The sequence below is a fragment of the Bos taurus genome, chromosome 18 (genome assembly GCF_002263795.3).
Source record: "Bos taurus isolate L1 Dominette 01449 registration number 42190680 breed Hereford chromosome 18, ARS-UCD2.0, whole genome shotgun sequence".
NCBI classification, from domain to species: Eukaryota; Metazoa; Chordata; class Mammalia; order Artiodactyla; family Bovidae; genus Bos; species Bos taurus.
Genome location: NC_037345.1, coordinates 59,952,718 through 60,068,292, shown reverse-complemented (window position 1 = coordinate 60,068,292; position 115,575 = coordinate 59,952,718). Strand labels below are relative to the sequence as shown.

At 40.3% G+C, this 115,575-nt stretch overlaps 4 protein-coding genes across 13 annotated transcripts; all 4 read right to left on the bottom strand.

Annotated features, from left to right (window-relative positions):
• Positions 1 to 8,432: 8,432 nt before the first annotated feature.
• On the bottom strand, positions 8,433 to 15,709 carry LOC132342733 (zinc finger protein 160-like). 2 transcript variants are annotated; one of them, XM_059877226.1, is made up of 3 exons: positions 15,625 to 15,709; positions 13,081 to 13,207; positions 8,433 to 12,717 (listed from the first exon to the last, which is right to left on the bottom strand). In XM_059877226.1, exons 1-3 carry the CDS (start codon positions 15,637 to 15,639, stop codon positions 11,603 to 11,605), a joined length of 1,257 nt encoding a protein of 418 aa, XP_059733209.1. In that variant the 5' UTR covers positions 15,640 to 15,709; the 3' UTR covers positions 8,433 to 11,602. The 2 variants fall into 2 exon arrangements, with proteins under 2 accessions (XP_059733209.1, XP_059733210.1); XM_059877227.1 differs by lacking the exon at positions 15,625 to 15,709 and having other exon boundaries at positions 13,085 to 13,162.
• Positions 15,631 to 45,321, bottom strand: LOC132342734 (zinc finger protein 701-like). The gene is made up of 6 exons (XM_059877232.1): positions 41,949 to 45,321; positions 39,945 to 40,020; positions 38,067 to 38,125; positions 37,878 to 37,926; positions 31,569 to 31,695; positions 15,631 to 15,717 (listed from the first exon to the last, which is right to left on the bottom strand). The coding sequence occupies exons 1-6, from the start codon at positions 41,963 to 41,965 to the stop codon at positions 15,698 to 15,700; spliced, it is 348 nt and encodes a 115-aa protein (XP_059733215.1). The 5' UTR covers positions 41,966 to 45,321; the 3' UTR covers positions 15,631 to 15,697.
• Positions 45,322 to 45,415: 94 nt separating this feature from the next.
• On the bottom strand, positions 45,416 to 65,835 carry LOC100139360 (zinc finger protein 347). 2 transcript variants are annotated; one of them, XM_059877224.1, is made up of 6 exons: positions 65,675 to 65,835; positions 64,411 to 64,592; positions 61,907 to 61,965; positions 61,722 to 61,766; positions 56,092 to 56,218; positions 45,416 to 50,260 (listed from the first exon to the last, which is right to left on the bottom strand). In XM_059877224.1, the coding sequence occupies exons 4-6, from the start codon at positions 61,734 to 61,736 to the stop codon at positions 48,567 to 48,569; spliced, it is 1,836 nt and encodes a 611-aa protein (XP_059733207.1). In that variant the 5' UTR covers positions 61,737 to 61,766; positions 61,907 to 61,965; positions 64,411 to 64,592; positions 65,675 to 65,835; the 3' UTR covers positions 45,416 to 48,566. The 2 variants fall into 2 exon arrangements, with proteins under 2 accessions (XP_059733207.1, XP_059733208.1); XM_059877225.1 differs by lacking the exon at positions 64,411 to 64,592 and having other exon boundaries at positions 65,675 to 65,807.
• A 3,505-nt stretch (positions 65,836 to 69,340) lies between these two features.
• LOC788599 (zinc finger protein OZF) lies at positions 69,341 to 111,220 on the bottom strand. 8 transcript variants are annotated; one of them, XM_059877221.1, is made up of 6 exons: positions 111,166 to 111,220; positions 109,104 to 109,180; positions 104,744 to 104,834; positions 104,316 to 104,442; positions 99,472 to 99,705; positions 69,341 to 74,259 (listed from the first exon to the last, which is right to left on the bottom strand). In XM_059877221.1, exons 3-6 carry the CDS (start codon positions 104,744 to 104,746, stop codon positions 72,653 to 72,655), a joined length of 1,971 nt encoding a protein of 656 aa, XP_059733204.1. In that variant the 5' UTR covers positions 104,747 to 104,834; positions 109,104 to 109,180; positions 111,166 to 111,220; the 3' UTR covers positions 69,341 to 72,652. The 8 variants fall into 8 exon arrangements, with proteins under 8 accessions (XP_059733204.1, XP_059733203.1, XP_024835089.1 ...); XM_059877223.1 differs by lacking the exon at positions 104,744 to 104,834 and adding an exon at positions 80,268 to 80,394 and having other exon boundaries at positions 72,189 to 74,259; XM_059877220.1 differs by lacking the exon at positions 104,744 to 104,834.
• Between the last annotated feature and the right edge of the window lie 4,355 nt (positions 111,221 to 115,575).

Sequence of the window (115,575 nt, the reverse complement as noted above, 5' to 3'; positions counted from 1 at the left end):
TCGACATTCAGAAAACTGAGAACATGGCATTCAGTCCCATCACTTCATGGCAAACAGATGGGGAAATAGTGGAAACAGTGTCAGACTATTTTGGGGGGGCTCCAAAATCACTGCAGATGGTGACTGCAGCCATGAAATTAGAAGACACTTGTTCCTTGGAAGAAAAGCTATGACCAACCTCAGTTCAGTTTAGTTCAATTCAGTCACTCAGTCATGTCCAACTCTTTGCGATCCCATGAACCACAGCACGCCAGGCCTCCCTGTCCATTACCAACTTCCAGAGTCTACCCAAACCCATGTCCACTGAGTCGGTGATGCCATCCAACTATCTCATCCTCTGTCATCCCCTTCTCCTCCTGCCCTCAATCTTTCCCAGCATCAGGGTCTTTTCAAATGAAGCATCAGGTGGCCAAAGTATTGGAGTTTCAGCTTCAACATCAGTCCTTCCAATGAACACGAAGGACTGATCTCCTTCTGCCGGGGTCCAGCCCCGGCTGATCCAGGGTATTCGAAGGGGAGACGGAGTCGGCGACTATTTACATATTTATCAAAGACATAAAGAGTAATAGAATGAGGATAGCTCAGTAGGAAAATTCAGTGGAGAAAAGAGGCTGAGTAGCTTGGTTTACGCGGAAAACCAATATAACCTGTGACACCAGGTTAGCTCTGACCACGGAGGCCGCAGGCGTCCTCTCAAATAGCAGAAGGTGCCCCACCTTAGACACCTTCTCGAGTGGGTCTTAGAAGCTCAGGCAAATAAATGGTCGCAGAGGATATCCACGCTCCAGATGGAGACTTCAGCCAGAATGTGAAAAGAAAGAATGACATGGGGAGACCAAGCTCTGGTGAGCAAGGCCCGTAGCTTTATTTATTTATTTATTTATTTATTTCCGTAGCTTTATTTTTAACAGGGGTTTATATACCCTAAGTTACACATAGAGGATAATAGGGGATGCAAAGTCAGCAGTCTTTGACCCTTATCAAAAACCAGGGTTTCTTTCCTGCAAATTTATTGTATACAAATGGTTTAGGTGATTTACAACATCTTCTGGCCAGAAGGCCTATTAACATTTTATGACTCTTGACAAGGACTTATCAACAAAGACTTATTTTCTCTAAGAGTAATTATTTTAAGGTTTGGCGCCATCTTCCAAAGATAAAATTGCATTCCTATAGGGTGGATGTGTAATGGGTTTACAACAAAGGAAAGAATTTATTACCTTAAGGGTCTAAAGTTACTAACACTAAGGCCACTACTTATTTTTTCTACATACCAACTATATTAATTAATACATATTCAAGGATATAATACTGGGGATGTGGAAACTCGGCAGCAAGCATTGGCTCATCAATGAAATCCTTTACTAGTTTATTCTGACAGTTTCTAACTCTCTGAGAGGCTCTAAGCTATTTGAATATCTTAAGCTTCCCGTGCCTCTCGAGGCTGGGAGACTGTAAACAATCGTATGCATAGCTGTAGGAGTCCGGGTAAACTTGTCAGGCGAGTTAGAGAGCCATCTGAGGGGTTTGGATTTAAACACTCCTAATTGCCCAGGAACTTTATTAATTGGAGCTGTAAGTTAACTCTTTGACAGAGAGAGGGAGGTGGTGGTGGGGGACAGCCCCCAGTAAAGTCAGAAGTGAGAGCACAAAGCAATAAAGTAGGCAGACTCTGTTTTTTGGGGGGTAGATGCTCGAGAATATCCAGGGGGACTCCTGAGGCTCGATCCCGCCTTTGCGTATGCCGAGCCTCCTTCCTCATGACCTTTGTCACGAGTGGAATACCTCACCGGCTCCCGGCATCCTTCAGGATGGACTGGTTGGATCTCCTTGCAGTCCAAGGGACTCTCAAGGGTCTTCTCCAACACCACAGTTCAAAAGCATCAATTCTTCGATGCTCAGCTTTCTTCACAGTCCAACTCTCACATCGATACATGACTATTGGAAAAACCATAGCCTTGGCTAGATGGCTACTTTGTTAGCAAAGTAATGTCTCTGCTTTTAAAAATATGCTGTCTAGGTCGGTCATAACTTTCTTTCCAAGGAGTAAGCGTCTTTTAATTTCATGGCTGCAATCACCATCTGCAGTGATTTTGGAGCCCCCCAAAATAAAGTCTGACACTGTTTCCACTGTTTCCCCATCTATTTCCCATGAAGTGATCGGACCAGATGCCATGATCTTAGTTTTCGGAATATTGAGCTTTAAGCAACATTTTATTCTCCTCTTTCACTTTCATCAAGAGGCTTTTTAGTTCCTCTTCGCTTTCTGTCATAAGGGTGGTGTCATCTACATATCTGAGGTTATTGATATTTCTCCTGGCAATCTTGATTCCAGCTTGTGTTTCTTCCAGCTCAGCGTTTCTCATGATGTACTCTGCACATAAGTTAAATAAGCAGGGTGACAATATACAGCCTTGACGTACTCCTTTTCCTATTTGGGACCAGTCTGTTGTTCCATGTCCAGTTCTAACTGTTGCTTCCTGACCTGCATACAGTTTTCTCAAGAGCAGGTCAGCTGGTCTGGTATTCCCAACCCTTTCAGAATTTTCCACAGTTTATTGTGATCCACACAGTCAAACGCTTTGGCATAGTCAATAAAGCAGAAATAGATGTTTTTCTGGAACTCTCTTTTTTTTTTTTTTTTTGATGATTTGCAGATGTTGGCAATTTGATCTCTGGTTTCTCTGCCTTTTCTAAAACCAGCTTGAACATCTGGAAGTTCATGGTTCACGTATTGCTGAAGCCTGGTTTGGACAGCATATTAAAAAGCAGAGACACAACTTTGCCAACAAAGGTCCACCTAGTCAAGGCTATGGTTTTTCCAGTAGTCATGTATGGATATGAGAGTTGGATTATAAAGAAAGCTGAGCACTGAAGAATTGATGCTTTTGAATTGTGGTGTTGGAGAAGACTCTTGAGAGTTCCTTGGACTGCAAGGAGATCCACCAGTCAATCCTAAAGGAAATCAGTCCTAAACACTCATTGGAAGGACTAATGCTGAAGTTGAAACTCTAATACTTTGGCCACCTGATTCAAGGAACTGACTCATTGGAAAAGATCCTGATGCTGGGAAAGATTGAAGGCAGGAGGAGAAGGGGATGACAAAGGATGAGATGGTTGGATGGCATCACTGACTCTATGGACATAAGTTTGAGTAAGCTCCCAGAGTTGGTGATGGACAGGGAGGCTTGGTGTGCTGCAGTACATGGGGTCGAAAAGAGTCAGACACGACTGAGTGACTGAACTGAACTTTTACCCTTTGACCTTTATCTGGCTGTGTGTGTGCACATGCTCAGTCATGTCTGATTCTTTGTGACCTCACTGACTGTAGCCTGCCACGCTCCTCTATCCATGGGATTTTCCAGGCAAGTGTACTGGTATGCATTGCCATTTCCTTCTCCAGGGGATCTTCCCAACCCAGGGATCCAACACCAGTCTCCTGCATTGTCAGGTGGATTCTTTACCATTGAGCTACCTGGGAAGCCCTTATCTGGCTATTGAAGTGAAAGTGTTAGTTGCTCAATCGCATCTACTCTTTGAGCCTGGAGTGTCCTCCAGGCTCCTTTATCCATGGAATTCTTCAGGCCAAGAATACTGGAGTGGCTTGCCATTCCCTTCTCCAGAGGATTTTCCAGACCCAGGGATTGAAGCCGGGTCTCTTGCACTGCAGGTAGATTCTTTACCATCTGAGCCAGGTGTGACAAATAAGACTATTTCTTGTCATACCAACCATATGAAGGGAAATCTCTGGTGAGAGAGTACAAAACACGTATATGCAAAATGCCTCAACACCTTAATGTGAAGCCTGGGTTGAGCCCAACTCAGAGAAGACAAGCCCAGCACACCTCCCACTTTTCTTTTCTAGCTTCACTGACGTATATTTGGTAAGTAGCAATGATGTACATATGAGGCATACAATATGATTATCTGACAGATGTATACACTTTGTACTAATTATCACAATAATTTACACTTCCATCAACTCACAATTACCAGTGTGTGTCTGTGTTGTGAGAACATTTAAGTTTTACTTTCTCAGCAAATCCCAAATATACAGTATTAACTACAGTCAGCATACTGTACCTTAGATGTACATGTTGTACTTATTCATTTAACAACTGAACTGTTTGTAACTTTTGGCCAGTATCTCTCCAACTACCTCGCCACCCACGTCCTCAAAAACCTTTATATTCTGTAGCTCTATGAGTTTGACATTTCAACCTTCCATATATGTGTGTCTTTTTCAACCACAGTTATGTCAGAAATAGTAACAGTGTTATAGCCACTCAGTAAGCAAACTCACTCAAAAGGACAGCGGGAATAGTGGAGTGCAGTTGATTACACCGGTGGGGCCGAGGCAGAGTTTCCTCCTTAGCCAAGGACCCCGACCGATTTTTGGGACAACCCTTTATACCCAAAGTATACATGTCCAAGCCCACATGCCCAAATTCTCTAAAGTCCACTCTGGACAATGTTAGTAAGAGATGCAATCAGGTTACAGCCATAAATTTACATTCTAAAGCTACCTGAACATACAGTTTAGTGTACATCAGTTAGCATTATTAAGATTACATTGTGGACACTGCATTCCTTCTGGCTCTGGGAGGTCTAGGTACGGGGTCTGCCCGGTCTGGTTTTTATCCACCCGGGAGGCCTGCTCAGCTGTTGCTATTTTTTCTCTATGGCCTTCCAGGTATGCAGTCCCAAGTTCACCAAGAGTGTAAGATGGAGTTCTTTTTCCTTTAAAAATGGAGTCAGTCCAGTCAGGGCAACCTGCTCCTTTCCTTCCAACAGCAATGCCAGAATGCTATAATAATAATTTACGGCTGACATAAATCTCTATATACATTCATTTGTCAACAGACATTCTGGTTGTTTCTACATCTGGGTTGTTGAAAACAATGCAGTAATGTTCTGCTGCTGCTGCTAAGTCGCTTCAGTCGTGTCCGACTCTGTGCGACCCCACAGACAGAAACCCACCAGGCTCCCATGTCCCTGGGATTCTCCAAGCAAGAACAATGGAGTGGGTTGCCATTTCCTTCTGCAGTGCATGAAAGTGAAAAGTGAAAGGGAAGTCGCTCAGTCGTGTCCGACTATTAGCGACCCCATGGACTACAGCCTACCAGGCTCCTCCATCCATGGGATTTTCCAGGCAAGAGTACTGGAGTGGGGTGCCATTGCCTTCTCCGCAATAATGTTCACTGGAGTGCAAATATTTCCCTCACTAGAATGACTGTTTCCTTTGGATATCTAGTCTCGGATGGGTTTCATAGATTGTGGGCCCGTTCTTTATTTAATTTATAGAGTAGACTCCATATCATTTTGCTAAGAGCTGAATCAATTACATTCCCACCAACAGAGGCTGGTGGCGATTCTAGGGAAGTCGAAATTGAATGCACCAAGATTTATTCCAAGCTTCAAAAAGAATTAAATGCAAAAAAAAAAAAAAAAGAGAGAGAGCAAAGTGAATCGATTAGGAAAAAAAAAAAACACTTTTAATTTTCCTTCAAAGAGGCACCATGCAGTGACAGAGTCAATCATTTCTTGCCCCACTTCTCTTCCCTGTCCTGTGTCTCAAGCCAGAAAAGGAAAGGGAGTGACCCACAGCTGGGAGGAAGACGCGGCCTCTCCAGGGGGCCGAGAGGGCAAGGCTGCGGAGGCGGGAAACCACCTTGCAGAAGAGGACTTTACAGGGGGGTGGGGGGGCGGGTAGGGGACGGAGAGAGTAAAGGGAGAGTGAAGGGGATTTTAAAAGTGAAGGAAAAGAGGCAAAGGCGGTGTCTACGTGGACCAAAGGCAGAAAAGCCAAGGGCTCGGGAACCCTCCTCACGGCGATTTCAACCCCGAAGGACAACACCACACCTTTGAAAGCAACCTCTGGATATACTCGGGGTGTTTTAGGTCCGTCGATATTCTCAAGAAGCCGAAGGTAGTGTAAGGTGGACAAAGAACTTCAAATTTACAGTACAAAGGAAAAACACGCCCCAGGCAACTCAAACTCTACGCCGAGTTCTCCACTTTAGATTCTTGAATAAACTGCGCAGGCGCGAAGTTAGAGACCGTGTTTCCGGGGGCGGGACCAGGGCGGAGGGCTATCGGGGATGGGCGGGGCGAGTGAGCTCTCCTCCTCGCAGAGTTCGCCGGGATGAGGTGTATAGGATTGGGGAGGAGGTAAGTGAACTCCGGGCGCTTTGAAACTGCTGATATTAAGTTACTATCTAGAACAGTTTTGTGGTAAAAGCTTGGAGATGTGTGGGCCCCTAACGTCGGAAATGATCTTTTCTGCTAACAAGTTGAAAACGGTTTCAGTAAAAAGCTATTTTTTTTACAGCAGTTTTCCCCCGTGCCCCTCCTGCGTGTGTGCTACTGCGTTTCAGTCGTTGTGGGACTCTTTGCGACCCCGTGGACTGTAGCCCTCCAGGCTCCTCTGTCCATGGGATTCTCCACCAAGAATACTAGAGTGAGTTGCCATGCCCTTCTCCAGGGTTCCTCCTGAGGCTCAAGCAATTAAGAGGTTGAAACGTGGGTTTCCAAGCATTTGCTGCGTGGCAGTGGTTGGATCGGGAACATTAACTGCAGTTAGAATCAATTTAAACAGTTTGAGGAAACAAGATCTGGGCTTCCCTAGTACAAACTAGAATGAGAAATACAAAATTCTCCCTAGGCATTTCGTACTGACATCCTGCAGAACAGCTCTTGCGTTTCTATTCCCCAGTTAGCCAGCAGACCAAACTCAACACTCTGCTCAGTTCCAGAGACTCAGGGACAAAACCTGGTGTCTGAGATTGGAGAACTACGGCATGTTATAATGTCCCTCATTAACAACATTTTGTTGTTGTTATAAATTGCGTTGTTCTTTCTTTGGGCTAGAGTGTTTTGTCTTTTTAAACCAACTTGTCCCACCCAGTTTTATATACTTTACGTCTCTGTATAAGTGTAAGTTGTTCAGCATAATGTGCTAATTTATGTATATTGAAATAATTACCACAACTTTAGTATCCATCATCTCATACATAACATTTCTTTTTAGGAGAATTACATTATTCATTAAAATGCCTGCTCTACTCTACTTCTTAAAAATTTTGGTTGCATCCTGCGACTTATGCGATGTTAGTCCCCCAACAAGGGACCTGCATCCCTTGCACTAGAAGGCAGATTTTAAACTTATTTTTTAAAGTGAAGGATAATTGCTTTACAGAATTTTGTTGTTTTCTGCCAAATATCAACATGAATCAGGCACAGTTGTACATGTCCCCGCCCTCTTGAATCTCCCTCCTCTCTCTCCCCTCTGGGTTGATACAGAGCCTGTTTGAGTTCCCTGAGACACACAGCAAATTCCCATTTTCCCTTACATATGGTAATGTAAGTTTCCATGTTACTCTCTCCATCTCACCCTCTGCTCACCTCTCCCTGTGTCCCTACGTTTGTTCTCTATGTCTGTTTCCCCATTGCTGCCTTGCAAATAAATTCATCAATACCATCTTCCTAGATCCCATATATATGCATTCAGTTCAGTTGCTCAGTCGTGTCCAGCTGTTTGTAACCCCATGAACCACAGCACATCAGGCCTCCCTGTTGATCACCAACTCCCAGAGTTTACCCAAACTTATGTCCATTGAGTCGGTGATGCCATCCAACTATCTCATCCTCTGTCGTCCCCTTCTCCTCCTGCTCCCAATCCCTCCCAGCATCAGGGTCTTTTCAAATGAGTCAGTTCTTCGCATCAGGTGGCCAAAGTATTGGAGTTTCAGCTTCAACATCAGTCCTTCCAATGAACACGCAGGACTGATCTCCTTTAGGATGGACTGGTTGGATTTCCCTGCAAGTCCAAGGGACTCAAGAGTCTTCTCCAACACCACAGTTCAAAAGCATCAATTCTTTGGTGCTCAGCTTTCTTCAGAGTCCAACTCTCACATCCATACATGACTACCAGAAAAACCATAGCCTTGACTAGACGGACCTTTGCTGACAAAGTAATGTCTCTGCTTTTTAATATGCTGTCTAGGTTGGTCATAACTGTCCTCCCAAGGAGTAAGCGTCTTTTAATTTCATGGCTGCAATCACCATCTGCAGTGATCTTGGAACCCCCCAAAATAAAGTCAACCACTGTTTCCCCATCTATTTGCCATAAAGTGATGGAACCGGATGCCATGATCTTAGTTTTCTGAATGTTGAACTTTAAGCCAACTTTTTCACTCTCCTCTTTCACTTTCATCAAGAGGCTCTTTAGTTCTTCATTTTCTGCCATTAGGGTGATCATCTGCATATCTGAGGTTATTGGTATTTCTCCCGGCAATCTTGATTCCAGCTTGTGCTTCTTCCAGCCCAGCGTTTCTCATGATGTACTCTGCATATAAGTTAAATAAGCAGGGTGACAATTTACAGCCTTGATGGACTCCTTTCCCAATTTGGAACCAGTCTGTTGTTCCATGTTCAGTTCTAACTGTTGATTCCTGACCTGCATACAGGTTTCTCAAGAGGCAGGTCAGGTGGTCTGGTATTCCCATCTCTCAGAATTTTCCAGTTTATTGTGATCCACACAGTCAAAGGCTTTGTCATAAAGCAGAAATAGATGTTTTTCTGGAACTCTCTTGGTTTTTCGATGATCCAGCGGATGTTGGCAATTTGATCTCTGGTTCCTCTGCCTTTTCTAAAACCAGCTTGAACATCTGGAAATTCACGGTTCACATATTGCTGAAGCCTGGCTTGGAGAATTTTGAGCATTACTTTACTAGCGTGTGAGATGAGTGCAATTGTGTGGTAGTTTGAGCATATATGCGTTAGTATATGCTATTTATCTCTCTCTTTCTGACTTACATCACTCTGTATAATAGGCTCTAGGTTCATCCACCTCATTAGAACTGACTCAAATTGCATTCCTTTTTATGGCTGGAATTCTCTGGTGGCTCAGATGGTAAAGTCTGCCTGCAAAGTGGGAGACCAGAGTTTGATCCCTGGCTCAGAAAGATCTCCTGAAGAAGAAAATGGCAACCCACTCCAGTATTCTTGCCTGGAAAACTCCATGGACAGAGGAGCCTGGTGGGCTCCAGTCCATAGAATTGCAAAGAGTCGGACACGACTGAATGACTTTAGTTTCTTTATGGTTGAGTAATATTCCAATTTGTGTATGTACAACTTCTTTATCCATTCATCCATTGATGGACATCTAGGTTGCTTCCATGTTCTAGCTATTGTAAATAGTGCTGCAATGAATATTGGGGTATATCTTTTTCAATTTTGGTTTCCTCAGGGTATATGCCTAGCAGTGGGATTGCTGGGTCATATGGTGGTGGAAGGCAGATTCTTAACCACTGGTCCATCAGGAAGTCCCTCTTTCTCTTTTTGTTCCCCTCTACTGGTGTTCCTGCCCTATTTCAAACCTCACACGGGTCCTACTTACTCTACTCATTTCCCCTCTTACTGCATTTTCCCCTCAACCTTTGACTGCCCCATCTTGTTTTTGCCTTTCTTTCCCATCTCTGCTCCCTCTCTGCTTTTGGAGGTACACCTCACCTATCCATGTTATGCTCACTTCCACCTCATTCTCTGGCACCCCCAGGTGACTATGCATCAAATTTCCTGCTTTCTTTCTTCCTCTGCTCCTCCAATTGCTAATTTTCTCTCCTGGGGTCCCAGTGCTCTGAATGCCAAGTTTCCAACTCCTTAATCCTCACCACTGTTGCTCTCCCTCCTATCACTGATTCAGGACTCCTCTCCCTACATTGCTCTTCTACCCCTGCAGATCCTGTTTCCATTACTACTTTTATAAAACTGACTTTCAAGGCTCAATTTCTTTTATGTTACTGTCTCTTTGCAAGATCCCCAGCCATCACCGTCTGTATTCTCATTGGTTCCCTTCATTCTTTTCAGCTGTTTTTCTGTGTCCTTCTGTCTCTGCTTCTTCTACACCCTCTTGCCTACATATTTCCAGGGATGTGACTGAATAACATGCCTGCCTTCAAGAACATTTTCCTATTGAGTTGAATTGGACACAGAAAAACAATGACTGTCACATGGCTGGCCTGGGGCACCTCCACAGGGGGATGAAAGGAAGGTCTGACCAAACGGGGAGGCCTAAGAGGAAGGACTGCTCTGAGGAGACGCAAGAAGAGGGGCTGGGAAAGAGGGGGGCCTCAGGGGCAGGCTCTCCAGGATCAGGGAGAGAACGTGGCATGTCCTGCCACCCTCCAAGGGTGGATAGGGCGAGGCTGGGGGATTGTTCCCAAAAGTTCTCCAATGCTGAATAGAAATACGGTGACAGAGTTTTGGAGTAGAAAAAAGTAGCTTTATTACTTTGCCAGGTAAAGGGGGAACACAGTAGGCCAATGTGTCAAAAACTGTGCCCCTGCTTCCTGGGAAGTTGGAAGAGGTCTTAAGGTTTTCAGGGTTTTTTTTTTTTTTTTTCCCCCAGGTGGAAAATGGGGCTGAAAAAAAGAATGAGGGCTGGTGTGGTCTTGCATTCTTCTCCCCTTCCTGGGTGAATTGAGATCATCACAGCTGGCATGAGGCGATTCAAGAACAGGTTCTGGTGGTCTCTGAGGTCATCGTCCCATGACATTCTTTTTGGAATGAAGAATGCTCCGAGAGGGAAGTAATGTTTTCTTGGAAGGATAAATGCCAAGTGTAGCTAGAGGGCATCATTTTCAGATTGCAAATAAGCAAGAAAGAGAGGGAGAACAAACATCTCCCTCTCTTATGGGATGAAGAGAAAAAGGACTGTATGTGGGCTAACATAATGGGGTGCCTCATTTAGTTTCTGCTACAGCAGGAGCAGAGGTAGTACAGTTTGAAGAAGCAAAATGTTTGACCTATGTGGAAGAAAAGCCAAGGGCAGGGACCAGCCCCAGGATGAATTTAAATCCAAAGGAAAACAAGTCTTCTTTTCTCTGTAACATGCCGTGCCTCTGTATGTCAGTACATCACTGGGAAATGGCAGGATGACTCCCAGGCATTTGTCAATGGAGATTGTCTCCTTCTGACAAATTCACCATTACGAATTATCCAAAGACTTAAAAGAGTGGAACTTTGACTAAAGATGGTGCCACACTCACTTATCAGGTTTCTCTCTAGTATGAATTCAGTTGATGCTTTGCAAGGGCTGGCAACTCATAAAAGATTTTGCATAACTCAATACATTTGTAAAGTTTTTCTCCAGTATGAATTCTCTGGTAAACTGTAAGGTTTCCCTTGTGATTAAAGACCTTGCCACACTCACTGCATTTGGAAGGCTTTTCTGCCATATGAATTTGTGGGTAGTAAAACTAGTAAAAAAGGGTTGTCTTCTCAAGAAAGACCCTGTCACACCCATATTACGTTTGTAAGGTTTCTATTATGAATTCTTGGGAGACTCACAAGGTTTGTTTTGACAAAAGACACTTATTACATTTGTAAGGTTTCTCTCTACTATGAATTTCCTGATGAAGTCCAAGGGCTTCAGTGAAAGACTCTGCCACATACATGATATTTATATGGCTCTGCCTCCTGCATGGATTATCTCATGTCTGCTGATACCTGAGGAAGAATGAAAGGCTTTCCCACAGACACTACATTTTTAAGGGTTCTCTCCAGTATGAATGCTCCCATGAATTACAAGGTCTGGATTTCAGCTAAACATCTTAGCATACATATCACATTTCTGTAATTTCTCTCCTGTATGGATTATTTGATGTCGACTGAGGGTTGAGCTCTGACTAAATGTTTTACCACAGTCATTACATCTGTAAGGTTTCTCTCCAGTATGAATTCTATGATGAATTGAAAGCTTTCTTTTTTGACTAAAGACCTTGTCACACTCATTGCATTTGTAAGGTTTCTCTCCGGTATGAATTCTTTGATGAATTACAAGGTCAGAATTTTGGCTAAAGACCTTGCCACATACATCACATTGATGCAATTTCTTTCCTGTATGGACTATCCTATGTCGACTGAGGATTGAGCTCTGATTAAAGGTTTTACCACACTCATTACATTTGTAAGGTTTCTCTCCAGTGTGAATTCTTTGATGAACTGAAAGCTTTCCTTTTGTACTAAAGAACTTGCCACACTCATTACATTTGTAAGGTTTCTCTCCAGTATGAATTCTTTGATGAATGACAAGATCTGAATTTCGGCTAAAGACCTTGCCACATACATCACATATGTGTAATTTCTTTCCTATATGGATTCTCGGATGACTCCTGAAATTTGAGCCCTGATGAAGCTTTTTGCCACACTCATACAATTTGTAAGGCCTTACCCTGTGTGGGATCTGGTTTTGCATCAGTATGGAAGGATCCATAAAGTCACTCCCATATATATTATAAATATTGGTTTGGAGAGTAGGAGAAACTATTTGAAGAGGTGAAAATGAGGAGCTACTGTTGACATACTTATCAGCTTGATCAAATGCAATTTTCTGTTGATGTTTAAACATACGTAGTTCATCCTGAAGGCTTAACACAAGTCTATTTCCAGTACGGTTGTTTACTGCATCCCTTCTACCATGCTGACTTCTACTATCAGTGACATCTTGGTTAAGGGATGTACAGATATTTTTGTAATTTCTTTCATCATCTCTCCACTGAAACCTGAAGTCATTCATGTTCTCCTGAATTTCTGGGACGTTAAAATGTTTGGTTTCCGGGATTTCATTTCTTCCCCAAATCACTGTTCGGCATACTCCTCCTCTATCAGTGTGTGATTTTAGTTGTAATTTCCAGATGTATAGATGAGAAATATCTGTAAGATATAAAGAACCATAGATATCCTATTCATTACACTGCATGAATATAAGTTTCAGGTTGAATATAAGATATTAAATAAAAGTAATACTTCAAACAGTTATGAAACTTCTCAACCATGTTAAATTTTTGAGGAACAATAAATAGGATTCTCCACTACACTTCTGGTGTATTATGAAGTGGCCAGGCCAAATCATCTGAAGAAAGGGCATGTTTAAATTCCTGAGGCTACATTATGAAGCTTTTCATGCCTGAGTCAACATGACTTTGAGCTCAGTTAAGCAAGGTAGGGGATTTCAAAAGGCAAACAAGGGTAAATCCAAAGATACCTTCCCAACTTTTAGAGGCAAGTTACCCTTACCCACAGAGAGCAGGTTCCTGAAGGTGTCCAACATCACATCCACATATAAGGCCTTCTGAGCAGGGTCTAGGCATTCCCACTCTTCTGGAGAGAAGTGGATGGCCACATCATTCAATGTCAACTGTGACTTAAAGTTTAAAAAAAAAAAAATTTCACCAAGGCCATGAGGAGAGTTCCTATTTCCATACAAAATGAATAGAGGTAAAAGATCAATTAAGTTGAAGAATGTATTCTGACAGAGCCATGGAAAGGCACTTAGAGCTACTTGTATGTCTAATTTTAATTTCCTGTGCTTTGTCATTGAGATTATGATAGCTTCCAAATAGAAGTAGATTTCTCATTTTTGTGGGCAATACATGAAATATATACAAATAATAATTCAACACCAGGTTGTCTATGTGGAAGGGCTAGATATGTTGGACACACTGAGAATTATCAAACTTGGATATAAAGGAATATGAGTGGTGTTTTCAGAGATGACAAAGTCCACAGTAGTTTTAAAGAAAGTTCAAAACCTCCAAAGATGATGCTGATGATGACAGCAGCAAAGACAAACAACATTTGAATACTTCCTATATACTATGCGTTACTCTAAATGTTTAACATTTTTAACTTGTTAGCAACATCACAGCTCATTAAAGAATTTTTTACCATCTTACAGAGGAGAAAACTGTCAGAGACACTGAAAAATTGACTCAGGTCAAGAACCTAATGAATCATCTAGTAAGCACCTGAACTACCATGTTTGGGTTCTAGAACTGAAGCTGAAAAATCAAAAGTAATGAGCATTAAAAATTCATTGACAGATGACTCCCTGAGAAAATTTGAAAGAAGTTCAAGATGAACAACATGGATCAGCCTAAGAGGTCATTATACAAGTGTGCACACACGCACACATACACAAAATGTTAGCAATCTTATTATTATTTAAACTGTGAACATGGTAGTATAGGAAAAAAAATCAAGGCCAGAGAACATGTTAAAAATACACTGTCGACTGCAAAACGATGAACATGTTAAAAATACACTGTCGACTGCAAAACGATGAACATGTTAAAAATACACTGTCGACTGCAAAACGATGAACATGTTAAAAATACACTGTCGACTGCAAAACGATGAACATGTTAAAAATACACTGTCGACTGCAAAACGATGAACATACTAAAAATACACTGTCGACTGCAAAACGATGAACATACTAAAAATACACTGTCGACTGCAAAACGATGAACATACTAAGAACATACTAAAAATACACTGTCGACTGCAAAACGATGAACATACTAAAAATACACTGTCAACTGCAAAAGGATGAACATACTAAAAATACACTGTTGACTGCAAAACGATGAACATACTAAAAATACACTATTGACTGCAAAACGATGAACATATTAAAAACACACTATCAACCGCAAAACGATATGATAGTTTTAAAATCATGATCTCTTTTTTTTTTTAATCATGAAAAGTGAAAGTCACTCAGTCATGTCCTACTCTTTGTGACCCCATGGACTGTAGCCTGCCAGGCTCCTCTGTCCATGGAATTCTCCAGGTCAGAATACTGGAGTGGGTAGCTGTTCCCTTCTCCAGGGGATCTTCCGAACCTAGGGATCGAGCCCAGGTATCCCACATTGCAGGTGGATTCTTCACCATCTGAGCCACCAGGGAAGCCCCAAATCATGACATCGTTTATCTAAACCATGGACATGCACATCCATACACCTATGCATACAGGTCAACACTAAAATAACTGAGTAGTCTCCTGACAGTTTTTCAGTCTATTTTTTCAGTATTGGTTTTATTTACATGCATTCTAAGATCCTTCAGACAATGAAAATGTACAAATTGTACTCAATTGAGTTTCCCAAAAAGATTCTACACTAGGATACTAAAAAAACTAGTACAGACATAACACTGATTCAAAAATTTTAAAGTTATTACTGTTATACATTATTTTAAGATAACAGATAAAATCACAATAATAAACTTAAGAGATTCTTGAAGCATTAAAAAAAAGACAGAAATAATATTGAAAAATATATTATTATTAAAAAAGAACATTTTACCAAATGTCATGATTAAAAGGAAACTCCAAATGCATTCCTTTGAAGTTCCAGTGGAGTGAAGTGGGTTGGCCAGAGCTCCTGCCTTTCACCACTGTACAGGGTGCCTGAGCGGAGACCATGAGAGGAAGTGACCAGAAGAAAACAGACAGCTAGAGCGACAGAGTAATCTAAAGACAAGAAAGGCAAAAAGTGAAAAGAAGGAAAAAGATATTCTATCCTATAGAGAGCAGGAGTGACTGCACAGTATCAGAAAAATAAACAAAAACCGACACAAGAGACAAAGGACATCACATAATCATAAAAGGGTCGATTCCAAAAGAAGATGCAACAATTAATAAATATGTACTGAGGGAAGGCACTAGGTAAGGATGAACGTACAGGTGTCAAGAAAGAACACCTCAGAATCAGAAAGAAATCCAAAGAGAGGCATTTCAAGGACAGACTGAAGCATCAACTGAGACTATGACTTCACCTGAGAAACAGCCATCCTTTACTGTCCTCTTCCTCCTCTTCTTATGGGCTTCTTACTCAGACAACTTGCATCTTTAGAGGTCAAGCTTCAAAGCTGAAAACAGGCTGTTTAATGGTTAGAATAAACATACTCCCTCTTCCTCTGCTGCAACCACACACACAGGGAAGATCTCACCATGTGGATTAAGAGTCCTGTGCTCCCCACTGTCACAGGAGGGACTCAGGACAGTAAACTCCCCCACAGAGACCAACCAGTCACTTTCCCCACACTTTTCATCAGATCTCCCCACCCTCCTGAGGCTGCTATGCCACACAGTAGCAGTGGGCACCTGAGCTGACCTGACAACCCCCTTCAGGTCACAGACCAGGCCCTGGTCCATCCCACGCAGAACAGAGCACCTCCTCCTCAGGCTAGATCTCAGTCCTCAGAAACAGGAGGACTCACAGTCCTGATGTTCAGTGACAAGTCCAGACTGGAATCACAGGGGCAATTAAATATTATTGAAATCTCGCCACATACCCACGGTCTTAAGAATTTGTGGTCAAAGTGTATAAAATATGTCTATACAAATGACTCATTGATCTACTATGAAGCCTGGATTGAGTACCACTAACAGAAGATTAAGCCCAACACATCTCCCACTTTTTCTTTTTCTTCTCCAGCTTTATTGAGATATAAAAGATGAATGAAAATGGAACAAGTGATTCTCTGACAAACATATACACTGGGAATAATTATCACAATCAAGTAATCCATACTTCCATCAACCCAAAATTACCATTCTGTGAGACTATGTAGTGAGAGCATGTAATTCTTTCTAGGAAAATTTCAAGTATATAGAAACACACTGTTGATGAGAATTCAAGCTGGTGCAGCCACTGTGGAAAGTTCCTCAGAAAACTGAAAACAGAATTACCATACAATTTAGCAATCCCACTCCAAGGCATATAAACCGCACCAAATTATACCTCAAAAAGATTCATGCACCCCTATGTTTATAGCAGCAATATTTATAATACCCAAGACAAGGAAAAACTAAACGTCCACCAACAGATGTGTAAATAAAGAAGATATGGTACATATATACAATGAAATATTACTCAGCCATATAAAGAATGAAAGAATGCCATCTGCCACAATATAGATGGACCTAGAGATTATTATAAAGTGAAAGAAGTCAGAGAGAGGCAAATATATGATTATCATTCATTTCTAAAATCTTAAAAAAATGAAACAAGTGAACTGACTTACAAAACAGAAATAAGACTCACAGACTTAGAAACAAAATTATGGTTACCAAAGGGGAATGCAGGGGGGAATAAAATAGAAGGTTGGGATTAATACATAAACACTACTATATATAACGCAGATAACTAATATAGACATACTGTATAGCACAGGGAACTAATTCAATACTCTGTGATAATCTATGTGGGAAAAGAATCTGAAAAACAATCAACATGTATATGTACAACTAAATCACTTTGCTGTACACCTAAAACTAACAGAACCTTGTAAATCAACTATACTCAAATAGGAAAAGAAAGAAATCAGTTGTGAGCAAATTTCTTCATTATGGATGGGCTCTGTTGCAAAAATTCTCCAAGTTAATCAAGCCCATGTTTCAGAGAACTTGCAGAAAATAGCCAAGAGGGACCTGAGGGAAACACCTTCATATCACCTCAGAGTTCACAATTTTACTAGCTCACAGGAAGAGGAAGAAAACAATACAAGGCTAACCCGTAAAACTAAATTTTGACTGTTAGTACAGAAGATCATTGACATTTCTGCCAACTACTCATCAACATATTCTAAAATTAGGTGCCTGCCTGCATCCTAAATAGCTTTGGTTGTGTCCAACTCTTTGAGACCCTATACTGTAGCCTCCCAGGCTCTTTTGTGCATGGGATTTCTCCAGGCAAGAATACTGGAGTGGGTTGCCAGTCCCTCCTCCTAAAATTATGTACTACTTACCAAAGAAACTACATACATAAGAAGAGAAGAAGCCATTCATGCCAGGAAAAAAATCTGAAACAAATTTTAAAAGCCATAACTGGACACATATCAATGTTACAACTCAATGATCCATATCAAAACAACCTATCACCCATTTGGATCCAGTTTTCCCCCACCTGCACTACTAGGTGTTTCCATTTTACTCTGTTTACCTGCCTCCCTGTTTCATTGGTCGCGTGTATTTTTTGCTCTCCTCTGCTCTCCTGCTGTTTCTGGCCTCCTCTTTGTTTCTTCCCTCACACCTGTCCTGCCCCTCTGTGCAAGCTGTTCTGCCTCTTGAGGCTTTCTCCCACCCTTTCTGACTGTCATAAAATTTCTGTGTGTTTCTGCCTCTTTATTCCCCCATCTCCGCTCCTTCTCAGCCCTCTGGATACACTCCCTTCCTCCTCAGAGACCCCAGGTGGCGATGCTTCCTTCCAGCTCCTTCTTTCCCTTTGCTCTTCTTGTCACCCTCTGTCCACTTTTTCTCCCAGCACCACATGGCTCTGAAGGCCAAGGTTCCAACTCTTGTAACATTTCCTATTACTCTTTTCATGAAATGACCGTCCTCTGGGATCCCGCCTTCTCACGCTGATCCGGGTTCCCTTCCTTATGCTGCCCTGCAATCTTGCAGATGCGACGTCCCACTTTCAGGTTACTGCTTCTTCGCGTGTCTCTCAGCGACCCTCTACGTTCCCACTCGTTTTCCCTCACTCTTTTCCCTTCAGGTTTTCTACTTCTCCCTCGGTCTCTCCTTTTCCAGATACTCCCTCACCCAAGTACAAAATGCCCGCCTTCCGGAAAGGACCACTTTCTAACGGGGGATGGAGAGATCCTGGGGACCGAAGAGCATGGGTATCACACGACCCGCCCAGCTCACCTTCCCCCAGGCGAAGGCAGAAGACGCGGCCTCTGCGGCAGCAGAGCGGCCGGCGCTGCCTCCAGAGACCGAGAGTTCAAGGCTGGGGGGCGCAAATCCACCCCGCGGACGAGTATTTTACATGGGGTGAGGGTGGGGCGCGGGGGTCAGTAGAGGATTTTATGAAGGAAAGAGTCTTGAAAGGCAGTGTCTACGTGGGACGAAAGCAGAAAAGTCAGGGCAAGGACCGGCCCAGAGCGACTTCAAACCAAAAAGAAAACATACCGGACCCGAAACGGCGAAGTCCAGATTTTCTGGGGCGGAGGGCCGGGTCCTGGCATGTTAGATCCCTAGCGACTCCCACACCTTGAGGACTAGGGGTACCGCACAGCACAAGTTCACGGTACAAAGAAGAAACTTACCTCAGGACCATGACCTTGGCTGCGAGCCCTCCACCTTCCGGGTCATTAGGCTGGGCTCCTCGGGTTAGAGGCCGGGTTTCCGAGGCGGGGCCTACCGGCAAGGGGCGGAGCGAGGAAAAAGCCTAGCCCTGTGCCCTGTAAACTGGAGGGACTGGGAGAAGGGAGGAGTTGGCTGCTTCGAGTTGTATACAGAGCTACTGCGAATCTGCATTAAAAATCTTTTTGCCTACTTCCGTGACCCCCCCCCCCAGGTTCTTGTTTCTATGGAACATGTGAATAATAAAAATTGTTGACAAAAACAAACATTTTTAAAGCACCCACACACATGCGTGCACACGTACACTCCCTGGTCTCATCATTCGGGTCCGGGTCAGGATTGCCCTGGGGCGCCCCCTCCCTGAACTCCGCAGGCGAGCCTTTACAGCTCGACTTTGCTTCCCATAATAGGCCTGTGGCCGGTGCCTCCCGCAGCAGAGGCTTCCAGGGTCCTATTCCCCATAGGTGCTGAAGAGATGGAGTCTGGTTTCCAAAACCGTAGGCACGAACACCTGTTTATCCTTTGGAGGAGCTCCTTTATGTCCATCTTCTAGTCTTTTATTCTCTCTTGATTTCTATAACAGAATTTCCATATGACAATACTGGCTCTAATTAACATGTGTGGTCAATTCTCAGTATGAGTCCAGCTTACCCTTGGTACCCTTTATAGGCAGTGGAAAATTTTGCTTCAGTACTTCATTGAAACTAAGCAATAAATAATACCATGATAAAAATAGTTCCTGAGTAGACTGTATATACTTTGTTACATAATCAGCATGGAGCCCTATACCAAGGTCACAGGACAAAAATCTCTGGAACTAAGTCCCATAGCAAGTGTTGTCATGAATCTCCAGGTCTAATCCAGCCAGTTCTGTGACCCCCATATTAAGTAAAACACCTACCATATTACTCATCCTATAGAATCCTAATCAATCACCTAATGCCACCCCTTCCAGTAAGAATTTTCTGTCTGGAGGCTATAAAAATTGGCCACTAGCCCAACAAAGAGGTCAGCTCTCCCGTGAGCCATCCTGCTATTCTAACAGTCTCCCACTCTATTCTCCTTTCATTCCACCTCATGTCTGGAAATGCTTTTCCAACCTGCTCACATACCAGGACAATCTGGAAGTTCACAAAAGATTAAATTAACTGTGAACCCAAATGTAAAGATAAGCCGATTCTGTCTACCTATGTATCGTCTGCATAATAATGCAACAAGATCTGAACACATCTCTTGCTAGCTTCTTCATATGACATCTAGTAAGTAAAAGTTACATTTGCTACCTAATCTAAAATGGCTGTATGGTGAAAATCTAAAAAATATCTAAGGTCCATTCATTAAACATGTTTGCAAGCAAATGTAAAATGAGGAAGAGGAAAAAGGAGGTCCTTATTAGAGTTGCACATTATTGTCAGGACTTCCTGTCTTCATCTTCCACATGTGTGAGTGTCTCTGCAGGGGGTGCCATGCTCAGTGATTGTTCCTATATGAGTTGGTGCCCTTGACCTTGCTTCAGGAAGAGGATGGGAAAGATGGGGGCGAGGCGGGCTGTGGGTGCATAGGTCCCATCCAACTGAGTTTCTCTTCCCCAGCTCCTGGCTTGTCTCTCACCCAAGAGGTATCTGGGTCCACAGAGCCTAGGCTATGCAAGAGTTGACAAGGTCCAAGAGATTTTCATAGACTTTTAATAATTCTTTCAGTCCAAATTTGATTAGAAGCTGATATTTAACACTTGGTATTTCTAATCTCTTCATGCTGCAGAGTAAAGCATTTCTTGCTAGTAAAAGTATATAGTTAAGGTCAGTCATTAAAATACAACAACTGCTTGAACTTAGGTATCCTTCTTTCAAAATGGTATCTGGCGAGCTAGGTTGCAATCTGTAATGCATCCTGTCATGATGACTTTGGACACACAGTAAAATCCTTTTCTCTGTTGTGGTTCATCATTAAAATATTACACAAGGATAATTACAATAAAGGTATGAAAGGCCCCAGGCTCCACTCCACTCTCTCCCTCCCTGTCTCAGAGGGAGTTCTGAGGAAAGCGAACCCATGAAGAGGGCCAAAGGGCAAGGACCTAGGCCCTCGCCACCAGCTAGGAGAGGGAGTTTGAAAGCCTGCTAATGCAGCCCTGAAGGAGCCTTCCTGTGGCTTCAACCTCAAGAGGCCCTGAGCCACACCCATGCCACTAAGATGCTCCCACATGCACAAAAACTGTGGACTATCATCAAATGCTCACTCTGAAGCCTCTAAGCTTTGTACTGATTGGCTACATAGCAGTAGATAACGAATGTGCTCCTGCATGCTCAGTCACTCAATCCTGACTGACTCTTTGCAACCCCATGGACTGTAGCCATCCAGGTTCCACTGTTCATGGGATTTTCCAGGCAACAATGTTGGAGTGGGTTACCATTTCCTTCTCCAGGGGGTCTTCCTGAATCAACCTGCATTGGAAGACTTTTTTTTTTTTTTAACCACTTAACTACCAGGGAAGCCTGATTCAAGCCTGATTCTGGCCGGCTACAGAAATGGATATAAAATATATATGCCATGAAAAAGATGAAAATATGAAGGCACTTAAAATTCAAAATGAAATTCTCACAGTAAGATGAATATGCACATTCACCTAATCTTAATGACTTCAAAACTGTGCTACTTAGGGAATTTTCCAGTGGTCCAGTGGTTAGGACTCCATAGTTCCACTCTAGGGGACCAAGTTCAATTCCTGGTTGGGGAATTAAGATCCATAAGCCCTGTGGCAGTGAAAAGAAGGAAACATTTATTTCCTACAATGACATGATAAATTAAGTAAGACACCTGGGCATGAGTGGGTGGAGACAGGTACACTGGCAGTGAAAGATGGGCAACTTAGCCATTGGATGGAGTCCAGGGTGCTCTGTGAAGGGTCAATGGAGGTGTTGACTACCCCCAGAACTGGTCATTTAGTTAAGCAAAGACAGGACTGTCTTTGTAGGCAATGGAAATTAACAAGTAAAATGCAAAATTCTGTTCATGCTGATTGTGCATTTTCATTCCAATGGTATCAAGAACATCATTTCCATTTAGAGTACACTAAAATCTGGGAGACAGAGATCAACTGTAGTCCAGGGAGTGTAGGTCAAAAGCAATCTGAGGAATCTCATATGAATTACAAAGCTCCAAAGTGGTTTGAGAATTAACATACTTGGGAGAGGAGAAAATCTTTTTTTTAATTGGAGGCTAATTACAATACTGTAGTGGTTTTTGTCATACATTGACATGAATCAGCCATCGGTGTACATGTGTTCCCCATCCTGAACCTCCTCCTACATCCCTCCCCATCCCATCCCTCAGGGTCATCCCAGTGCACCAGCCCTGAGCACCCTGTTTAATGCATCGAACCTGGACTGGTGATCTATTTCACATATGATAATATATATGTTTCAATGCTATTCTCTCAAATCATCCCACCCTCACCTTAAATCATGTCAACAAGCAGAGTCCCCCGCAGGGTCCTTTGATACCATTAAACAGCTTAAACGCTGAGGTTCTTGGGCATATTTGTTATCATCATTATATTTTTTTATTACTCCATTATTCATATGTGTACATTTTAGTCTTTGAATTTCACTTGATGTCACATGACATCCTGACAATGTGAGACTTTACTCCAACCCCGTAACTCTGGAAAACAGCCAACATAAAAGAACTCCTTTTCTTTTCTCTGGAAGGAGACCCCTTACTTGCTAAGAACTACGCTTCCTCTTTAATTTCAGTAAGACTCAGGACAGCCCATTTGTTTACTTCAGAAACAGCAAGAAAGAAATCTTCCAACTCCCCCTCCATTACCTTATGAATAATTACTGTTTCTCTTTTAGGTCTGTGGATGAAAAGCTTGTTGACAGGATTTCATCAAAATTTACTTAAGCCTTTCTCCTCTCCCAAGTATGCGAATTCTGGGACCACTTTGGAGCTTGTAATTCATATGGGACTTTGCCTAACTTGTTACACCTAACCAATTTATATCCCTGGGTACAAAAGCTAAGTTTTCAGTTTGACTTTTGAGGTTTTACAACTTTGGTTGCCACCATTCTATCTGAAGAATATTTCTTTGTTTTGACTACCCAGCAGGCAGCATGGCCCGTGGGATCTTAGTTCCCCTTCCCAGACCAGGGACTGAACCTGCACTGCCTGCACTGGACATGCGGAGTCTTAACCACTAGATTGCCAGGGAAGTCCTGCTAGTCACAGTACTGCGCAATAATTTCAGAAACTGGTATTGCTCTACATTTCTTCCTGCCTAAAGGGAAATGTTTTTATCTATCGTAATCGTGACCTATTTTTTTCAGTAAACACAACTTCATCTTGAATAATCTTTCTTGCAGAATTATGTGGTAATCAGTGAACCTGCATCTAATGAATTTAAATATTCATTCTTTGGTAATATTGACCTATGAGATAAAGGTACAAGCATACTTTGGAAATACTGCAAATGCAGTTCCAGAGAATGACAATAAAGTGAATCACACAATAAAGTAGGTCACTCAAATTTTTTATATTCACACTACATATAAAAGTTCTTCTTTGGACTATAAAGTATGCAATAGAAATGTCTAAAACAATTTTTCAAATTTATCAACCAACTCATTTCCTGCACTGGGTCCAAATCACTGATGGTGTAACAAGAAATAAAATACCCTGCCTTCAAAAGGTTATATTCTATTAGGGAATGTCAGCAATCATTAAGTAAGATATGACCCTAGTAATGAATTAATACAATGACAGAAAGAGAGGCTGACCTAATTTAAACAATGTGTTGAGAAAGTGCTCATATGATAAGAGGATGTCTGAACAAAATCATTGTAAAGAGCATGTGATGCAAAACCACATGGAGACCATGAGAAAAAGGATGAAAATGATGTTGGAAATTCATAAAAGCAACAAAACAAACTACGACCTGGAGTACCCAAAAGAGCACAGAACTTTGGATCCATTTACAATTCTTGAATGGAAACAGAAGAGAATAAATCTATTTATTTAAGGCACTCAGTTTGTAGTAATTGGTACAGCAGAAATGAAAAATTTAGTATGGGGTACGTAGAAAAGCGAAACAGTTTTCCAGAAACATTCTCATCTCATCAAGTGTCTATGGTCCTTGCACTACAGTTGATGTGATGTTGCAGTTCTACAAAGTACGCTAATAAAGCTGAAGATGTGGACACCTGTAAAAGCCTTGACACTTCACCACACTGTTCAATGTTCAAGATCATGGAACACCTGTAGGGACGTTTTAGGCTTAAAGGCACACTGAAGAAATTGCCACTCATTACGTTTGAGAGGTTTCTCTCCGGTATGAATTATCTGGCATACTATATATAAGGTACGAATTTTGACTAAACCTAGAGACGGTCATTAAACTTGTAAGGTTTCTTCCCATTACAGATTATCTGGTGGTGAGTGCAAAAAAACTTTACAACACTCATATTTGTACAGTTTCTTCCCGCTATGAATTCTCCAACAAATTGTAAGCTGTGAATTTTCAGATTTGAATTTTTTTTGAAGTTTGAATTTTGAAGACCTTCCCACATATAACACAATTATATGGTGTTTCTTTTTTCCTTTTTTTTTTTTTACATGGTGTTTCTCAAGCTGGATTTTCTAATGTGTGGTAGGGTTGAGATCTGAGTAAAGGCTTTTCCACACAACAAATCTGCAATGTTTCTATTCATTATGTGGACTTCCCTGGTGGCTCATTAGGTAAAGTAAGATCCCCTGGAGACGGAAATGTCTACCCATTCCAGTATTCTTGCCTGGAGATCCCATGGACAAAGAAGCCTGACAGGCTACATGACTGTAGCGACTATTACTTTCACTTCCACTTATTCATTGTGCAATCTGTGATGAATTCGAAGACATTGTTTGTAACCAAAGCCTTTGCCACACTGATTACATTTGTAAGGTTTCTCTCCAGTATGAATGAACTGATGACTGATGAGGGTTGGTCTACTGCTGAACATCTTACCACACTCATTACATTTGTAAGGTTTCTCTCCAGTATGAATTCTCTGATGAACTACGAGGTTTGAATTTCTATTAAAGACTTTGCCACACTCACTACATTTGTAAGGTTTCTCTCCAGTATGAATCCTCTGATGAGCTGCAAGGCTTCCTTTCAGACTAAACAGCTGGCCACAATGATGACATTTGTAAGGTCTGTCACCATTATGAATCGTTTGATGACGCACCAGATTGGATTTCTGATTAAAGAACTTGCCACACTCATTACATTTGTATGGTTTGTTTCCAGTATGGACATGTTGATGCCGTATAAGGGTTACCTTCTGACGAAAGAATTTGCCACACTCATTACACTTGTAAGGTTTCTGTCCAGTATGGACATGTTGATGCCGTATAAGGGTAGTCCGATGATGAAAGTACTTGCCACATGCATTACATCTGTACGCTGTTACTGCAGTTTGAATTTGTTGATGCCTTGTAACAGTTTCCTTATCACGAAAGACCTTGACACATTCATTAAATTTGTGAGGTTTCACTCCAGTATGAGTACTCAGATGAGTTTTAAGATGTGCTTTTTGACCAAAGACTTTGCCACATTCATTACATTTGTAAGGTTTCTCTCCAGTATGAATTCTGTGATGAACTGCAAGGTCTTTATTTTGATTAAAGACTCTGCCACACACATCACATTTAAATGGTTTTCTTCCAGTATGTTTTATCATATGTCTCCAGAGGCCTGAGGGATACCGAAAAGTTTTCCCACAGACATTGCATTTGTAAGGTGTCTCTCCAGTATGAATTCTCTTATGACATGTGAGATATGAATTATGATTAAAACTCTTGCCACACACATTACATTTATAAGGTTTCTCTCCAGTATGAGTTCTCCGATGAACTTCAAGGTGTGAATTTCGACTAAAGATCTTTCCACAAAAGTCACATTTACGCAATTCTTTTCCTGTATGGATTATCTGATGTCTACTGAAGTCTGAGCACTTAAGAAAGATTTTGCCACCCTCATTACATTTGTAAGGTCTTTCCCTGTGTGCTTTCTGGTCTTGTGTCAATATTGAAGGATGCATAAAATCACTCCCATATATACTAGAAATTTTGGATTGGCCAGAAGGAGAAACTTCCTGAGATGGTGAAAATGACATACTACTGTTCATGTTGCCATCAGCTTGATGAAATTCATCAATTGTTTGTCTACTCTGAAACATGCACAGTGCATCCCAAGAGCTTAATGCAAGTATATTTGCAATCAGCTTCTTTTCTGTATCCTTTCCACTGGGTTGAACTCTTCCATAAGTGACACCTTCCTTATGGGATGTAGGGATATTTTTATAATTTCTTTCATCATCTCTCCACTGACACCTAAGGTCACACATATTTTCCTGTAATTCTTGATGGTAAAAATGCTTGACTTCATGGCTTTCATGGTTTCCCAACATCACTGTTTGGAATCTTTCTCCTATACCAATGTTTGATTTTAGTTGTGATTTCTTGATCATGTGTATATGAGAGATAGCTACAAAATATAAAGAATCACAGATATATTACTACAGTGTATGAATAAATATTTTTTCAACCACAATGTTAAAAATTTTTAGGAAAACTATAGAATAAGATTCTTCACTATAGAAACAGTGGTTACCCATAATTCAAATCAAGCTTAGGGTAGTCTATTTTCAAACACACAATGACACAACATTCAAATTGGAAAAACTTATATTAGCCCTCAAAAATAAAGGTACTTTTCCAACATAACCACAAAACCCAAAGAAATTAAAGACTAAACATACAAACACTAGGGAGTTTAGAAAGGAAATCATAGGTGATGCAAGAAGAAATGAGTTGGGTAACTAACATTGTTATTCAGGGATCCCTCTTCAAAATGGTTTCTGAGTCATCACAGCTGCACACAGTAAGTTGTATCCTGAGAAAGTTGTCCAAGGGATGAAACGAAATCATTTTTACAGTGCAAGTAATAAGAAAGGTGGAGTGATGGGTGAAGGAATACTTGGAAACTGGGGAGATCAGGAGAACTATTAAAATATGTGAGTAAAGGTTAGTGTTTCTATCTGCATCAAGGGAACATGAAAAAATGAGTAAGACAGATAAAGGGTCTGAGTAGATTTCAGGGAATAATAAACAGAGGATATCATGGCTTATGACTGTACATATGTGTGAATAAAACTACGTACAGGCAACTAAAAATACTGACGTTAAAAGGAAAAAAGAATTGGTTTAGCTATTCCATTTTTAACTATGGAAATTATACTATGGGTATGTAGCCAAAATGAAAGAGATTTAAAAAGAGAAGAGAATGGGATATTTCAGATATAAAGCAGGTGTACATCTGTTACATTATTTGCTAGGTAGGTTATCAAATTCAATATTTCACAAGCCCCATTTCCATGCATATTTTCACTAAGAACAGATATTATGTTGTGAGATGTGTAAGAATGATCTTTGTTGAAACCTGAAGGAAACACTAGAAAAAGACCATCAAAAGGAAATGGATGTGTTTTTTTCTGTACACAAACATACAGATAGAAAGAAGTCAAAAAGTATAAAAGTTCCCCAAAATCTTGCAAAAAGAACAAAACTATCATATAATGGAGCATGTTAAGATTTTGGGACTATATCAAACAAAATTAAATCACTGTGTTAAAAGATATCTGCACTGCCATGCTCATTAAAGCAATAACCACAAATGCCACAACATCAGAACAACTGTATAATCCAACAAATGAATGGGGAAAAAATCTGGAAGAGATACACAGTATGTACCCATAAAGAATAAAAATGGTGTTTTCAACAACACAGATGGACCATGAAGGTGTATGCTCAGTAAAAATAATTCAGAGGGAAAACAGTACAGAATTATTCCACGTATGTATAAAATAAAGTTAATTTAGGAAAAACACACAAAAAAACAGGAGGCAAACTAAGAGCGACATAGAATAGTTGTTAACAAACTCAGGGGGTTAGTAGAACAGGGGATATTACTAAAAGGAATAAATTTACAGTTCTTAGTTAAAGACTTCTACAAATCTAATGTACAGCATGATAACGATAGCTATCACTACTACATTACATGCTTAAAAGTTAATAAGACACTAGACCTTAAACAGCTCACCACTACTCAGAAAAAAGTGGAATTATGTCACAGATGAATACATTAAGTAACCTACTAAGGTAATTACAATAGAACTATCAAATCATTACACTATAGATCTTTTTTTTTATTTTATTTTTAAACTTTACAAATTGTATTAGTTTTGCCAAATATCAAAATGAATCTGCCACAGTACACTATAGATCTTAAACTAACACAATGATAAACATTAATTAAATTTCAATAAACCAGAGAAAGAGAAAAAATGAGCACATAGACAAAACAGTCCTGGTTTATCAACTGAACAGAAATAAATTTAAGGAAAAAAAAGATAATAAAAATTCAACCCAAATAAAAACTGTTAGGCATACACAATACACCTAAGCTAGCAGAAGGTAGAAGAAAAAACTGGATTAGAGATCAATGAAATAGCGAATAGTAACTACATAAAATTGTAACACCACAAGTTGGTTCTTTGAAAAGAATAAAACTGACAAACCCTTATGTAGAATACCTTACAAAAGGAATGAAGACTCAAATTACTGAAATTAGAAATGAGAAAGACATTACAAATGATTCAACTGAAATCAAGAAAATTAGAAGGAAACAAGAAAATTCTATGTGTAGGTAATGGATAAAGTAGAACAAACAAATGAATAAATTTCTAGAGAATAACAACCTACCAATATATTTTATTAGAACCAGGAAGAAATTAATATCTGTGCAAACTAGTCATGGAAAGGAGATGGAACTGTTAATCAAAAACCATTGTGAGGCAAGTCACATACATTCACTGCACAATTGCAGACAATACTTCAAAACAGTTAAGGTCAATCTTCCTTAAACTTTTTTGGAAAACACAGAAGAAAAAGGAAAAGTTCCAAACTCTATGAAGCAGGAATTCCTCTAATACCGATGTCAGTCAAAGACACAAGAAAACCACAGATCAAAATTTCTAAAATGAAGCAAAATCACAATAAATGTAAACTAAAATTAACACCACGCTAAAAGGATTATATGCAACCATAAGGTGATACATTCTTGAAATCTAAGAATGGTTCAAAATATGCAAAGTAAAGTATATTAATGGAATGAAACAAAAAATAAAATAATTATCTGAACTAATGCAGTAAAAAGCATTTGACACAAGTCAACAGCTTTTCATAATAAAACACTTGATAAACAAGGAATTTAAAAAGCTATGGCAACACGTTAAAGGACAAATCTTATACAAGGACAGAAAGATGTGTACACTGCAAACTAAAAACATGGCTAAAAAACATTACAAAAGACACAACTGACACAAAGACATTCTAAACTCAAGGATTTGAAGTCAATATTGTCAAGATGTCAGTATTAACCAAAGCAATCAACAGATTCAACCCACTGCTTAGTAAAATCAATAGTACTTCTTGAAGAAATGATAAACACATCCTACAAATTCATTTGGAATCTCAAAAGATGCTGAAGAGCAAAGTATGCTTAAAAAGAACAAAGCCAGAGGTTTCGCAGGTCTTTATTTCAAAACTTACTCCAAACCTGTACTAATAAAATGATGTGATACAAAGATAAAGATAGACCAACTGGTGGAACAGTACAGGGACATTAAAAAAAAAAAATGTCTCATATATGGTCAAATGTTCTAGAAGGGGGTCAAGACAACTCAATGGAGGAAGGGCAGTCTATTAAAAAAAAGAAAATGTGGAGAAAACCAGTTCTCCAAATACACGACAATTAACTGGACCATTAACTGACATAATATACAAAACCAATAAAAGACCTAACCAAGCCCCAAATGCATAAAACTGCTAGAAATAAACATGCAGGAAAAGCTTTATGACACAGCAGTCACCAATGATTCATTATGCGTAACATGAAAAGCACCAGTGACAAACCTAAAACAGAAATACGAACTACCTGGAAATTATAAACTACTGTGCATTAGAGCACACCTAGTAGAGTGAAAAATAATCTATGCTATGGCAGAAAATATTTGCAAATGATTTATGTCATAATAAAATATCAAGAATATGTAAACAACTCTAAAAACAACTAATCACTGGAATTTCCTGGTGATCCAATGGTTAAGATTCCACACTTCCAGTATGGTGGGCATGGGTTCAAACCCTGGTCAGGGAACTACCATCCCGCATGCCACATGGTAGGCCAAAAAATAAACCAATAAGATAAAAATTTTTTAAATAAATAAAAATTAAAAAAGAACTAATTACCAATTCTACCTGGACGGGGCTGGCTCGCCTCCCATCAACCAACCCACACACTGAAAACAGAAAACAAGCACTATAAGTAACATGAAATACATAAACCTGATGGTTAAAGAAATAAAATCGAGACCATTTATTATGCATAGAAAAGTACAAAATGAAAGCAGCAGTGCCAAAAACAAATGATGGTCATCATGAAGGTATCGCTTCACCTCATTAGCTGTCTCAGTGTTTGGAGAAGAGGAGGGTTCCACACCATGGTTTGTGGGATCTTAGTTCGCTGACCAGGGGTGGAACCTGCACCTAACCACTGGACCGAGAGGGAATTCTCAAGCTCTCTCATTAAGATGCTTCAAGCTTAAGTGTGGACGTAGAATGGTGCATCTAGGCATCAAAACTATGGCATCAACAGTTTAGTCAATACCCTTGCATGAGGATGTGGACTTGGACGATGTTAACTCTAGAAAAAATTCTCAAACCATTTCTTGAGGATCAAAGCAGGTGGTCACTAGGGGCTTCCCTGGTGGCTCAGTGGCAAAGAATCCACCTGCCAAAGCAGGAGATACAGGTTCAAACTCTGATCCAAGAAGATCTCACATGACAGGGAGAAAATAAGGCCCTGAGCCACAACTATGGAGCCTGTGCTCTCAAGTCCAGGAGCCAAAACCATGAAGCCCTGACAGTTTAAAGCCCGTGCTCTGTAACAAGAGAAGACTGCACATCACAACTGGAGTAGCCCCCACTTGCTGCATCCAGAGAAAAGCCCACACAGCAATGAAGATCCAACAAAATAAAAAATAAATTAATTAATTAATTTTTAAAAGAAAAAATGAGGCACAGAAAGTCAACTGCTGTGGTTTTTCCAGAATTTCAACTCTGTGTTCACATGAGAGTGAGGACATTACAGGTGGCTCTGGAAAAATGTTTCACAAAATCAACTGCCTGCCGTGTTTTTGATTCAGAGGGGAACTATGTAATATGCAGGTATCATCCAACACTCTTCAAATAAGTACTGAGTCAAAATCACAGTAGAATACAGAGAATTAAAATATTTTAAAAAGTTTCCAGATAGGGGTTAGACATTGAGCGCAGGAAAAACTCCTAACATGAAGTGGCCAGATCATGTAAAGGAAGGACATGTTGAAACCCCTGAACCTACATCATGAAGGTTTTCATGCCTGAGTCAACACAGCTTTGAGCTCCATTAAGCAAGATAGGGAGTTCCAGAAGGCCAAGAGCAGTAAATGCAAAAATACCCTCCCAACTTTTGGAAGGAAATTATCCTCACCCACAGAGAGCAGATTCCTGAGGGTCTCCACCATCACGTCCCTGTACAAGGTCCTCTGAGCAGGGTCCAGACATTCCCACTCTTCTGGAGAGAATTCAATGGCCACATCCTTGAAGGTCAATTGTGCCTTAAGTTTGAAACAAAAAACACTTAACCAGGGGAACATGAGTAGAGTTCTTACTTGCATATAAAATGAGTAGAGGTGGAAAGATCAAGTTGAAGTAGGTATTGTGACAGAGACGCTGCTTCTGTCTAATTTAATTTCTTATGCTTTATCATAAAGATTATAATATCCTCCGAAGAGATACAGGTTTTTCATTTTCTTATGAAATACATGAAATAGATACAAATAAAAATTCAAAGCTGGGCTGTCTATATGAAAGTCTTAGTATGTTTCATCACTGAGGGATGATCAAAGCTGGATGTGGAGGAGCTGAGTGATCTTCAGTGATGACAAAGTCTATAGCGTGTTTAAGGAAAACTCAGAATTTTTAATCGTGATGATGACAGGAGCAGCAAAGATGAACACTGTTTGAACTTCCTGTCTGAAATGCATTACTCTAACTGTTTTACATGTATTAACTTGTTGTCAGCATCACAGCTCATTAGAGAAAGACCTATTCTGATCTTGCAGATGAGACCTGTGTCAAAGACACAAGGAGAAACTCCAATCAGGTCTAGAAGTTAAGGAATCACAGAGCAAGCAACTGAACTCCTAAGGCTGGACTTTAGAACTGAAGTTTAAAATGAAAGAGTTAAGTAACACAGAGAACATTAAAAGTACACTGCCAGAATGTTTCATGGAGAACACATGAAAGAAGTTCAAGGTGCACAACACAGATTGGCCTAAAAGGTCTTTATACATGTGTGTGCATACACATGCACAAGAAATGCTAGTAATTAGAACATGTTAGAAATATAATTGCTATAACAAAAAGGTATATAGTTTTAAAATCATGACTTTTATATAAAGCATGGAACTGCATATCCATGAATTCATGTACTAAAATGAATGTACTTAAAATACTTAAAATTCAACATTCAAAAAACTAGGATCATGGTATCTGGACCCATTCAGTTCAGTTTAGTTCAGCTGCTCAGTCGTGTCCGACTCTTTGCAACCCCATGAATCGCAGCACGCCAGGCCTCCCTGTCCATCACCAACTCCCGGAGTTCACTCAGACTCACGTCCATCCAGTCAGATGCCATCCAGCCATCTCATCCTCTGTCGTCCCCTTCTCCTCCTGCCCCTAATCCCTTCCAGCATCAGAGTCTTTTCCAATGAGTCAACTCTTTGCATGAGGTGGCCAGAGTACTGGAGTTTCAGCTTTAGCATCATTCCTTCCAAAGAAATCCCAGGGCTGATCTCCTTCAGAATGGACTGGTTGGATCTCCTTGCAGTCCAAGGGACTCTCAAGAGTCTTCTCCAACACCACAGTTCAAAAGCATCGCTCAGCTTTCTTCACAGTCCAACTCTGACATCCATACATGACCACTGGGAAAATCCATAGCCTTGACTATGTTGACCATCTTGGACTTTTGTTGGCAAAGTAATGTCTCTGCTTTTCAATATGCTATCTAGGTTGGTCATAACTTTCCTTACAAGGAGTAAGCCTCTTTTAATTTCATGGCTGCAGTCACCATCTGCAGTGATTTTGGAGCCCAAAGAAATATAGTCTGACATTGTTTCCACTGTTTCCCCATCTATTTCCCATGAAGTGATGGGACCAGATGCCACGATCTTCGTTTTCCGAATGTTGAGCATTAAGTCAACTTTTTCACTCTCCACTTTCACTTTCCTCAAGAGGCTTTTGAGTTCCTCTTCACTTTCTGCCATAAGGGTGGTGTCATCTGCATATCTGAGATTATTGATATTTCTCCCAGCAATCTTGATTCCAGTTTGTGATTCATCTAGCCTGGCATTTCTCATGATGTACACGGCATATAAGTTAAATAAGCAGGGTGACAATATACAGTCTTGACATACTTCTTTCCCAATTTGAACCAGTCCATTGTTCCATGTCTCATTCTAAGTGCTGCTTCTTGTCCTGCATACAGGTTTCTCAGGAGGCAGGTAAGGTGGTCTGGTACTCCTATCTCTTTAGGAGTATTCCAGTTTGTTGTGATCTACACAAAGGCTTTAATATAGTCAGTGAAGCAGAAGTAGATGTTTTCTTGGAATTTCCATGCTTTTCTATGACCCAGCATACATTGGCAATTTGATCTCTGGGTCCACTGCCTTTTCTCAATCCAGCTTATATGAAATGTTCCCTTGGTAACTCCAATTTTCTTAAAAAAAAAACACTAGTCTTTCCATTCTATTGTTTTCCTTTATTTTTTTGCATTTGTCACTGAAGAAGGCTTTCTTTATTCTCCTTGCTATTCTCTAGAACTCTGCATTCAAGTGAGTATATCTTTCCCTTTCTCGCTTCTCTTCTTTTCTCAGCTCTTTGTAAGGCCTCCTCAGGCAACCAATTTGCCTTCTTGCATTTCTTTTTCTTGGGGATGGTTTTGGTCATCACCTCCTGTACAATATTATGTACCTCCAACCACAGTTCTTCAGGCAATCTGTCTACCAAATCTAATCACTTGAATCTATTCATCACCCCCACTTATATGGGGTATAATATGGAACTTGACTTAGGTCATACTTGAATGGCCTACAGGTTTTCCCTACTCTCTTCAATTTAAGTCTGAATTTTGCAATAAGGAGCTCATGATCTGACCACAGTCAGCTTCAGGTCTTTTTACTGCTGACTGTATAGAGCTTCTCCATCTTTGGCTGCAAAGAACATAATCAATCTGATTTCAGTATTGGCCATCTGGTGATGTTCATGTGTAGAATCATCTCTTGTGGTGTTGTTCAGCTCAGCCTCTTCTTTCTTTTGCTATTTCTCTACTTTACCCCCAGGAGAATATGGGCACCTACCAACCTGGAGGGTTCATCTTTCAGTGTCATATCTTATTGCCTTTTCATACTATTCACGAAGTTCTCAAGGCAAGAATACTGAAGTGGTTTGCCATTCCTTTCTCCAGTGGATGTTTTGTCAGGCCCTAACTAGCAAGGACATGCCCTTTAGCCGCTCAGTGTAGCTGAATGACATGCCTGGTGCCCTGGCAGTCCCAATGCTGGTCCCCATTGACCATTTAAACATTCATTGGCTGTGGAGTCTCTCAACGTGCGACCAGGGGTTGAGGCAAAGGCCCTGCTGGAGTGGCGGGGAAGGGGGTCTAGGAAGGGCTGCAGCTGACATTGGATGACGCCCAGAAGTTCAGGGAACCCTGGCCTCACTGCTGCCATTGGCTATCCCGGAGCCATCCACTGCCCAGGAGTGGCTGGCCTCCTTGGGGTCCACCACAGACTGGGAGTCACTGTCCACTGTAGAGACGATCTGCTGCCCTCCACTGTCTGCCAGTGGAGCTGATCAGCTGCACGCGAGTCGACCATACCCAGGCTTTTCTGCTGCCGCTGGTGGACCTAGGGCCAATCTGCTGCCACTGCAGGTTCCATGCTTGGAAATGGGGGCGCTGGTCACTATGCTGCTCCAGCCTCTGTCTCTGGGGTGATCTTTGTGAAGCCCATGGCTGTGGCCATGTTATCCCACAGTCGTCTTAACCAAAAGACATTAATAAAGGCCAACGAGTTTGTTTTGGGCAGTAATTAACTTTGATTCAAATTTGGAAAAGTTATTATTATTACACATTATTTGTAGATTAATAACAAAATTAGCACCATAGTAAAATAAAAAACTTGTTGGACAATTTAAAACCATGACAAAAAGAAAACAAAAACAACATGGAAAAAAATATATTGTTATCAACCAAGAATATTTCACCAAACATCATGATCAGAAGGAAATACTTAATGAATTCTCGCTGAAGTGACAGTGGAGTGAAGGGGGCTGGCCAGAGATCCTGCCTGCCTTTCACCATGGTACAGTGTGCCCGAGCAGGGACCACTGGAGAAAGTGACAGGAGGAAAACAGTGGGAGCAAGACACACAGAGAGCACGTCAGAGCTGGAACGGTGAACATTCACAAGTCTAAGGTGAAAAGTGAAAGGATGGAAAAAGATATTCAGTCCTTAAGAGAGCAGGGGTTACTGCACAACATCAGACAAAAGACAAAACAGTCTAAGGAAAAACCTAACAAAAGACACAAAATATATTATGAAATGGGAAAAGGTATATTTACGAAGAAAATATAACAATTACAAATATGTATATATCTAACATCAGAGTTCCCCAGAAAATGAAGACGATCTTAACAGAAGTAAAAACGGAAATAGATAATAGCACAACATTAGTATCAGACTTCACTACCTGAGTTTTACCAGCACATGGAAACCAAAAGATCAACAAGGAAACTGAGCACTTGTACAACACTGTAGAATTACTGTACCTAACAAACATGTCGGAGAAGCCAATGGCAACCCACTCCAGTACTCTTGCCTGGCAAATCCCACGGACAGAGGAGCCTGGTGGGCTGCCGTCTACGGGGTTGCACAGAGTTGGACACGACTGAAGCGACTTAGCAGCAGCAGCAGCAACAAACGGGTACAGAACATTCCACTCAACAACAGAAAAAATCACCTTTCTCCAGCACATGTCTTAAAACCTTCTCCATTTCACAGACCACATGCTAGACCATAAAACAAAGCTCAATATATGAAGGCTGAGATCATAAAAAGTATCTTCTAAAAAAGAGAAGAGTATCTCCTTTAACCACAGTAAAATGATACTAGAAATAAACAGCAGAAGAAAAACAGGAAAAGCTTCCAAAAGTGGAAAGTAAGCAGTTTATTGTTTAAGAAGGGATGAGTCAAAGAAGAAATCACAGGAAAAATTGTAAAGCATGTGAATGAAAATAAAAACAGAGCATATCAAATTTATTAACAGGTAGTCAAAGATGCAGTAGTAGGGAAGTCCACACTGCTAAATCCTTACAACCACAAAGAGAAAGATGCACACTATGCATTACTCTTCAAGAAACTACTGAACAACCTAGCCAGAGCAATTGGAAAAGGAAAAAAAAAAAAAAAATCTAAGTTATCTAAACTGAAAAGAAAGCAAAATTACCTTTTATTTTGTAGGTGACAAGATTTTATATTTAGAACCCAGAAGAGATTGTAGAAGAAAACTGACTACTCTAAAAACACTAAGGACTTTCCCAGTGGTCCAGTGGTAAAGAATCTGCTTGCTAGTCCCTGGTCCAGCAAGATCCCATATGCAGTGGGGCAACTAACTAGTGAAACCTGCCCACCTAGAGCCTGTGCTCTGCAACAAGAGAAGCAACTGCAATGAAAAGCGCATGTACCACAACTAGCAAGTAGCCTCCAACTGTCACAACTAGACAAAGCCCACTCGCAGCAACAAAGAACTAACACAGCCCAAAATAAATACATAAACAAAAATTCAGAAAAACCTTAGAAGAGTTGCACCATAAAATATCTGCACACCAAAATCAGCTGCACTTCGATACACAATGAACAATGTCAACAGAAAATCAGAGACCAATCCCATAGAATCCTTAGGGAAAATATCAGCCAACTAGGTGCAAGACCTCTAAACTGAAGAATAGGAAACTCTTTAAGAAGTCTCTGGAGATATATATGAAAGAAACACACCCTCTAATCATGCAGTGGGAACTTTATGTTTTTAAAATGACCAAATTTGGGTGGAAGGGAAGCTCAAGAAGTAGTGGATATATGTATATTCATGGCTGATTCATGTTGTTGTATGGCAGAAACCAACACAACATTGTAAAGCAAATATCCTCCAATTAAAAATAAAATTTAAATAATAGAAAAAAAAAAAAAGAAATTCCTTCACTTGCAACCCAGCAGATAAGACCTAGCATACCCCCCAAATTTTTCAATGGAAATTAAGAGGCCAGTCAAACTGATTAAAAACAGGTAACACTTCCTTTGCTTAAAAGTAGCAAACTATAAAAATCAAGTCAATAAAGTTTCATTGCAAAATTTTCTTTATAAAAAAATGACCAAATTAGGGACTTCCCAAATTAGGGTCCAGTGGTTAGGACTCCACGCTTCCCCTGCAGGGGGTGTGGTCTACAGATATAAAGAATCCTTATCAAAATTTCAAAGGCAATTTTTGCACCTATAGAAAAACAATCATTCATAAATTCATAGGGAATCTCAAGAGCCAGCAAACAGCCAAAAAACTCTTGAAAAAGAAGATGAACACACAGGTTATCAGGCAGGATACTTCAGATTCTTCAAAGATCAGCATGTCCAAAGAAGGTCATTTCAAGAAGGACAGACTGAAAAACAACTAAGAATATGACTTACCTGAGAAAAAGCCATTTCTGACTTCTCTTCCTTTTGTTTCCTCCTCTTCCTCTTAGCAGGACACACAAAAAGGCAGAAAACAAAATATTAGACTAACTGGTAAAACTAGGATTTGTCTGTTAATATAAAAGACCACTGATAACTTGACCAAGTATGCAGCAAAACTGTCTAAAATTATTTATTACATACCAAAGAGCTTTTCCAATACAAAAGACAAAGAGGAGAAAGCAGGCAGGCCTCCAAGATATCTGAAACATATTTTAAAAAGAAACAATTTGTGAATTTTTATCACCTAATAATTGTGGGTCAACATTTTACAAATTTCACAGTGTATTAACATTTAGAAAAGAATTAATTGATTATATAAGATCACCAAAGCTTGTTACAGAAGTTAATGTTCCTCTTCTAGGGAAGTAGAAAGTGAACGAACTAAATTGTTTTTCCATGCTACAAAACAAATAATATGTAAAGATATAAAAAGAAAAAAGTAAGCCCATCACAAAAAAGAACTCTCAATGTTCCTTTTAAGACACGATGCAGTGACAGATTCAATCACTTCTTCCCCCTTTATCCTCTCCCTGCTCCTCTGCCCCATGTCAGGAAAAGGGAAGGGGATGACTCACAACTGAGTGAGTCAAATCACTGTCCTGGAGAAACAGCATTTGCAAATGGAAGTTATCGTCTGATACAAAGAATTACAGAATGCACAAGACACAAGTTCTGCTATTCTCATCCTCATCTGTACAGAGACATTTTATTACATTCTTAAAATAAGAAATCATATATCACAACTTATCCACAACCAAACAACTCACCATCCATCTGCATCCAGTTCCCACTACCCACCTGCTCTACTGTTTTCATTTTAGTCGGTTTATCTGTCTCTTTTCTTCCCCTCAGCTCTCTGTGCTGTTCGTGTTTCTTCCCTCACACCTGTCCTGCCCACTCTGTAAACTGTTTCCCTCGAGATGCTTGGTCTCTGCATCCTTTCTGATGGTCCTCCATCTGTGTTTCTGCCTCTTTCTTGCCCCTCCCTGCTCCCTCTCTGCCCTCCAGTTACACCCCTTCTCTCCCTCTTCCACTCCCCTTTTCCCCCTTCTCTGACACCCCAGGTGGTCATGCATCCTTCCTGCTCTCGCTTTCTCTTGTGGTCACACTTGATCCTCCTTCTCTCCCAGCGCCATGCAGCTCTGCAACCCAAGTGTCCAGCTCTTTCATCCTCTCACCCCACTCTATGTGAAGTGCCTCTCCTTTGGTGCCCTTGCCCCACCGCTGACCCAAGCCCCTCTATGTTACTCTCTGTCAGCTACAAACTGGCACTTGCCATCTACCTACATGCCAGTAGTCATGTACAGAAGTGTGAGCTGGATCATAAAGAAGGCTGAGGGCCAAACTGTGATGTTGGAGAAGACTCTTGACAGTCCCCTGAATTGCAAGGAGATCAAATCAGTCAATCCAAAGGGAAATCAACCCTAAATATTCACTGGTAGGACTGATACTGAAGCTCCACTACTTTGGCCAGCTAATGCGAAAGCCAACTCACTGGAAAAGACTGTGATGCTGGGAAAGATTGAAGGTAAGAGGATAAGGAGGTGGCAGAGGATGAGACAATTAGACAGCGTCACTGACTCAATGGACATGAGTTTGGCAAGATGGTGGACAACAGGGAGCCTGATGTGCTGCAGTCCATGGACTCAAAAAGTCATACACAACTTAGGGACTGAAGAACAACAATCTACCTATCTACTTCTACAAGGATTAAATCATGTGCTTTTGCAGGTGTTGATCTTCAGTACCCTCTGAAAGGACTTTAGGGTGGAGAACAGAAATGAGGCACTCTGTGCTCAGGAAAAACTGAAAGCCCAGGTCTTCAGATAGATATTTTTAGGAGCCAATTTTATGAGCCCAATTCTTATATCTCCCCATATCTAGAAAAGCACTAAAATCCTTCATGGTGATGACTGTTGCTTGTGATTACCAAAGCTTCACAAAAGCAGAAATCTTCTGGAAAAAATATGTGCTTGATTACATGTATTCACCCTTCACCAAAATCACATATATACTGACCTTTCCCCCTGCTTCTTTGTAGCAGTTTCTCAGAGCTGTGTGAAGTGCTGTCTCCTGGACTGCAGTCCTCATTTTGCTCCAAATAAAAGTTTACTTGCAAACCTCACATTGTGCTTTTTTGTTTTTTTATTGACAGATCCTATCAGTCGAGAATCATCTTTTTAAAATTTTACTTATTTTATTCACTTGGTATTTTCAATGCTTAACCGCTTTTACTCTTTTAACAAGTCCCTCAGCCACCCTTTCTATTCCTAGCTATTCTCCCTCATTCTTTCTTGTTCCTAGTTTTTCTAGTTCCCTCAGTTGCTCATTTCTCTGCTTTTCCTGGTCCCCTACATATTTAGAGGGATGGCAATAGAACAGGATGCCGGCCTACAGGAAAAGGCTTTCCACTGGGTGGAATTTGTGACACATAGAAGAACACTATGTGTCACATGGCTGCCCCAGGTCACCTCTGCCTGGGTGGGGAAAGGCTCCCAATGAAGGGGAGGCCTGAGTGGCTGACAGACCAACCTGAGAAGGGAGGACAGAGGGGCTGGGAGAGAGGGAGCTCTCAGGAGAGGGGTGGGGTCTCCAGAAGGCCAGAGATAGAGACAGAGTAAAGGGATAAAGCAGGTTAATCCTGGGACTTCCATGGTGTTCCAGTGGCTAGCGCTCTGCACTCCCAATGTAGGGAACCTGGATTTGATTCCTGGTCGCGGAGAAGGCGATGGCACCCCACTCCAGTACTCTTGCCTGGAAAATCCTATGGACATAGGAGCCTGGTAGGCTGTAGTCCATGGGGTCGCTAAGAGTACGACACGACTGAGCGACTTCACTTTCACTTTTCACTTTCGTGCACTGGAGAAGAAAATGGCAACCCACTCCAGTGTTCTTGCCTGGAGAATCCCAGGGACGGGGGAGCCTGGTGGGCTGCCATCTGTGGGGTCGCACAGAGTCGGACACGACTGAAGCGACTTAGCAGCAGCAGCAGCAGAGAGCTAGATACCATATGCCACAAATAAGACCCACCACAGCCAAATAAATAAACTTAGAAAAGAAAAGTTTATCCTACTAAGGGCATTGCTAGTAGAAAAAATTAAGGGAGATGCCTGTAAGTCAATGATTACACAAGACATCAGATTTGCTTAACCACAAAACCTAGCAGGGTTACATAGCAATAAACCCAAACAACAGAGCACAAGATGAGCCACAAAACAATAAAACAATGGTGGCATGAAACCCACATTGTGCCCAGTGAGCTCATTACGTTAGGACACTCTCTTCGCACACATAAAAAGCAGTAATTTGTGGATCTAACTTGATCTTGCAGGAACAAGAAAACTCCATTGCCTAACCTGGAGGACGGGCTGAAGACGGAAGCAAAAGGTCTACTCAAGAAAGACAAGAAAGGTCTTCTCGTCCCCACTTTTCCCTTTTCAAACTGTAGCCCAGTAAGTCCTCAGGCCATGGCACCCTCTTGCCCGCCCACTTGTTAGCCTCACAAGGGGTCCTATTCTAGTATCACTTATCTACCACTTTGCCTGTCGAAAAAGATGAGATATAAAGGACTCTGGCACGGAGCTCTTCAGCACCCCTTCGCGGGAAAAGACACAAACGGTTTCACCAAGTCCAGGTTGAGGTTGAGGAGCTGGCCTCTCCCCGGGTGGGGTGGCCAGCGCTGCCGTCCAGGGGCGAGAGGGCTAAGCTAGGAGGTGAGAGGTGTAAAAGGACCTCGCAAAAGAGGACTTTACATAAGGGTTGAGGTAGTAAAGAGTTTTAAGCAGGATAATGTAGCGAAGGGAGGCATTCACGTGCACCGAAGGCAGAAAGGCAAGGTTAGGGACAAACCTCGAAACGAATTTAAACCCAAAATGCCCGACCAGTAAGGGGACTACTCGTTTTACTTGGGGCGGAGGACCTGGTGCTGAAATTTCAGATCCCTAGTCACTCCGAAGATACTGAGGTTTGACTAAAGTCGGGGGGCCTCGCAGCGCAAATCTACTCAAGAAAGGAAACGCTTACCCAGCAACGCCCGACATTCACGATGGGCTCCGCTCTTCCGTTTCCGTAAGAAACTGCGCAAGCGCAAATTCACAAGCCCGGCTTCCGGAGGCGGGACCTTGGCAGTGCGCTACCGGTGAGGGGCGTGACGAAAATGGCGGTAGTTTTATGTAGCCCCCAAAGAGGCAGTGGAGAGGAGATGATGATTCCTCATATCCTCAAAGTGCTCTGTTAACTTACTGTCTTGAACCTTTTGGAGTAAGAGCTTACCGTTGTGTGGATTACTTAGGTGGGAAGCTAATATGTATCTCCCTAACAAGTTGAAAATGGCTTCAATAAAACCTACTGGCAATAGGTTTGCTCCCAAGGCTCAAGCAATTTAGTGGTTGGAAAAGTGGGTCTCCAGTCTGGCAGTTAGAAATCATTTCAGTAGTTTCTAGTTTAAGGAAACAAGAGCCGGACATGCTCTGTTTTACACACTAGAATGAGTAATGAAAAATTTCCCTACTATAAAGTGGGTCATTTCTCACTGATACCTTACAGAATAGCTTTTCTTTTCCATTCTTATTTCAGCCAGGAGGACAAATTCAACACTCTCCTGGTTCCAGAGCCTCAGTACAGAACCTAGCATGAGACTGGAGCACTAAATCATGTGATAATTTCTGTCACTAACCATTGCTTTTAAAAATGAATATCATTAAAAATAAGTTCTTATGAATTGCATTCTTCCTAGTGTTTGCCTTTTAAAAGCACATTACACTTCCCACCTCTCACCCCTGGTTTTATTGATATATATCCGACTTACATGACTGTGAGTTTAAGTTGTACAGCATGGTATTCTTACACAGACTGAAATAATTACTGCAGTTAAGTTTATTAAGCATGTATCTTTTAATATTATACTCTCAGGATAAAGAACAAACTATTGACATGCTCGAGCCCTAACATATTTTCCCTTTATTTTTCATGTTCTTTAGGTGGAAATATGAAATTCAAAAATTCACATTTATTAAAACTATGATGGCCACTTAATTAGTAGCTAATATTTGGAAAAAAAACATAAGACTAATGTTTTGCTGAAAATCAAAAATCTAAAAATGAAGAGGGTTTTGGTCTCAACCTTCACCTTTCTTAGTTATTCACCAGCCATGCTACTACAAAGTAAAGACTAAGTGCTCATAGATTCAGAAGGAGCAGAGGAACCATCAAATTACATACTTCACCCTCTGGACATTCTCTTCCTGTATCTATCTTTATTCACCTGTTTCTAAAATCCTATCCTGTCATTCAGCATAAAATTTCAGTCTATCGAAGACCATTCTTGCAGTGTAGAGAAGACAGGGTTACAAGAATCAAAAGCTTTGAAAGCTTCCATTTAAACTTGAAACATACCTCTCCACTCATACCAGATTGGCCCAGGAACTCAAAAAGACAAGCTTGCATGAAATGGGCAAAGAAGTGCAATTCTCGCAAGTGAAAGGGAGGGTTGCCTTAGTCTAGTAGCCAAGCTTGATATCAGAGGGCAGACATGATCTCACAGAAGGTTGATAAATGGCTGTACGTAATATTATTATTAATTTGGACTGCAAGGAGATCCAACCAGTCCATCCTGAAAGAGATCAGTCCTGAGTATTCATTGGAAGGACTAATGCTGAAACTGAAACTCCAATACTTGGGCCACCTAATGCAAAAAACTGACTCATTTGAAAAGACCCTGATGCAGGGAAAGACTGAAGGCAGGAGGAGAAGGGGATGACAGAGGATGAGATGGTTGGATGGCATCACCAACTCAATGGACTCCGGGAGTTGGTGATGGACAGGGAGGCCTGGCATGCTGAAGTCCACGCATGAGGTCGCAAAGAATCAGATACAACTGAGCGATTGAACTGAATATTACTATATATGATAACTGCAGCTTCTATTAGGACTTCTCCCTCCTTTATTTACACTAAATAAAATTACTGATATTAGATAAAATAGGGGCTATTACTATAGAACATGCAGAAATGAAAAGGATAGAAAGGAACTCTTACAAAAAGTTTACATGATTTAAGATGAAATGCACCAATTCCATGAAACCCATAACATACAACAAATCACCTATGTGAAACATATTTGGGTAATTGCTTTGAATTGCAATATAAATTTGTAATTTCAAAATGCCCACCGTCTAAGAAACCTAAAAGCAGAGACAGTGATTGTGAAAGCTTAAACTCCTCCATCATATGAGTGCTGATGTATTTGGTGTAGCCTACTGTTCTGCCAGCTTCCCTGGTGGCTTAGACAGTAAAGAATCCACTTGCAATGCAGGACACCTGGGTTCAGTCCCTGGGTTGGGATGATTCCCTAAAAGAGGGCATGGCAACCCGCTCCGGTATTCTCGCCTGAAGAATCCCCATGGACAGAGAAGCCTGAGGGCTACAGTCCCTGGGGTCGCAAAGAGTCGACCCGACTGAGTGACTAACCACAAGTGCCCTGCAGGGGTCTTGAACTGACATTGCCCTTTCCCTTGACAATACATCCTAAGTAACAGCAGACACAGGATATGACTCCCTATCACCACCTGCCTTCCCCTTCTTGTTCTTTAGATGTGACTCTCCTCCCCTGACTGAAGCTTAGCAATTCCTACTCTTTTGAGTTTGAATTGATCAATCCAATTCAAACGACCCATCTATGGATCCTAATAAAGGTATATGTCCCATGCTCTGCAAGACCCTGCAGGACTTCTTACATGTTCCCTCTAGCAATACCATGAATCTCCACCAGAATCTGAGTAATAAATGTCTCCACTTCACTTCCCCTCGCAGTCTCAGGGGCTTTCCTTTACAAACGGTAATTTTAAAAAGTTGCAACAATGGCATTTGACAATTCTATTAAATTTTTAAAAAAGAATTACCAGTAATTCTATGATTTATTTTTAAGAAAAGGAGAAAGCACTTGTCAACTCGATTTATAAGGCCAGAATTAGTGGGAAACAAAACTAGAAAAATAGAAAAAAGTAAAATGATCAATCCATGTGAAGATTAAAAAATTCATCATAAAATATTAGTAATAGAAATGAATCAAAGAATTCTTATCAAAGGTAATATAAATCAGGGAATTCCCTGGTGGTCCAGTGGTTATGACTCATCTCTTTTATTGGCAGGGCCCAGGTTCAATCCCTCGTTGGGGAACTAAGATTCTGCAAGCAATGAAGCTCAACTAAAAATACAAATCAAAATCAAGATTACTTATCAAATACATTATTCTTGGTTACAAACAAATTCTATGTGGATACTGGATGTCCCACAAAAAGATTTCATGTCACCCTTTTGCCATGTCAGTTCTTTCACTGAACTATAGCCCCAAAGTAACTGTTTTTCATGTTCACAATGCATTTACTTTGTACCTGTCATGGCCTTATAGGCATTATCACGTCACAGGAGTCCCAAAACAACCCAGTAATCCCTTGCGATAAAATAGGACAAATACACGTGGTAGAAAAAATATTGCTAAGGAAAACTGAAAACTCTTTATTACACTAGAAAAGTAAACAATGTAACACATTGCATATTAGCTTAATTTGAAACTGAAATTTTAAAAACACTTGGAAAATTGCTGGAGTAAACTATTTCATTATACTAGCTAATAAACATTTCCAAAGATTTTACTAAACTAGGGTAAAAATATCTCCAACAGATTAGTTTTACAAGCATCTTCAAGAATCATATTAAACAACAGAATATGTGTGTGCTGTGGAAAAGAAATGTTAATAAATTATTAGCATGAACATAAATGTGCTTTTCCAAGTCAGAAAGCCAGGAATTTCAGAAATAAGCATTCAGTTTTTTTTCCCCCCCTTCTTTTTGAATGAAGTAGAAAGGAATAGCTTTATTGCTTTGCCAAGCAAAGGCGCCATAGTAGGCTAATGACTTCAAAACTGTGTGTCTCAAACAAGGGTAGAGAGGAGTTTTATAGTAATGGCTCAAAGTGGGTGTGGTCAGCTCATGAACTCTTCTTTGATTGGCTGGTGGTGAGGTAAGTGGCAGTCAGCATCATAAACCTTCTGGCTCCAACTGCTCTGGGTTCCACATGCTGGTGGGCAGCAGGCTTAGTGTCTCCCACTTGGTGGGGGTTTCAGTCTCTGGAGCCTGGACTTACTAACGCTCAGGTTCTTTGTGTCTCAGCACAGAAGGAATTCAGCAAGAAGCAAAGTGACGGGCAAGAAGTAGACTTCTTAATATAGGACACTTGTGAGGGACATAAGTTGGTAGGCAAGAGGGCTCTGCCTCAGTGTTTTATGAAGTCTGACTCCATTAAAAATTTTTTTCTGGGATTACGGGATCTTAGATTCCTGACCACGAACTGAACCTGTGAGCTTGGCAGTGAAAGTACTAAGTCCTAACAACTGAACCGCCAAGGAATTCCCAACTCCTTTTTTTTTTGCTATTTGATTACTGAAACCTTTTAATGCTCAGGAAAAACCTCTTCTTTTTCAGCCTATCTGGACAAACTTTTTTCTTTAAAGCCTGAGGGTGCCTTCCTTTGAGACAAACTGGAAGTTCAAACTGTAAGCTTCACCCAGTAATTAAATTTTTCCTCTCAGGTAAATTGCTCTCCCTTCAATTCTTAAGACTAATATCTTATTAAACACAGATGCAGGGACTTCCTTGCCAGTCCAGTAGCTAAGATTCTGTGTGCCTACTCTAGGCGGCACTGGCTTGATTCCTGGCCAGGGAACTGAGATCATGCATGCCACATGGTATGGCCAAAACAAAACACATAGATGCAAATAACACTTATTCCCATGCAATGGAGAAAACAACCAACTTGTTCTGGGCACTGTTCCTACCACATAATCCATCCCTAGTAACCTGTCCCTCTCCTCTCATGAATAGTCAAGCCCTTTAATGTCCTTACTGCTTTGCTCACAGTCACCTAGTAGAGGATTCTGTCCACTGTGATCAATCCATGGACCATGAACATAACAAGCACAATAAGCAACAGCAATTTTACACTATTCTTTAGAGCCCCTTCCTGATGCTAACTGACACACTACTGATTTTGGTAATTCAGGGTCCTTGTTTTTGCAGGGAACATGGATTGTGAATGAACCACACCTAATGAAGCTGCCTCCTTTCACCTTACTGACTCCTTCCCAGAGACCATCATCAAAGGCCTATAATGAAGGTGTAAGATCAACAGTCTTCAAAATTAAGGTTGAAAGGCATAAATAGTAATGTGGTCTTCAAGAAAGCTCAATAGAACATTTACACAGATACTTGGCCATTTACACATATGTTCTTCTGTATGTCATATACATGTCATTTCCTAAGTTTTAACATTCTGTGACTTCTAATGACTCTGAAGTGCATAACAATCTCATATTACTCTTGGGAGAACTAAAGCCTTAACTTATTCCTATTACGGATTCTCTGATATGTAGGCTAATTTAAGAATTGTGTGAAAAATTCACCAAATTCATTACATTTGTAAGGATTATCCCCAATAGCATGAGCTTTGTGATGAAACCTCAGGATGCATCATTTCATCAAATTCTTTCCACATTTAGTAAATTGCTATAGTTTCTAACCTGTATGAATTCTATCATTACATCAAAGTGGAGCTACTTGACAAAAACTTTTTACAACACTTATTACATGTGAAACATTGCTTTCCAGACTAAATTCTCTGTTTCAGAGGTTTCATCTTCAGGTACAAGCCTTGGCACACATATTAGTTTGTGTGGTTTCTCTCAAAAGACATATATGAGAAGTCTGGTGAATTGTGCAGTTAGGATAAAGCTTCTGCTCATATGTCTGTAGGGTTTCTCTTCAATGGACTCTCCATTGTTGCCTCATGCTTGAACTCAAGGTAAAGATTTTGCCACACTTGTTGCATTTAAGGGACTCCAGTATCTTCCCCATCTTATCTTTGGATAAAATCCTTGCCACACATATTTGTGTGGTTTCTCTCTAGGATAAATATTCTAATATAAGTCATGAGTGAGCACTAATTTGGAACTTTGCCCTATTCATTACATATGTAATGTTCTATCCAGCACAGATTATTTGATGATGGGTAGAATGTGAGCCCCAAGTAAAGGTTTTGCCCATTCCTGGCATTTGTGAGGTAATAATCTCCAGAAAGAAATCTTTGGTGAATGAATTCCTTGTCTAAGGGCTGGTCAACTAAACATACTTATCTGATTTCTCTCTCCAAGATGATATTTTCAATAAAGTCTAAGATGGCAACATCAGATAAATTAAAACACATCCTTAATGTTCATCATCAATGTGGATTACCTGATGGAAAGGTAGGTTTCAAAGTACACTGATGGATTTCTGAAACTCATCATAATATTTGTCAGGTTTCTCTCCAACATGAAACTTCAGTTCATGTTAAGGTTGGAGACTTTGTGGACTGGAGACTTTGAGACATTCAACATATTTCTAGAGTTTCGGCCTAGTACAGATTATGTAATGGCAAGGTTTTGCCACTCTTATGATGTGCAAATTTCAATCCACTATGAATTTCCCAAGAATATACAGTGTAAATTTTGAATGAATGAAGACAGTCCCACATATATCACGTTAAATGATTTCCCCATTGTATTTATTACCTGGTGTGGAGCGATAGTTGAGATCTAATGAAAGGTTTTCAACAGTCTTTGTTTTTGAAAGGTTTCCCTTTTGTATGAACACTCTGATGCTTTGCCAGGTATGCCTTTCGACTAAAGCAGCTGCCACACTCATTACATTTGTAAGGTTTAACTCCAGTATGAATTCTCTGATGAATTGCAAGACTTGAATTTCGATTGAAGACTTTGCCACACTCGTTACATTTGTAAGGTTTCTCGCCAGTATGAGTCCTTCGGTGCCTTGCAAGATATGAATTAAAACTGAAGACTCTGCCACATATATCACATTTACATAATTTCTGTCCTGTATGGATTATTTGATGTCTCTTGAAGTTCGAGCTGTGATTAAAGATTTTGCCACAGTCTTTACACTTGTAAGGTTTTTCCCCAGTATGAATTCTCCGATGAACTGCAAGGTATGAATTTTGACCAAAAACTTTCCCACAGACATCACATTTATATGGTTTATCTCCTGAATGGATGATTTGATGTTGTTTGAGGTGTGAGCCAAAATAAAAGGTTTTGCTGCACTCATTACATTTGTAATGTTTCTCTCCAGTATGAATGACTTGATGACTGACGAGGGTTGATCTACTACTGAACATCTTACCACACTCGTTACATTGGTAAGGTTTCTCTCCAGTATGAATTCTCTGATGGCTTGCAAGGTTTCCTTTCTGACTAAAAGCTCTGCCACATTCATTACACTTGTAAGGTTTCTCTCCAGTGTGAAGTCTCTGATGACTTGCAAGGTTGGCCTTGTGATGAAAGACCTTGCCACACTCATTACATTTATAAGGTTTCTCTCCAGTATGAATTCTGCGATGTTTTGCAAGGTATGAATTCTGACTAAACACCTTGCCACATTCATTACATTTGTATGGTTTCTCTCCAGTATGTATTCTCTGATGAACTGTAAGGTATGAACTTTGAGTAAACACTTTTTCACATATATCACATTTATGTAAGTTCTCTTTTGTATGGATTATCTTATGTCCAGTGAGGTGCAAGCCATGGTAAAGGGTTTTGCCACACTTGTTATACTTGTAAGATTTCTCTGAAGTATGAATTGTTTGATGAATAGCAAGGTCTGAATGTCGACTAAAGACTTTGCGACACACATCACAATTAAACATGTTCTCTTCTGTATGGATAAACTGATGCTGGGTAAGGTTCAAGCCCTGATGAAAGGTTTCGCCACTCTGATTACATTTGTAAGGGCATTCCATGTGTGTACTCTGGTCTTGTGTTAGTATTGAAGGATGCATAAAATCATTCCCATATGAATTAGAAATGTTGGTTTGGACAAGGAGAGAAATTCCTTGAAGTAGTGAAAATGAAGCACTAATACTGATACTCTTGTCAGCTTGATTAAATTCATCAATCTTCTCTTCACTTTTGTAAACATGCAGGTCATCCCAAAAGCTTAATGCAAGCCTGTTTTCAATAGGCTTGATTCCTGCAATACTTCTACCGTGTTCCTCTCTCTCATCGGTGAGATTTTTGTCATGTGTTATAGGCTTTACTTTGTAATTTCTTGCCTCATCTCTTGGCTGAGACTCAAAGTCATATATATTTTCCTGGATTTCCCTGAGGTAAAAATCTTTGATTTTATTCCTTTCATGTCTTCCCAATATCACTGTTTGGAATTCTTCTCCTCTGTCAGTTTTTTCATTTAGTTGTAATTTCTCGATCACAAGTATATGAGAGATATCTACAAGATACAAAAAACTGTAAGTATCTCACTTATTATAACTCATAAATAAATATTTCACGTTAAACATGATATTTGGTGATATTACACCAAACTAGTACTTACACAAAAAGGAGTTATGAAAATTACCATGATATAAAAACCTTTCAAACACAAATGGAATGATTCTTTACTAAAGGTAAACTGATCTGTGATAATATTACTTAATTTTAGGGCACCTAAATTTCAAACAGTTTGGCCACTTGATGGGAAGAGCCAACTCATTGGAAAAGACCCTGATGCTGGGTAAGACTGAAGGGAAAAGGAGAAAACGGTGGCAGAGGATGAGATGGTTAGCTAGCATCACTGACTCAATGGACATGAATTTGAGCAAACTCCAGAAACAGTGAAGGACAAGGAAGCCTGGTGTGCTGCATTCCCAGGGTCGCACAGAGACAGAACCGACTTAGCAACTCAACAACAACAAATTTTAAAACAACCTATAACAAGAACACTCACATTGGAAAAACTTTTGTTACCAATCCAAGAAAGTGTAATTTTCAACCATGACACCAAAGCACATACCAATTAGCAGTAAACATACCTACTGGTGGCTCAAAACTGAGGGGAAAAGAATATTATACATATATTGGGCATACTTGTTTAATACAAATGAATGCTAAAAACCAGACAAAATCTACTGTAACAGTAAATAATCCAAAACTAACTTATTCAATGAATAATTTCAATGAGTGATAGTTTCAACTTGGGAAACAAAGAATAGAGAAAATGGTGCATATGATAAAAAAGGTTTTTTAAAAACAAAATGTTCTTCTAAGTACCTCCTGTAAAACTATGTACCCATGAAGCAGCATAAAACATTCAGAAAGGCCACCTTCTGTAAATCAAAATTAAAGATTAGTAAATGAAATATTCTCCATTTATATTGACAGCCATTAAATAGAGCAATTCCCTAATTCTTCAGTGCCCTAAAATATCCAGTTCTTTGGCTCCAAAATGTATATAATATAGAGTGAGCAATTTGTGAATTTACTTTAACTAGGTTGATACACCATATTGCTGAGAACAAATTGAAAAAAAAAGCATACAATTTATAATGCAAAAAAGGGATAGCATAATAAACATGCTAGACTATTCATGCATCTTTTTACACAAAAGACATTTTGACTTAATATAAAAACTGCACTATTTCTGGGAATTTAAGAGTGTCCAGTGGTTAGAACTCAGTACTTTCATTGCCATGGACCAAAGTTACATTCCTTGAAGGAAGATCCCACAAGCAGCATGGTGGGGCCAAAAAACAAACACAAAAACCTAAAGACAAAAAAAATACTATTTCTTTTTAAAGGCTTGAGGATAATTACCACAATTTTTCAAGTAAGGAGAGTGGAATCACAGATTTATGTACATGACCCCAACTGACACAGAAAGTAGTGAGAACCATGATGAGAACTGTAACCTAGAGACTGAGACAATATATTCTTAAACATGACCCTCACCCAAGCAGTATATTACAAAATACTGCAACAAATACCAGGAGCTTAGAAGAAAACTTCAAGGGAGCTGCAAGCAGTGGACTGTGTAACTACTAAGGGGATTCAGCCACCCCTCCTGGAAATGGTTTCTGAGTTGTCACAGCTGCACACAATGATTTAGGTTGGGTCATGAGAAAGTTGATCAATATACAGAGGTGTTATTTTTACAGTGTGAGTAATGTGGAAGGTGGAGGGGTGGGTGAAAGAGTGCAATGGAAATTGGGAAGTTCAGGAGAATAACTTAAACATTCTAGGAAATAACAACCTTTTCATCCACTCCAAGGGACCATATAAAGGTCAGAACTGAGAAAGGGACTGATTGGAGCTCAGGGTATATGCATATGTAGGAGCACATCTGTGTGGTTATAACTGTGTGAGGACAATTAAAATATTGACCTTAAAAGAACTGGCTTAGCAATAGTATACTACTGGTCCATTTTTAACTAGGGGAATTATAGTATGAGTATGGGAAAGAACCACATGAGATTTAAACACTGCAGAAGGAAATTAACTTTCAATCTACTATACTATTTGCTATGCAAACCGAATATTCTAATGACTGTATTTCCATGCATATGTTCAATAAACACATACAAAATATTTCAGAAGACTGTGCAATAATGATCTTAGCAGAAAGCAGAAGTGAAAACCAGGAGAAGACTATCAGAAGATGAATCAGTTCATTCTGTGCACACAAAAACAGGGCAAAGTAAAGGAGGGAGATCGTGATTTTGGAATGAAGATCTCTTGGCTAGGCGAGAACACCTTGTATGGGGAAAAAAAGACAGCAGAAAGTGTTTGCCGAAGCCTGAGCAATTTCAGGATATGATCACAATAGTTAAGTAAGTAAAGAAAAAAAAGTGTTACTAAAATATTAATTACATAACATACTTTGGTTATATAAAATATTTACATCAACATCCCTTGTTATTAAACATGACAGCAGTTCTTTTAGCTAGCCCGTCTAAATACTGGAAGTCATATCATCAAATTTCTTAACACAAACTCTGCAAAGAAAAACAAAACCATGAGGGAGTGATGTCAGCAGGACAGTAAACCATAGGCACCCATTACCCATGAGGGAACCAAGTTAAAAACAATAAAAGAAAAGCAATTGGGGAAAATTCAACAAACCAATCAAGAAGAGGCACACCCAAGCAAATGCTTGTCCTAAAACACTAGACGGAAAAACATAGGAAAGTTCATGACAATTTCCTGGCCTTCAACTTCCCTCCTCCTTCTTACACTGCATTGAGAGTTAACTGGCACAAGTCTCCCCATTTCCAGAGATTCCCTCAGGCAGAAATGCTAAAAACATGATAGAAACACTCAGTAAACACTAGAAATAGAAAAAAGTGACCTAAACACAATAAAGGACATGTAATAAAAGCCCACAGCTAACATCATAATCAATGGGGAAAGACTTAAACCTTTTCCTCTAAGACCAGGAATGTAACAAAGATGTTTGCACTACTTCTAAAAGAAAAACTACGGAAATTCCTACCAAGAACATGGAGATAGAAGAAAAACACATATAACCAATCCCAACAGCAAATGAAGCAAATCCATCTCTTCTGAAAAATGAAATGTTCGAATACGTAAAACACCCCAGGAAATTATTGTAGTGCAGTGGTTAGAACTCCACACTTCCACTGTCAGGGGACCAGGTTCAATCCCTGTTGGGAGAACAAGGATCCCACAAGTCACATGGTAAGGCAAAAAAAACCACACACACACACACCTTGAATAGTTGGCAAAAAAAAAAAGAAATAATGAACTCAGAAAAACAACAATATACAAAACCAACAAACAAAAGTCAATACTGTTTCTATATATTAACAATAAAAAAATCATGAAGGAAATTCAGAAAACTCCATTTAAAATATTATTAAAAAACTAAAGTACTTGGCAAAACTTTACAGAAGAAAGCAAAGATATATGCTCTGTGAACTAAAAACAGCTGAAAAATAACCCAAAGGACACAAATGCAGACATCTCAAGTTTATGGACTAGAAGTAAACATGGTCAGGGTGTAAATACTACTACTCTAAGTGATCAACAGTCCAAGGCCATACCACCCTGAACAACCCCGATCTCCTCTAAGTAATCAACAGATTTAACCCAATCCCTAATAAAACCCCGATAGTGTGTCTTAAATAGATAAATCCATCGTTAAGATTCAAATGCAACCTCAAAAGACACTGAAGGACTTTCCTGGTGGTCCAGTGGCCAAGACTCCATACTCCCAATGCAAGAGACCTGGGTTCCATCCCTGGTCTGGGAACTAGATCCCACATGCTGCAACTAACACTTGGTGCAGCCAAATAACATTTTTCTTTTTTAAAGAGACACTCAACAAAAAAACCGAGGTTAAAAAGAACAAAGTTGGAGGTTTCACAATTACTTTTAAAAGTCTCAGAAACCTAAACTAATCCAAGCAGTGTGGTATTAGCACAAAGACCAGTGGCATACAACAGTGGCATGAGAAATAAATTCTTGTGTATGTGGTCCAAGGGGATCCCCATGTTCAACAAGAGGATGTGGACCACCCAATGGGGGAAGGACAGGCTATTAAACAAAAAATGAACTACGTTTCCTATTGAAAATATCATTCCACTTCATAAGTTCTCTAATTTAGATGTTTTAAACTTAGCTGTTGATGTAAAAGAATAATGGCACACAGGTGACCAAAAGATGGCATCAGTAACAGTTTACAAAACAGCTTCACAAACGAGAATGGGAACTTGGACAGCGTTATCCTGAAGAGAAATCCCTATACTGCTTGCTGAGAATGTACGGGGATGGTTATTGCACATGTGAACATCACTGTCACGATGCCATTGAGACAGGCTTTTGTGACATTGCTCAAAACCACAAAAACACCCAGAAAGATTTATCAGCCAGGCTCTGGGGATATTTCTTATTTCGTATCATAGAATATGCAGACCATATCAATATAGCATGAAGTGGTTATTTTCTATATAGCGGAAAAAGATTACAATATATGACGAATAGTTCAGTTCAGTCGCTCAGTCATGTCTGATTCTTCACGACCCCATGAACCTCAGCACACCAGGCCTCCCTGTCCATCACCAACTCCCAGAGTCCACCCAAACAAACCCATGTCCACTGAGTCGGTGATGCCACCCAACCATCCCATCCTCTGTCGTCTCCTTCTCCTCCTGCCCTCAATCTTTCCCAGCATCAGGGTCTTTTCCAGTGAGTCAGCTCTTCACATCAGGTGGCCAAAGTATTGGAGTTTCAGCTTCAATATCAGTCCTTCCAATCAACACCCAGGACTGATCTCTTTTAGGATGGACTGGTTGGATCTTCTTGCAATCCAAGGGACTCTCAAGAGTCTTTCCAAACACCACAGTTCAAAAGCATCAATTCTTCCGCGCTCAGCTTTCTTTATAGTCCAACTCTCACATCCATACATGACCACTGGAAAAACCATAGCCTTGACTAAACAGACCTTTGTTGACAAAGTAATGTCTCTGCTTTTTTTTCCCAAATAATCTGTCAACCAGTAAACTCACCCCATAGATAAGTTACACAGAAGAAAAATTTCCTCTGAGAGTTCAGATAAGTAGTAAATGTTTAAAAAAAAAAAAAGAAGAAGTAAATGTTTGTACTTCCCATAGAATTCTCTGATGAGGGGAAAGTCTGCACACACTATCAATAATGAAGCTTCCTCTAGGCCCTTCCAAGATATGACCTGTTATACCCTCAAAGGCATGTACCTCACTCTACAGACCAGGAGTCTTTTTTGCTTCGTTACAAGGGTAAAATATTCAGATAAGAAACAAATACCTCCACATAAGAGGAAAGACACATGACTTGCTGTGGCTTTGCCAGAATCCTAGTCCCTTGCTCAACTGAGGACTGATGGGAATACAGAGAGGAACAGAAAAATATTTCCAAAATTTACAGGCTGTTATCTCCTTCTGAATACGAAGGGAACAGTATAATGCACAGAAACATACCTCTTTTCCTAAGACTTCTAAATCAAAAGCACATAGGTAGGAAACAGGAAAAGGCGTGTCTTAAAAGTTTTCCACTGAACTTTATCACTACAAAAGCTCTGGAACAATTCCTGATGTATCATGAAGTGGGCAGATCGTCAGAGGAAAAGGTAGATTTAAACTCCTGAGGCTGCGTCCTGAAGCTCTTCATGTCTGAATCAACAGGGATTTCAGATCAGTCAAGTAAAACCGGGGCTCCCAAGAGGCACGCAGTGGGAAATGCAGAGATACCCCAGGGCAGATCCCAACTTCAAAGGGAAGTGATCCTCACCCAAGGAGACTAGGTTCCTGAGGGTCTCCACCATCACGTCCCTGTACAAGGCCCTCTGAGCAGCATCTAGGCATTCCCACTCCTCCTGAGTGAACTCTATGGCCACATCCTTGAAGGTCAGCTGTGCCTGAAACGAAAACACATTTCACCAAGGGGCCATGAGGAGAGCTCTTATTTTCACACAAAAGGAGAAGAGGAGAGAGGGCTAAGGATGAACTCAGTTGAAGTAATATTCTGACAGATCCATGGAAAACTATTTGGAGGAAATTATGGGCCTTTAACTTTAATTCCTTATGCTTTTTCCCAGAGATTATGATAACCTCTAACCAATGTGGAGGATGATTGATGTCCAATGTGGAGGTAAATCAATGTCCATTTTTGTGGACACTACATGAAATATATGTAAATAAGATTTAATAATGAGTAGTTTCTCCAGAACTGTTAGAGTATGTGTTTGTTACACACTGCTATTCAATATCTAGATGAGCTACACTATGAGTGATGGCATCAGAAATGACAGAGTCAACAGTGCTTTAAAAAAAAGGTCAAAATCTTAAACCATGATTACAGTGACTAAGGGTGTTCGAATACTTCAAAGATGCTAAACAATACTCTAAATGCTTTATGGCTATGAACTTTTTTTTAATCAACATCATAGCTCAGTAGAAAAAGAAGTATGCCATCCTACAGAGACAAAAGTGTCAGAGACATTTGGAGAAACTCTACTTAGTTCAAGAAACTAAGTAATCATACAGCAAGAATCTAAATTAAGGAGAATGAGGTCTTGAACTCAAGGTAAAGAAGCAAAAACTCAAGTAAGAGAAGAGCATTAGAAAAAAAAATAAAGAAGAGCACTAGAAGCACACTGATAGAGGGTTCCCTGAGAAAACTTGAAATAAGGTCAAAGCGAACAACACGGAAGGCAATAAAAGATCGTTACAGATGTGGGTGCACAAACACATACATATAACATGTTAGTAATCTTACTGTTATCTGAACCTTGAACAGGAGAGTGTAGGAAAAAATGCAAGGCCACAGAATATATTTATGATATAATTTCAGCTACAAAAAAATGCAGTACATAGTTTTAAAATTATGATGTCTTATCAAAACCGTGGACTTGCAGATCCATGAACTAACTTATGGACGCACGTGTATTACAAATGCAGAAATAACTGAAATGAGAGATGTTGTCTAGGGACATTTTTTTTTTCAAGTGCAAATAATTTGAGAGATCATTCTAGAAATATCCAGCAGCATCATTCCAAAAAGGAACATTCCAGAAAGTTCCAGTGAGGAAGAGAAAGTTGCAGCCATGGGCAACTGGAGCTCCATGTGAATGGACATGCTCTGAGAGTCTGTGAAACAACCTCGGAACTGCCCCCACAGAGGGGTGAGGGAGCTTGGGTGTTTACTTACTTACTCCCACCCAGCCCTCATTTTTCTTTTTTTGGCCTCAAGGCATGGCATGAAGGATCTTAGCTCCCCCAACCAGGGATGAAACTCTTGCCCCCCCTGCAGAAGTGCAGAGTCTTAACCACTGGACCATCAGGGAAGCCCCCATCCCTCATTTTTGGGGGTTGTTCCTGGCCCAAACAGGAGAGTTCAGTGTTTGCAGTCAGTTGCCATCAAGCATGTACTGGAATGGTAAGACCCAAATGAACAAGGAGGGACAGGACACCCTTATGTATTCCCTAACTAGTCTGAAATTCCTTAAGAGAAAGGAGTGAGTTCACAGAATTCACTATTCTACTCCCAACAGTCTGTGCAGGATTCGGTATGCAATAAGTAAACAATAAGGATAGAGAGGATAAATCAATCAACATAAAGAAAATTTGAGACAACCGTTAAGGAGACTTCCAGGAGGTTGGGAATAAATATACACACTTGCTGCTATATATAAAATAGAGGGAATTACCTGGCCATCCCCTCTGGACATATTTTTGCATGATTTTTTTATCATCAGTTTTATATATGTGAATTTCAGCATTTTTTGGAACAACGAAAGAGTTACCTGTGCTAAATGGTACCAACAGGAAAAAAGCAGGAAACGTTAACTACAGCTTCTACGGAATACCTATATATAAATACAATTTAAAAACACAGTATTTATTTCTGTAAACACTTGACTCCTAAAACATTGACTCAAACTTAGAAAAGTTACGGAAAAAATACATTGTAATTAAGAAAGAATATTTCTCTAAATATCATGATCAGAAGGAAACACTTGATGAATTTGTACTGAATTGACAGTGGAGTTAAGGGGGCTGGCCAGGGGTCCTGCCTTTCACCTCAGTACAGCATGCCTGAGCAGGGACCAACAGAGGAAGTAACGAGAGGAAAACAGAGTGGGAGCAAGACACACAGCATGTCAGAGCTGGAACTGTGAACATTCACAAATCTAAATCAAAAAGTAGAAGGATGGAAAAAGATATCAGGAATTACTGCACAATATCAGACAAAATAACCTCAGGAAAAAAACTAACACAAGACACAAAATACATCGTGAAATGAGAAAAGGGTAAATTTGCCAAGAAGCTATAATAATTATAAATATGTACACATCTAACATCAACCCAGGAGGACCTGATGAAGGGGTTTATAACAGGGATTCAAATGTGGAGTCTCTGATAAAACTAGGGTGTGAGGAGGGCTTGTGTTCCCTAAATCTTGTCTCCCCCAGGTTGGAAGGTGTTCAAAATGCTACTGGGGAAGAGTGGATGACAACTACTAATAAATCCAGAACAAACAAAACAGCTGGGACAAAACAGAAATGATGCTCAGTTGTGGATGTGTCTAATGGTGAAAGTATGTCCGAGGCTAATAAGGAACAATACTGCATGGGAACCTGGAATGTTAGGTCCATGAATCAAGGTAAATTGGACATGGTCAAGCAGGAGATGGCAAAGTGAACTAAAATGGACAGGAACAGGTGAATTTAAATCAGATGACCATTATATCTACTATCGTGGGCAAGAATCCCTTAGAAGAAATGGAGCAGCCTACATAGCCAACAGAAGAATCTGAAACGCAGTGCTTGGGTGCAATCTCAAAAAGGACAGAATGATCTCTGTTCACTTCCAACACAAACCATTCAATATCACAGTAATCCAAGTCTATGCCCCAACCACTAATGCTGAAGAAGCTGAAGTAAAAGGGTCTCATGAAGACCTACAAGGCATCCTAGAACCAAAAAAAGATGTCCTTTCCTCACAGAGGACTAGAATGCAAAAAGTAGGAAGTCAAGAGATACCTGGAGTACCAGGCAAGTTTGGCCTTGGAGTACAAAATGAAGCAGGGCAAAGGCTAACAAAGAGTTTTGTCAAGAGAATGCACTGGTCATAGCAAACACTCGCTTCCAACAAGACAAGAGACAACTCTACACGTGGACATCACCAGATGGACGATTCTGAAATCAGACTGATTATATTCTTTGCAGCCAAAGATGGAGAAGCTCTATACAGTCAGCAAAAACAAGACAGTGAGCTGACTGTCACTCAGATCAAGAGCTACTTATTGCAAAATTCAGACTTAAATCGAAGAAAGTAGGGAAAACCACTAGCCATTCAGGTATGACCTAAAGCAAATCCCTTAATGATTATATAATGGAGGTGATGAATAGATTCAATGGATCAGATCTGGTAAATAAGAGTGCCTGAAGAACTATGGACAGAGGTTTGTAACACTGTTTAGGAAGCAGTGACCAAAAACATCCCAAAGAAACAGAAATGCAAGAAGGCAAAGTGGTTGTCTGAGGAGGCCTTACAAAGAGCTCAGAAAAGAAGAGAACTAAAAAGCAAAGGAGAAAGGGGAAGATATATCCAACTGAATGCAGAGTTCCAGAGAACAGCAAGCAGAGATATGAAAGCCTTCTTAAGTGAACAATGCAAAGAAATAGAGGAAAAGAAGAGAATGGAAAAGACTAGAGATTTCTTCAAGAAAATTGGAGATAGAATATTTCATGTAAGGATGAACACAATAAAAGGATAGAAATGGCAATGACTAAGAGAAACAGAAGAGATTAAGGTGGCAAGCATACACAAAAGAACTATACAAAAAAGGTCTTCACAACCTGGATAACCACGATGGTGTGGTCAGTCACCTAGAGCCAGACATTCTTGAATGTGAAGTCAAGTGGGCTTCAGAAAGCATCACTACAAACAAAGCTAGTGGAAGTGATAGAATTCCAGCTGAGTTATTTCAAACCCTAAAAGATGATGCTGTGAAAGTGTTGCATTCAATATGCCAGCAAATTTGGAACACTCGGCAGTGGCCAAAGGACCGGAAAAGGTCAGCTTTCATTCCAATCCCAAAGGACAGTGCCAAAGAATGTACAAACTACTGTACAACTGCACTCGTTTCACATGCTAATAAGGTAATGCTCAAATGTGCTCCATAATAAGAGAAGCCACCGCCTTGTGAAGCCTGAGCACTGCAACTAAAGAACAGGCTCTGCACCACCCGAACTAGAGAAAGCCTGGTTGCAGCAACAAAAACACAGTGCGGACAAGGAAACCCAGCACAGTCCAAAATAAATAAGTAACAAAATAAAATTTTTGAAAAAATTTAGAAAAGTTGCAGCATAAAATATCAGCACATGAAAATCAACTGCATTTCTATCTACACACAATGAACCATTTAGACAGAAAATGAGAGAACAATCCTATAGAAAACTTAGGAAAAAGATCAGACAAGTAGGTGTAAGACCTCTACACTGAAAAGTACTAAACTTTAAAACAAAAGTCCCTGGAGATACATATAAATAGAAACACACCCTGGAGTGGGAACTTTATGCTTTTAAAATGACCAAATTAGGGTGGGAGGGAGGCTCCCAAGGGAGGGGATATATGGCTGATTCACATTCTTGTATGGCAGAAGCCAACATAACATTGCAAAGCAACTATCCTCCAATTAAAAATAAATTTTAAAAAATGTACGGGACTTCCCTGATGGTCCACTGGCTAAGACCCCATGTTCCCAATGCAGGTGGTCCAGGTTCCATCCCTGATCAAGGAACTAGATCCCACACGCTGCAACGAAGAGTTCGCATGTTGCAACTAAAGAACCTGAATGCTGCAACAAAAACTGAAGATCCTGCAATGCCGAAACTAAGACCCAGTGCAGCCAAATAAATAAATATTTAAAAATGCAAATAATAATACATAATTTAAAAAATTCCTTCATTTGCAACCCAGCAAGACCTGGTATACCCCTATAATTTTTCAATGGAAATTAAGAGGCAGTTGAGCTGATTAAGAACAGATAACATTTTCTTTCCTTAGAAATAGCAAACTACAAAAATCAAGCCAGTAAGATTTCATTGTAAAATTTTCTTAAAAAAAAAAGACCCAAAGAGAGACTTCCCTGGTGGTCCAGTGGTTAGGACTCCAGGCTTCCACTGCAGGAGGCACAGTATACAGATTTAAGGAATTCCTATGCCATTTTTTGCAGTTAAAGGAAAAAAAAATCATTCCTAAATTCATAGGGAATCTCAAGAACCAGCAAACAGCTAAAATATTCTTGAAAAAGAGGATGAATGTACAAGTGTCAGGCAGGATACTGTGGAGCCAGGGAAGAATAGAGAATCCAAAAAAGGACATTTGGAGGACAGGCTGAGAATATGACTTTACCTGAGAAAGAGGCATTCCTGACTCCTGTTCTGTTTCCTCCTCTTCCTCTTAGCAGGACACACAAAAAGGGAGAAAACAAAATATTAAACTAACTGGTAAAACTAGGATTTGTCTGTTAATATAAAAGATCATTGACAACTTTACCAAGTACCCACCAAAAAGGTCTAAAATTATTTATTACATACCAAAGAGCTTTTCCAGTACAAAGGGAAAAGAGGACAAAGCAAGCAGGCCGCCAAGAAACCTGAAACACATTTTCAAAAGAATGAATTTTTATCATCTAATATTTGTGGTGTCAATGTTTTAAAAATTTCACAATGCATTATATTACTATTTAAAGAATGATTTGATTATAGAAAAGCACCAAAGCTTATTAACAAAAGTTAATGATCATTTCCAGGGAAGCAGAAACTGAATAAACTAAAATTTTTTCCAAGCTACAAAAAGAATTATATGTAAAGGTATAAGAAAGAAAAGTAGGCCCATCACAAAAAGGAGCATTCTCAATGTTCTTTTTTTTTTAATTGACTTTTTATTTATTCTTTGGCCACACTGGGTCTTCGTTGCTGTGATCAGGCTTTCTCTAGTTGTGGTGTGAGGGCTTCTCATCATGGTGGCTTCTCTTGTTTCAGCACACGGGCTTAGTTGCCCCAAGGTATGTGGGATCTTCCCGGACCAGGGATTGAACCTGTGTCCCCTGCCTTGGCAGGCAGATCTTTACCACTGGACCACCAGGAAAGTCCTCAATGTTCCTTTTAAAAGGCACCATGCAGTGACAGATTCAATCATTTCTTGCCCCACTTGTCGTCTCCTACTCCTGTGCCCCATGTCAAGCAAAGGGAAGGGGGTGACTCACCACTGAGTGAATCAAATCACTGGGTGCGTTAGAGGTAAAGAACCTGCCTGCCAATGCTGAAGACATAAGAGATGCAGGTTCCATCCCTGGGTCGGAAGACCCCCTGGAGGAGGGCCTGGCAACTCACTCTGGTATTCTTGAGAATCCCATGGACAGAGGAGCCTGGCGGGCTACAGTCCATGGAGTTGCGAAGGGTTGGACACAACTGAAGTGACTTAGCAGCAGCAGCCCCCTGGCTAAACAGGGCTTGCAAATACAAGTTATCCTCTGATATGAAGAATTACAGAATGCACAAGACACAAGTTCTGCAATTCTCATCCTCATCTGTACAATTAGAGACATTTTATTACATTCTAAAATAAGAAATCATATATCACAACTTATCCACAACCAAACAACTCACCATCCATCTGCATCCAGTTCCCACTACCCACCTGCTCTACTGTTTCCATTTTAGTCGGTTAATCTCTTTTCTTCCCTTCTGCTCTCCAGCTCTTCCTGTTTCTTCCCTCACACCTGTCCTGCCCACTCTGTAAACTGTTCCCTCGAGATGCTTGGTCTCTGCATCCTTTCTGATGGTCCTCCATCTGTGTTTCTGCCTCTTTCTTGCCCCTCCCTGCTCCCTCTCTGCCCTCCAGTTACACCCCTTCTCTCCCTCTTCCACTCCCCTTTTCCCCCTTCTCTGACACCCCAGGTGGTCATGCATCCTTCCTGCTCTCATTTCCTCTTGTGGTCACACTTGATCCTCCTTCTCTCCCAGCGCCATGCAGCTCTGCAGCCCAAGTGTCCAGCTCTTTCATCCTCTCACCCCACTTTATGTGAAGTGCCTCTCCTTTGGTGGCCCTGCCCTACCGCTGATCCAAGGCCCTTCTATGTTACTCTCTGTCAGTTACAAACTGGCACTTGCCATCTACCCACATGCCAGTAGTCATGTTTGGATGTGAGAGCTGGACCATTAAGAAGATTGACCACCGAAGAACTGATGCTTTTGTACTGTGGTCTTGGAGATGGCTCTTGAGAGTCCCTTGGACTGCCAGGAGATCACACCAGTCAATCCTAAAGGAAGTCAACCAAGAATATTCACTGGAAGGACAGATGCTGAAGCTGAAGTTCCAATACTTTGGCCACCTGATGGCAAGAGCCAACTCATCAGCAAAGACCCTGATGCAGCAGAAAATGAGAAGGTTGCATACCGTCACCGACTCAATGAGTTTGAGCAAACTTCGGGAGATAGTGGAGGACAGAAGAGCCTGGTATGCTGCAGTCCTGGGGGCCACATAGAATCAAACAGAACTTAGCAACTAAACAATAATAATCTACCTGTCTACCTCTACAAGGGTTATTTCATGTGCTGCTGCAGCTGCTGACCTTCAATACCTCCTGAAAGGAGTTCACAGTGGAGAGCAGAAATGAGGCATCTGTGATTGGGGGAGAAACTGGCAGATCAGGTCTTCAGATAGATATTTTCAGGAGCCAATTTTATGAGCCCAATTCTTGTATCTCCCCATATCTAGAAAAGCACTAAAGTCCTCCATGGTGATGACTGTTCCTTGTGATTAGCAAAGCTTCACAAAAGTAGTAGAAAACTTCTGGAAAAAAATATGTGCTTGATTGCATGTAATCCCCCTTCACCAAACTCTATATACTGACCTTTCCCCCTGCCTCTTTGCAGCAGCTTCTCAGAGCTATGTGAAGTGCTGTTTCCTGGACTGCAGTCCTCATTTTGCCCCAAACAAAACTTTACTTGCAAACCTCATATTGTGCATTTTTTTAAACTTGACATCTCCCATCCCCGGAGATCCAACTTTGTAAAAAATCTACATCTTTATTCACCTGCTGTTTTCAATGCTTAATCTTTCATTTCACCCGGTTTACAAGTCCCTCAGCCACAGTCTCTATCCCTATGGATTCTCCTTCATCCTCTTCTCATTCTCAGTTTTTCTCTCAGTTGCTCATTATCTGCTTCTCCTGAGCTCTCTGACCCACGTATTTACAGGGCTGAGTAAGACATCTGCCTACAGGAAAAAAAAAGAAAACACTTTTTCCATCATGTGGAATTTGGAACAGAAGACCACTGTGTTTCACAAGGCTAGCTCAGGTCACCTCCCATTACAAGGGGAGGCTTGCTGGGCAGAAGGACTGGCCTCAGGAGATGGGAGGACCGAGGTTATGGCAGGGAGGAGGGGGTCTTAGGAGAGGGGCGGGCTGTCTTGAATCCCAGAGTTAGGAACGGGAGTGAGGGGACAAACTAGGTGATTAAATAGTTAATCCAACTAGGGGATTGTCAGTAGAATAACAGACTTGTCAGACTCCTGCAAGTTAATGATTACTCAAGAAAGCAGGCTTGCTTAGCAACAAAGCTATTCAACAGATGCTCAAGAGGACCCTGAAACAACCCCGCTCAGTGAGCTCAGTAAATTACCACACGCTCTGTGCACCCATAAAAAGCACTAATTTGTGAAGCTAGCTTGACCAGGTAGGAAAAACAACAAAAAACTCCCCTGCCCAACCTGTTGGTGGGACTGGTGCAGGAAGGCTGACACCTACTCAAGAAAGACGAGGAAAGTCTTCTCCCCAGCTCACCCCCAACGCCACTTTCCCTCTGATGATAAATCTGTAGCCCAGCAAGTTCTCTGGGCTTTGCATACTCTCGGCTGCCCACTTGTAAGACTCGCAAACTTCCTATTCTAATAAATCACTTATCTATCACTTTGCCTCTCACTGATTTGATTTTTTTTTTTTTTGCACTGAGACTGAAAGGACTGTGGTGTGGAAGCTCGGCGGCGACCCCTTCCACCGCCACCAACGACACAAAAGAGCTTCACCAGGTCCCGCCAGGAGGACGGGGCCTCTCCCTGGGCGGGAAGGCCAGCGCTGCCCTCCAGGGCTCCAGAAAGCGGGCTGGGAGGAGAGGGGCGCGAATCCGCCTGGCAAAAGAGGGCTTAACTGGGGAGCGGAGGGACTAACGGGTTTTTCAGCCAGAAAATGTAGCGAAAGGCGGCGTCTACGTTGACTGAAGGCAGAAGAGCCGAGGTACCGACCTCCGGATGAATCTAAACCCCAAACACCCGACCTGCACGAGGACTTCTGGATTTACCTGGGGGTGGAAGGGCCAGGTGCTGAGATGTCAGGTATCTAGTCACTCCAAAGCTCCCGAGGTTTGAGTGACGGAGGAGGCGCAGCAGGAATTTACACAGAAAGCTGACGCTTAACCCGCGGCGGTTCAACGTTCATTCTGCGCTCCGCGCTTCCCGTTCCGTAACCAACTGCGCACGCGCGGACTTGGACGCAGAGCCTCCGGGGGCGCCGGGCGGGGCGTCGGCCTCAGGGCGGGTGCGGGCCGCGTGTGAACTCAGACCTGGGAGGACAGGCGGGACCCGGCGCCTCTCAGGATCCCCTAACGTGCTGTTACCTTACTGTCTTGAACAATTTGGGAGTAAAAGCGTACAGCCGTGTGGGCTACCTTGGTGGGAAGCTAATCTGTTTCCTCCTAACAAGTGGAGAATGCTTACGGGAAAACCTGCTTTTGCAAGCAGGTTGCTCGCACTCTGTGGTCTCGAGGAGCAAACACTTCGGTGGTTGGGAAAGTGCGACTAAGAGTGGTTGCTGTGCCAGTGAAGTTGCTCAGTCGTGTCCGACTCCTGTGCGGCAATTACAATTCACTTGAGCAATTGGGACGACAGAGGATGAGATGGTTGGACGGCATCACCTACTCAATGGACGTGAGTTTGAGTAAACTCCCGGAGTTGGTGATGGACAGGGAGGCCTGGTGTGCTGCAGTCCAGGGATCACAAAGAGTCGGGCACAACTGAGCGACTGAACTGAACTGAACAGTTTAGGGAAACAAGAACTTGACATGCCCTTCTGTATTACCAAACTAGAATGAGTGATGAAAGTCTCCCACTGAAGAATGGGCCATTTCACACCGACATCTTACAGAATACTTTCCCTTTCTATAATCCTCATTCTGGTAGGACAACTAACTCAACGCCTTGGTTCCAGAGCCTCAGGGACATAACCTAGCATCTGAGACTGGAGCACCATGGCATGTAGTAATTTCTGTCACTAATCACTGCAATACATTTAAAAAATGCAATATTTAAAAAAAATTCTTATAAATTGCATTCTTCTTTTTGCTCAAGTGTTTTACTTGCCTTTTAAAATCACATCCGCTCCCACCTCCAGTTTGAGATATACCTGACTTACATGACTGTGAGTTTAATTTGCACAGCACGATATTCTTACAGAGACTGAAATAATTATCACAGTAAGTTTAATAAGCATTCCTCATCGCATGTTATACTCAGGATAAATAACAAACTGCAGACATGTTCTCTCCCTCACATCTTTTCACCTTTTCTCTGTTCTTTAGGTGGAAATGGGACATTGCAGAAATTAATTTTTCTTATTAAAACTATGATGGCCATTTAACTAGTAGCTAATATTAGGGAAAATATGAGACATACATTTTGCTGAAAATCAGACAAAATCTAAAAATGAAAAGGGTTTTACTTGAAACCTTCACCATCCTTGGTCACTCAGCAGTCATACTGCTACAAGGACAGTAAAGACTAAGTGTTCATAGATTTAGAAGGGGCAGAGGATGCATCAAATCACACAGCTCACCCTCCAGACTTCCTCTTACCATATCTATCATTATTCACTTCTTGTATCTAAAATTCTGTCATTCGGCATAAAATTTCAGTCTACCCAAGGCCATTCTTGAAGTAGAAGACAGGGTTCAGTCACTCATTCATGTCTGACTTTTTGTAACCCCATGGACTGCAGCACACCAGGCTTCCCTGACCATCACCAACTCCCGGAGCTTGCTCAAGCTCATGTCCATTGAGTCAAGTGATGCCATCCAACCATCCCATCCTCTGTGGTCCCCTTTTCATTTTGCCTTCCATCTTTCCAGCACCAGGGTCTTTTCCAATGATAGTTCTTTGCATCAGGTGGCTAAAATATTGGAGTTTCAGTTTCAGCATCAATCCTTCCAATGAATATTCAGGACTGATTTCCTTAGGATTGACTGGTTTGATGTTGCAGTCCAAGGGACTCTCAAGAGTCTTCTCCAACACCACAGTTCAAAAGCACCAATTCTTCTGCACTCAGCCTTCTTTATGGTGCAACTCTCACATCCACACACGACTACTGGAAAAACCTTAGTTCTGACTAGATGAACCTTTGTCCGTAAAGTAATGTCTATGCTTTTTAATATGTTATCTAGGTTTGTCACAGCTTTTCTTCCAAGAAGCTAGAGCCATTTAATTTCATGGCTGCAGTCACCATCTGCAGTGATTTTACAGCCCAAGCAAATAAAGACAGGGTTACATGAAGCAAATAAAAGCTTTGAAAGCTTCCATTTAAACTTGAAACACGCCTCTCCACTCATACCAAATTGGCCCAAGAACTCAAAAAGACAAGCTTGCATGAAATGGGCAAAAAAAGTGCAAATCCTCTCAAGTGAAAGGGAGGGTTGCCTTAGTCTAGTGACCAAACTTGATATCAAAGGGCAGACACACATGATCTCACAGAAGGTTGATACATGGCTGTACATAATATTTCTATATATATGAATAACTGCAGCATCTATCAGAAGTGACTTTTCCCTTCATTTACACTAAATAAAATTACTGATATTAGATAAAATAGGGAATATCATTATAGACCATGCAGACATGAAAAGGACAGAAAGGAACTCTTACAAAAACTCTACAAGATTATAAGATGAAATGTACTAATTCCATGAAACCCATAACCTACAACAAATCACCAATATTAAACATTATTTGAATAACTGCCATGAACTGCAATGCAAATTTATAATTTCAAAATGCCCACCACCTAAGAAAGAAACTCAAAAGCAGAGATAGTGACTGTGAGAGCTTAATTAAACTCCTCCATCATGCTCTGCATAGACCCTGCCTGGACTTTCTACACGTTCCCTCCAGATGTACCTTGTAGCTCCTCAAGATTCTGTGTAATAAACGTCTCCATTTCACTCTCCCTTGCAGTCTTTGGCAGGACTGTTGCCTAACATTCAACACTCAAGGGCTCTACTTTACAAAAGGTAATTTAACAAAGTTGCAACAATGGCATCTTACAATTCTATCAAATTCAAAAAGAATTACCTGCAATTCTATGTGATTTATTTTCAAGAAAAGAAACAGAGGAAGCACCTGTCAACTCAATTTATGAGGCCAGAATTACTAGGAAACAAAACTAGACAAATAGAAAAAGAGAAAGTAAATAATTAAATCACCCATGAAGATTCAAAAATCCATCATAAAATATTAGTAACAGAAATGTAACATAAAGATTTCATATTAAAGATAACATAAATCAAGGAATTCCCTGGTGGTCCAGGGTTAGCACTCATTGCTTTTACTTGTGGGGCCCAGGTTCAATCCCTGGTCAAGGAGCTAAGATCCTGCAAGCTATGCAGCTCACCAAAAATGATAATATAAATAAAAATCAAGATCACTTAGCAAAGATAAATACATTATTCTTGGTTGTGAACAAATTCTATGTGGAGGATATTCGGTGTCCCACAAAAAAGACTTCCTGTCACCCTTTTGCCATCTCAGTTCTTTCACTGAATTAAACCCCCAAACTAATTGTTTTTATGTTTATACTGCATCTACTTTGTACCCGTCATTGCCTTTTGAGCATCATTGCATCCTAAGAGTCCCAAAACAACCCAGTAACCCCCTGCTATAAAACAGAACACACACATCTGTCACGAAAAAAAAAATTCTGCTAAAGAAATGATTGAAAGTATTATTACAGCATAAAAGCAAACAACAAAACATATTAGGTAATAGCCTAATTTGAAACTGAAATTTAACAGCATTTGGAAAATCGAGTAAATTGTTTCATTATATTATCTAGTCAACATTTCCAAAAATTAATTAAAACTAGAGTAAAAATATCCCCAGAAGTTTATTTAAATAGTATCTTACAAGTATTTTCCAGAACCATATTGAACGTGTGCTGTGGAAAACAAATGTAATAAATTATTAGCAAGACAAAAAGTGTGATTTTCCAAGCCAATTAAGTCAGGAGGTTCAGGAGTAAGCAAATCGATGTTTTGCTTTTTTTTTTTCCCCAAAGTAGAGAAGTTTAGCTTTATTGCTTTGCCAAGCAAAGGGGCCACAGTGGGCTAATGCCTTCAATAGTGTGTCTTTCAAACAAGAAGGGGTGGGAGGAGTTTTATAATAATGGCTCAAAGTGGGTGTGGTCAACTCGTGGACACTTCTTTGGCTGGTGCTGAGGTAAACGGAAGTCAGCATTATTAACCTTCTGGCTCCAACTGCTATGGGTTCTATATGCTGGTTGGGCAGCAGGCTTAGTGTCTCCCACCTGGTGGGGGTTTCAGTACCTGGAGCCTGGACTTACTGAGGCTCAGGTTCTTTGTGTCTCAGCGCAAAAGGAATTCAGCAAAGTGACAGACACGCAAGGAAGGAATAGACTTACTAATATAGGATACTTGTGAGGCACACTAGTTGGCAGGTGAGAGGGGTCTGCTTCAGTGAAGTTTTATGAAGTCTAATCCCATTAAAAAATTTTTTTTTGGCTTATGGGCTCTTAGTTTCTTAACCATGGGTTGAACCTGTCAGCTTGGCAGTGCGAGTACTGAGTCCCAACCACTGGACTGCCCAGGAATTTCCCCTAATTTCATTTTTGATGTTTGACTATTGATACTTTTTAATGTTCAGGAAGAACTTTTTCAGCCTATCGGAACAAACTAATTAAAGGAAAAAAAAAGCCTGAGTGCTCCTTTGAGACAAACTGGAAGTTCAAACTGTAAGCTTGCCCTCCATGAAGGTTCATCACAGTAATTAAATTTTCCTCTCATCTTAACTGCTCTCCCTACAATTCCCAAGATTAAGACTCATGTCTCATTGAATACAGAGGCAGGGACTTCCCTGGCAGTCCAGGGGTTAAGACTCTGTGCTTCCACTGTAGTGGGCACAGGTTTGATCCCTGGTTAACTAAGATCACATATGCCACATGGTACAGCAAAAAAAAATAATAAAAACAACACACAGATGTAAACAACACCTATTCCCATGCAATGGAGAAAGTAACCAACGTTTTCTGGGCACTGTTCCTACCACATAATCCGTCCCTAGTAACCGGTCCCTCTCCTCTCATGAATAGTCCAATCCCTTAATGTCCTTACTGCTCCACTCATGGTCACCTAGCAGAGTATTATGTTCTGTAACTCACTGTGATCTATCCATGGATTCTAAACATAACAAGCACGATGGGCAACAGCAATTTTACACTATTCTCTGCCCCTCCCTGATGCTAATTAATACACTACTGAATTTGGTTAATTCGGGGTCCTTGTTTTACCAGGGAACATGGATGTGAATCAACCAAATCTAATGAAGTCAGCTCCTTCATTGACTCATTACTGACTCCTTCCCAGAGACCATCATCAAAGACCTGTAATGAAGATTAAAGTCAACAGACTTCAAACTTCAGGTTGAATGGCATAAATTGTAATGTGGCCTCTTCAAGAAAACACAATTAATAGAATATTTACAGAGTGAAGACAATTGCCAACTTACACGTTTTCATGTCATATACAAATCATTCCGTAAGTTTTAACTTATTGTGACTTGTAATGATTCTGAAGAACATAATGATCTCCCATTAATCTTAAGAGAACTGCAGACTTATTCCTTTTATGGATTGGCTGACACACAGGCTAATTTAAGAATTGTGCAAAAACTTTACCTACTTCGTTACATTTGTAAGGATCATCCCCAATATGAGGCATTTTGTGATGAAACCTCAGGAAGCATTGTTTCATCAAATTCTTTCCACATTTAGTAAATCTCTTTAGTTTCTGACCTGTATGAATTGAACCATTACACCGAAGTTGGAGATACCTGATGAAAACTTTTATAACATTATATTTGAAACACTGTTCTCCAGATTAAATCTATTTCAGTGATTTTATCTTCAGGTACAAGCCTTAGCACACATACTAGTTTGTGTGGTTTCTTTCAAAGGTATGTACTGAGAAGTCTGGTGAATTGTGCAGCCTGGATAAAACCTCCGCTTGTAACTCGGTAGGGTTTCTCTTAAATGGACTCTCCCGTTGCCTCATACTTGAACTCAAGGTAAAGATTTTGCCGCACTTGTTACATTTGTAAGGGATAATTCCAGTAACTCCCCCATCTTATGATCTTTGGGTAAAATCCTTGCCACACATATTATATTCGTGTGGTTTCTCCCCAGGATAAATATTCCAATATCGAGTGATGAGTGAGCATTAATTTGGAACCTGGCCCCATTCATTACATATGTAATGTTCTGTCCAGCACAGATTATTTGATGACTGGTAGAATGTGAGGCCCAAGTAAAGGTTTTGCCCATTCCTAGCATTTGTGAGGTAATAATCTCCAGAAAGAAATCTCTGGTGAATGAATTCTTTGTCTAAAGGGCTGGTCAGACTAAACATACTTACCTGATTTCTCTCCAGAATATTTTCAATGAAGCCTAAGATAGCAACACTTGCTAAAAACGCTTCCTTAAAGTTTGTCATCAATGTGGGTTATCTGACGGTAAGGTAGGCTTCACAATACAATGACAAATTTATCAGTCATTATATTTGTCAGGTTTCTCTCCAACATGACACATCGGTTTACCTTAAGGTTTGAATTTTGACTCAAAATTCATTGAGCCTCTAGCTCAATACATTCCTAGAGCTTCTGTCCAGTTCGAGTAGGTGAAATCACCCCTGAATATTCATTGGAAGGACTGATGTTGAAGCTGAAGCTCCAGTACCCTGGCAACCTGATGCGAAAAGTTGACTGATTAGAAAAGCCCGTGATGCTGGGAAAGACTGAAGGCAAAAGCAGAAGAGGGAAACAGAGGATGAGATAGTTACACAGCATCCCTGACTCAATGGACATGAGTTTGCACAAACCCCAGAAGACAGTGAAGGACAGGGAAGCCTGGTGTGCTGCAGCCCATGGATTTGCAAGGAGTCAGACATGACTTAGCAACTGAACCACAACAAATGTAGTGACAGCTGAGATTTAAGTAAAGCTTTTCAACAGTCTTTACTTTTGTAAGGTTTCCCTTTCGTATGAACACTTTGATGCTTTGCCAGGTACGCCTTCCGACTAAAGCAGCTGCCACATTCATTACATTTGTAAGGTTTCTCTCCTGTATGAATTCTCTGATGAATTGCAAGATTTGAATTCCGATTGAAGACCTTGCCACACTCGATACATTTGTAAGGTTTCTCTCCAGTATGAGTTCTCCGGTGAATTTCAAGGTATGAATTATAACTGAAGACTCTACCACATATATCACATTTACATAATTTCTGTCCTGTATGGATTATCTGATGTCTCTTGAGATTTGAGCTGTGATTAAAGATTTTGCCACAGTCTTTACATTCGTAAGGTTTTTCCCCAGTATGAATTCTCCGATGAACTGCAAGGTATGAATTTTGACCAAAGACTTTCCCACAGATGTCACATTTATATGGTTTATCTCCTGAATGGATGATTTGATGTTGTATAAGGTGTGAGCCAAAATAAAAAGTTTTGCCACACTCATTACATTTGTAATGTTTCTCTCCAGTATGAATGATCTGATGACTGACGAGGGTTGATCTAATACTGAACATCTTACCACACTCGTTACATTTATAAGGTTTCTCTCCAGTATGAATTCTCTGATGACTTGCAAGGTTTCCTTTTTGACTGAAAGCTTTGCCACATTCATTACATTTGTAAGGTTTCTCTCCAGTATGAATTCTGCGATGTTTTGCAAGGTATGAATTCTGACTAAACACCTTGCCACATTCATTACATTTGTATGGTTTCTCTCCAGTATGTATTCTCTGATGAACTGTAAGGTATGAACTTTGAGTAAACACTTTTTCACATGTATCACATTTATATAAGTTCTCTTTTGTATGGATTATCTGATGTCCAGTGAGGTGCAATCCATAGTTAGGGGTTTTGCCACACTCATTATATTTGTAAGATTTCTCTGAAGTATGAATTGTTCTATGAATAGCAAGGTCTGAATGTTGACTAAAGACTTTGTGACATACATCACAATTAAATATTTTCTCTTCTGTATGGATCAACTGATGTTGAGTGAGGTTTAAGTGCTGATGAAAGGTTTGACCACTCTGATTACAATTGTAAGGGCTGTCCTTGTGTGCCCTCTGGTCTTGTGTCAGTACTGAAGGATGCATAAAATCATTCACACATGGATTACCAAGGTTGGACTGGATAGAAGAAATTCCTTGAAGTGGTAAAAATGAGGCATTAATATTGATACTCCTGTGAGCTTCATTAAATTCATCAATTTTCTCTTCACTTTTATAAAGCTGTAGTTCATTCCCAAAGCTTAATCGAAGTCTGTTTTCAATAGGCTGAATTCCTGTAATGCTTCTACCACATCGCTGTTTCTTACAGGGGAGATTTTTGCCATGGGATATAGGCTTTCCTTTGTAATTTCTTTCCTCATCTCTTGGCTTAAATTCAAAGTCACATATATTTTCCTGGATTTTCCTGAGGTAAAAATCTTCAATTTTATTCCTTCTGTGTCTTCCCAGTATAACTATTTGGAATCCTTCTCCTCCATAAATGTTTGCATTTAGTTGTAACTTCTTGATCACATGCATATGAGAGATATCTACAAGATATAAAGAACCATAAGTAATCCTTTTTTTTTCCCATAAGTAATCCTATTCATTATAATTCATAAGTAAATATTTCATGTTAAATACATGATATTACACCAAACTAGTACTGACATAAAAAGGAGTTATGAAAATTCCCAGTCATGATATTAAAACCTTTGCAAACACAAAATGAATGATTCTTTAGTAAAGTGATCTGAGGTAATTCCACTTAATTTTAGGGCACCCAACAACCTACGTAAAAACACTCATTGTAAAAACTTCTGTTGACTATCAAAAGTGTATATTTCAACCATGACACCAAAGCACATACCAGTTAGCAGTAAACATACTTACTGGTGCCTCATAACTGAGGAGAAAAGAATATTATTATACTATACATATATTATACATACTTGTTAAATATAAATGAATGCTAAAAAATCTGACAAAATATATTACAACAATAAATAATCCAAAATGAACTTATTTAATGAGTAATCGCAATGAGTGGCAGTTTCGAATTTGGAAACAAATATAACAGAGAAAAAATAGCAAATGTGATAAAAGTTTTTTAAAAAACAAAATGTTCTTTGAAATATCTCCTGTAAAACTATATACCCATGAAGCAGCATAAGAATTCTAAAAGACCACCTTCTATAAATAAAATTTAAATATTAATAAATGAAATATTCTCCATTTACATTAACAGCTATTACACAAAGCAACTCCCTACTTGTGCAGTGCCCTAAAATATCCAGGTCATTGCCTCCAAAATACATATTGCAAATTTATTTATTTAACTATGGTCATAGATAATATGGTTGAGAACAAATTGCAAGAAAAAGGAATACAATATATAATAAACAAAATGGATATAATAAACATATCTGAATATTATCTTTTTATACAAAAGCCACTTTTGATTTGTTAGTATAAAAATGCACTATTTCTGGAGTAGGAAACCGCAACCCACTCCAGTACTCTTGCCTGGAAAATTTCATGAGCAGAGGAGACTGGTGGGCTACAGTCCAAGGAGTCACAAAAGAGTTGGACATGACTTAATGACTGAGCCTGCACACACACAATGTATAATATATAATTTTTACTGTTGTAAAAATTTACTGCTGTAAAAATTTTAAAGCAAATAAAGATCTTTCTCAAAAGAAAAAAAAAGCACTCTTTCTGAGAATTCCCTGGCAGTTCAGTGGTTAAAACTCAGCACTTTCACTGCCCTAGGTCCAGGTTCCATTCCTGGTTGGGAAACTAAGATCCCACAGGCAGCATGGTGTGCCAAAAAAAAAAAGGACATTTCATGTCATCTAACATTACCAATTTCTTTTGAAAGTCTTGAGGAAAATAATCACAATTTTTCAAGTAAGGAAAGTGGAATCACAGATTTATGTACATGACCCCAATTGACACAGAACATAAAGTAAGAACCACAGTATGAATTTTGATCTACAGTCTGAGACAACATATACTTAAACATGACTGCCCACCCAAGCAGTCTAGATTACAAAATACTACGACAAATATCAGGAGTTAAGAAAGAAAACATCAAGGAAAACACAAGAAGTGAGCTGTGTAACTACTAAGGGGATTCAGCCACCCCTTTTGAAACTGGTTTCTGAGTTATCACAGCTGCACACAGTGATTTAGGTTGTGTCAGGAGAAAGCTGTTCAATACACAGAGGTGTTATTTTTACAGTGTAAGTAAAGTGGAAGGTGGAGGGATGGTGAAAGAGTGCTGTGGAAATTAATAAGTTTAGGATAATAACTTAAATATACTAGAAAATAAGAATCTTTCATCCATATCATGGTTTCATGTAAAGAAAGATCAGAACTGAGAAACGGCTTGGGTGGAGCATAGAGTACCTATATCTACAAAGCTTTTGACTGTGAATTCCACTGTACAAGGGCAACTAAAATACTGACCTTAAGACAAAAGAAGAATTAGTTTAGCAATAGAATAGTTCTGTACCTTTTTTTTTTTTTTGGTATCATTTTTAACTAGGGGAATTATACTATGAGTATGGGAAAAAACCAAATGAGATTTAGACACTGTATAAAGAAATTAACTCTCAATCTATTACACTATTTGCTATGCAATGTATCTAACTGAGTATTTTAGTGACTGTATTTCCACATATATGCTCAATATAAACATACACAGTATTCCAGGAGACTGTGCAATAATGTACTCAGCAAAAAGCAGAAGAAAAAACCAGGAGAAGACCATTACAAGGAGTCTAATCTGTATACACAAATGCAGAGCAAAGTAATAGGATCAACAGTATTGTAAAGGAGGGAGATCATGATTTCAGAATGAATGTCTCCTAGTTGGGTAAGCAGAGTTTATATGAGGAAACAAACTGAAAGTGCTTGACAAAGCCTGAAGATATAATCAGGATATAATATATTCCAGGATATAATCAAAACAGGTAAGTAAGTTAAAAATGAAAAAAGTAACTAAAATATTAATTACGTAATATCCTTTTGCATACAAAATTTTTATGCTAGCTCTCCTTATTATTAAACATAACAGTGTTTTTTTAGCTGGCCCCTCTAAAAACTGGAAATCATATTAAATTCTTAACACAAACTCTCAAATTAAAAACCATGAGGAGTTATGTCAGCAGGCCAGTAAACCACAGGCACTCATTACCCATGAGGAACCAAGTTAAAACAAAGCAGGGGAAAAAAAGCAGAAAACAATTTGGGAAAACTCACCCAACCGGTAAAGAAGCAGCAGCACTCAAACAGATGCCTGTCCAGAAAACACTAAACCGAAAAATGTAGGAAAGTTCATGACAATTTCCTGGCCCTTGACTCCCCTCCTCCTCCTTACACTACGTTGAGAACGAACTGGCACAAGCCTCCCCATTCCCAGAGGTTCCCTCAGGTAAAAATGCTAAAAATATGACAGAAACATTCAGTAAACCAGAAACAGAAAAAAAATGACCTCAACACAATAAAGGACATATATTAAGAGCCCATAGCTAACACCATACTCAATGTGTAATGACTTAAAACTTTTCCCCTAACATCAGGAACTAGACAAGGATACTTGCACTATCTCTAAAAAAAGAAATTACTAGAATTTCTAGCAAGAACACAAAGGTAGCAAAAACACATTAAACAATCCCAATAGAAAAAAGAAGCAAAACATCTCTGTTGACAAATGAAATATAAGAAACCCTGGAGAATTCCCTGGTGGTCCAGATATGGTTAGGACTCCAGGCTACCACTGCCAGGATCGATCCCTGGTGGGGAATCTAGAATCCCACATGGTGCGTGTTGTGGCAAAAATAAAATAAATAAAAATTTTAGCTCTGAAGATTCTGGAAAAAAAAAAAAACTGATAAAAATAATGAACTCAGAAAAATGACAATATACAAAAATCAATACTATTTCCCTACATTAACAATAAAAAAATCAAGAATTAAATTCAGAAAATTATATTTACGATACCATCAAAAAAATAAAGTGTTCAGCAAAACCATACAGAAGAAGGGAAAGATATATGCACTATGAACTGAAAACACAGCTGAAAAATATCTGAAAAGTCAAATTAATACAGATATCCCAAGTTCAATGGATTAGAAGTAAATATGATCAGGGTGTAAATACTACCCTTAAGTGATCAACAGAGTCAACCCAATCCCCAATAAAATCCCAACAGTGTGTCTTAAAGAAAAAGATAAATCCTAAGAGTCAAATGCAATCTCAAAAGACACTCAATAGCAAAACCAAGATTGAAAAGAAGAAAGTTGGAAGTTTCACAATTATTTCAAAATTCTTAGAAACCTAAACTAATCCAAGCAGTGTGGTATGAGCATAAAGAGAGAGAGACCAGTAGTACATAACACAGAGACATGAGAAATAAACTCTAGTGTATGTGGTCCAATGACGTTCCACAGGGGGTGAGGACCACTCAATGGGGACCAGACAGTCTATTAAACAAAAAACAAATTACAGTTCAGATTGAAAGTATCACTCTACTTTATAAGTTCTGATTTAGATGTTTCAAAATTAGCTGTTGATATACAAAGAACAATGGCACGCAGGTGAACAAAAGATGGCATTAACAACAGTTTACACAATAGCCTCAAAATATAAGGAAGTGAACTTGGACAATGTTATCTTGAGAAAAAATTCCTATACCATTTACTGAGAATGAAAGGGGATGATCACAGCACATGTGAACATCACTGTCACAATGCTACTGAGACAGGCTTTTGTGACATTGCTCAAAACCAGAAAAACACCCAGAAAGATTTATCAGTCAGGTTCTGGTGATATTTCCTATTTTGTATCATAGAATATGCAGACCACTTTACTACAGGGTGGTGAATTTCTATATAGCAGGAAAATATTACAATGCATGAAGGATAGTATTCTCCATCAAATTTATCTGTTACCCAGTAACAAAGAGTCCACCAGAAAGTATTGATTAACTGAGGGTGAATTATCACAGCAGAATCTGGATATAATTTCAAAGCATAGGACTATGTATTTCACAAACAAATTTTAGAAGCAAAATCACACACAAAGTTACAAGAGTATGATATGAGGAAGAGAATACAGTCCCAGACTAGATAGAACACTACAGGAGTGAAAAATACATGAGACATGTATGTCATACACCACAGGATCTTCAGACAGAACAATGTGCTCCTGCCACCGACACCAAACTAAGAGCCGGAAAGACACACAAACGCTCCTCATTAGGACTGGGGATCAAAGACAGCATGACTGTGTCTACTGTCTTTAGTTTCCCTGCAAAATAATTACAGGAAACAGAATGCATCACCCTGTTACACACAAGCCTGAAGAGTGTGGCCAAGGCAGAAGAGAAGGAATAGAAGAGGGATCCAAACAAGCAGACAGGACCAGAGGCAGCTGCATGCAGATTCTGGGGTGCCAAATGCAATCAGAGAGCAGCCAGTGCTTTCCCCCTTCTGATGAAGTGTTCTAAAAACATCAAATGGAGATGGAATGAGCAAGGGTTCAGGGACTGTTGTCTGCAGGTATTGGCTCTTATCTCTATGGACTGGGAACTGGACTGCCAATGGAGTGAAGTTGAGAAGAAGAGATGAGGGACTAAGATGTCCCTTTAAAAGTCCACCTCATGCTCCTCTAAGGCAAGCAACAGGAGTTCACAGGAGTCAGATGGCAGAGTGCTGCAGATCATGATAGAAGCTCTGCCTTTGTCCCTGGCAGGAATGTGGCACCACTAGAGGTGAAAGAATACATTTTACATGTGGAAAGACAAAGAGGGATAGGTTACAGAGAAGAAAAATTTCCTCTGAGAGCTCACATAGTAAGTAAATGTTTGTACTTCCTATAGAATTCTCTGACAAGGGGAAAGTCTGTAAACACTACTAATAGTGAGGCTCCCCTGGACCCTTCTGAGATCTGAATTGTGTTCACCCTTTGATACACTGCCAAAGGCATTCACCTCACTCTCCATTGACCAGGGCTCTTTGTCTTGTTACAAAGTGGGTAAAATATTCAGGTAAGAAATATAAATACCTCCACATAAGAGGAAAGACACATGATTTGCTGTGGCTTTGCCAGAATCCTAGTCCCTTGTTCAACTGAGGATTGATGGGAAAACAGAGAGGAATAGAAAAATATTTTCAAAATTCACCTGCTGTTTACCTCCTTCTGAATATAGAGGTAATAGTATAATGTGAAGAAACATAGCTCTTTTCCTAAAACTCCTGAATCAAAAGCACATGGGTAGGAAACAGGAAAATGAGTATGTTAAAAGCTTTCCACTGAGCTTTACAACTACAAAAACTCTGGAACAACTCCTAATGTATCATGAAGTGGGCAGATCGTCAGAGGAAAAGGTAGATTTAAACTCCTGAGGCTGGGTCCTAAAGCTCTTCATGTCTGAATCAACAGGGATTTCAGATCAGTCAAGTAAAACCGGGGCTCCCAAGAGGCACGCAGTGGGAAATGCAGAGATACCCCAGGGCAGATCCCAACTTCAAAGGGAAGTGATCCTCACCCAAGGAGACTATGTTGCTGAGGGTCTCCACCATCACGTCCCTGTACAAGGCCCTCTGAGCAGGGTCCAGGCATTCCCACTCCTCCTGAGTGAACTCTATGGCCACATCCTTGAAGGTCAACTGTGCCTGAAATGAAAACACATTTCACCAAGGGGCCATGAGGAGAGTTCTTATTTTCACACAAAAGGAGAAGAGAAGGGAAAGGATCAAGTTGAAGTATGTTTTCCGACAGATCCAAGTAAAGCTATTTGGAGGAAATTATGGGTCTCTTAATTTTAATTCCTTTTGCTTTTATACAAAGATTATGATAACCTGTAATCAACATGGATTTTTCATTTTTGTGGACAATACATGAAATACATGTAAGTAAGATTCAACAATGTGTTGTTCCTCCAGAAGTGTTAGACTATGTTTTACACACTGACTGCTATTCAATATCTAGATGAGCTACACTATGAGTGGTGGCATCAGAAATGACAAAGTCAACAGTGCCATAAAAAAAGGTCAAAATCTTAAATTATTATCATAAGAACAACAGCAATGACTAAAAGTGTTCAAATCCTTTAAAGATGCTATGCAATATTCTAAATGCTTTACGGCTATGGAATTTTTTAATCAACATCATAGCTCAGTGGAGAAAGACACATGCTGTTCTACAGAGACAAGTATCAGAGACATTTGGAGAAACTCAACTTAGTTTAAGAAGCTAAGAAATGATACAGCAAAAACCTCAATTAAAGAGAATGCAGTCTTAAACTGAAGATAAAGAAGCAAAAACTGAAGTAACAGAAGAGCATTAAGGCTAAAAAAAAAAGAATAGCATTAGAAGCACACTGACAGAGGATTCCCTGAGACTACTTGAAATAAGTTCAAAGTGAACAACACAGAAGGCAATAAACGATCATTACAGATATGGGCACACAAACACATACACATAACATGTTAGTAATCTTACTACTATTTGAACCATGAACAAGAGAGTGTAGAAAAAATGCAAGGTCATGGAATATATTTATACTTTTAACTATAATACAGTACACAGTTATAAAATCATGATTTTTTTATGAAAACCGTGGACTTCTAGATTCATGAACTCATGGACACACATGTAAATGTAGAAATAACTGAAATGAGAGAAGGTGTCTCTGGACATATTTGTGCATGATTTTTTTCACCATTGTTTTCATTCATTTAAATTTCAGCATTTTTGGAAGAATGAAATAGCATCAATTGTACCAAATAGTAGTAACATGAAAAAAAAATAGGATCTCTTGACTGCGATCTCTATGAAATATCTATATATAAAGACAATGAAAACCATAACATTGACAAAGATAGGTATTAACAAATGCAAAGCAGAGTTTATTTCTGTATTCCACTCATAAAAAACACTGAGTCAAATTAGAATAGCCGTTACTATTATACATTAAGAGATGAAGAAAAAATGATCACAAAGCAAAGTTAAAAACTACTTAAAGAATTAAATATCACAACTATAAAGAAAATAGAAAAAAATACATTGTAATTAAGAAAGACTATTTCACCAAATCTCATGATCAAAGGGAAACTCTGAATGCATTCCCTCTGAAGTTACAGTGGACTGTGCAGGGGATGACAGAGGATGAGATGGTTGGATGGTATCACCAACTGGATGGACATGAGTTTGAGCAAGCTCTGGGAGTTGATGATGGACAGGGAAGCCTGGCGTGCTGCAGTCCACAGGGGTCAAAAAGAGTCCGACATGACTGAGCTACAGAACTGAACTGAACTGAAAGCATGAGAGACAGAAGAGGAAAAAACTGCCTAAGGAAGTAAAAGATTTGCTCACTGAAAATTACTAAACTTGACTAAGAGAAATCTGAGGACATAAGTAAATAAAAAGACACTCTGTACTCATGAATTGGAAGATTTAATATTCTTAAAATGACTTTATTACTGAAAGTGTTAGATTCTAATGGAATCCCTGTCAAAATTTCAAAGGCAATTTTTGCCGTTAAAAAAAAAAAATTACAATTCAAAGGGAACCTCAAGGGACCCCCAAACAGCCAAAATATTCTTGAAACAGAAGATGGAGGCTGTCATTTTCAAAATTTAAAACATATTACAAAGTAATCAAGATGATGTTGTAATGGTATAAGCCCAGATACATAACCCACTGGAACAGATTCAGTTCAGTTCAGTTCAGTCACTCAGTAGTGTCCACTCTTTGTGACCCCATGAATCATAGCACGTCAGGCCTCCCTGTCCATTACCAACTCCCAGAGCCACCCAAACTCATGTCCATCGAGTCGGTGATGCCATCCAGCCATCTCATCCTCTGTCGTCCCCTTCTCCTCCTGCCCCCAATCCCTCCCAGCATCAGGGTCTTTTCCAATGAGTCAACTCTTCGCATGAGGTGACCAAAGTATTGGAGTTTCAGCTTTAGCATCAGTCCTTCCAATGAACACCCAGGACTGATCTCCTTTAGGATGGACCGGTTGGATTTCCTTGCAGTCCAAGGGACTCTCAGTAGTTTTCTCCAACACCACAGTTCAAAAGCATCAATTCTTCGGCACTCAGCTTTCTTCACAGTCCAACTCACATCCATACATGACCACTGGAAAAACCATAGCCTTGACTAGACGGACCTTTGTTGGCCAAGTAATGTCTCTGCTTTTTAATATGCTGTCTAGGTTAGTCATAACTTTCCTTCCAAGGAACAAGCGTCTTTTAATTTCATGGCTGCAATCACAATCTGCAGTGATTCTGGAGCCCCCAAAAATAAAGTCCGACACTATTTCCACTGTTTCCCCATCTATTTCCCACGAAGTGATGGGACCAGATGCCATGATCTTAGTTTTCTGAATGTTGAGCTTTAAGCCAACTTTTTCACTCTCCACTTTCATTTTCATCAAGAGGATTTTTAGTTCCTCTTCACTTTCTGTCATAAGGGTGGTGTCATCTACATATCTGAGGTTATTGATATTTCTCCTGCCAATCTTGATTCCAGCTTATGCTTCTTCCAACCCAGTGTTTCTCATGATGTACTCTGCATACAAGTTAAATAAGCAGGGTGACATTATACAGCCTTGACGTACTCCTTTTTCTATTTGGAATCAGTCTGTTGTTCCATGTCCAGTGGAACAGATTAGAGTACCAGAAATAATTCAGTGAATATGATATAAAATGTACAGACAAGGGTGCAAAGACTGCACAAAGGGCAAAGGACAGTCTTGATAATAAATGATACAGAGCAACTATATGCAATCCAGCAAAAGAATGAAGATGGAACCTTACTTGCAACAAAGGTAAAATCTTCTATATCACAGGATATAATCCACCAAGTGCAGAGACAACCTCTGAGGAATGGAGGTGACAAAAGTGATTGAAAGCATGTCCAGTTGTCAGAGATTTTGATTGATTTCATAGGTCAAATTCAAAAATGGAATAAAGCATTCCCTGGCATCCAGTGGTTAGGACTTGTGCTTTCACTGTCATGGATTTAGGTTCAAACCCTGGTTGGGGAACTAAGATAGTACAAGCCAACATGCGGCACAGTCAAAAAAAAAAAAAAAGGAATCAATCTCCTTATATCACTGATGTCTGTTCCTGAACTTTCCCTTCCATTTGCAACTACTAAGATTTGAAGTCAATAGAGAACAACGTATGGTTCCCAAGGGGGAAGAATGGGGAAGGGATAGTCAGGGAGTTTGGGATGGACATGCACACACTGCTATATTTAAAGTAAGTAACAAGGTCCTCGTATAGCACATGGAACTCTGCCCAATATTATATGAGAGTCTGAATGGGAGGGGAGTTTGGGGGAGAATGGATACATGTGTATGTACGGTTGAGTCCCTTTTCCTTCCACCTAAAACTATCACAACCCTGTCAATCAGCTCTACTCCAATATAAAATAGCTAAAAAAAAAAAAAAAAAAGACTTGAAGTCAGTGACTCATTCATTTAGCTTCAAATGCCTTAGAAAAAGATTACCCCCTCATTGGTCAGTTTTCCAGATTTTATCAGATACTATGTATATTAATGTTCAATTTCTTTATCCTGGTTGACAGAGAGCAGATAGCACATCCGGATGGGCCCTAAGCAATCCCTGCTGCCCAAGAGCACTGAGACCCCTGTCTCCAACCCATGGGTGAGAAGTCCTGCCCAGGATGATGCCCAGGGGAGGCATCATCACAAGGTCCTTCCTCACAAGGACCAGGTCACCGGGTCATGGGGAGACGGCATCTAAGTGGAGATGACAGGCCCTGAGGGAAGGCCCCGGGTGAGTGTGCGTGTATAGGAGTCAGACAGGATACTCCAGAGTCTGACATGATTAGTGAGTCCAGAGAAGGGCAATTCAGAAGAACAGACTGAGAATCCACTGAGGATATGACTTTACCTGAGAAAGAGCCATGCCTGACTCCAGTTCTTTCCTCTTCCTCCTCTTCTATGCTCTTCCTTGGGCAAAGTAAGTTTTTGAAGTCAACCTTGAAAGTTGCAAAACTGCTGTTAGAATCCATATCTTCTCTCTCTGTGCCCCAACCACACACATACACAAAGAAGATCTCATCAGGTGGAAAAGTGTCTTTGGCTGCCCATTGTCACAGGAGAGACCAGAGACCAACAAGAGACTTTCCCACACTTGCCCTCGGACCACACTCCCCTCCTGGTGAGGGCTCATGTACACAGCAGCAGGGGGCACCTCCACTGACCCCATGATCCCCTTCAGGTCACACAGCAGGCCCTGGTCCAGCCCCATTCAGAGCAGAGCCCCTCCCCTGAGCCGAGATCTCAGCCCTCAAGACTGGGAGGATCCAGAGTCCTGATGCTCAATGCTAGATGTACTGGGGCCCCTTAAACACTATTGAGGTTGGACCCCACACTGACAATATAAAAAGGAATATCTGGTCAGGGGGTAAAAAACACGCATACCCTGAAGTTTTCATCGATCTAAGGCATGCTTGAGTTGACCAGCACCCAGAGGAGGCAAGTCCGGCCCACCCCTAACATTCTATTTTCCAGCGTGACTGAGGCTAACAGATGAAGAACAAGTATGTACATATAAGGCATCCAGTGTGACTATTTGATGAAGTAATTTACACTTCTGTCAACTTACAACTAGCATTTTCCTTCTGTGTGGCAAGAATATTGAAGTGTTACTCTCTCAGCAAATACCAAGTATACAGAAACACAGTATGATTAACCATAGTCAACATTAGATGCATTGCTGCAAATATTGACCTAGAGATTTAATTTCCTCTGGATAGCTAGACAGGTGAATCTCTAAGTCATTTTCTGTAATAGCCATACCATTTACATTTCCACTAAGAGTACACAAGAGTTCCCTATTCTGTGTGTGTGTGTGTGTATGTGTGTGCACACACATGTTTTGGGACAGGGTGGGAGAGGACAGGAGAGAAACTAGCACTGGCTTGGCAGCAAGAAAGTAGCAGCTGCACCTTCCCAAGGATGTCCTCCTGTACTACCGTTCACTTGGTGTTGCCAGTCCTCTTGATTCTGGAACAATCTCTCCCTACACTGAAGAACTTAATGGCCGCTCTCAAGTTCTGGTCCACAGAAGCATACCTAGCAAAACCTCTCTAATGAAAACTTTCTGCCATTTGAAACTTAGTACTCATCATTTCCTTCCCTTTTCGACTCAGATGAACTTATAAACTCTCATGGGGTCCATCAGAGTCTCTATAAAACCCATAATGATCCACTCATCCTGCTATAAAAAACCACACACACACACACACAAAATCCCAAGCTCTAATAAATCATGCCAGAGAGAAAAGTACATATGAAGACATCCAAAGATACACTGGATGCAAAACACCATGTTTTCATTCACTGTAACCTCAGCCCAAAGATTGTCATCTTTGAAAACTACATATAAAAGATGTTTTCAGCAATGCACAAGCCCTAGCGAGACCCAAACATCCCAAAGAAACACCCCAAATCCCCCTGTTGTAGCTTTCACAGTGCAACTGAAAATTTATTTGTGACACAAAATACTGAAGAGTACTAAAGGTAAACAACAAAATGACCTCTGAAACTTTTCTTATATTACTCTAAAAACTGTAGAAAGATTCCTTTCTCTCTCTCTCTTTTCCCCTGGAGCAGGAAGGATTTACTACTTGCAAGAAGTAATGGAGAGCAGTGTCCCTACACAATGATTCTTGACACCTCCCCAAAGATCCAACACAAGTCACCTGTAGAGTGGGTGCTGAAGGGCACCCTTCAGCTCCATCTCCTGAGCACAAGGTACCCATCCTCCTGCACCCAAGGATCCCTGTGTGCTCAGCTCAGGCTGTACTTCTAACATTGGAGGAAAGTAATTTTCTGTGCCTGAAATCACTGCCTTCATGAAGCCAAAACATGGAAGCAACCCAAATCTCCATTAACAGAGGAATGGATAAAGAAAATGTAGTACTTATATATAATGAAATACTACTCAGCCATTAAACAGAATGAAAAAAAAAAATGCCATTTGCAGCAACACGGATGGATCCAGAAATTGCCATACGAAGTGAAGTTAAGAGAAGGAGAAATATCTTATGACATCCCTTAGATGTGGAATCTAAAAAGAAATTATACAAATGAACTTACAAAACAGAGAGACTCACAGACTTAGAGAACGACTGTGGCAGGGGGTGGGAGGGAAGGGATAAATAGGGAGTTTGGGATGGACATGTACACAGTGCTATATTTTAAATGGATAACCAACAAGGACCTACTGTATAGCACCTGGAACTCAATGTTATGTGGTAGCCTGGATGGGAGGGGAGTTTGGGAGAGAATGGATACATAAATATGTATGCCTGAGTCCCCTCACAGGTCACCTGAAACTATCACAGCATTGTCAATCAGCTATACCCCTATACAAAACTAAAAGTTAAAAAAAGAAATCCACAAATTTACATTTAATGCTGAGAAATATTTCTACTATGGTCACTTCTACTCAGAGTCTGTGTTCCTGTCTCTAAGCCAGCATTTTTGTTGTTCATTCTGGGAAGACAGGGACCCATATACAATTCTACAAAAAGTAGATACTCTCTCCAAAAAGAACTGCCATGCAGAGACATACCCAGTTTGGCCAATCACTTCAGGGTCAGCGTTGCTCTGAGTTTCTGGTCTAGTCTCTCATCTGCATGTTATAAGTGGGCTCCCTGAGGCCCAGAAGGGAGACATTTTTTGAAAAAGTCTTAGTGGAGTGAATAGAATAGCGGTGTTTCCCAAATGAGATCCCGCAAGGTCAGTGGGCAGAGTTTGTCCTTATCACCTGTTCCATTTAAAACACCATCTATCAGGTACCTGATCAAAGGAAACTTCTCTTTCAAGATCTGATCACACAGACACCAAACAGGTAATTCTTCTTTTCCAGAAAAATCAAAGTAAAATAATTTAAACAGTCACAGAAGCACAGCTGCTGGTGCAGAAAACATTGTAAGGGTTTAACTTAGAAATAAGCTCTGAGCAAACTTCATCATGAAGAGAGGAATACAAGAGGCAAAAAAAATATAAGGGATTCAAATCCCTTATATAAACTGGCATCAGATCAGATCACATCAGTTGCTCAGTCGTATCCGACTCTTTGCGACCCCATGAATCGTAGCATAGTATTTGCATATAACCTACACACACCTTCCTATATGCTGTAAATAATGTCGAGGTTACTTATAATACCAAATAAAATGTGAATGCTATGGAAAAAAAAAATTACACTAACTTGTTAAACCAGGTTTTGATCATTAATATAAAAGACATTTCTACCAAGTACTCATCAAAAGAATCTAAACATATTTACTAGTTATGAAAGAACTTTGCCAATATATTAAGATAAAGCAGGGAAAGCACTTTGGTGTCAAGAATATATGAATCAATAAAAGGAAATAATCTTGCTGTCAATGCTTTTAAAAAATTGAGGACGTATCATATTTAGAAAAGAACCACATGAGTAGAACACATAATACCCCCAACTTATTTCACAAGTTAACAGTTATTTGCAGGGCATTAGACATTTAATGCAGTAGTATATATGTAAAGTTAACAACCAAAGAAATGTAAAGGAAACAGAGGAAAGTAAATCCATTATAGAAAAACAGCACTTTCAATGTTTCTTTAAAGAGGTACTATGTGGTGACAGAACCAGTCCTTTCTTCTCCCACTAGTGCCCCTCCATCCCATGCCAGGAAATGGAAGGGGGTGACCCACACCTGTCTAGAGTCAAGTCACTGCTCCTTGGCTCATTAGGGACTGCAAAGGGACGTTATCTTGTCATACAAAATGTACAAACTTTCCAGCTTTGCAATATCAATCTTCATCTGTATAATTTAAGCAAACAAAATTTAAATTTATTAGATTCTAAAGCCAGAAAACAGTGCATCATAACTTTGTCCAAATTCAATTCACTCACCTCTCCCACCTGGACCCAGTTTCCCCTCTACCTGCACTATATATATATATATATATATATTTTTTTTTTTTTTTTACCTGCACTATTATGCGTTTCCATTTAATTGTCTATCTCCATTTCCTCCCCGCCCCCACCCCGTTTATATCTCCTTTTTAATCTTTTCTATTCTGCTAGCGCCCCTGCCGGTCTATTTCTCTCTGCTCTCCTGCCACATTTTGCAACTTGTTTCTTCTCTTGTTGCCCTTTCCCCTCCGTATCCTTACATTTCTGCCTCTTTCTTCCCCCAGCTCAATTCCCTCTGCCGTCTGGTTACAAACCTTCTCTGCCTCTTACAGTCCCTTCCTCCCTACTCTCAGGCACCCCATGTGGCTAGGCTTCCTTTCTGCTCTGCTAGTCACATGCTGTCATCTGTTCCTCTCCCAGGACCACGATGTTCTGAAGTCCACGGCTCCACCTTTTATCCTCTCGCAGAATCTCTGTGAAGTGCCTTACCGCTGCTGCTCCCCTTACTATCCGTGATCGAGACCCCCCCCCTCCCCATGTTGCTGCCCAATCCCTGGAGATCCGGCTTTTAAAATTTCTCAATTTCATTCACCTGCCATTTTCAAGGCTAAATCTATTTCATCTTACGGTCTCTTTACAAGCCCCTCAGCCATCCTCTGTCTCCATCCGTTTTCCCTTATTCTTTCCACCTCATCAGTTTTCCTCTCTCTCAGGTTTCTTTTCTCTGAGGCTGCCGATCCCATTGCCCACTTATTTATGCCAAAGAAGACGCCAGTAGGAGGGCCGCCTACGGGAAGAGACCGTTTTCCAACCGAGGGAAGAATTGGGGAATGAAGAACGTTGGCCGGGATCATCTGTCCCTACGCGGGGTGAGGGGACTGGCTGACAGGGAGGGAAGGCCCGCGGGGCGGAAGGAGCGGCCTGAGGAGACGCGAGGCCAAGGGGGCCGGGGTCTCAGGAGCGGGGCGGGCTCTCCCGAATCCCGGGACCGGGGAGAGGACGCGGCCTCCAGGGGCCGAGAAGGCGAGGCTGAGGGGCGCGAATCCACCTCGAGAACGAGGGCTTTACATGAGGCGAGGGGCAGAGGTAGGAAAGGGTTTTAAGCAGGAAAATGTGCGAAAGACGGTGTCTACTGAGACCAAAGGCGGAAAAGCCAAAGGCAGGCACCGGCCTCTGAGATTTCAACGCAGAGGAAAATACACCCAGTCCGTAACAGCTACGTCTGGATTGACTGGGGGCGGAGAGGCGGGTGCTGAGATTTTAGGCCCGTGCCAACCCCCACGTCGTGAGGATGGAGTTGGAAGGAGGACCCCCGCCGCCACCGCCGCCGCAGTTACACTACCGACGAGCAACTTACTCTCAGCGGGATGACCGTCTCTCCTCGGAGTCCGCTTCCGGTTTCGTAAAGGACGGCGCCAGAGGGGCCAGAGAGGGGTTTCCGGGGGCGGGGCCTTGGCGGAGCGATAGGTGCCTGGAGAGACCCCGGAGCCCGCCGGGAGTGCTGGGAGGCAGGGCAGGCGCAGAGCAGGGGGCGGGGAGTGGGAGGCTGATCCTATTAATTTGAAATTGCTTTTTTTAAATGTATTGTCCCACTTTGGGGGGTGGGGGGGGGGGCCGATGCTGGGTCCTCCTTGCTGCCTGGGCGCTTCTCTAACTGCAGTGGGCAGAGGACTCCTCTAGTGTGTGGGCTTCTCATTTCGGTGGCGTCTCTTGCCAAGAGCACAGGCTCTGGGGCACACAGGCTTCAGTAGTTGCAGCTCCCTGGCTCCAGAGCACGGGCAGTAGTTGTGGCCCACGGACTTCGTTGTCCCAAGGCACGTGGGATCTTCCCGACCAGGGATGAACCCACGTCTCCCGCAGTGGGCGGCGGATTCTTTACAGTTTCAAGGTGAAAGCTGGGCCAGTTATAGTGAAACATCTTAGTGAAACTAAGATGTATCCTAACAAGTTGAAAACGGTTACAGTAAAAAGTTGTTTTTTCCAGCAGTTTGCTTACATGTCCAATTAACTGAATGTATATGAGATAAAAGGTTCCAGGTAAACTTTTTAAATATCTTTCCCCAACTCGTTGACAACAGGAAACTTTACATGTTTGATAAATTATATGTAGTTTATAAATATCTAGATCATTCCCAAATAAGATAAACGAGTAAAATACTACTAAAAATAGTATTTTGCCTTACAACTCTATAACCATTTGTTTTTGTCTTTGAAATCTTTGGGACTCGGGACAGTAAACTACACAGAGAACAACACAGCATTTTCCCACACTTTCCATCAGATCTTACTCCCTTCCTGGTGAGGCCCTCACATACACAGCAGCAGTGGGCACCTCAGAAGACACGACAGTCCCCTTCAGGTCACAGACCAGGCCCTGGTCCATCCCTACCCAGAGTAGAACGCCCCTGCTCAGCCCAGATCTCAGCCCTCAGGAATAGGAGGACTCAGAGTCCTGAAGCTCAATGAAGGATTCAGATTGGAATCACCTGGGGAACCTTAAATATAATTAACGTTGGTTCTCACCCCATTTATTTGAAAGGGACTCTGGTCAGGGCACAAACATGTATTTACAAAGTGCTTCTTTGATCTAATGTGAAGACTGGGTTGAGCATCAAGAATGAATGAACGGATAGTGAAAATGTGGTGTGTGTGTATATATATAGAATGGACTATCACTCAGGCATAAAATCTTTCTTTTTTTTGGCTGGACTGTGCAGCCTGGGGCATCTTAGTTCCTTGACCAGGGATTGAACCCAGGCCCTGGCAATGCAAGCACTGAGTATCAGCCACTGGACTGCCAGGGAATTCCCTAAAATAAAGAAATATTTCCATTTGCAACAACATGGAAGGTACTAAGCTAAGTGAAAAAAAAGTCAAAGACAAATACCACATGGTTTTACTTATCTATAGAATCTAAAAGAGAAAAAATTGCAAAATACAGTGAAAACAGACACAGAAAAAATACGTGATTTACAGAATGGGGTAGAGGAGTGAATTATGTGAAGGAGTTTAAAATGGGCACATTGACAATTACACAGTAAGTAAGTCAGGAGCATGTATAATATACAGCATAAATAATAGGGTCAATAATATGGTGAGAATTTTGTTTGGGCACAGATGGCTACTAGACTTACTGTGGTGGTCATTTCATAATGTATGCAAAAATTAAACATTAAACATTATACCTGAAACAAAAATTGTACAGCAATATGTTTCAACTAAAATTAAAAAGATGTTCCATTGTGGAGAGACACCATACTAAACTAATTAATATAGGTGGCAAGGCCCATAACCAGGGCAGTCACCTCACTTGATATCAGAATAAAGACTTTTGAGGAAAACCACACAAATGCATGACAAAGCTGATCCAAATTTTAAGCCTGGTAGAAAATAACACAATTCTTTCTAGGGAGAAACTTGACAAATGTACTGAATGTGATCAACTTTATAAAAATATATATGCCTTTGTGGTCTTGAAAGAGTTAATATAATATAGAAACCATACAAGAATGTTAAGACTTTACAGCAATTACTCAGGATACTTCACAAGGAATTCACACTAGACAGAAACATGACAAATGTAATGGGGAGATAAATCTTCACACAATCCTCTCAATGAACTTACATATAAGAAAACTTACAGTGGGAGGAAACTCAGTCTATTAGGTTTGAAATAACCAATCTCAGATGTTAAATTCTACAGAGAATTAAAAGTTAAAATTTTTTAAAATCCATGAGTTGATACCTGTCAAAGGATCAGACATCTGTGGAAAGATCTAATTATCTGCAGATGGTACATTGTTTACTCAATTATCTGAGGTCTCGTGAAAAGGGTCCATTGTTAATGACCTACAACCTGAAGTTTGAAATCTGTTGATGTTATTGTTCCATTATCTGCCTTTCATTTGTCACCATGATAGTCTCAGGAAAAGACGGGTAAGATGAAACCCCACCTATTTCATTAGGTGGGGTTTATTCATATCTATGAGACCAGGAAAACTAGGACACTGATTTTAAGAAGATGGTATAAATTTGAAAGCATGGGGACAGCCAGAGTACATATGTAAAAATATTATCTAAAATATGCTTTGGGGACCTCCCTGATGTGCTTCCCTGGCTCAAATGGTAAAGAATCTGCCTGTAATGTGGGAGACCTGGGTTTGATCCCTGGGTTGGGAAGATCCCCTGGAGAAGGGAATGGCAACCTACTCCAGTATTCTTGTCTGGAGAATCCCATGGACAGAGAAGCCTGGTGGGCTGCAATCCATGGGGTTGGAAAGATTTGGATATGACTAAACGACTAACACACAACACACACACCTGGTGGTACAGTGGCTAAGACTCAACCCTTAGTGCAGAAGGCCAGAGTTCGATCCCTGATCAGGGCACTAGATCCTAAATGCCAAAACTAAAAGATCCCATGTGCTGCAACTAAGACCCGGTGTGGACAAATTAATTTAAAAATAAAATATCATGTTTTTGGTGGCCATGACACCTTCTCTAGATATGTTGTTACAAATGAGGGCCATCACTGATGATTATATGAAAGATTATTCTAGCAGATGGTCAAGAAGTAGAGTAGAACTTGACACTGTGAAAGTGAGGTTTTCGTATGTGTTTCATGATGAGCTACATGTGGAAGAAAAAAAAAAGCAGGGGAACAATGGGGTTTTTTTTGTTGTTTGGTTTTTAGCCGCACATCATGGCATGTGGGATCTTAATTCCCTGACCAGGAATTGAGCCTGTACCACTGGCATTCGAAGGCAAAGTCTGAACCACTGGACCACAGGAGAAGATCCTCTCTCCCTTTTAAAAGGGAATAGCTGTTATCTACCATGGTGGTGGTGATGGTGGTTTAGTCATTAAGTCATGTCCTACTCCTGTGACTCCATGGACTGAGGCCCACCAGGCTCCTTTGTCCTTGGGATTTCTCAGGCAAGAACTAGAGTAAGTTGCCATTTCCTTCTCCAGGGAATCTTTCTGACCCAGGGATTGAACTCGCATCTCCTGCACTGGCAGGTGGATTCTTTACCAGTGAGCCACCAAGGAAGCCCTTTGTTGTCTACCATAGATTATGGAAAATTCGTTTTATTTCAGAACACTGCAGACAGAGTATTACTGAAGTTAATTCAATGAAAAGAACAGGAGTAGAGAGTGCTTGACAGGGATTTAAATATGCACAGTTTTTACATTTTGATACTATTTTGTTTTGAATGTATCACTTTCCATATCTAAATTAACGAATGAATGAAACTTCCCTGGTGGTCCAGTGGCTAAGACACTACATTCTCAATGCAGCTGGCCCAGATTCAATCCCTGGTCAGGGAACTAGGTCCCACAAGCCACAACTAAGACCCACCAGACCCAAATAAATAAAAATAAATATTAAAATAATACCTGCCTGCAATGCATTAGACCCAGTTCTCCTGTGTTTCCTGCATTGGCAGGCAAATCCTTTGCCACTGAGACACCTGGGAAGCTCCATAGCAGTTACATTACTATATAATTAATATGAGTCTAATCTTAAAATATATTTGGAAGTGATGTTAGAATATTTCCCAATTACAAGCCTCCTGTATATTTCTCACATTCAGGTACGGTTAAAAAGCATTTCAAAATGGGTTCTTTGATTCCTTGCCCTGATACTGGAATCAGAATAACTATATCAAAATTGGCAGTCCAGTGGTTAGGAATTGGCACTTTAACTGCTGAGAGTGCAGGTTCAATCCCAGGTCAGGGAACTAGGATCCTGCAAGCCACATAGAATAGCACCGCCCTCCCTCCCCCAAATATGGTGAATTATTTAAGTGTATTTAGAATCAGATAGAGCAGAAAGGAAATAAACCTTTGACTCATAAAACATAAGGGCTCTAAAAAGTTTTGCTTGGCATTTCAAACATGAGGCAAAGTCACCATATGTTATGTGGAATATTGTACTCTCGAGATAAAGAACAAAGTCTTTTGATATAATCTCTCCCTAACACTTTTTCCCCCTTTGTTTTTCTTTGTTCAAGAGAGAAATATTAAATTAGAAATTTCACATCTGTTATTAAAATTATGGTGTCCATTTAATGCAAATGGCTAATAATATCAGAAAATAATGACTAGGATTATTGTTTCATGAAAATGAGACCAAATCTATAATCAAAAAGTGTTTTGCCTCTCAACCTTCACTCTTCTTGGTCTTTCAGCAGCCATATTGCTGTGAGGACACTGAAGACTAAGTGCTTATGGAGGCTGAAGGGGCAGAGCACTCATCACATCCCACATGGCATCTTCTGGAGCTTCCTGTTTGGTGAGAATGATAAACCTAATTGTTTCAGTTACTATTTGCCAAGTGGCCTCTCACCCACGAATAAAAACTATCCTACCCGAGAAAAAAATTACTACTTTGTCATGGGTGTAGAATGGAGCATTACTCAAAGAATCCTAAATTGAAATTGTGTATTATAGCGGGGGAAGGAGAGAATGGAATGAATTGAGAGAGTAGCACTGAAACATATGCATTAACATGTGTAAAACATGTAAGACAGTTAATGGGAAGTTGCTGTATAACACAGGGAGCTCAAACCCAGTGCTCTGTGACAACCTAGAGGGGTGGGATGGGGTACGGGGTAGGAGGGAGGTTCAAGAAGGAGGGGGCACGTGTAAACTTATGGCCGATTCACACTGTTGTATGGGAGAAACCAACACACCACTGTAAAGCCATTATCCTCCAAATAAAAATAAATTAAAAAAAAAAGAAAATGTTGTGGATTAAAAAAACTTCATGAAAACATTTCTTCACTGATGAATTAGATCTGTTTAGCACATGTTGGAGAAAATTCACAATGTGTGAATAAATCACACTGTGAGAATTTATGACAAACATTCAAAATGCTTGGGTGTAATGTAACAGAGTAAGGAATTTGGTGCCACAAATACAATATGATTACATGTTTATTAGACTATTTGACTTACTGCTCTATGAGCCTACCTATTACAGAACCCTTTGCACTGATAAAGTGCATTCACACACCTGCCAGTTGAAAATGGTTTCAATCACTGGATATCAAGCAGGAAATAAAATCAATACCCTGCCTTCAAGGAGCATATTCTATAGGGGAAAGTCACCAATAATTAAATCATATATGATACTGTTAAGTACTATTAAGGTGTACATGTACAAAGATGGAGTGACAGGGTGCCTTAAATTAAACAATGTGTTCAGAAAATGCTCATGTAACAAGAAGACATCTGAATAAAATCATTCATTATTTCAAAGTGTGTGCCATCCAGATACAAATGGGGACCCATGAAACAAAGGATCTAAGTGGCTTCTGGCATCCTGGAACATAGGACTTTGGCTCATTTTCCATTTCTGACCTCCAGAACCATAAGAGAATAAACTTGTGTTCCTTCAAGTCTCTCAGTTTGTGATAACTTGTTAAAAGTAGAAACAGGAAATTTAAGGAAATAATGCACGTACAGAATCAAAAGAATCTATACAGATTTCTAGAAAAAGTAAAATTTGCAAGGTGCAAAAATCTATTGTAATTTTATATGCATGCAATTTACAAATGGAAACTGAAATTAAATATAGAATACGATGTTTGCTCAAAAAGAAGAAAAATGTGTAAATCTAACAAAATAAAGACTTTTATGCTTAAAACCTACAATGGGAAGGAATGAAATCAAAGACGATCTTCTATTTAGGTCACCTGAGAGAAACATAGGATATTCACTGAACTGTTAATAAAACATACCAGATTAATTGACTGGAAGATACAACATAAGAAGTGATATTAAAATATCCCAAGTGACATACAAGTTTAATGCATTTCCCATCAAGATTTTTGTAGATTCAAACAAGATTATTCTAAAAATAACAGAGAGAGGCGAAAGAACTAGAAGAGCTAAAATACCTGAAAAATATTGCAGTGGTTGGAATCGCCCCACATGATCTCAAGATTTCTAATACAGTGACAGGAATCAAGACTGTGTGGGATTTGTGGAATAACAGACGCAAAGACCAATGGAGCAGAATGAGGAGACAAGAAATAGCCCTCCATCACTACAGTTTTTCCCAGATGGCACAGGGGTAAAGAATCCATCCCCCAATGTAGGAGATGCAAGAGACGCAGTTTCAATCCCTGGGTGGGGAAGAAGCCCGGGAGGAGGAAATGGCAACCCACTCCAGTATTCTTGCCTGGGAAACCCCATGGACAGAGGAGCCTGGTGGGCTACAGTCCATGGGGTCACAAAGAGTTAGACACGACTGAGCACAGTGCACAGGACATTAACCCTTGAACATCACAGGTTTCAGCTGTGTGGATTCAATTATATGGGCATTGTTTCCTAATAAACACTACTACAGTGTAGGATCTGAGGTCAGTTGAATCTGAGGATGCAGAACCACGGATATAGCAGGATAGCATTAAATTATACATGGATTTAGAACTGCTCAGGAGACTAAACCCTAACTCCCTGCCTTGTTCAAGGGTAAAGTGTACTTCCCATTACTTTTTGACAAAGGTACCCAGGCAACTCAATGAAGGAAGGCTGGTCCCATACATGTGCTCGTCAATGAAATATTCATAGTACAAAAGAAAATTTCTCCATTTAAACTTTACATCTGTCAAACATCAGCAAAAAGTTAAACAATGGTCTAAAACAAATTATGGAACTTTACACTATAAGAGATTTAGGAAAAATGCTATAGAACAAAAACTTCAGAATCTGGAACTTGATGCAGAGTCCTTAGACATGTCACAAGAGCGTGAGCCAGGGAGAATATACAAAAACCTTAGAGTGAAAAGGTTTTTGCCTTCAACCTTCAGCCTTCTCAGTCATAGAGCAGTCATGTTACTATAAGGTGAAGATTAAGTACTCATGGAGGTTGCAGAGGCAGAGGACCCCATCGCACCCCACATGGCAGCCTCTGGACTTCCTGTTAGATGAGAATGATAAACCTCTTACTACTTTCAGTCCCTGTTCTCCAGGCGGTCTGTCACTCACAAATAAAAACTGTCCTACCTGAGCAATAAGATTACTATTTCACATCCATGGCATTTGTGAGATAATCTTGAGAATGAGTTAATTAATAAATTCCTCCTCTTAAGGCCTGACCACAATAAAATACATTTATCTGGTCTCTATCCAGAATGAATTGTCCAATGAAGCCTAAGATGTAGATACCTGCTAAAAGCCTTGTCGTATCACTGTATTATTAAAGTCTCTCACCAGGATGGGTCACCTGATGGTAACTCGGGCTTGGACACTGAAGGATTTGCCACACTCATTATATTTGAAAGGTTTCTCTCCAGTATAAATTATTTGGCAGATCTCAAGGTATGAACTTGGGCTGAAGACTTTGAGATACTTAGTACATTTATAAGGTTTCTCTCCACTATAGATTATGTGATAGAAAATGAGGCTTGCAGGCACACAATCTTTGGTATATTCATGGCATTTGCTTAGTTTCTCCCTACTCTGAAATCTCCAGTGAATTGTACGCTGTAAATTTTGAATGAAGACTTCCCACATATGTCACACTTACATAGTTTCTTTCATGTATAAATTATCTGATACTTAGTGAGGGTTGAGAACTCAGTAAAGGCATTTCAAGTTCATTACAGCTGAAAGCCTTCTCTATGTTATGTATTCTCTGATGAACTGCAAAAAGTGAATTTCGACTGAAGACCTCCCCACACTCATGACATTTGTAAGGTTTCTCTCCTGTGTGAATTCTCTGATGCTTTCCAAGGTTTGGTTTTTGAGAAAACAACCTGCCACACTCATTACATTTGAAAGGTTTCTCTCCAGTATGAATTCTTTGATGACTTTCAAGATTTGAATTTCGACTGAAGACCTTCCCACACTCATTACATTTGTAAGACTTTTCTTCAATATGAACTCTCTGATGCTTTGTAAGGTATGCTCTTTGATTAAAAAATTTGCCACACTCATTACATTTGTAAGGTTTTTCACCAGTATGAATTCTCTGATGACTCACAAGATTTGAATTTTGACTGAAGACCTTGCCACACACATTACAGTTATAAGGTTTCTCTCCAGTATGAATTCTTTGATGACTTGCGAGATTTGAATACTGATTAAAGACCTTGCCACAATCATCACATTTGTAAGGTTTCTCCCCAGTATGAATTCTCTGATGTCTTCCAAGATGTGAATTTTGACGGAAGACCTTACCACACTCATTACATTTGTAAGGTTTCTCTCCGTTGTGAATTCGCCGATGAATTCTAAGGCATGAATTTTGACTAAAGACTTTGCCACATACATCACACTTACATAATTTCATGCCTGTATGGATTACCTCATGTGTGGAGAGGTGAGAGCCACGATTAAAGGTTTTGCCACACTCATTGCATCGGTAAGGTCTCTCTCCGGTATGAATTCTTTGATGACGTTTAAGGGAGGAATTCTGACTACAGACTTTGCTACATACATCACATTTATACACTTTCTCTCCTGTATGCCTTATCTGATGTCTACGGAGGGATGAGCCGTGATTAAAGGTTTTACCACACTCATCACATTTGTAAGTTTTCGCACGAGTGTGAGTTGTCCAATGACTTACAAGGTGTGACTTTAGACGAAAAACATTGCCACATACACCACACTTATATAATTTCTCTCCTGTATGGATTAGAAGGTGTCTACTGAGGGAGGAGCCATAATTAAAGAATTTACCACACTCGTGACATTTGTAAATATTTTTTTTAAATATATGCAGTTCATCCTGAAAACTTAACACAAGTCTATTTTTAATTGGCTTCTTTCCTGCATTCCACCTACCTTGTCTATCTCTTCTGTGAGTTACATTTTCCTTATGTATTACAGGCATTCCTTTGTAATTTCTTTCATCATTCTTCCACTGACACCCAAAGTCATCTTCCTGGATTTCCGTGAAGCAAAAATATTTCATTTCAGGGCTTTCTTGTCTTTCCAATGTCACTGTTTGGAATGCATCTCCTCTAGCACTACTTGCTATTGGTTGTAATTTCTTGACCACATGTATATGAGAGATATCTACAAGATACAAAGAACCATAAGGTGTTTTACTCAGTACAACTCATGAATAAAGTGTAATGTTGAATATATGACATTAAACCAAAGGTAGGGAACTGCCTGGCAGTCCAGTGGTTAGGGCTCTGTGCTCCCACTGCAAGGGTGATGGGTTCGATCCCCAGTCAGGGAACTAAGATGTTGCACAGCATGGTCAAAATAAAATAAAACAAACCAAAAGTACTACTTATGCCCAATAAGGTTATGAAACTTCCGAATCATGACCTTAAAAATTTTAGGAACACTAAAGGAATAGGACTCTTTACTAAAGAGTGATTATATGTAAGGTGAGAGTATGACATGGTTGGATACCATCACCGATTCAATGGACATGAACTTGGGCAAACTCCAAGAGATACTGAGGGACAGGAAGGCCTGGCATGCTGCAGTCCATAGGGTTGCAAAGAGTCAGAGCACAACTTAGAGACAGAACAATAACAATAATGACAGCTGAGTTCTAACACCCTGTGACAAAAACATTCACACTAGACAAATGTAGGTTAACTCTCAAAGAAAGAATATTTTGTCACTATGACACCAAAGCATATACCAATTAACAATACATATACTGTGGTCTCGCTATTAAGAAGACAAAAGATATTATACTGTACATATATTCTGTATTCTATGTCATACAAATAAATGCTAAAGACGACACAATCCACTGTAATGTACATAATCCAAAACAAACTTATCTAATGAATAACTAACTGGTAGTATGGAATTACAAAATACAGCATACAAAAATGGAAGAATTTGTTAACACAATTTTGCACAAAAAATTTTTCTGAATATCTGCTATAGAGCTATGTACCCATAAAGAATATGCATTTTACAACATTAACAAATGGTACATGTCAGTTGTACTCTATAATAAAAGCTGAAAAACCATCATATATTAATTACAATTAAGAGTTAACCAATAAAATATTCTAGAGTTATGTAATCTAACAGCAAATAAATAAAGTCATTCCCAGCCTTCACTGAACACTTAAAATTCTCCAGTTCATTGGCTCTAAAAAGATATGTAATAAACAGCAATTTGTAAATTTATCAACTAGGGTCAGACACAATGTTGATTAGCACAAATTGGAGATGAAAAGCATACAAGATGTGATGCAAAACAGTATTATAATAAACATGACAGAATATTAATATAACTATTTATAAAAAGTAACTTTTCAGGCTTCCGTGGTGGCTCAGTGGTGAACAATCCGCCTGCCAATGCAGGAGATGTGGGTTTCACCCCTGATCCAGGAAGATTCCACATTCCTCAGAGCAACTAGTCTGTGTGCCACAACTATTGAATCTGTGCTCTAGAGCCTGGAAGCTGCAACTACCAAAGCTTGCACACCTTAGAGCCCTGCTTCACAACAAGAGAAGCCGCAACATGAGGAGGCCGCACACAGCAGCTAGAGTGGCCCCTGCCCTCCACAACTAGAGAAAAGCACAGGAAGCAATGAACAGTCAGCACAGCCAAAAGTAAATACGTAATTGTTTTTAAAAGCAACTTTTCAATCATGATTATAAAACATGCAAGAGTCTAAGCCATCAAAGAACACTAATTTGTTTCAAAAGGCTTGTTTTTAAAGGTTTAAAAGGCATGAGGTAAATCAACACAAGTTTTCAAATCACAGGTTTGACTCACAGATTTCTATGCATGACCACAACTGATACAGAAAGTACTGAGAGACACAGGATTTGAACCGGAACTAAATCTAAAGGATGACTGCTCACCCCAGCAGTACAGATTACAAAATATTAAAACAAATACCAGGAGTTTAAAAAGAGTATTCCAAGGGAGACACAAAAGAAGTCTGCCATGTAACTAATAATGTTATTTAGCCACCCTTCCTGAAAATGGTTTTTCTAAGTCTTCACAGCTGCACATAGTGATTTTGGTCATGTCATGAGAAAGTTGTACAACAGAAAAAGAGGGACCATTTTTATACTGAGTGATGTGGAAGGTGGAGCGATGAGTGAAGGAGTGCTGGGGAAACTGGGATGAAAATAATGATTTAAATATGTGAGCAAAAGAAAGTCTTCCCACATAAAAGTACCATGTGAAGAAAGGTCCAGAATGAGAAATGGCATGAGTGGAGCACAAGGTATATGCATATGTGGGAGCACAGCTGGTGATTGTATATCGAGGTGAATATAACTGTACCAGAGAGCAGCCAAGATGGCGGAGCAGACGTATCCTATGCTCACTTCCTCTCATGAGCACAATCATCTCACTTTCTTTCCCAAGCACCAAAATCACAATAATCTGCATTATGACCATCACTGACAAAGACTAAAATCTACCAGAAAATATCTGCTACAACTAAAGCCATAAAGAAAGAACCCCAACAACACAGGACGGATGGGGCAGACCCATGACACAATCAAATCTCATACTTTGTGTGGGTGACAGACAAACTGGAGAATAATTACATAACGCAGTTTCTCCCACAGAAGCCCCACATCAGACCCTCCAAACCAGGGGTCCAATATCAGGAAGAGGAGAATGTGAATATAGTTTTCCTGGAATACACTCCTACATCATTTCCTCTGGCTCATAGAAGATGGTCATTAGTATCTGGAAACAAGATTGACACCATGTCCTTGAGATGGGCTTTCATGACAGTCCTCAAAGCCAAGAAAAGAAAAAAAAACAGTGGGGAAAGACTCATCAGTGAGGCTCTCATGATACTTTCTATCTCGTATCTTACAACATGCTGACCAATCTACTAAGTAGCTTCAACTGGTGACTTAGTACATAGCAGGAAAATATTAAAACACTTAAGGAAAAGCATTGTCCATCAAAACTTTCTGTTAGTAAATTCACCCCACAGAGAGTCCATCCTGAGCTGTCTACTACAAGTGGATTATCATAGTAATGAAACTGGATAAAATTATAGACTCTAGGAATATCTATTTCAAAAGCAAGTTTCACACTCAAGATTATAAACTTTTCTACTTGAAGGCAAAAATGTGCTAGTTATTTTTATATGTCTCCCAGAGCCTAATGAAAGCCAATACAATAATTAATCTATTTCTTTATTATTTAATCACACATACACACAAAATCCCTCAAGTTTCAAAAGGTAAAATCATGTAAAGGTAGAAGAATATGGAATCAGGAGAGTATACTGATTAGGTACAGCCATAGAAGAGCCATAAGAGAGTGGAAAAAATACAAAATTTGGTGAAGAGATGAAACCATGCACTCAACCCAAGATGCCAAACCAATAGCTTGAAAGATACACATATTTCCCCGGTGAGGAACTAGGAAACAAAAAAAGAGGATCTCTTTGTCCACTGTCTTTGTAGTTTTGCCATGTAAAATTAAGCGAGACCCAATCTACCTCCCTGTTTCACACATCCCTAAAGTGTGTGGCAAAAATCAGAACAGAAGAAATGGCTGCGAAATCTAAACAAGGGGAGAGGGCTTGAGACAACAGCTCCCTGAAGGTGCCACATGGAATCAAAAAGCATGTGCTTTTGATTTTGGTCAATGCCTTCCCATCTTCTGATTAGATCTTCTAAGAACACAAATGGGGATGAAAGAGAGAAAAGCCCAGGGAGTGAGTCTGGAAGCATCAACTCTTATATATATAGACTGAAAACTGAGCATCCAATGAAATGGAGTCCAGAGAGAGAAGTGAAAGGGGGTAAAAGACCCTTTTAAAGCAACCCTCTTCACGGTGCTCAAAGTCAACCAACAACGAGTTCACAGGGACCAGATGGCAGGGTGTAGATCATGATGAAGACTTTGCTTTTGTTTCTGGTGGGGCTGCACCAGAGGGTGAAAGAATACATTCCACATGTTGAAGAACAGAATGATAACCCACGAGTAAGAAAAATGTGCTCTCAGCATTCTCAATAAATAAACTTCTGTTTTCTGAAAAGAAATCTCCCACGTGGGTAGAGTTACCCAAAGACCAGTAAAACTGCCACTTCCTCTCTGCCCTTCTGAGATCTAACCTGTGCTCAGACTTTTGATACATTTCTATCCTCTTGGTGGTTTGCTCTTTTCATGTCACTCTTCACAGGCTAGAGCTGTTCTTCTTGTTTCAAGATGGAAATAATATTCTGATCAGAAATAGAAATTTCTGCTTCTCAAAAGAATAAAATGTGAAGAGCTGGGGCTTTTCTAGCTCTTTGTTCAGGTGAGGAGTGAGGACATTGAACACGGGTCTGAAAACCTCTATCACAGGTTGGTCTACCACTTGCCTCCTACTAAATGCAGAGGAAACAGTGTAATATTCAGATAATGAGCTCTCTTCCAAGAAGTAGTGGAGCAAAAGCACAGGGGCAGAAAAAAAAGAGAATCAGATATTTTAAAAGTTTGCCCTCAGCCTTATAAATACTTAAGCTCTGGAACAATGCCTGATGTATCATGAAATGGATTAAACATTTGCAGAAAAGCTAAGCTTAAACTCATGATACCACATCATGAAATTTTTCATGTCTGAATCAACAGGGATTTCAGATCAATCAAGCAAAACAGGGGCTCCCAAGGGGCACAGAAGGGAAATGCAATGATACCCAAGGACAGATTCCAATTTCTGAAGCGAAGTGATCCTCACCCACAGAGATCAGGTTCCTGAGGGTCTCCACCATCACATCCATGTAAAAGGCCCTCTGAGCAGGGTCCAGGCATTCCCACTCCTCCTGAGAGAATTCTACAGCAACATCCTTGAAGGTCAACTGTTCCTGAAACAAAAATATCTCATCAAAGGGCCATGAAGAGAGTTATTTTTGCACAAAATGAGAAGAGGAGAGAGGAGTAAGGATCCGTTTAATTGAAGTATGTATTCTGACAGATCCAGGTAAAGGTATCTGGAGCAAATTATGCATCCGTAATTTTAATTTCTTATCCCTTCTCATAGAGATTATGATATCCTCCATACAATGTAGGTTTTTCACTTTTTCTGGACAACACACAAACAACCTAGAAATAAAATTCAATAGCAGGTGGTCTATGTAGAAATGTTACCTATTATGTTTTACATACCATGTGATATTCAATATCTAGATGAGCTACAGCACCAGTGGGATCTTCAGAGATGACAAAGTCCACAATGGCTTTACAGAAAGGTCAAAATCTGCAATCATGACAATTACAAGAGCAATGACTCGAAGTGTTGGAACACTTCCTATATGCCAAATTTCATTCTTAATAAATTTTTTACATGTATGAAATTGCTATAAACATAACAGCTCATTAGAGATGATCTCTTCCCATCTTACAGAGGAGAATACTGTGCCAGACACACTTGGAGACACTTGACTCAGGTCATGAAACTAAACAGCAATATCAGAACTCAGAGGGTTAGCCTCTGGAATTGAAGCTAAAGAATCAAACAGTTGAATAAGAGAAAAAACAGTATTAAAGGCACACTGACAGAGGGTTCATTGAGAAAATCTGAAAGAAGTTCATGGTGAACAACATGGAAGAGCATAAAAGATCATCATATACGTGGGCTCACACAGAGACACATAAGATGTTAATAATCTTATTGCTATTTAAACCATTAACATGATACTCCAAAAAAAATTTTTGAGGTCAAGGATTATATTTAAGATATAATTTCAAGTGTAAAGATAGGTTTGAAATATGATGTTTTTATCAAAACCATGGACTTGTACTTCCATGTACTCACACACACACATGTAAACACACAATTACTTGAAAAGACAGGAGTTCCCTGATGGTCCAGCGGTTAGGATTCAGTGATTTCACTGCTGTGGCCCTGGATTCAATCTCTCGTTGGGAAACTAAAATCATACAAGTGGCTTGGCTTGGTCAAAATTTAAAAAAAAAAAAAAAAGATTTAAACATTCCACTGGAAGGCTTTTCTTTTCAGATCAGAAAGAAGGCAAGGATACACACTTCTGAACTACTATCCACCAAAGTACAGAAAGCCCTTATCAGAGAAATTAGACAAGAAAAAGAAATCAAACTTATCCAAACTGCAAAAGTAAAATTATCTCTTTTTGTGTAGATGACAACTTTTGTGTGTAAAAATAGTAAAGATTTCACAAGGAAATTGTTACATCAAAAAATAACTCTAGAAAAGTTGAAGGATACAAAAGTCCATGTGCAAAAATCAGGTAAATTTCTATACATAATGGTAGTGGTGGTTTAGATGTCTGTGTGTTCAGTCCCTCAGTTATGTCTGAGTCTTGTGACCCCATGAACTATAGCCCACCAGGTTCCTCTGTCCATGAGATTTCCCAGGCAAGAATACTGGAGTGGGTTGCCATTTCCTTCTCCAGAGGATCTTCCCAAACCAGGGATAAAATCCAGGTCTCCTGCATTGCAGGAAGATTCTTTACTGACGACGGTACCAGGGAAGCATATACACAGTGAACAATGTCAAAAGAAAATTTAAAAAGAATCCTATTTCTAAAGCACCATAAGGATACAACACTTCATAAGAAATCCAACAAAGACGTGAAAAACTTGTATACTGAAAACTATTAAACATTGCTAAAAGTTATACAAGGAGATACAAATAAACTGACATCCTATACTCTTGGATTGAAAGACTAAATATTCTTAAAATGAAATTACCCAAAATGTTTTATAGATTCAATCTAATCCCTATCAAAAGTCAAATGGCAATTTTGGTAGAAAATATAAGTTATTACACTAAAATTCATAAGGAATCTCCAAGAATCCCAAATTGCCAAAGAAGAAAGGAAGGAACCCTTATAGATTTCAAAACATATTACAAAGTAATCAAGATGGTGTGGTACTGGCATAAACACAGATACATAAAGCAGTGCAAGAGAACAGAATGCTCAGAATTGATTTTGCATATACGCAAAATGCATTTTCAGTGGTGCCAGGACCATAGAATAGAAGGAAGACAGTCTCAGTAATAAATGGTGCTGGGAAACTGGGTATCTACCAATAAAAGTATAAAGCTGGAACCTCACCTGTATCAAAATGAGAAACTTCTATGTGTCAAAGGAGGCAATCAACACAGTGAAAAGGTAACCTCCAAGGAATGGAGATGATGAAAATGGATTAAGAATCTCCATGTTTCAGAGATTGATTTCATAGTTTAAAATCAAAGGAATGGCAGAAATGGGGTTGAGGAGCAAACACATTTACCTAATTTAAAAATAAAACTGAAATATATTTTAAGGTTAAGGAAAGGGTCTTAAAGAAGCAGAAGAAAACTTCTGAGCCTCAGGAAGGAATTAAAAGCAGGAAAGGGAAGGGTGTCAAGAATCAAGGGAGTCCTCTGTGCCTCTCACACTTTGCTTTATGCAGTGGTTGTTTCTGCTTCATTCTGCTCTTTTTCTTTAGACTAGCTTTTCCTTACCCTCAAATTCAACTATATAGCAGAAAGGACTGTCCTTCAGTTCTTTAGATCAAAAGTAACTGTTCAATCTCAATAAAAGCTATCTGATTGGCCTGGTGGGTTGGATTCTATGGTAGATTACATTGCTGTTCCTGCTTCTGCTGCTGCTAAGTTGCTTCAGTCTTGTCTGACTTTGTGCGACCCCATAGACGGCAGCCCACCAGGCTCCTCTGTCCCTGGGATTCTCCAGGCAAGAATACTGGAGGGGGTTGCCATTTCCTTCTCCAATGCATGCATGCATGCTAAGTTGCTTCAGTCGTGTCCGACTCTGCGACCCTATGGACAGCAGCCCTCCAGGCTCCTCTGTCCACAGGATTCTCCAGGCAAGAATACTGGAGTGGGTTGCCATTTCCTTCTCCCATTGCTATTGCTAGAATTTGTTATTTCTCTATAGAAGAATAATAACATTCACAACTCTGTGACGGCTTCATGGTGAGCAGAGACTACTCTTTGGGCATGGCATGTAATATGTTTTGGCCAACGGAATTTAAATTGATATGACAGAAGCAGAAGTTTTAACTCTGCTCAGAAGTTTGTCCTTCTATGCTTCAGTGATTTGCTATTAGAAGAACAAGCTCTGAATAGCTACTGTTCCTTCCATCTGGACCTCAGAATAAACATATATGGGCCTGGAGCTAAGTCAGTCTCCACAAGCTGAACTGTAGGCAGTGTACAGACTCATAAAATAAGAATAGGTACTGGTTGTTGTAAGCGGCTGATACTTGGGAAGATTTATTAGGCAATATTATTGTGCATTAGCTGACTGATACAGAAATTTGTATTGAAAGTGGTACATTACCATAACAGAAGTCTAAAATATTGTCTCTGGGACTGGTAATGAACAGTGAGAAAACAGTTAGAGGGTGGTGAGAATGTGGCAACCCAAGTTATGCAGCGGCAACATATTTGGCATGTCTATCACCTGGGGTAACTTGGAATATACAGGATGTTATTAATTATCTTGAACCTTCAGCTAAATGGTTTTGAGTTGTAATATTGAAAATGTGAGCTGGTGGCTACTAGGTGAATTTGATGAGTTCAGATAAAAAAAGATTTGCAAATATAATTGACAGGGTCTATATACAGCCCAAACATTTCAAGCTTTCAAGACCACAATCAAATTTTTCAATCATTTCAAATATTTGTCCATTCAAATAAAACTTCAGGGCAAAGCCCAAACTCTGGACACTGCCATTAAGATACAACCTAAGGGCAAATAAAAAAAAACAAAACAAAACAAAAAAATCAAAGGAATGAAACACTCTGTATCACTGATATCTCTGAACTTTTCATTCCATTCCCAATCATCATGATTTTTAAACCATCAATATACCCATTTAGCTTCTGCCCAGTCACTTCAGTTGTGTCTGACTCTTTGCAACCCTATGGACTGTAGCCTGCCAGGCTCCTCTGTCCATGGGATTCTCCAGCCAAGAATACTGGAGTGGGTTGCCATTTCCTTCTCCAGGGGATTTTCCTTACCCAGGGATTAAACTTGCGTCTGCCTGCATCTCCTGCATTGCAGGCAGATTCTTTACCCACTGAACCACCTGCATTAGCTTCTAATACAGTATAAAAAGCCAGAACGTATTTGTCGTAATTAGTCTGTTTTAAAAAATGCACCAGGCGAAAATGCATATTAACACCTGACTTCCATGTGCAGCTTCTTTACCCTAGTTGATGGAGAGCAGACAGGGCATCCAGATGGGCCCTAAGCAATCCCTGCTGCCCAACAGCACTGAGACCTTGTCTCCAACCCGTGGGTGAGAAGCCCTGCCCAGGACAGTGCCCAGGGGAGCCTCCTCACAAGGGCCGGGTCACTGGGTCATGGGGAGACGGGATCTAAGTGGAGAGGACAGGCCCTGAGGGAAGGCCCCAGGTGAGTGTGCATGTACAGGAGTCAGACAAGGACACTTCAGAGTCGGACACGATTAGCAAGTCCAGAGAAGGGCATTTCAGGAAGGACAGACTGAGAATCAATTGAGAATACGACCTTACCTGAGAAATAGCCATTCCTGACTCCTTTTCTTTGCTCTTCCAGGCTTCTTCCTCAGTCTGAGTCTTTGGAAGTCAATCTTGAAAGGTGAAAATAGGCAGTTAAATGCTTAAAATCAACACACCCCCTTCCTATGCCCCAAACACACACACACACACACACACACACACAGGGAAGACCCCACCATGTGGAACAGTCTTCTGCTGCACATGGTCTCAGGAGGGACTCAGAACAGTCAACTCCTAGAGAGAGATCAACAAGTCAGTTCCTACATTTTTTTTCAGTGCTTGATAGATCTTTGAAGATCAAATAGTGTAGGGTATCCTTTTTTTCACCAAATATATATTTTTTCAGATTATTTTCCACCAGAGGTTATTATAAGATATTGAATATAGTTCCCTGCACTATATAGCAGGTCTTGTTTAATTATTCTATATATAGTAGTGTGTATGTTCTTCCCAACTTCTAATTTATCCCTCCTCCTCCTTCCATGTTTGGGAACCACAAGTTTGTTTTCAGGGTCTGTGAATCTAGTTCTGCTTTGTAAATAAGTTCATTTGTACCATTTTTTTTAGATTCCACATATGAATGAACTCCGGGAGTTGGTGATGGTTAGGGAGGCCTGGTGTGCTGTGATTCATGGGGTCGAAAAGAGTCAGACACAACTGAGCAACTGAACTGATAAAGTGATATCATGTGTGTCTGTCTGATTTACTTCACTTAGTGTGACAATTGTGTCTACCTACACCATGTGTTTCCACATATTATTATCCTGTCTCCCTATTTCTGTATCTTCGTCTTTTTGTTCCCCTCTACTTTTCTGCTGTTCCTGGCCCCCTATTTTCTCACACCTGTCTCACTCCACTCTGCAAATCATTCCCTCTCTTGATGCTCCTTCTAACCTTTCTGACTGCCCTACATCTCTATATATTTCTGCCTCTTTCTTCCCCCTTCTCTGCTTCCTCTGTGCCCTTCAGTTACACCCCTTCTCTGTTACACTCCTTTCCTCCCCACTCTCGGGCACCCCAGGTGGTGATGCTTCCTTCCTGCTCTCTCTCCCTTCGCTCTTGCAGTCAATAATTTTCCTCTCCTCTCCCAATCACCATGATGCTCTGAAGGCTATGGTTCCACCTTTTATCCTCTCCCAAACTGTGTGAAGGGCCTCATCATTGCTGCCACCCTCCTACCAGTAGATCTAGAGCCCCTCTCCCTATGTCACTATCCAATTCCTGGAGATCTGGCATTTTTAACTTAATTTTCGATTTTATTCACTTTCTGCTTTCAAGGCGTAATCACTTTCACTTTACTATTTACAAGTCCCGGTCTGTTCCCACTGGTTCTCCCTCAATCTTTATCCTTCTCAATTTTTCTGTCTCAGTCGCTCTCTCGGTCTGCTTCTCCTGATCCTCCTCGCCCCTGCATTTACGAGGATGGCGACTGAATAAGACGCCCGCGGACTGAAAAAGACCGTTTGGAACTCTGGACCGAAGAACACTGGGCGTCACAGGGATGGCCCACGTCACCACCTCTACCCTGGGTTAGGGCGGACCAGGAGAGGGGCCTTGACGAGCAGAAGGACGGGCCTGAGGAGACGCGAGGACTGAGGGGCTGCGAGCGAGGGGGTCTTAGGAACGGGGCTGACTCTCCAGAATCCCGGCACCGGGAAAGGACGCGGCCTCTCCGGGAGCGGGGCGGCCGGCGCGGCCTCCAGGGGCCGAGAGGGCGAGGCTGGGGGGCGGGGGGGGGCGCGAGTCCACCTCAAGGACGAAGACTTTACTTTACATGAGGCGGAAGGCAGAGATAGTAAAGGGTTTTAAGCAGGAAAATGTGGCGAAAGGCAGTGTTTACGTGGACCGAAAGCAGAAAAGCCAAGGGCTTCGGTACTGGCCCCAGAGAAATTGAAAACCCAAAGGGAAACGGCCTGCGAACTCTTAACACACGTCTCGGTTTACATGGCAAGTGGGGGCGTGAGAGGGAATTTAAAGACCGCAGTGACTCCAAAACCCTGAAGATGGAGTCAAAGAACCGCAAAGCACAGATATAAGCTAGAAAAGAGAAACTTACGCTCTGCAGAGTGACCTTCGTCCCAAGCATTCCGTTTCCGGGTCTGCAGAGAACTGCGCGTGCGCGAGGCGAAGAGGCGGTGCTTCCTGGGCGGGGCCTGGGCGGAGCGCTAGCGACGGGGCGGTGGGCGGGGAGTCCAGGTCTGAGCCTGGACCACCCGAGGGCGGAAAAAGGGGTGGTGGAAAAGAGGATGGGTCTCAAGGTCCCTTCCTTGACCGGCTTATTTGAAGTTTCAGAGAGTAACAATTTTAAGGTAAAGTTTGCATTTCTGTGGGCCAGTTATGTCCAAAGGTAACATAACTTTCAACTTGTTCCCTCTGAACAAGTTGAAAACGGTTTAAATAAAAGATTGTTGTTGCAAGCAAGCTGCTCTCCTGCCCTGCCAGTGAGACCTTAAAGACAATTCAGGGTTCTGGAAATGTGGGTCTCCCAGAGTAGTTGACATAGGACAGTAGCTGGATGCGGGAGCATTTTGTGCAGTTAGAATTAATTTAAGCAGTTTAAGGAAACAAGAACTGAACTTGTCTCTCTATTACACACTAGAATGAGAAATACAAAACTTTCCCTACATTGTATGGTCTATTTCATAATGCAGAACAGCTTCTGTACTCCTATCTCTCACTGCAGAGGCCAAACTAAACACTGTTTAGTTCCAGAGACAAGGAGAAGATCTGGGATCTGATACTGGAGTACTAAGGGAAGTGATAATTTAGACTATTAACCATGGCTTTAAAAAGAGCAATATTCTTTTTAAATTGTTTTAAATTTTATTGCTTCTCTTTTTGCTAATGTGTTTTAATTATTTCCCTCTTTAAAACCAACTCTACAGTGACATATAAGAGCTATATAAACAGCTCTTCATGCAATCACATACATGATTGTATAAGTTTAAGGTATACAGCAAAATAGTCTGATTTCCCTATATTGTGAAATGATTACCACAATATGTTTAACTAGCATCCATCATTTAAGATAGATAAGATAAACAGAGAAATGGAAATAAGGGAAATTTTTTTTCTTCTGATGAGAACTGCTTTATTTGGTAAAATAGTTATTGTGTTCCACACTCAAATGCTTTTGAGAAAAGCTTGTTTACATCATAATATAATTAAGCCAATCATAAGTAAATATAATGCAATATCAAGTTCATTATATGTTCACTCTGAGAGTAATTAATATTTACCTTTTCTTCTTAAGCCGTAATGTATTTTATATCTTGGTGTTCTATTGCTGAGAGTTCTATCAAATCTGGTTAACAGAGCCTGTAAAATATACAGTATTCAGAAAACATTGGGATTTATTTTCATCTAAAGAATATTAACTTTGCTGTATTTCTGAGGGCATTTATTTGGGAAGTATATTCTGTTTAATATAAACCCTAAAGAAAGCAAAACTAGATTATCAACCATCTGATAACTTCATATCTACCCTCAATATTTTGATGGCAACATGTCATTAAACATCTACTTACAAAGTTGATTTTCCCACATCCCTACAGGTGGAAGGTTTCATCCATAGAAAAAATGGCAATCAATTGACATGATGTTTACATAGAGATATTAGCATTTGGGGGCTTCCCAGGTGGCACTAGTGGTAAAAAATATGCCTAATAATGCAGTGGGTGGAAGAGACTTGGGTTTGATACCTGGGTGGGAAAAATCCCCTGGAAAAAGAAATTACAACCCAATCCAGTATTCTTGCCTCAGCACTCCCATGGACGGAGGAGCCTGGGGGGCTACAGTCCATGGGGTTGCAAAGAGCTGGACACAAATTAGCAACTAAACAACAAAATTTCAATGCATTTTGTATATTGTTTTTGTGTTCTGACATCTTGAAAATCATACCTTCCCTTGAATATTTTGTATCAAAATCCTTTTGATTTTCTACATACACCATTTCATTAAATTTCCTATTGGTGTTTGTAACAAATTACCACAAACTGACTGCTTGAAAACAAAACGGATTTATTCTTTTGAATTCTGGAGTCCAGAATTATAAAACGACTTAAAGCACTACCCAGGTAAGAATTGTTTTGTTTTGTTTTGTTTACTTTCGTGGGTTTCAGAGGCCATGCCATCCTTTGGCTCATGACTCTTTCAGTTAATTTTTTCTAAGACAATTTTTAATGTTTATTTTTGACCCCTCTGAGGCATGTGGCAATCTTAGTTCCCCAACAAAGAATGGAAGCTATGTCCCCTGCATTGGAAGTGCAGAGTCTTAACCACTGGACCACCACAGGGAAGTCCCACCATCTTATCGCATTTAATTATTGCGACCTACCAATATAAAATATGAGCTACATAAAGGCAGTGCATTGATTTTGCTTCCTGATAGATCATCCATGGTTGAAATCATTCTAGAGTGACAATAAATGAGTGCGCTCTATCAGTGCAAAGACGGTTCTCATAAGTCAGGATATCAAATTCTCAAGTAAACCTATAATATCTGGGATTTCTGAGGCAGTCCAGTAGATAAGAATCCACACTTACAATGCAGAGGGTGTAGGTTGGATGGTCAGATCGTGGTCAGGGAAGTAAGATACCTTCGGGCATGACCAAATGAAAACAACAACAACAAAATCCGAAACATGTAATATTTGTGGCAGCTGATTCTTTACTCTGGTAACATTTCAACCATTTTTCTGAACATTTGTCATACATTCTCCTGCTTTACTTTGTTCACACATTGTGATTTTTAGGCAACGTGTGGTCGACATGTAACTCATCAACAAAGATATGTTTTCATGAAGCTTTCACAGGCCACAAATTTTTAAGTTCTGGTTCTGAAAGGCTCCATTTCTCCATTATACTCCTATCAAAAAATAAAACCAGGGCTTCCCGGGTGGCTTAGCTGGTGAAGAATCCGCCTGCAATGCAGGAGGCCTGGGTTGGGAAGGTCCCCTGGAGAAGGGAAAGGCTACCCACTCCAGTATTAATTTTTTAGGGACTTCCCTGGTGACTCAGACAGTAAAGAGTCTGCCTGCAGTGCGGGAGGCTTGGGTTTGATCCCTGGGTCAGGAAGATCCCCTGGAGAAGGAAATGGCAACCCACTCCAGTATTCTTGCCTGGAAAATCCCATGGATGGAGGAGCCTAGCAGGCTATAGTCCATGGGGTCACAAAGAGCCGGACACACTGAGTGACTTCATTAAATGAAGTAGGTTTATCATTCTCACTTAAAAAGAAGTCCAGAATGTGCTGGGTGGTGGGAGGATAGATCCTCTGTTCTTTCTACCTCTGTGAGCGTGAGCACTTAGTCTTCACATTTCTTGCAGCAACATGACTTTTCTATGACTAAGAAGGGTGAATGCTAAGAGGCAAAACCCTTTTAATTTTCAGATTTTGTCTAATTTTTATGGAAACGAAAATCTCACGTTTTTTCCAAATATAAGCTAGTTGTCTTAAACGATCACCATAATTTTAATAAGAAATGAGAATTTCTGAATTTCATATTTCTACCTCAAGAACAGAGAAAGGTCATGGGAAAAGATGTTAGGAACAGATTTGTCAACTTTCTCTGATGTTTATCTTGAGAGTATGATATTCCATGTGCCACATGGCCACTTTGTCCAATGATGCAAATGAGAAGCTAAAATTAGTACCTCAGGGCTTTTCAACTTATAGATTTATTTCCTTTCTGCTCTGTCTTTGATAAGAGGTCCATGAAGTTCTCCAGGCCAGAATACTGAAGTGGAATTCCACTCCTCTCACACGCTAGCAAAGTAATGCTCAAAATTCTCCAAGCCAGGCTTCAACAGGATGTGAACCATGAACTTCCAGATGTTCAGGCTGGATTTAGAAAAAGAGGAACCAGAGATCAAATTGCCAGCATCCATTGGATCACTGAAAAAGCTAAAGAGTTCCAGAAAAACATCTACTTCTGCTTTATTGACTATGCCAAAGCCTTTGTCTGTGTGGATCACAACAAACTGTAGAAAATTCTTCAATAGATGGGAATACCAGACCACCTGACCTTCCTCCTGAGACATCTGTATGCAGGTCAAGAGCAACAGTTAGAACTGGATGTGGAACAACAGACTGGTTCCATATCGGGAAAGGAGTACATCAAGCCTGTATATTGTCACCCTGCTTACTTAACTTATATGCAGAGTACATCATGAGAAATGCTGGACTGGATGAAGCACAAGCTGGAATCAAGATTGGCAGGAGAAATATAAATAATCTCAGATATGCAGATGACACCACCCTTATGGCAGAAAGTCAAGAACTAAAGAGCCTCTTGATGAAAGAGGAGAGTGAAAAATTTGGCTTAAAACTCAACATTCAGAAAACTAAGATCATGGCATCCAGTCCCATCACTTCATGGCAAATAGATGGGGAAACAGTGGAAACAGTGACAGACTTTATTTTGGAGGGCTCCAAAATCACTGCAGATGGTGACTGCTGTCATGA

What these genes read in the sequence shown, in the direction of transcription:
- LOC132342733 (XM_059877226.1), bottom strand. An exon ending in CAGGAACCTGCTCTCTGTGG is followed by an intron (nt 12,718 to 13,080) that starts GTAAGGGTAACT and finishes TATATCTTACAG; the next exon opens with ATATTTCTCATCTATACATC.
- LOC132342734 (XM_059877232.1), bottom strand. An exon ending in CAGAAATGGCTTTTTCTCAG is followed by an intron (nt 31,696 to 37,877) that starts GTAAGTCATATT and finishes TTCAAACTTAAG; the next exon opens with GCACAATTGACCTTCAAGGA. An exon ending in CAGGAATCTGCTCTCTGTGG is followed by an intron (nt 15,718 to 31,568) that starts GTGAGGATAATT and finishes GCCTGTTTTCAG; the next exon opens with CTTTGAAGCTTGACCTCTAA.
- LOC100139360 (XM_059877224.1), bottom strand. An exon ending in CAGGAACCTAGTCTCCTTGG is followed by an intron (nt 50,261 to 56,091) that starts GTGAGGATCACT and finishes TGTATCTTGTAG; the next exon opens with ATATCTCTCATATACTTGTG.
- LOC788599 (XM_059877220.1), bottom strand. An exon ending in CAGGAACCTGATCTCTGTGG is followed by an intron (nt 99,706 to 104,315) that starts GTGAGGATCACT and finishes TGTATCTTGTAG; the next exon opens with ATATCTCTCATATACATGTG. An exon ending in TCACAGAAGAGATAGACAAG is followed by an intron (nt 74,260 to 99,471) that starts GTAGGTGGAATG and finishes TATATCTTGTAG; the next exon opens with ATATCTCTCATATGCATGTG.